The 144,179-nt window shown below is 32.9% G+C and overlaps 6 protein-coding genes, 1 long non-coding RNA gene and 3 other non-coding genes across 10 annotated transcripts; 2 read left to right on the forward strand and 8 right to left on the reverse strand.

Annotated features, from left to right (window-relative positions):
- Positions 1 to 1,946: 1,946 nt before the first annotated feature.
- Positions 1,947 to 2,469, forward strand: LOC134268647 (uncharacterized). Its single transcript, XR_009992412.1, has 2 exons — positions 1,947 to 2,072; positions 2,254 to 2,469. It is a non-coding gene; the product is annotated as an uncharacterized LOC134268647 (long non-coding RNA).
- LOC134268645 (inositol polyphosphate-5-phosphatase A-like) lies at positions 2,266 to 32,534 on the reverse strand. The gene is given in 19 exon segments (XM_062750900.1): positions 2,266 to 2,968; positions 3,856 to 3,936; positions 3,939 to 4,632; positions 5,100 to 5,162; positions 5,295 to 5,406; positions 7,601 to 7,674; positions 12,023 to 12,100; positions 12,301 to 12,390; positions 12,869 to 12,953; positions 13,790 to 13,845; positions 18,934 to 18,997; positions 19,537 to 19,589; positions 19,993 to 20,064; positions 20,892 to 20,923; positions 22,643 to 22,706; positions 23,888 to 23,975; positions 30,398 to 30,498; positions 30,722 to 30,763; positions 32,226 to 32,534. Coding segments are annotated over 19 exon segments (2,085 nt in total). The 5' UTR covers positions 32,298 to 32,534; the 3' UTR covers positions 2,266 to 2,804.
- A 4,593-nt stretch (positions 32,535 to 37,127) lies between these two features.
- Positions 37,128 to 43,264, reverse strand: LOC134268641 (uncharacterized). Its single transcript, XM_062750896.1, has 6 exons — positions 42,499 to 43,264; positions 42,136 to 42,226; positions 39,726 to 39,884; positions 39,469 to 39,516; positions 38,026 to 38,268; positions 37,128 to 37,789 (listed from the first exon to the last, which is right to left on the reverse strand). Exons 2-6 carry the CDS (start codon positions 42,200 to 42,202, stop codon positions 37,461 to 37,463), a joined length of 846 nt encoding a protein of 281 aa, XP_062606880.1. The 5' UTR covers positions 42,203 to 42,226; positions 42,499 to 43,264; the 3' UTR covers positions 37,128 to 37,460.
- Positions 43,265 to 43,729: 465 nt separating this feature from the next.
- LOC134268644 (xaa-Pro aminopeptidase 1-like) lies at positions 43,730 to 78,207 on the reverse strand. The gene is made up of 23 exons (XM_062750899.1): positions 78,109 to 78,207; positions 77,832 to 77,991; positions 72,814 to 72,887; positions 72,499 to 72,588; positions 72,333 to 72,393; positions 72,131 to 72,235; positions 71,956 to 72,057; positions 71,151 to 71,297; positions 63,146 to 63,241; positions 50,738 to 50,825; positions 49,998 to 50,292; positions 49,797 to 49,883; positions 49,462 to 49,512; positions 49,314 to 49,375; positions 48,979 to 49,119; positions 48,836 to 48,896; positions 48,576 to 48,645; positions 48,370 to 48,477; positions 46,185 to 46,259; positions 44,795 to 44,878; positions 44,520 to 44,584; positions 44,297 to 44,392; positions 43,730 to 43,878 (listed from the first exon to the last, which is right to left on the reverse strand). Exons 2-23 carry the CDS (start codon positions 77,896 to 77,898, stop codon positions 43,750 to 43,752), a joined length of 2,154 nt encoding a protein of 717 aa, XP_062606883.1. The 5' UTR covers positions 77,899 to 77,991; positions 78,109 to 78,207; the 3' UTR covers positions 43,730 to 43,749.
- Positions 56,448 to 59,304, forward strand: LOC134268638 (uncharacterized). The gene is made up of 2 exons (XM_062750892.1): positions 56,448 to 56,483; positions 57,331 to 59,304. Exons 1-2 carry the CDS (start codon positions 56,481 to 56,483, stop codon positions 59,302 to 59,304), a joined length of 1,977 nt encoding a protein of 658 aa, XP_062606876.1. The 5' UTR covers positions 56,448 to 56,480.
- A 5,437-nt stretch (positions 78,208 to 83,644) lies between the features above and the next one.
- LOC134268648 (uncharacterized) lies at positions 83,645 to 88,844 on the reverse strand. The gene is made up of 5 exons (XM_062750903.1): positions 88,359 to 88,844; positions 86,706 to 86,873; positions 86,175 to 86,298; positions 85,257 to 85,418; positions 83,645 to 84,310 (listed from the first exon to the last, which is right to left on the reverse strand). Exons 1-5 carry the CDS (start codon positions 88,820 to 88,822, stop codon positions 83,966 to 83,968), a joined length of 1,263 nt encoding a protein of 420 aa, XP_062606887.1. The 5' UTR covers positions 88,823 to 88,844; the 3' UTR covers positions 83,645 to 83,965.
- Positions 87,220 to 87,293, reverse strand: Trnas-aga (transfer RNA serine (anticodon AGA)). Its single transcript has one exon. It is a non-coding gene; the product is annotated as a tRNA-Ser (tRNA).
- Trnas-aga (transfer RNA serine (anticodon AGA)) lies at positions 87,794 to 87,867 on the reverse strand. The gene has a single exon. It is a non-coding gene; the product is annotated as a tRNA-Ser (tRNA).
- Positions 88,073 to 88,146, reverse strand: Trnas-aga (transfer RNA serine (anticodon AGA)). The gene has a single exon. It is a non-coding gene; the product is annotated as a tRNA-Ser (tRNA).
- A 3,845-nt stretch (positions 88,845 to 92,689) lies between the features above and the next one.
- Positions 92,690 to 95,232, reverse strand: LOC134268642 (uncharacterized). The gene is made up of 2 exons (XM_062750897.1): positions 95,147 to 95,232; positions 92,690 to 94,530 (listed from the first exon to the last, which is right to left on the reverse strand). Exon 2 carries the CDS (start codon positions 94,526 to 94,528, stop codon positions 94,205 to 94,207), a length of 324 nt encoding a protein of 107 aa, XP_062606881.1. The 5' UTR covers positions 94,529 to 94,530; positions 95,147 to 95,232; the 3' UTR covers positions 92,690 to 94,204.
- Positions 95,233 to 144,179: the final 48,947 nt, after the last annotated feature.

The following is a 144,179-nucleotide window of genomic DNA, read 5'->3' on the forward strand; positions in this document are numbered from 1 at the left end:
CACTTTTTTTTTTTTTCCTTTTTTTTTTGGTTACATGAAAAGTTTAAATCTCGAGTTTAAACTTATCTATAACGATGGTATACAAACTTTTAATGTAACATTTTGTTTGAAAAAAAAAGAAATGAAATAAACCATTGTAGACAAGGTTTTGTTTTTTTATTCATATACAATTTAGGTACATAAAAGATACTCTATAATAAAGTATGGTTTTAATTTAAAGGTTTTTTTCCAACAATATATTAATGAAAATTAGATTTTTTACATAACTATGGAAAAAAAAAAGAACAACACAACAAGAACATATTAAGCCCGGTACACAAACACTTAATAATGTGAAGCACTAGTAAACACCAATCTGTCCAGTATTGCATAGACCCAATCGTCATCCATATTATTTCATATAATATTTATTATAATTAAATGTCCTTTTTTTAATTTGGTAAAATAAGTTGAAAATATACCTCACTGGTCTGCAAGTGTCATGAACTAGCATTTTATTATGGTGGCATTTTTTTGTCCAAATGTGAAATAACAACAAATGGGGGCAGTTATATCTTACATGTACTTATTAAAGGTGAAAGTTCAGTCCTGTATTTAACTAGAACAGATAAAAAAAAAACTGAGTAGAATGAGGTAAACCAGGAGATCAGCTAGGAAATACTATTGAACTGTAAACTAATCTTTGTGTCTGACTTTACTAACGTCAGTAAAATCAATCCTTTAATTTTTTGGTGGACGGATGAATCATTTACAATAATTGCCGAAGAAAGGTAACTCTAACCACTTCATTTCTAAAACTGGATATGAATTCTTTATAGAGTTGTGCCATCTGATATGAAAACCACGGTCAGTTGACTATTTGGCCATACATTTTCTTTAAAATCTCTATAGCATTTATTTCTAAATTTTAATAAAATACTAAACATATTTTCTTCAGTACTTCAGATCCATATAAAATAATTGAAAACATTCACATTTTGTATAAAAATTGAAAACACAATGGAAGTGGTTTTGGATATGGATGTGTTGAAATGTAGAGTAGGGAGAGTGGTAATGAAGAAATGGAGAATGATTGATGAAGCCTGACATATAATCTATATCTGGTGTATACAGTCTAGCATATCAATTTAATTCATTTAATACAAAAATTTTAATTCAGATTGGTTTACATCTGGCACTATTTGATAAATGTCATGGTAACCACTTCTACATCAAGCTAATGTATTCTACACTGTAGGATATTTGAATGCAAGTAAAAAATTTGATAATTGTTCACAATTTAACTTTTGTAATCCCAACTGTAATTTGACTATCAAACCATATCCAGAAATTAACCTCTATTTATTTCTTTGTACAATCATAACTCTTATTAAAGATGCAAAATTTAGTCTTTCTGGAAATTCCTTTGGTTCGATATTCTTTATTGAAAAAAATGTCTCTCTTTGAATATATATTCAAATTTCTGAATAAATATTCACTGTACATGAAGCAGAGAAAAAAGTTATGTAAAAAAAAATCCTGAAAGATCCCTTTGAAAAAACATTGATATCTTAACATGGAACTGCTTTATATTGCCTGATTTTCAAATGAGGTTTCGGGGGAAAAAAATACAAAAGAAGTGTTATATTTACACCAATGTATTATGCGTAGGTAAATAGATATTAAGTGAACACAAGATTTATCCCTGCCTGATACAGCAGAGTTTCAAAACAAACATGATGTAACCCCTGAAAAAAAAATGATTTGACCCACACATTTGGTATCGATCTATGGAACAGAATAATCCATCCATGTCCTGATTACTCTGTGAATAGGAAAGTAATTGATGAGTATTGAAATTACAATAATAATTGACTATCTACTACTAATTAACTGTTGTAATTACAAAGTATACATGGATATGTGAGTATTGAGATTTAACATGAATTCTAATCAAGCTGAGGAAGTATAATGTAACCAATACATATGAACTCTAGTTTCAACCCTAATCAGTAAACAACTGTCTTATCTGCAATAAAAATCCTTACAGATGAGTTCTTTCTAAAGATATGCAAGATTTACCGACTTAATTTGTAAACGGAATACTGTAGATCACTTAATTTTCGTGACACCTTATTTTCACGAGACAGTCATTGACTTTTTATAAGCGAGACAAAATTTTCAGGAATTGTGGTCATTGCTCTACATAATCTTAAGGAATTCTATTATACACGAGAATGAATACGCGAAAATAAAGTTCTCGCGAATAAAAAGTGATTTACAGTACCTATTTTATGATAACCAATAAAAAGATGATACTGATATCTTTTCACAAATTACACAAAATCCATCCTTCAACTTCAGTACACCAAAGATGAAATTCAAAATATGGTCACAATATTTTTTTTCAATGCCAACATAATCCTTTTTACATGGTAATTAAGTTAAGAAAGACAACTAGATATAAAGTTAGCACAAACAAGCTAGATACGTCAATGCACAAACATAACACAATACAGATAATTATAATGCTATCTGATTTGGGACTCCATATATATATGTAGTACAACAATCAATAGAAAAATTTGGTGCATGGTTTTGCACCATCAATAACTACGTACATGTATTTATAAAATACGGTTTTCTGCGATAAATCACATGATTGCTGAATAACATACACTCTAAAACTAGAACAGTTAGCCGATTGTGTCACTAGAAGAACTGATATGGATAAAAGGGCGGGTACCCTCAGTGGTGATGATTAACACAAATGAGGTATGGATAGAATCTAATATATCACGGAGGTGGTAAAAGTATAACTTTGGTCAGACAGAAGTTTCTCTGAATACTCGTGTGGACGTGCCATTCTGCTGACGAATGTGAATGTACTTGGTTGTGTCCACATGGGAGATTTTGACCTGGGTGCTTGGAATAATGACCTCTGTTGCTGTCGGCAACTGTAGTAATTCTGGGGCCGATACGGTTGGGGCTGAAAAAAGATTACAGTTAAATAATTAGATTGCAACCATTACTCTTCAATGCAGTGAGTTCCACTATTTCTCAATAGAAAAATTGTATACACTTGAGTTTATTGTATACATAAGTATTGTCAATACTTCTTTTGAAACAAACAGAGAACACTTCACAAAATCGTAGAATACGTCAAACAAATATTTGGAAAAAGGTCAAGTGCATGCAGAAAGGAAAACGTTTTGGTCGAAAGAAAAACGGGTGCATAGGGCATTATATCTTATGAATTAAAGGCATTATAAGGCTTTTGAGCTCCATTTTTACAAATTTTTCTTAGCTCTTTTAACTATGGGTTCAGGTTTATATGATTCATAAAAAGTATAGCAAGTAGGAAATATAAGTACAATGTGTTCCACATTTTATTTTACCTGTTTTGAATGATTAGGGTTTAGTGTTAATCTCTAATTACTTTATAGATTAGAACTAACAAGACAACTAGTAGTAATTAATACATATACATATACTATATTATTTATGTTTACTACAGCTTTTTACTCAGAAACATTAACATTATACACATCTTTTTAAAACATAGCAAACAACACACATTTTTAGTAATATAAAGCTAATTATAATTGATCTGTTTTCACTGCAGTCATGACAAATCTCATGCAGACAAGGAAGATCCAAGTTTTATTGACATGAAAATTCTGCTTTAAAAAAATATATATGCACTTCCCTAAAAGCAATTTAATTGAATTTTTTCCCAATCGCATTGAATATAAAGTTTTTGATTCAAAATAATAATTGTGAAATAAATAAAATCTAGGGAAATAGTAACGTGCAATAAAAGAGAAATAAAATAATAAAAGGGAAAAGAAAAAAATAATGATAAAATGAACTCACAACACCAAACACTGGTCAACAGGAGGATCATAACAAGACACAAGAACACGGACACAGTCTTCCTCTGGGATTGCTCGACTCCACATTTCTCTCTCTCCCTTCCCCATTTTTCATCAATGCCGAATTTTCATTAGGTTCATCTACTGTGCACCCTTGTTGTTCCTTCTTAACAAACCCATCATGCTCATGCAAATTATTGGGAGAAACAACAGACAAGACAACATCATCATGCTCTACAGCGGCAGTTGTATGGGGGCCACCACCAGTTACATGTCTGTTGGGGCTCGTCTCTTGCGAGACGGAGGGGGACAGCTCGGACTGACTGGTACTAGCCGAGTCTGAGTTTACAGTCTTAACGTGTTCAGAGTCATCTTCCGTTTCTGTGTCATTCATGTCTTCAGAAGAAGAGCTATGATGTCTGGCCCTCGGCCTTGTTCTAGGGCGGGGCCAATGCAGTAATACTTTTTCCATACTTACAACTTGCTTTGCAATTTCTACAAATGACGATCGTCTCTTAACAGGAGAACCATCGGATAGAAAGTTAATGGAGGGCTTTTGTGGGGAAGGTTTAAGCCGGACAGAGTTTTTAAATTCTGGAAGGAGTGCTTGCTCATTAGCAAATGTGGAGTAGTCATGAATATTTATGTCATTAATGTTGTCCACTTTAACCGTTTCCCCATTGATGGACAGGGTACTACACAGAGGAGGTTTGAGGTCGGATTTGGAAAGATTTTCTTTACCTTGACTCCGCTTGAGGTTCAGGAATAAATATACAGGCTGAAAAAGAGAAAAATATACATGTACAATGTATAAACCACACCTTGTGAAAGTATCTTTTATACATATAGTTTTATGCAGTGTATGGTTTTCAGAATTACTGTCCATGATTTATAGACTACATATATTTCAAAGGGCAGACATTTCTTTTTATTTTAGGGTTATCTCTGAAGAAGAGTTCATTAATGACTTCCTTAACACTGCTTGTTTTGTTTCTGATTTTTCAAAGCGTTTGACACATTGAAAATCGTCATGATAAATACAGAAATAATGCCTTAACAGGGTATTTTCAAACTGCTTTATTCAATGCTATCATTACACAGCAATATAGTCCAACCATCATCTTGTATGAAATGTCAAGTCATAGTTCTAATAATGACCAAGCTACATGTATGATTGATAGTTTCATAGAAACCTATTCAGCCCACTGAGGTAAAGAAAACTCCCTGAATTCCTATTGGACTTACTTTGTGGTCACCCATACAGGTCTCTCGTCCTATCACATCATACTTAGGTTTGTGTTTTTCATCCTAAAAATAGATATCAAAATAAATTTCAAAAATATTCACACTTACATTTCATGCATAATGTACAGCTTTCATTCATTTTTTTAATCAGTATCTTTTTCCTGGTTAAAAGTCTGTCTAGTAATACGTTCTTACATTGACAATGATATTTTTGGCACTGTGGGACAACAGTATTCTGTCACACCATGAGGGGCATCTGGTTTTCATGTAGGACAGCCCATCATTCACATCCTCACAAAAAGGATAGCTGAAAAAATACATAATGTAATTAAGAAATAAATAACAAGTTTATAAACTTCAATGGGAATTGAAGTGGGTCGGTCATGTGATCAAATCCTGTGAAGGACAAAGGCCGTCTCAGAAGATTTGATCACGGACCCACTTCAATTCCCATTGAAGTTTGTAAACTTAATATTTATTACTTATATATACATTTGAGACAGACAATTGAATATTTTCGAATTTAAATTATTGCACTAACCGTCCGTCGTAGATTTTGAAAAATGACGCAAGGTGTAAATCGGCTTGCATGGCGGTTATGCTTCGAATTCATTAGGCTAAAGAATCTATTTCGAAGGGAATATTTTGTGAAAGGCTAATTGTGATCAGTAATAGTGAACAGATTGTTGTCTGGGAATATTTTTATACGTGAAAAATGATAATCGATGCTGAAAAGACACAAGAAACACGTCCGAAGTTTGATGATAAAAAGTTGGAGGAATTTCGGTCACCGGAAAGGAATGGATGGATCCGATGGATTGAGACACTTGTCCGAGCCAGTTAATTTGCAATTTGATCAAAAACATTCTACAGTTTCAGTAACTAAAGGTATACTTATCGTAAAACACTGATAAACACGGAGACATTGGCCACAGCTTTACATTGAACTACGAAAACGCCGAGGTGTTTGGCAGCTGTTCATGGTATGATTGCCATGATATTTTCCAACAGATTTACACATTTATCGTGAGTAAAATTTAAAGATAAAATAAAAGTTATCATAAAAATTTAACCAAAGGTCTACCCCCCGAAAATAGGGATGAACGTTAGAGACTGTGCAGCTGACAAAAGTGAAGAAAAATGTAAACAAACGCTAGGCTCCTAGTTTTCTCTATGTACACAGGTTGAATCGATACAGTAGCCCAAAAACTGTATGAAATACTTGTTTACATCTTAAATAAAAACATAGGTAATCAGAGATTACAGAGCTCACCTCAACGAATGTTGTCTTTAAGTAAGGCAAAGTCACACAATTAACCAACAAAAAGTATACATTCCAAAAATGAAAATATGTAAGCAATTTTGATCTGATACTTTGAAATAGACATACATAAAAAATTTAAACTAGTTCTTCTTCATGAAAATGTAATGAAAATCCAGCATCTGAAGCAAATTTTAGAGTTTTCATCTCTTGATGCAACATTTGTGCAAGTTTGGTTTATACAATGTTATATAAGCCTTATAGTTTTTGGTAATAGACCTGCAACCTTAACTTTTACCTTGTCTATTATCTGAAAATGTATGTCAAATTCAGCATCCGAAGCAAGTCCATTAGTATGCATCCTAAGATGTATCATCCATGCAAGTTTGCTCATTATAGGGCTCATAGTTTATTGGAAATGAAACATGCATCAAAAACTAACATTTTCACTCATCCACAAAAAGTAGGTCAGATTCAGCATCCGAAGCAAGCCTGGTAGTATGCATCCTTAGATGTATCATCTATGCAAGATTGGTCATTAAAGAACTCATAGTTCCTTGGAAATGAAACCTGCACCAAAAACTTTTACCTGTTCACTCAACTGGAAAATATAGGTCAGATTCAGCATCCGAAGCAAGCCTGGTAGTGTGCATCTTTAGATGTATCATCCATGCAAGTTTGGTCAACATAGGGCTTAAAGTTACTTGCAAATGAACCCTACACCCAAAACTGCACCAAAAATGTTAACCTGCTCCAAAAACATTAACCTGGTCATTCCTTTGCTGAAATTGCAGCATCTGAAACTTTGTCTGGTACAATGAAAGACACTAAAACCATCTTCCATGCATGTCTAACCAATATAGGACACAGAAGTAATTTAAAAGAAAACTGCTCCAAAAAACTTAACCTTAACCTGGGACGCCGACACTGACGCCGACGGTATCACATAAGCTCCCCCCAACTTCGTTGAGGTGAGCTAAAAATTATCATTTTACTCGCTTATTTTGTTCATTTTTATCCATGAAAAGCAAGTAAAGCAGGTCGGTAGATATTATTGCGCCGTGTGATTAGGTCACATATTGACCTCTGACCTCTGACAAACTTCATACAAAATTGAAGATATTATCTCTCTGTATGTTTATATAATGGAGAGATACATGTACCACAAATGTATATATTAAGAATAACATAGGGAAAGAGTTATCCTTCCTGGCATACATTGAGATCAATTTATTCTTACCTTGGAGGGAAGGAAATTTCAAATTCTGACACTTTTTCTTTGTAGGATTGCATTTCAACATCATATCTATGTAACTACAATGGTAAGAACAGAGATGCTTAGTTATAACAATTCTGAAATTTACCATAGATTGCATTCCTACATTATACATCTTCTCAACTTCAATGATGAAACAGGAACTTTAAGAAATAAGATTCTAGTTCTTTATATTTGTTAGATATAGTTTACACATCATATACACTCGAAGTGATGACTGCATGACCAGCAGGACCCCGAGTTCCTTATCCATAACCTTTCATATCTCCACCCACTTCAAGTGGACTCAAGTGACGGAAATTTGGGTAAAGGTTAAAAAGTATTATCAAATCGCATACATTTTGTCTCTTAGAAATCACGGGTGAAGAAAATTTTAAAAGATATAATGCGCATTTTTAATATATAACTAGACTGGTTTCTTCCCAAGACTTGTACCCCCAAATATGAATATCACAATGTTTAGTAGATGGAATATAGCTCATTATAGAAGTTAAATAAAGGTCAGGTACAGCATCTGAAGCAAGTATCAGACTTTGTATCTACAATATACAGGAACAAGAGATGTTTGTAAAACACTTATGCCCCCCTCCTCCCAAATTGGAATTTTTCTAAGTCCAAAAGGGCATAACTCTGTCAAAAATAGCGCAATCTTACCCAAAGCAGATCTTGACCTAGATAGTCATCTGATAAATCTGTATACTAAATTTCATCTCAGTATGTGCAACAGTTGCAAAGAAAATGTATGGAAACTGTATATAATTGAAATTTTTCTAAGTCCAAGGGGCATAACTCTGTCAAAAATGGTGCAATTGTATCCAAAACAGATCTTGACCTAGATATTAATGTGATATAACTGTATACCAAATTTCATTTCAGTATGTGCAACGGTTGCAAAGAAATTGAGCGGAAACCGCAAATAATTGAAATTTTTCTAAGTTCAAGGGGCATAACTCTGTCAACAATGGTGCATTCGTACCCAAAACAGTTCTTGACCTAGATATTCATGTGATATATCTGTATACCAAATTTCAATTCAGTATGTACAACGGTTTCAAAGAAAATGAACGGAAACTGCAAATAATTGAAATTTTTCTAAGTTGAAGGGGCATAACTCTGTCAAAAAATCGTACCCAAAACAGAACTTGACCTAGATATTCATGTGATATATCTGTATACCAAATTTCATCTCAGTATGTGCAACAGTTGCAAAGAAAATGTATGGAAACTGCATATAATTGAAATTTTTCTAAGTCCAAGGGGCATAACTCTGTCAAAAATGGTGCAATCGTATCCAAAACAGATCTTGACCTAGATATTAATGTGATATAACTGTATACCAAATTTCATTTCAGTATGTGCAACGGTTGCAAAGAAATTGAGCGGAAACCGCAAATAATTGAAATTTTTCTAAGTTCAAGGGGCATAACTCTGTCAACAATGGTGCATTCGTACCCAAAACAGAACTTGACCTAGATATTCATGTGATATATCTGTATAACAAATTTCATCTCAGTATGTGCAACAGTTGCAAAGAAAATGTATGGAAACTGCATATAATTGAAATTTTTCTAAGTCCAAGGGGCATAACTCTGTCAAAAATGGTGCAATCGTATCCAAAACAGATCTTGACCTATCTTGACCTAGATATTAATGTGATATAACTGTATACCAAATTTCATTTCAGTATGTGCAACGGTTGCAAAGAAATTGAGCGGAAACCGCAAATAATTGAAATTTTTCTAAGTTCAAGGGGCATAACTCTGTCAACAATGGTGCATTCGTACCCAAAACAGTTCTTGACCTAGATATTCATGTGATATATCTGTATACCAAATTTCATTTCAGTATGTACAACGGTTTCAAAGAAAATGAACGGAAACTGCAAATAATTGAAATTTTTCTAAGTTGAAGGGGCATAACTCTGTCAAAAATGGTGCGATCGTACCCAAAACAGAACTTGACCTAGATATTCATGTGATATATCTGTATACCAAATTTCATCTCAGTATGTGCAACAGTTGCAAAGAAAATGTATGGAAACTGCATATAATTGAAATTTTTCTAAGTCCAAGGGGCATAACTCTGTCAAAAATGGTGCAATCGTATCCAAAACAGATCTTGACCTAGATATTAATGTGATATAACTGTATACCAAATTTCATTTCAGTATGTGCAACGGTTGCAAAGAAATTGAGTGGAAACTGCAAATAATTGAAATTTTTCTAAGTCCAAGGGGCATAACTCTGTCAACAATGGTGCATTCGTACCCAAAACAGATCTTGACCTAGATATTAATGTGATATAACTGTATACCAAATTTCATTTCAGTATGTGCAACGGTTGCAAAGAAATTGAGCGGAAACCGCAAATAATTGAAATTTTTCTAAGTTCAAGGGGCATAACTCTGTCAAAAATGGTGAGATCGTACCCAAAACAGAACTTGACCTAGATATTCATGTCATATATCTGTATACCAAATTTCATTTCAGTATGTACAACGGTTTCAAAGAAAATGAACGGAAACTGCAAATAATTGAAATTTTTCTAAGTTGAAGGGGCATAACTCTGTCAAAAATGGTGCGATCGTACCCAAAACAGAACTTGACCTAGATATTCATGTGATATATCTGTATACCAAATTTCATCTCAGTATGTGCAACAGTTGCAAAGAAAATGTATGGAAACTGCATATAATTGAAATTTTTCTAAGTCCAAGGGGCATAACTCTGTCAAAAATGGTGCAATCGTATCCAAAACAGATCTTGACCTAGATATTAATGTGATATAACTGTATACCAAATTTCATTTCAGTATGTGCAACGGTTGCAAAGAAATTGAGCGGAAACCGCAAATAATTGAAATTTTTCTAAGTTCAAGGGGCATAACTCTGTCAACAATGGTGCATTCGTACCCAAAACAGAACTTGACATAGATATTCATGTGATATATCTGTATACCAAATTCCATCTCAGTATGTGCAACAGTTGCAAAGAAAATGTATGGAAACTGCATATAATTGAAATTTTTCTAAGTCCAAGGGGCATAACTCTGTCAAAAATGGTGCAATCGTATCCAAAACAGATCTTGACCTAGATATTAATGTGATATAACTGTATACCAAATTTCATTTCAGTATGTGCAACGGTTGCAAAGAAATTGAGCGGAAACCGCAAATAATTGAAATTTTTCTAAGTTCAAGGGGCATAACTCTGTCAACAATGGTGCATTCGTACCCAAAACAGAACTTGACCTAGATATTCATGTGATATATCTGTATACCAAATTTCATTTCAGTATGTACAACAGTTTCAAAGAAAATGAACGGAAACTGCAAATAATTGAAATTTTTCTAAGTCCAAGGGGCATAACTCTGTCAAAAATGGTGCGATCGTACCCAAAACAGAACTTGACCTAGATATTCATGTGATATATCTGTATACCAAATTTCATCTCAGTATGTGCAACAGTTGCAAAGAAAATGTATGGAAACTGCAAATAATTGAAATTTTTCTAAGTCCAAGGGGCATAACTCTGTCAAAAATGGTGCAATCGTATCCAAAACAGATCTTGACCTAGATATTTATGTGATATAACTGTATACCAAATTTCATTTCAGTATGTGCAACGGTTGCAAAGAAATTGAGCGGAAACCGCAAATAATTGAAATTTTTCTAAGTTCAAGGGGCATAACTCTGTCAACAATGGTGCATTCGTACCCAAAACAGAACTTGACCTAGATATTCATGTGATATATCTGTATACCAAATTTCATTTCAGTATGTACAACAGTTTCAAAGAAAATGAACAGAAACTGCAAATAATTGAAATTTTTCTAAGTCCAAGGGGCATAACTCTGTCAAAAATGGTGCGATCGTACCCAAAACAGAACTTGAACTAGATATTCATGTGATATATCTGTATACCAAATTTCATTTCAGTATGTGCAATGGTTACGAAGAAAATGAACGGAAACTAAGTGGACCGACAGACCGACCGGCCGACAGACAGCAGCAAAGCAATATGCCCTCCCTTCTTCGAAGGGGGGCATAAATATGCACCCTGTATACAAGTTTGATCAGGGATACTACTTTAACAGAGCTTGGGAAGAAGTATAAATGATGAACATTATTGGAGCCAATAAAATCTAAATACGAGTCGGATTTTGCACAAGTAGGGGTTGGATACTTCCTGTGATAAGCTAAAGCAGGGAAAGTTTCCATGGACATTCAGGTATCAAAATGAGGAAATGCAGCTCTGTGTGTGTGTGGAGTAGGGGGGGGGGGGGGGGGTAATATGTTTTCCTTACAACAATCAATTTTGTATTTTCATACATGTGCATGTACTCAAATAAAATCAAAATTTTAAGGAATAAAAAATAATTTATACACTCTTAGCCCTTTTTGAGAAAACTTCTGAGTGCTTGTCATGGTGGTCAAAGCCTTTAGTTTCTACGGTCAAGACAACCTAAAAATACAATTACAGGTTATAATCTCAGCAAGGACAGGTAATAATCTACAATGTAAGCAGACATTTAAGTACATCACTCTTTGCATAAGCAACAAAAGGAAACTATGTATGCAAGAAACATTGTTCAAAATTTATATGTAGCCATGAAAATAATATCAATCTGAATCTATTTACAGTACATATATACACAGGGATACCTTGCCATTTCCCTCTTCTGTGTAAACAATTTTGGCTATTTGGTCTTTCTTGCCCTTTATTTGTTGTGAATTGGTTTTAGCTGTTAAATCCTGAACAGAAACAAAATATTATATTAAGACATACTTCTTGTTTAAAATTTAATACACAGAAATAACAACATGGGGCAATACTACCTGATCCAGATAAACAAACATACACTTATCCAAATAACAAAAAAAATCTGTCTATTTTCTCTTTAAACTTTACTTGCTTACGTTGTCTGTATTGATTTAACAGATTTTTGTTACCTGTATTTCTTTAAGATTCAAAATACTTAAAATTTACAGAAAAATTTGCTGAAAAATACATAAAAACATGTATTGTACACAATTTAAATGAAAAAATTCTCTTATGACATGTTGAAAGTTGTCCAAATATACAACACAATACATACTAGCAAAACATTTTTCTTGTGACTTTAAATCAGACTTTGCTATGTAAACAAATTCCTGAAATCTCTCACAGATATTTATAGAATTAAAAACATGTCATCTTCTGATAAACACCCACTTAAAGTAATGGTCTTACCTGAACAAGTTGGTTAATGTCAAGACGGAAATTAAAATCTCCAAATATGAACATAGGAACTTTATCATACTGGTCTTGTTCAAATCTGTGTATAAAAGCAGTCAAATTTCACAATCTGCTCAGTGTATCAAGTCATGCATTTACAAACTTATACCCTTATTTTTTCTCTTTCCGAAGCTCACACACTTTGATTATAGCTTTTAATTAATGTTATACTGAAGCTATAGCTTTAAATGTTATACTGAGGCCAGATAATACTGTTAACTGGAAAGCATTAACAAGGAAATATCTTCTATTTGTATTTTAACTGTATGTTGAAGGAGATGTGTATTTTTTATACCACTTACCAAAATGTATCAGCTGGTGAAGTTTGATAGAGATATCTTAATTATTCTTGTTTCTTAAAATTATGATAATCAAATACAAATTTGAGAAAAAATTGAGAAAATCATAGTAAAGGTCAAAGGAAATTAAGGTAAAAAAATGTAAATGATTTTAAATAGCTCTTATCAATATATACAACCTTATAATATTTGATAAAAATTACACATTTTGAATAGTTTCTTTTTGTCCTCAATTTCTTTGTGTTTTGTTTAAAGGAAATGATCATTTAATTTTTCCCAGTTTTTTGGAAGATGACAGTTTTCTACTCTTGCAATTTTCTATGCCTGCTGCTTTCAGAAATTTTCTTTCAATGAATAAATGTAATTATTGTGGGAAAATGTACAAGGTCTCTAAAGAAATTTAATAAGAGAAAAATAAGGATAATGAATGGTAAATTTAGTTTTGTGGTCCTGATATCAATTATTATGATGCATAATAGAATCTTTTATGTAAAAATATGGGTTAATATCACTGCAGACTTGAAAGTTATAAAATGATAATCATTTGTCCCTATTTGAGTTGATTATAAATACTGACCTTTGAAGTGTGTGTAGGAATGCTGCCTTTCTATTGTCACTGTACACCGAGGGACTCTACAAGAAATAGTACAGTTAGTTCATTTATTCAGTTATTAGTCAATTTAGTTAATGAATTCATACAAGAGGCCCACGGGCCTTATAGGTCACCTGAGTATCATATAACAACTTTCCAGCGATTGTTTTTGGTTCGTGTTTTAATCCAAAAGCCATGAAATTCACAAATTTTGAAAGAGGCACCATTGCTTATCAAAGGGCAGATTTCAAAGCATTAATTTATTTTTAGTCAAAGTACCCCCCTGGTACCCCTGACCCAGCAGTCCTGAAATTATCTATTTTGAAAGAGGCCCCTTTCTTCATTATAAGGCCAGCATTTTTTTTAAATGTTTAGGTTTAGTTCTGAACATGAGAATAAAAAAGTCCCAAAGGAGAAGGAAATAAAATTTTTTTTTGATAAATCAATTATTAACATTTGTACATTCTTTTTTTATGCTATCCTTATAGGCTCCTTACCACTGGACACATAATGCTTACAAATAGGAAAGTAGAACATTTAATTGCTTATTTCATCATCTGTCAGTTTGGGCCAGTTATATAAATTTTGTGATGTTGATCAAAATATATTTTAAAAAATCAATTCTTTAGAAGTCTTTCAATATATCTTCATTTTTTAAATATGTGTTAGGTGAATGTGTAGACATTGTTCTAAAATTTACTTGATCTCTAAAATTATAATTCCTATCATAAAACAGACAGGGAGTATTGGGGAGTAGGGTGAACATTTTTTCAATTAAGTGTAAAATAATTTTTCTGGCTGATACAAATGATACTACATGCCTGTATATATTTGTATATTCTTGCCTTTTAATAGTTGAATTTTTTTTTTTTTATTTCTTCAGGTTATTGTTTATTTCTTCCTCAAATGGACTTAACTTCTCTCATAGTTTTATTCATTATATTCATTACATCTGATGCATAAGCAACCCTTTTCTGAAGAATGATGCTCAGACTGTAAGCTATAACAGAGACCTAAACAATGTCGCTGGCAATATGCAATAGCTACCACGGGCAGTTTAAAACCTGGGGGAGGAAAATAATTTACAGACAGTTACTTTTGAAACGAATACATAATTATCTCACCAGCATGATATTGTGCAACAAAGTCGTCAGCATTTTATTTGTCCTTTGAACGGGTGAAATGCTTTGAATGGCACTCTTATCGATGAATTTTGCTATCTTCTCAGCTTTATTTACCCGCCGTTTCATCGTAAAACTGGAAGTGCAAGTTCGTAAATTTGAAATCTCGATCCCGACTCAAATTTGACATCGGAAAGAAATTTTTTAATATTTTTTTCTGAAAATTCAAAACCTTGAGCGGAGGGTTTGTAAAACTGAAAATAAAATAAATCCTGGCCTTAAATATGTAATTAGATCATTAGCATATTAACCAGGAGCAAAGGATAAGATGTACAAAGAAATCATGCATTTCACTATATAATCATTAGAGCCCCACCCTAAAACAAGAACCCCTGACCCTGGGGCCATAAAATTCACAATTTTGGTAGAGGCACTCTTGCTCATCATAACTATGTACTTAGTTAGTTTATTTAATACCCAGGAGCAGAGAAGAAGATTTTCAAAGAATTCATATATTTTCACTATATAATCAATAGAGCCCCGCCCTAACACAAGAACCCCTGACTCTGGGGCCATAAAATTCACAATTTTGGTAGAGGCACTCTTGCTCATCATAACTATGTACTTAGTTGGTTTATTTAATACCCAGGAGCAGAGAAGAAGATTTTCAAAGAAATAATGCATTTTCCCTACCTACTTATTTAGCCCCGCCCTAGCACTAGAACCCCTAACCCCAGGGCCATGAATTTCAAAATTTTGGTAGAGGACTCATTGCTGGTTACAATCATGCAAACAGTTTGACTACTTGATGTCCAGGAGTAAAGAAGAAGATTTTTAAAGATTGCATTAATTTTAGTGGTTTTGGCCCCACCCCTCAGGCCCCAGGGGGGCAGGGATCATGAAATTCACAATTTTTGTTCCCCTTCACCAATAGATGCTTTGTGCCAAATTTGGTTGAAATTGGTTCAATGGTTGCAGAGAAGAAGCTGAAAATGTTCAAATGTTAACGGACAACGCACAACGCACGACGACGGACGAAAACAGATAGCAATAGGTCACCTGAGTTTACTCAGGTGACCTAAAAATACGTTCAGTATTTAAAATTTATGGTTCCGAAGTACTATTTTCTACCATTATTAATACAAAATGAGCATGTGAAGAGTTAACACAGGTTTACATGATACTCTACACAAGTCTATTAGAAACAAATATCTCTGTATAAGTCTCTCCAGTCCTCTGATATCTGACCTGGGACAAAGGCAATAATATGTTACAACTTTATTGCTACCCAAGCTAGTGTAGTATCCACTTAAGGATACCTTATAAAAAATTCTCTTGGGAAGGGGGGAGGGGGGTTATAAGGGGGGTCTGGAAGTTTTCTATTTTTTTTTTTTTGAAAACTTTTATATTCTAACCCCCTAGTGTCCGTCTTATATGTTCAAATTCTCTTATCAAATATGTTTGTTGATTTAGGACTAAGGCAGGTTTTTCCTAATGACAATCTTGCTAGCAGATATGATTTGCTTTTCGTTTTGAGCAATCTTTATATACTGATCCCTTCATACATGTATGTATATGCTGAAGTTCAATTTGTTGACATAAATTGGATAACTTTGCACCCACAGGCAAACACTTAAGAGGATAAAAATAGCTTCTGCATTTTTAATCCAATTTAAAGGACATGCATCTTGCATAACATCCTAAATGATTTACCTAAATTTTGTTCTTCAAACTATTGGAGACTGTTCATGCAAGACATAACACTTTCTCTCACTGTCTTTTATAAGCAAATGTCTAGCCAATTCAGTCAATCAAAGTTGAGTTTTACTCCATGTTTACTGTTTTTGAACTGCTATATAACCAGAGCTCTGTTCCTAATTATCCACATGATATTCTATGTTATCTCTGTCCTTCTCTCAGTGATCTAAAATCAATAGATATTCAGTATAATCCTGATGGACGCACAAATCATAATCTGTTCCCAGTCTCCAACCGATCGGTACCATGTCATTAGTCATCTTCACGCAAAGTGTAGAATATCAAACTTGGAGAGAATTAGTGCACATGAATCTGCTGGCTGGACTATCTACCACTTATCAGGTTTATAGCAGTACACATGCTACTGTCCTACCATTATAAATGTTCACAGAACAAATGATGGGAACTAAAGTGTTTTAATGACAGCTAGCTTTGTATTAAATGCCAAAAAAGTCTTAGGTCTTACATATTTTACATAATTATGCATGATGACAAGTTCATTTCTTCAAGCTCTATTAATATACATTTAGGAGAACAGCTATTAATCTTTTTAAAGCATTTAATATCACCAGAATTTCTATATTCAGGACAGAATCTGTTTCCTGTACTACTGCAACATAAAACTTGAAACTTGTTATCAACATGATCAATCAAGGAAACTTCAACAGCCATCAGTCTGATTTAAAGCGGGGTATCAGAGCCAATATTAAATAACATATAACAAGGCTTTCTTCAAAATAAAATAAAATAAAATTAATGTTAAAACCCAGTCCATTTAAATCTCCTTCAAATCTACCACTTCATCGCTAGAGTAGAGTTGAAATACTTTTAACTTTGAAAGCCAATGGAGAGAAAATTAAATTCAGTAATGTAGAACTTAGTGAATTTTCCATCAATCAATTAAAATGTGATAAAAAGAACATGTATGATCATGCATACTCACAAATCACATCAGGAGATTTCTGATTATGTGAGAAATTCTTATCAAAACATTTTCAGAGTCTTTTATAAAAATACTGAGACAGTGTATGCAAAATTTGAGGAAAAAAGTCCAGACCTCAGGATGCTTACCACAAAAACAAGAGGCCCATGGGCCACATCGCTCACCTGAGAAACTTTGACCATTTTGTTCTTTACCAGATTTCCCCTTTGTAATACATATTGCGACCCCACCCTACCCCACTGATCATAATTTAGACATTTTGAAATCTACACTACCCCAGAATGCTTCCATCTGCACATAAGCTTCAGCTTTTCTGGCCCAGTGGTTCTTGAGAAGAAGATTTTCAAAGATTTTTCCTATATATTTCTATGTAAAACTTTGATTCCCCATTATGGCCCCACCCTACCCCCGGGGGTCATGATTTGAACAATTTAGAATCTACACTACCTCAGGATGCTTCTACATAAGTTTCAGCTTTTCTGGCCCAGTGGATCTTGAGAAGAAGATTTTCAAAGATTTTTCCTATATATTTCTATGAAAAACTTGGATTCCACATTATGGCCCCGCCCTACCCCCGGGGGTCATGATTTGAACAATTTAGAATCTACACTACCCCAGGATGCTTCCACTTAAGTTTTAGCTTTTCTGGCCCAGTGGTTCTTGAGAAGAAGATTTTTTAATGACCCCACCCTATTTTTGTCTTTTCTTGATTATCTCTCCTTGTAAGGGGACTTGGCCCTTCATTTTAACAATTTAAATTTCCCTTTACGCAAGGATGCTTTGTGCCAAGTTTGGTCAAAATTGGCCCAGTGGTTCTTGAGAAGAAGTCCAAAATGTGAAAAGTTGACAGACGGACAGCTAGACAGACGGACAAAATTTGATCAGAAAAGCTCACTGGTGGCTCAAAAAAAGGTTTGCCATTAAAAATAGGGTCGGGTAAATAAACATATTTTTAATAACGCCTAATCATAATACATTATGAATTTAAGAGTTGATAAAATTTCAAGTGCTTGGACAGGTAACTCATTTTAAGCTTTAAGATTTCCTAGGGAAGATTTAACTTCAGGGAATTTGTCCTTGATATCATATTTGCATCTCAGATTCTCATGAATACAGGCATTTCTTGGAATATTTCAAAATTTCAAAAGCATGACATGATGTGAGAAAATTCCCCTCTGATTCAGGCTCTAAGTGACCACCATATACAAGAGGGAGTGCATTCCTAAACAGGTCTATTGCTGAAGGAATTTCAAAATACAAAAATAATAATCATGATTTAAATTTACATGTCTTTGTGAAATACTTACTCTTTGCATTGCCACTATGTTTGATGCATCATGGAAGAGATGAATGTTTACCAAGTCAAACAAACTGTAAAAAAAAAAATAATTATAACTTCACAACAACTTCTCCGGTCTTTGATTTTTTTTTATTTGAAAGTTTAAAGCTTTTTTATTCTTTGTAGTGCATCTGCTAACTTTGTGAATAAAAAAAATCCAATGATGCTCTTGGAAGTTGATTCAGTGTAATAGTGGTGAAAGCTAGAATAAACATTTTAAATAAATAACATTGGAAAGTGCATTTGGGTTCATTTCTGTCATCAGCACCCATTTAGAAGAAATGTAACCAGCTTATTTCTATCCTTCCTTTGATGATTATAGATCAAAATATGCAGCAGAACTTGCACTTTATAACATCGTTTCCAAGAGGGCACTTTATCTTTAATTAACAGCAGGGTATTCTACATTTCATATCTAAACAAATTCAATTTTTATTTAATTGGAAAATTATGTTCAGTAAATCAGTACATCAAAGTAATGGAAGATTTAATTGGGTGTTTATATTTTTCATTGCATATTTGTATAGTCAGGATTTTTTTGGTATTGAATAACATCATGCAAATAAATTACCAATTTTTAATATTCCATCTTGTCCGTATAAAACCTTTCCTTGACCATTTGAACTAGATAAAAAAAACACAAAAGAAAATATAAAGTTGACATGCTTAGGAAATCAATTATAAAGTTGAACATTAAAGAAGATTAAGATTTGATATAGAGAGCTAGCATCGCATCGTTAAATACATTTAAAGCATTCTATTATCTGATTTCTCTCTCAGAATAATATGATGATGAGCAGATTTTTCAAGTGTCTGTTCATCCATAACCTGCTTTATAAAATGTTTCAGTATAGGTGATTACCAACTCTCTGATAAAATCTACATCAAATTTAAACAGCATGCAAATATAACTCATAAATTTTTCTCTTGGAACAAGAACTACCATGGTTATACAGAAATTTACTGCCAAGTCTTCAATTCAAAATCAATAACTTCTTTGCTGCAACAGCAGTAATATAGAGATTACCTCAGGGAAAAAGTCTTGTGGGAATTTGGCCTTCTCTTTAATTTGAACATTCTCTATATTTCCAGACAAGACCTAAAACAGAAAATTGACTTTGTGTGTTCAACAAATCAAACCACTTAATTCATAATCACATACTGCGGCAACACCTTGAGAGTTCAGAATCATAAAAAAACTTATTACAGTTTTATATTTTTATAAATTTTAATTAAATGTTCTTTGTCTTTTATGCTTACAAAATACAAAGGTCAAAGTTCATCCAGACTGATATAAAGAATACAATAACAATTTAACCTCTGACATCAACTTATTGTCTCACATTATGCTGGATATGCATGACCTTGACATATGACAGGACTTTGTATACAGCTTTTCTCATATATGGAATAAAGTCACCTTCCTCTCAAATTATATCAGTTGACAAGGTTTGAAGATCGCAAATCTCCCACAGTGCATGCCATGATCATATTCATATCTATATACAGTCAAAATTCTAATGTAATATCAGATCTACCTTGATTATTATGGGTGAAGAAACACCCCTTCCAATAAGATACATCATCAATTGATAAGGGTCAGTGATTGCAGATCTCCTAATATTATCATGATTCATGATGTGATTTGACCAAGCATAACAATAAAATTCGAAGAGTTTGTTGGTTTTTTTTTAAGTTACAGAATTTCGAGTTAAATGACCTTGGCCAGTAAATGCTTGAGGAAATTGCCTGGAAGAGAAATTCAGATCATCTCCTAAAGCAATGTTTCATGCTATCCTGATTTTATTTGCTGGAGCTGTCAATGTATGTAAAGCTGCCATAAATTAAAGAACTGAACCTTCAGAAATTTGTGTTGAAATAATCAATCATTTTGTATATAAGTACTGCAATGCTACTTCAAATTACCTCCCTTCCTTCCACAGCAATGAACTTGCACTCTGTAAAAAAAAAAGGGAAATTAGCATCAAATGTATAAAAGACATTTTTTTGTTTCTCAAGACTCCATTATCACCATCAGTTGTCCCTTATGCACTGAGAATTCCCTTAGCTAATTAAATGAGTCATAAATTGAATAACTACATGTACTTAAAACATTGAGAGCTGATATTGATGTGTCAATCGTTTACAGCTTAAATATATAATATTAAAAAATATTAAAAAAGAATACGTTAAACAGTTGACATATAATTTAAAAATTCAAATGAGCGATACCCTATCTAAAATAGTCATGTGTAGTTTCAATTCAGAGAGCAAAAATTTGTGCCACAAGGATATTTTAAATTAAATATACAGCCCTAGAAAATGTCTAGATCAGCATAAATTAACATAAAAATCAGATAACAACTACATGATCTAGGCCAGAACTATTTATTTCACGACAACACCCCCGCATGTCATGTTTTAATAAAACCAGAATAGACTGTCTGTGTAACAAGTTGCCGTCAAAATTGAAGTGTCATCTCTGCAATGTTAATTAACCTTGTTGTAACACAAGAACTTTCTTAATGACACTTAACCATTTCAGCAGGCACAAAGAATAACGCCAGACAAATTACTGCCCTATTTCAGTCTTTTTCATCAATATTACTTCTAGTCCTCTAAGTTTGAAATTTAAACTTTTATTTTATCCCGAGTCAGGTAGGGCTTAGTACTAAACATTTTTTAAAGATGGCCTAATTATGTCTTTTCTGTTTTTAAAATATTTTTTTCTATGCATCAAATTTCTATGAATTACTTTGAACACCCATTGTGGCATCACCCAACCCTGAAGGATCATAATGTGAAGAAATTTGAATCTTCACTGCCTGAAGAATTTTCCACATAAATAGGAATAATCATGGCTTTCCTTTAATTGAGAAGAAAACCTTTTACATATTTTTTTCTTATGTGCACGATGTATAGTCCTATACCTGTAAATATTTGATCCCCCATTGAAGCCAAACTTGACCCCAACTTCCAAATAATTACGACAAATTATAATTATGCTGTACTTGAGAATATTCCTAAAGTTTTTTTCTATGTATCCCTATGTAAACATTTGTTTGCCCACCATTTCCCCACACTTTCTCAAGGGATCAGTGACACCACACAAATATTACTATTTCTCAAGTTTTCTCTACTTGAATTAGGGTTAGAATTGAAATAAAATTCCCTTAACCCAAGGATACGCTATGTCAAGTTTGGTTGAAATTAGACTAGTGGTTCTGGAGAAGATGATGAAAAAGTAAAAAAAAAAATCACAATGATAGACAACAGACAAACTTCACGAGCCCTTTAGCTCAGGTGAGCTAAAAACAGATAAATTGCCAATGATCTCCTCTGGTGACAGGTCTGTGATCACCAAAGCTTAAAATGTATAGTACACTGCATTCTGACCTCACTGTTCTCAGTCAAAGATTCCTACTAGACTTAATTGAACTTTCTATGAAAACTAGATGTAAAATTTGATACACAACTCACTGCAATTAATATTATTTGCAAATATTGAACTTGGCAACAGATTTTTTTTTATACACTGTTCTGAGAACACTGTTTATGCTATTGAAGCCAACAGAAAGGAATTTCTTCTTTCCTGGGTGATTGTTTGCGATGTAATCAATATAGTAGCAATCTTCTCTGCCCGTCTAAGTAGCAATATATCCTTCTCTCCAACTTACCCACAAAATCCCATATTGACACATCCTCAAGGCTTTCATGAATGAAGTACAGGTTTCCCAAAGCCTACAAAACAGTTTTTTTATGCTATATCTTAACTTTTATATCTTTATAAATGTCTATTCTTAGCTTAACATTCACCTTATTTCAATTTCTGGAATGCACATTTTAAAAAAATTTAATAAAAAATTGTTTACAATACAAAACATATTTAAATTTTCATGGCATTTTAATTTTCTGTTAAATATTGTTGACTTATTGTGGACTTACATTTTCAGTCAATCAAATTACTACAATTACAATGATTACCAAGGTTGGAAAAGATGTATTATAAACACAGACAGTCTAAGAATGCATGGATTGAAAGAAATGTCTTTCTATTTAGATTTTGAGGCTAATATATGGTTTTTAAAGATATTAATGCTAAGAATACATCAAATTAATACAATTATGTTAAATTACAACATATGGTTTCTACTCCTATGTCTGCCTTGCATGTGTTTGATCTATAATTATCATGATTATCTAGCTGTAAGATTTAGTTCAGAAAAAGGAAGGATGAAAAGGGAGATAGAAAGAAGGAAAACAAGATATTGATTAAACTGCATGAAGATTATTAGATAATTTTTTAAGTGTGAAAAATATTAGTTTGTCATCGAACTTATTTTTATAAATGAAAACCAAATCTTAATATTTACTATTGTGTAAAACCCTAAGTCTGTCTTGTATGTATTCTGTAACTTACATGTTGAAAACTATTGTAGTGTTTGACCTATATGAAGTCTGAGTGTCCTGAATGTATACCAGTAGCTACCATTCTGTAAAATTGTTTATGATTGTGTTAAATCTACATTAATTTTGTCCTGTTACTGTGTTGTGTTTGATTTATTTCATTTTCTGTAAACTTATCTGCTGCAGTATTATCCTAGGACTAACTAAAATCTATACAAAATCTGTCCTGTAATTGTGTGCTATTTGTCTTACTGTAAACTTTACTGTGGTATATTCCTAAGACTAAGTTTATGTGTATTACTGTAAACTTGACTGCTGCAGTATATTCCGAGGACTAAGTATATGTGTTTAATTGTAAACCTGGCTGCTACAGTATATTCATAGGACTAAGTATATGTATCTTATTGTAAACTTATTTGTGTCTTACTGTAAACTTGTCTGCTGCAGTATATTCCTAGGACTAAGTATATGTATCTTATTGAAAACTTGTGTGCAGCAATATATTTGTGTCTTACTGTAAACTTGTCTGCTGCAGTATAATCCTCATCTAGAAACACTCGAGCTCTGTCGTACTTCTGAAGTTCTTCACAACCTAACATGGCCCTAGAAAACATAATTACAGAAGTTAAGTACACCTTTAAATGTCAAAAAATTATTTTCCTCTGTTCAGGAGAGGGATGGCATGTGGCAACGCACTTTGAAAAAATTACGCACTTTGAAAAATTTTTTCAAAGTGCGTTAAAATTGGGACAATATCACTGCACTTTGAAAAAATTTTTGTCTAACTGTAACGCACTTTGAAAAAATTTTTCAAAGTGCTGATTCTACATCAATATATTTTACCATGGAGACACTTAACGCACTTTGAAAAAAAATCATATTTTAGTCATGGAAAGATTTTATTTGTGTCTTTCAAAAAATAAGCCTAACCCTAACCTCAAAAATGAATTGATTTAACTCCTGCTGCAGTCCAAATCTTTATCTTTCCAATACATAGGTGTCGGTAACAAACTGGGGAGGGGAGCAATAAACCTAAAAATGTGCATTTTCAATGCTTATACGATGTATATATCTTTCCAAAATAAACTTGTCTCCCCTGGCCCTTCGCCCAGTATATTCGATGTCTATGCTATACTCAAAGCATTCATATAATTATGTATTTACCTAACTGGTATGACGTTGAAAATTTTCAATAATAAATGAGTAAAACAGATGAAAACAAGAAATTTTTAAGTATATTATGAGAGAGAAAGAATTTTCATAGTTTTGAACAATCAAATTGGTCCCTTTTTATTATGATAAATGCTAAGTTGCTTGAAGCTGTCCTCTGTTATTGCCCCCTATACACCTTTACATCTGCTTATCAAAGACTAGAATTAAAAAAAAGAAGAAACGAATTAATGAACTTAAACAATCGTCAGTCTTTTTTTCAAGACCCTTTCATTTTCACTTTTATCTTATCAAAACCTTAAATATTTAAAACGTCAATATCTCAGGTCCTACTGTGACTTTATTATGAAAAAATTATAAAACCAGAATTTGTTTTTTATCATACCGATTATTTGAAGGAAAATTGATAATCTTTACATTTTTTTTCAAAGTGCGTTAATATGGTTTAAACTGTCAAAAAATTCAAAGTGCGTTAGCTTGGTCCCAAATTTTAACGCACTTTGAAAAATTTTTTCAAAGTGCGTAATTTTTCAAAGTGCGTTGTAACAATGGCATGATATATAACATAGTATAAAATGTTTGAATAGATAAATGATTGAATATCTCTAGATACCAAGCGTTATTTGGTCTAAAATGGAAGTACAGAAAAACAGACTTATAAAGAAGTGCCAGGGGCGGACAATTTTGCTTAATTGTTATAAGCGTAATGAATTACATGGATCCAATAAATTTATGTTACATTTAAAAGTCATTGGGAATAAATATCATTTACCTATAAGCAGCATATCATTATAAGTATTTTAGCTATAAGTGTGTTTTACTGTATGATACTTGGAGTCTGAGAAGTCTTGTAACAGGTAATACACATGTGAAATATGAAAGTCTATCCTAAGTTAAATATCTCATTCATAAGTTATGACCAAGGTTTAAGTTTTTGTGACAGACTATTTAACAGAAAGATGAGTGAGATTTAATGTCTTAATTATGACTTTCACCTAGTTGGTGAATCAACTAGTTTTACTATACTACAATAACCTAGGTTTTTGCAAGTAATTGATGCTTCTTTCTACTAACTGGATTAATAAAATGACTGTACCTACATATACAAAGGTAAATCTATATATTTATGTTACAGTAGTATTTAGCATAGCAGCCTCCTCACTTTAATAGCTAGGAGCTGACATTGACATTAAGTTATTATACTTTTATTAACAAAATCTAAACCAGTTCTGTTGTAACTTTATATAACTGTATAACTCTGTTACACATTTGTTATTCTTCTACATAATTCATATGTAAACTTTTACCAATTACACCTAAGTGTAGTAGATGAAGAATTCATGATATAGTATACTGTGTTGCAATTAGCATCATTACACAGATTTGTGTAATTAACTACAGATGTACGTCTAGTATTTTATATGTATATAGAGAACATAAATTGGGTAAATACATTGTGTATACTTTTCGATGTAAATGTTCACTGATACCATTCTGTCATTTTTTCTGCCTTCAAAGTGAAGAATTTATTAAGTATATAATATGGACTATTTTGGAGCCAGATGCAAAGTAGGTTATAATAGTGACCTGATTTCTACACCATATTTAGTTCTCCATTCTGCTAGTTCTGTATTTATTTTACCATTATTTGGTTTCATTATCAAGTTTTGAGTCAGATGAAAATTTCAACATACCGGTAAATGAATTTATATATGATCCATGTAGTTAAAACATATATATACCGTATAAGTGGAAATTTTAGCAAGACACAAATTTAGTGATTTGTCCTTAAAAACTGTTATTTTATTTTTAGCGAGATGTAATTTTGGCGATTTACAAATGCTCACTTAAGAAGCTATAACAAATAAAACGCAATTGATTTTTAGCGATATTCAATTTTAGCGATCTTAGCACTCTCGCTAATAATGCCTAAATTAAATCCTCGCTAAAAATTCTGTTTATACGGTATTACTTGAGAACTGAATGATATATAACATGACTATTGTATTACAATTTAGATACACAAAATGAGTGGTTTACCTGAAGTTAAACAGATGTGCATTAAGACATTTCTTGTGGTGTAAAATACATGAAACCTCATATACACATCAAATGAATACTATCTATGAATACATAATCATCATGAACAGAAAATCTGCTGTGCCAATGTCACTTAACTCACAAAAAGTAACTTTTTAAAAAAAATGAACACAGTGAAACAGTTGATAAGTGATTTTAAAAAGCTTTTAAAAGAGGGCAGTACTGCATCTGCTACTAGAATTCCTTAAGACAGACAGCAGTAACAGTTAGTGTTGTGTGTCTGGAGGAGTTCCAAACTCTTCACTCTCATTACAGATATATGGAGGATTTCTCTAATCCATCTGCGCTAAGATACCAAGATTTCTCTAATCCATCACGAATTGTCTATTTTCAGATTTTCCAGACAGGCATTTATAAATTTTACAAATCTGGCACATAATTTGACATAAAACAGGTATACTTATATACATTCTAAAACTTAATGCCTCGCCAAGGGTGACATGTATTAGTAACACAACACGAAAATTTGTGTAACAATTTTTTATTCCCAAATTGTTTCATTTAATTATCAACTTCTTAAATAAATATCTGCAGTTTTTTGGTTTTTTTTTTTTGTTTTTTAAATTCGCCTACCTATCTACCAAATTACTTTATCCTGAGAGAGCGAGCAAACATTTTTTTGAAACATTTTAATTTCGATATTGATATGGGAAATTTAAAGTAAATATGACTTTTCTAGAGTGGATCACTATCTTTCTTGGTTTGAGGGAGAAGTGACAATATGTGTAGCTGATGTGTGAAATATATATATGATATTTTCTGAGACAGACAATGTCTGATTGAGATCAGTCTATTTCCCAGGACCCAGGACTATTTCTGACATTTTAGACTAAAATGTTAATCTGTGTGGCAAATCACTGAGCCATTCATCCATAATGCTTCACACATTTGGTAAATTAGTTCAAATTTTACATGTTTTATACAACTTATCCTTGTATATATACTGGGTAATTTCCACAGGCATATACACTATCTAACCTTTATATCTATATATTTAATGTTTATTAAATACATGCAGTCAAACATTCCCTGGTGAAGCAGAACAAGTTTACAATGACAGTCATACATAATCTGTATATCAGACTGGCAATTTCAGGTCTATTTTTCTGAAACACATGTGTGTGTCAGTAGGCATCAACATGTAGGTACGGGTGATTAGATAAGACTGCATAACAACAGTTTCGTATGTATATACAGCCAATTCAGCCCACTATTACATGCTGTTACAGAGACAGGTAATACAGGTATATGTCATAACAATGTGTACAAAGTAAGGTCAATCACACCGATAGCATCAGGTAGTATACTAGGACATATTGTACATTGACTAGAATTATGTGTCTGCTAAATCGAGAATCAATTGTTCTCCAAAGCATTAGACCTGCACAATATAAGAACATGTAAACATGCATCAATCATCGCAGAATTGATGAAATTTATAATCTTGTTGCCTGCTTTACATGGCAAATGCAGATCTGCATGCACTCACTTGAATTTCTGACAATTGTTAGTACAGGTAACCACATTGCATCTCAACAATGCAGGTAGCATCTCAACAAAGCAGGTATAGAATTTACTGGGCAGGTATTTTTTAACAGTTATTCATCAGCAAACATTTAGCTGCAGAATATTGGCTTTGTCTATTTGGACTTTAAGATGAAATAAGGAGATAACAAATAAAACTCAAGCTCAAAAGTCCATTCAGAAAATACTGAATACAAATCAGAATTAGAACAAACATAAAGCTTTTAAACATCAGAGGTGAGATCAGCTGCCACAGAGGAGGAGTGAGCATCCCCTGCTGACTGGTTACAGCACTGGGTATTCTTGTAATGATCATGAAAATCAGAAAATCTGTAGACAATTCATTGTGTAAATAATGGCCTCACTTATAATTTAAATATACATGTCAAACAGCATTTTATTATAATGATAAATTTGCTGACAGGATGATATAACTTGCAAAAGTTGATTTTAAAAAGAACTGTCAATATTCTTGTTTCATCAGTTTGTTTGTCCAGATCTACCATCATTTTCAGATTCAATTAAAAAGGGTTTTTTCAAAGCCCTTGCCCCACGACACAAATGGAAAAAGCATTCTGAGAGTATCAGTGTTTTCCCTAAGAACCAGCTACTGGCCAAATTGACCACTTCAAATGACAAAAATGCCACTTTGAAATAAAATTGTTGTAAGAGATAGACAGACGAACAGACATAGAGGGAGATAGACAGACAGAAGTGACAGACTGACAGAGGGAGATGGAAAGACAGACAGACTAATAGAGGGAGATGGATATACATACTAACAGACATAGAAGGAGATGTACAGCTAGACAGACAGAAGGAGATGTACAACTAGACTGACTGACAAAGAAAGATGGAAAAACAAATAGAGAGATGAAGGGAGATGGATAGAAATCTAACAGGCAGACAGACAGACAGAGGGAGATGGATAGAAATACTTACAGCTAGACAGACAGCTAGACAGACAGAGGGAAATAAATAGACAGACAGACAGACAGAGGGAGATGGCAGGCTAGACAGTTGGAAACATATGGAGGAAACTGAATAGTCCCCTCCACTTTCACCACAAGAGATCACACTGAAAATTTGACATGTTTTAAGTTTAAGTAGTTAGAAAACTTCAATGAATGGGCAAAGTATGAATGAATGAAATTTACATTTTATTCTTACCTCTTTAATTACTGTCACTTAATACAATGTCTAAAAATATTGTACAAACTTAGTAAGAAACTTTCATGTTACTATTGACAACTAAAATCTAGGTCAATAATAAAATCCGGGATAAGGCTTTACGTGGCCTATAATGCTATAATTGTTATCTGTAACCCTGCTTTGATAATTATTGAAGTAATTTGTTCTTTTCAAACAAAAATTGTGCTGTTTTAAGCAAAACCTTATGTCATCAGCAGCATGGTTTATTCTAAATGTTCCACACATGTGAGATGCAGAAGCTCTGAGGGAATAAGATGTCTGAGCCAACACCTTTAAGTCCTTATGATGCCTTCTGAAGCTGCTATTATGGGATGTTTGCATGAATACAGTACTTCATCTAGCAGCTTACTAAATCAATATCTATGTAATGCATATTCAAAATTTACATGTTATACACATGGATTACAAAATTGTTAATAAGAATCACCCTGGTCATGTGGTATTACATAATGTATGACAAGGATGCCTCTAATTAACAATTTTGTAAGTCCTTACTTACTATTAAAGCTACCAACTAGAGTCATACCAAAGTCAGAAAGGTACATGTTCAGGATACCTGAACACAGTTATACACTTATAATACACCTGACTCTTGAATAACTCAGTGGTTAGAGTATCATTTAGCTTGATATGGAGTACATACATGATACACAAGAGGCCCTAGTTTTGAATCCTTGATGAGACTTGATTTTTAACCTGTTACATTTCGCACTCAACCTACAAAACTCACTTTTCCCTTGGAACATGCTTTACAGCATTTCTAAAATTCCTAACATTCACCAGTTTAGGTATTGTTTCTACAAAGATGGGGATATATTTATTACTGTGTTAACATGTGTGAATATCAGTCAGTATATATCTGGACTCTAGCTCAGTAGTTAAGAGTGCTGGCATGGTATAAGGGCCCTGGGTTCAAGTCCTGTTTGAGACTTCATTATTCACTACCTGATAGACAGGTATCTTTTATATATCTAATTTACAGAATAATACTAGATCCACCACCAGTGCTACACACTTACTTGACAAACTGGTTGACATGCTGCATTGAGGCCTCATAGTTCTTTCCTCCCACCTCCTGACAGTGCAGGGCCACAAATTCTGGTTCATAATGAGCAACACACTGAAACACAGGAAGCACTACCTAAATAGTATACTCTCATGGAATCTGACTTTAATTTTATGTTAAAGATAAAGGCATTTTTGACAGAAACCTGTTGTACAAACCAAATGACAATATTGTGTGACCCTCTTGCTTCATTATCTTTTATGTAAATTAAGATACTCAAACTGAATCAATGAAAATTATTCACATATATCCATGGAACATATCAAGGTATACTTACTTTTAAGAACTCCCTTAGCCACAATTTCAACATATGCTCTGGCTGAAATTGAAATAAAACAGAAATTTATTATCTAGATGAAAAAAAAAAATCTTCAGAATCTTGATATAATAGATGATTAACACAACAGTTAAACTTCCAAATTAAAAATTGAATATTTTTTCATTAATAACACATAACAGGGACCTATATACTAATGGGAGAGGCAACTTCTTCATCGCCATATTTACCTATACCCAAAACATCACGCACAACACAACAAGTTTTTTCAAATTACGTTTATTCCCAGTGAAAGGCCTGTTTTCTGATTTATGTCATTTAATCCTTTTCTGTATTGGAATGTATTTAAAATAAATTTGTAAGCATATAGTATAAAATAATTTAAATATAAAGAAAACAAACACTGAAATCGGCAATTTATAGGAAATACAGCCTATCAGGGGCATGTGCTGATTTAAAAATAAACATAATTACTACTAAGATAAGGAGTATAATCAGTGCTCAAAGCAAATCTTGAAAAATATTTTGATGGATCGATTGTTTCAACTCTATTGAAAATACTGCAGTACATATGGCAATACATTTTGTTGAAAATTCCTTGACCTTCCATTTTTTCCATATACATAAGTCATTAATTAGAACACTACCACTTGGTGGAGCATCGGATGGTGGGCTGAAAATTTAAAAACTTTACTCAAAACTAATGACCATGATTGAGCAGCCAGTGAGTGATCTTTTTCCTGACAGCACCTACTGCAATGTGGATTATATACAGTGGGATTCAAACCTGCGACATAAGGATAAATTATAACTCCGCAACACCAGAGCAATTTAAGCTCTTATTACCACATAAACCAGGCAGGTGAGTGAGGAGACATTAAAAGTTAAAAGTAATTAAAAGTTTTAATTTACTACCAGTATCAAAAGGATCAATTTAGCACTGGCCATTGACAAATGTGTGATAATAATTGAAATCAACCTACTAATTAAGTCCATGCAAAGGCCAAAATGGCTATAAAAATGTCAGAATGTGAAAAACAAGAATTGTTTTTGTGACATCTTGAGAACAATATTTGTTTACTAAGGTGAATACAAGTTTTAAGTGCACTGAATCACAGAGGAAGGTATAGATAAATTTCCTGATGAAATGTAACAAATGGAGTTTAATTAATCATAAAACATGCTTAAAATTTCATGAAAATTGGAGAATGAGCAATTTACAATAACCCTTACTTTTAACACATATCATTCTCGCACACATTAAACGTGTCATGGTGTGAAGTAGCTAGAAGCGTGTGAAAGTATTTCAATTTCACACTGATTTCACTGATCTGTGACTATCAACCCCTGTCCAATACAAATATGCTGAGTATTAGCAACCGAAGTGTTATAGTTAACAGTATATGACATACGTGTAAACAATTCATAAAAGTACCCATTTTTATAGGGTAAAGATACTCAGAATTATTGTTTATATAGAGTGCATGAACGTAAAAGTACGTACGTCCTCAAAAATAGACCCGACATTTGCGCTAACCAGTAGCACCCTCGTGTAACTTCCATCCATTTTAAGCATTAGAATTCATCCACTAAATTTAAAGATTTGCATCGCAAAAATTTCACTTTGATAACTTTCACTACATATCCATGTTTTCATGATCTATCCCATATTTTCATTTAATCCATTCGCTCCGCCTTTGCATGCCAGCAAATATTTGACGTCATTTCCGGTAGAGTTCGCGCCATCTGTCAGGAAAGCCAACTCTTCATCCAAGGTAAGTAATGCATACAGGAAACATACAAGTGTATACGATTTTTAAAAAGTAGTCGATAGTTTCAGAATTGTTATTTTTCAACAGATTTTTTTTTCACAGTGTTCAGCTTAGAATAACCTAGGCTATTGAACATTCAGGTTTTTTTTTTATTTGTTTCGAGTGTAATTTCTTTTTACCCTTTGTATATAATATCGTAAGGTATCAAACAATGCTGAATATTTTACTTCCGAAAGGGAATCACGTCAAATTTATTGTTTACAGGCGCTGGTGGCATTTGAACAGACTTAATTATTGTTCAGTAAAATGCAGGAGGGGCACCTGCACATGATTGTATTTACTTGTACATGTAACTGGTAGTGTTTACACAGGATATGTTAAAGAAATTATCCGGCTTTGAGTGACGTTTATATGGGTATACTTTTCACAATTAAGTCACAGAGAACTACACTTGTATATCAGCTATCTTCATTAGATACACTAGATCATCTTGTGTCTGTGAATTTGTTTTATTGAAAATTATTAGTAGTTTAAGGATATCTACAAAATGTAGCATACTGAAAATAATCTGTTCTTACATGTACAAAAAATTTTAAGATTGAAAAGTCGGTGGATTGACTTATTTGCATAAAATTTTCAGAGAAAGAAGAACTAGTCTTGACTCATGTGAAACCTTTTAAAATAATTACTTTTTCATCAAATATTGATAATTAAACAAATTGACTCTGTCAGTGTGAATAAAAATGTTACGTATACATTTTAATTAATCAGTTAACTTGTACATGGACATAAGTCTTGATCAATAGCAAGGTGCTTGAAAAAAATAATGTATATATATAAAACCCAGTTAAACTGTTGGAAAACCAATCGGCTCTTATTAGGCTCCTTTATTAGCTGAACTGTCTGATTTTTCTATGAAGCAAAATTTATTCAAAACTTCTATAAGAGAGGAAGAAAACGCTGTGACCTTCAACACGACATTTATATAAATCGACTATCTATCAGCAATGAACAATTGATCTGTTTCATTTATAGATGTTTAAGTAACTATAGACAATAAGGACCAACTAGCAAGTAAACTATATGTATGGCACGCCAAATTCACAAAAATGAGATAATCATAGTTTCACAATTGACTGTAAACTATAGTTTACAAACCGTAAACTATAGTTAACGATTCGTTAAGTATAGTTTTCATCTGTAAAACTATATTTAACGATTGTTAACTATAGTTTACGAATGTTAATTTAAGTTTATCTATTATTAATTTATAGTTTGCAATCGTAAACTATAGTTAAGAGTTGTTAATCATAGTTTCACAAATTGTGAAACTATAATTATCAGATCGTTAACTATAGTTAACGGTTTGTAAACTATAGTTTACAAATCGTGAAACTGTATTTATCAGATAATCTATGTTTTGCAATCGCAAATAATTGTTTTCGGTGTTAAGTATAGTTTACGGTTGTGAAACATAGATTGTCGCGTTAACTATGGTTTACGGATGTGAAATATAGATTAACTTTGTAAACTATAGTTTACAGTTCGTAAACTATAGTTTACAACCGATAAACCTAGTTTATCGATTGTGAAACTATCATTATCTCATTTTTGTGAATTTGGCGTGCCATATATATGATAAATGAAATTACGTCAGCATAATTTTTCATCGTCAAATTTCCTTACGTATGTAGTGATATCCCGCTAGCGTCTGCATATGGTGTTAACATATCCTAGCGCATTCGAAACTCAAATGCATTCTCCGAGAACAATCAATTTTTAAACCGAGACAGGCTACTGACATAATTCGATGTTACTGGGATTTTCACAACCTCGTATAAAGTCAGCATATTTTGTTTAATTCTATGGTCGTTATAATAGGCTTAGAAGAAAATATAACCTATCGCTGGGTCGTATATATTTACTAGCTTGTTTCATATCAATTGTTAGACTTCTGATTATAAAGGAATGTTTCCTTTACCTAAGCAATGTATAGGGCTCAGGGCGGGTGTGTCAATCAATAGGGATGTTTTCTCCTCCTAGGCACCTAATCCAATCTCTGGGATTTCCAGGGATCTGCTTTTTATGTCCTCTTGGCAGATTTGTATTGTTTATAGATCAAGTTTATTGAAATCAATCACTTTTCGCTATTATATCGATTGTCGACGGTATTTTATCTATCACATTCGTATGGAATTATTATCTATCAACATATTCGATACAAAAAAAGCATTCTGCAAGGAAGATCATTTTCAAGCTACTGACAGATATTTTACAAGGGTTTCAACAAACTCACTTAAGTGTTTCCGATCGTAAATTATAAAGTCATTTTTGTATTTTAAACATATAATTTTATACAAAAAAAGTAAATGGAAATAGGCAGCATGCAAAGCGTCTCTTAGCCCTCTCCCCAATCTGAAGTCGTTATAATGACGTTGTACATGCACACAATCAGTTTTATAACAGAGGATTTCAACAAGCTCGTTTAAAGTCCGCATTTCGTAAATTCAGTGTTGGTTGTAATGACCTTGTTAGCAAAAATAATATAATCCATCAATGGGTGCTTTGTTTCATATGTTTCATACAATTCATGCGCTTTTGTTCTATACTTAATTTGATTACGATATATTTCAGTATATTCATAGTGTTTATGGCGGGTGTGACCATTCCTTTTCTTTGTTATTGACTTTGAAGGAGAGAGTGGAGATGAGAATTGCAAAAAACATTCCCGTCCCCCTTTCATCATCCCCAATATACATGAACCAGGCATCCGTCGCCAGTCCATCCCGAAACCCGTGATAATAAAGCAAGCAGGTGTAACGAATGTGAAGGGTATACCCCGGTGCTGATTTCGAAGATTTGTTCAAAATCTTGAACGCGAAAAGAAAAAAAATGTTGCGGTCTTAATCAACTCGACATTTAGATATATCGACGACGTATTGTCAATTATCAATGGTTATTTCCATTCTTATGTCGATACGATATATCATTATATCCATGATAAAAGATACCACAGAGTCTGACACATCTGTTGCATATTTGGATATTTTACTAGAAAAGGTGTTTTAAAAGTAATTTTGATAAATTGATGACTTTAACTTGTAATTTAACAACCGAGCTTTATGATAAACGTGATGCCTTTAACTTATCAATCAACTTTCTTTACCTATTTAGAAATATACCTTCATCACCTGCAAAAGGGGATTATATCACTTGCATAAAGGATTTATATCTCTCAGTACCTCTAGGCAGTAGTTGACAAACAAGTTGATGAAACAAGAATATCAGCAGTCTCATTTAAAGTCACTATTTTGTAAGTTCCCTTTATATATTCAGTAACATTGTCAGCAAAAACAATCTATCATTAAGTCAAATGCTGACCGACGTTTTTCATACTAATTGTTAAGGTCAGACGACACGTTCCTCAATAATATATTTTTTTCCCAAGAATTTGTCCTTGAAGTCTAGGTACTTAAGCAAGTTTCCTCACAAAAAATAAGGGTACCTTACCAGGCATTTGGACAAGATACCACAGGTTGGTATTTCTTATATAACCCTTATGGGTAATCTTCCGAATGGCCTATCTCACAATTTTTGGTGAATTTATATTTAAACACATATTGAAAATAATGCAGAAATTACAAGAGAATAACAACTATACATATTTTTTCATATAATACTAAGAAATACAAAACAAATATGTGGAACTTGTCGTCTTACCATTATTTACACACTGAATTTCGATGGATTTATCTGTAATTTCCCGATCATGAAAAGGAGCACACGGCGGGTGTGACCAGTCGGCAGGGGATGCTCACTCCTCAATGGCACCTGGTCCCACCTCTGATGTTTTAGGGGTCCCAATCTAAAATTAGATGTTAGATCCGCTCACACTCCAGTGTAGCGAGTGTGCGAGCGGATCTAACATCCTATTTTAAGGTCAAGATCTAGTAAATGACTTTAGAATAACTTTTCAGTGCTAAATCCATTATGACGTCATAATCACTTTCAACTTTCTTTTTCCCGTACTTTACGCTCTAATAGAATTATGTAGAAAATAAAGTATTTTCATGGAATTCAATTTGAAATCACATGAAAAGTAGTCCCGATACCTATCTTAAATTTAACATTATTTTAAAGTGGAGACTAAGAACATACACATAACCCTTTTCTGAAAAACTGTAGGCAATCTGGATACATTTTCTTTGTCTGATATGGAAAAAACTCCCATTTTCAATACTGGTTTTCTTAATTTTTCATTGAAAATGACAGTATAAAATATGATTTTTCATCTTGTTTTTTCTACAAATTATGCCCCGAAACACCTATTTTGACCAAGCTATTGTTATAAAGCATCATTAAAGGAATTAATTTCTTAAATCTGAAAAATCTGTAGGCACCTTCCATTTACTAGATCTTGACCTTAATTAGATTGTAGGGGTCCGTGTTTACTCTGAATGAGTGAATGAATGAATGAACGAGTCAAGTTCAGCTTTAATGAATAATCAATTAATATAAACACCCTTTTTTGATAATTCAGTTTGTTTGATTTCTGAGATATGCCAAAAAATTTTACCATGGAACTAAAATGCAAAGATAATGGGAAATAATGCAAAGATAATGGGAATATGAAACTACAATTGCTAAATTCATACAAAATTGGAATATTTCAAATATACACACAATTCTTTCCTAAAAACAAACAGACACACAAACAAGTAAAACCGAAAGTGAATTGATAATAGATTAAACAAGCGCTGCTTTTAGCTATACATGTACTATGAAATAAGAAAACAATAATATACAAAAAGTGATTTGATTCCCCTGTTTGAATTGTAGACAAGACACTTTTTCAACGCGACATTGATTTGTCCATTCTTTGTTTTTACTGACTTGGAATCGCTTTAAAAACTTCAAAGATTCTAGATGGGATCTTGTAATAATAGTTTATACATCATAACCAATTTTTAACGTTGTCTAATTCTTTCCCAGAGTCCTTTGATTTGGATGACCAGGGTGGGGAAGTCTAATATAACAATAGACCCCAGTACGACGACGATGAAGACGATACCGACATAACCAGCGACAGAGGCGGATGTACGACTGTCGGGGGCGCTGATCTTTTTCATTTTCGTCGACGTTAATTCCGAAGTGTTGACCTGTAGCTCTTTCTTCATTTCGTTGATTTTGGAAACAAGAATTTCTTCTTCGATCTCAGGCTGAGTACCAGTACTTTCCCAGAATGCAATTCGGTCCATAAACTCGCAATCACATGGACACATCTGCTCCTCTGTAGCTAAAATTAGAAATTCTCTGTTAATGGATGCACTTCATGCACTTTTTTTAAAGTTTGAAAACTATATAAGTAGTCATAAGACGATGAAATATATGGTGGTAACGAACAGTATTCAAGCTCAAAAGTCCGTAAAACAATAAAGAATAGGAACAGAACAACACAGACCCCCACACCATCAGAGGTGGGATCAGATGCCTGGAGGAGTGAGCAAATATATATATTGTCTGTACTGTTACCAGATTTGGTTGAATCCGTTGATACTGGAGTTGATTCGATGGAATCGGTCGATACATGCGTTGATTGGATGGAATCCGTTGATACATGTACATGCGTTGATTGGATGGAATCCGTTGATACATGTACATGTGTTGATTGGATGGAATCCGTTGATACATGTACATGCATTGATTGGATGGAATCAGTTGAATGGATTTCTAATGACCTGGAATCTGTCAGACTTGGAGAAAGTGGGGTACTACCTGAAAGTGATTTCACCCATGAGGAAAAAGAGACTGTAAACTCATGTTGTTTCGATGTGTCAAATTTTATTGGATTGAAGAAAGAATAGTGTTCGTGGGGATTTAATTTTGATGATGAATTGTTGAGTAGTAATATCTGTGAAAAAATTAAATTTCATGGAGGACATAGATTCCCAGGTTTTGTCATACCTCGGAAATCACGAAAATTAAAGCCCCAGGATTTGTGATTTCATATAGTGCTTTACTTGAAGTTTTTGTAAAACTTTTATTGTCAGGGGTTTAAAGCCATTATCTATATACTAGCTTAATCGTGGAAGACAAGAAAACTAACAATATCCATTTAAAATTCGCGGAAACGTATCCAGATAAAGCAAAAAAGCAGACAGGTTGCGAAGATAAAATCGTGGTAAATCTGTATAGAAAAACAATAAAATATAAAGTTAGAAATATCTCTTTTATTGATTTTAAGGTTCTTTCCAGGAAAAAAGGCTTCATATAGTTCGTAAGACTGAACTAACGACAGAACATAAAAAGCTGTATACCATACACGACTTGCCTGGAGATAGAAATTGAACAAGAAAGTCTGTATACAAAAGATTGAAGAATGCCATGGCTTAAGTGGGAATCCCCCAAAAAGACTGGCTAAAAACTGAAAATTTCTCAAGAGAAGAATTACATTTCGCAAGTCTTTAAGGAAGGAAGGATCACTACACAGCTAACCTTCTTTGGGGAATACTCATTTAATATAGCCAGATTTCGGTAGAATTTCTGACTATGAGGGAGTATTATTACAGTAAACAAATCGGAATTCACAAGAATTCTTTTCTTAATTGTCTTCTGGCAAATTTAAAATAAACACAAGGAAACACAAAGGGCGAAAGATGTGCCCAAAGTCCTGCATTGGGTACAATTTTTTTATGCAGCTTTGCTATAAAATAATATACAATTATGAACTCTTACGGTGTTGAATATGGTTTGTTATTCATCAGAAAAATATCAACATTGACCGAGGCGAAGCCGATGAAAATGAATGCATTGTATTCCTTGTACTTTCTTATTTTCTATGGTACCAACAGCAACCCCCTCAAACAGACAAACAGGTGCATAAACTAATAATTAAAGCATTCATATAAAATTTATTCTCCGCAATTTGGTTCGAGAGTTAAGTAATCTAAAGAACAAGATGTACTAAAAACTTACTGCTAGCTGATAATGAGATCCTTTCACACATGACCTCTCTCTGGGATTCTTAAATGGCAAAAAACAAACGAGGTGTGAGTTTTGTGAGTTATAGACGGAATATACATCTAGTCAAAATTATAGATGTATTAAATTTGTAAATTCACCAATTTGCCTTTAGAAAGTATGCTGCCTGTTATTAAGTAAAGTTGTAATTAAATAATATACTGACGTTTAAAGATTATCTTAAAAGATATTGAAACAAATATTGAAAATACTGGCACATCCGTTTCTAGTATCTTCTTCTGTACAGTTACTACAAATGGTGGCAAACTTTTCATTGTTTGGTACGTTTTCCTCCTGCCACATCCCGCCGTGACAGATATCATACTTGTTACAATCGCATCGTCCCTTAATCTGCCCCACAGTACAGGCGTCTGTAACAGTCAAAATTAAATATATCAATAATAATAATCATATTTTCGGAATCTAGCAAAGCTTGATAATTTAAGTTCCCCCAGTTCTACACAAATTAGTTTTATGCCATTGATAGACTAACGGACATGCGTATTTTCTCATCAACTGTAAGATTTTAAGTAAAATAAACATCTCTCAGCTTCAAAGAAAGCACTGGAATCAAAATAGAAAAAAAAACATTGATTAGTCCTATATCTGGTATAAAAAAGAAATATCTAGAAACAAAAAAAATGCAGAAAAGAAAAATTGATCAATTTCATAAATAAAGTAAACAAAATGAATCTTGAGCAGGGCAAAGCACATGAACATTTAATTTATCATAGGGTTTTTAAGATTTTGGTAAAATCTTGTGATTTCAAATTTTCCAAAAAATCCACATCTGATTTACACCACTTCTTTAATATATATGTATATTACAACACAATACTCTTGAAGTTTCTCCTTCATTACTGTTAATATCCGAGTGAGGGGTAAAGAAAGAGGCTCGGTTGAACATTTACTGGAACCCATTATGTATTTTTTTAAAGGATTTTGATGAACAATTTCTAAGAAGAAGTATGTTATTGACAAATAAGTTGATGAAGCAAAAATATAAACTATCTCGTTTTAAGTCATAATTTGTAAGTTCTATGTTCGATACAATGATCTATTCAGCAATTTACCATTAACTTAATGATTACGTCAAATGCTTTTTTTTCATACTGATTGTAAGGTAATTGGAGGTCCGTGTTTGCTCCGCTCCTTTTTTTAAAATTATTTTCAATGGACTTTTGACCTCGAATACTCTTCGTTATCTCCATATATTTCATATTTGAAGACCTGTTTCCAAATACAACATATATTTTGTCCAGCATCTTTTTTTTCATATCAACTTAAGGTCTAAATTATGTTAGAAACCCGTGTCATTAATTTATTGTGAGGAATTTGAGATATGTAATATTAATGATCCTTAGTTTTAGATAGAAACTGTGAACATAGGCGTCGGAACAGGGAGGGGGGGGGGGCTTAGCCTCCCTTCCACTTTTGTTTTGCAAAGATAGACTTAGTGTAGGCATCGAACATTGCGGTGTAGGTTTGGCCTCCCTCCACTTTCCAAAGACGCCTTGCACTATAGGTATGAAACAGGGAAAGTGGTTGTGTTTGGATAAAAAAAATTGGTACTAAAAGAAGTTCAAAGCTATAAAATATTATACGTTAAAAGAAGACAACACTTGCTGTGGCCTTCAACTCGATATTTAGATATATCGACGACGCATTGTCAATTAATAATAGTCATTTCCATTTTTATGTCGATACGATATACCCGGTATCCACGAGAGCTTGAAATAAAAGACATCACAAAGTCTGACACGTCTGTTTCATATTTTGATATTTTACTTGAAAAAGACGTTAATGGTAATACAACAACCAAGCTCTATGATAAAAGTGATGACCTTAACGTTTCAATCGCCAGCTTCCCTGACTTATTCAGCAATATACACTTGTCACCTGCATACGGAGTTAATATATATCTCAGTTAATTCGATACGCAAGAGCATGCTTTATGTATGAACAATTTCTAAAGCGAGGTAAATTATTGACAAAAAAGTTGATGAAACAAGAATATCAGCATATCACCATAAAACTTACGAAATGATAACTTTAAACGAGACTTTTAAAGTCATCATTTCGTAAGTTCTATGCTCGATTGTATACAATGACCTTGTCAGCAAATACAATTTATCATTGAGTCAAATGCTGACTTGCTGACTGCAAGTTTTTCATACTCATTGTTAATCCATTATTTATACACTAAATTGACGACTAATTTTTCCATTTTTTCCGATCATGACAAGGAGCACACGGCGGGTGTGATTGATTGGCAGGGAATGCTCACTCCTCCTTGGCACCTGATCACACCTCTGATGTTTTGAAGGTCCGTGTTTGCTCTGCTCCTATTTTGTATTGTTTTATGGACTTTTGATCTTGAATACTGTTCGTTAATCTCCATATGTTTCATTAGATAAAAGTTGGTTTGGACAACCAGACAAGTACATATCTTTAAAGTGAAGTACCAGAGTTACAACCGAAAAGTACTCAGAATGTGACACGAAACTTAAAATTTTAAATTTATTTCCATATATAAAAAATCAGAAAAGGAAGTGAATAATATTGTATATTTTGCTATAGACGAGGAACTAAATTAAACTATTTAAAACAGATTATAGTTACCACTTTGTCCAAGAATATGTCGGAGCATCAAAATGACTAATATTAGAATTCTTTCATTCTTCAACATTCTTGGTGCCTTTAGAAATGAGGGCTACAATTGAAGTCATACAAATCTTCTTGAAATCAATTGTTAATGCACTTTTTAAACATGTTTTTTTTTACGTCAATGCCAAAGAAATGCAATTTTAGTTTAGTTTAGTTTAGTTTAGTTAATGTTTGAATGATGTAAAGAAAGCTGTGATAGACATTCCATGTTTCGTTTGGAGCTAAAAGTAACAAATGAACACAGTTTTGCATTTAGCAAAAGGTGAACTTCTTAGTGAAAAAAAGATGATTTAAATGAATAAGATAAGCAATACTTACTTGCGAGATAATTTAAACCATTTTGACCACACCAGCGAATGTTTTTAATGAACGCGGTGGAATATACTTTCAATATCATTATCGAGTATGAAAAAGCTATGTCGATATTTTGACATGCATCAATTAATTATATTGATGTTTAATTGATGTGTATTTCAATGGGAAGATAGGATTACCAGAACTCTTCATCTCTGTACAAGGGTTAATTACGTATTAAGCATATTATTCTTTGAAATAATTGGTAAACTCATTATATCTAATTAGCATTTTTAAAAGATACAATGTAATTTGAACATCAACTAAATATCTGGGGATATGAAAGCGGAGTAACGATAACAAATTATATAATTCACACTCGTGTAATTTTACACCGTAACGAATTTTATTACAGATTGTGATAAAGAGAACATGTCTTTGTGCAAAACATTATAATGAATTATTAAACCAGTTTAATCAGACCTGATAAATAATTCATTGAAAACCTTTTAAACTAACGATGGCATCAACTATACTTTAAAACAACAATTTCCTGTATTAAGAAAATAGATTTAAAACATACACCCCAAACAGATACATTTAGAAAGACTGTATGCAATTAAATTGACAAAGTTTTATGGAGTTTTTGAGAATCCGCCTTTGTTTTACACCACTTCAAGATTATACTTAAGCACAGTAGATCTATAGGTAGGTTTAATCTTTATTTGTAAGGAGTAGAGATGAGGACTACATGCAGCATTTGCTACACCCTCAATGTATCTTTGTTTTGAAGAATTTTTAGTTTAGGAATCTAGTTTTTGGTGTGTGATACATGTATGTATTTACTCTGGTTCTTTAAAAGTAGTTAACTTTGAAATGTCAATTTGAAATACATGTAATTCAGTCTAAGAATGAAATATATGGAAATAACGAACTGTATTCAAACTCAACAGTAAATAAACAATACAAATTTGGAGTGGTGCAATCACGGACCTCCAAAACATCAGAGGTGGGATCAGGTGTCATGGAGGAGTGAGTACAAGATGGATTTTCAATTATAAATTTTAATCCAAGTTCTTTTAAAATAAATGATTAGGCTTATAACAACAGTGCTGTTTAGAGGTCCGCGTATGATCCGCTCCTGATTTGCATTGTTTAAATAATGAACTTTTAAGCTTGAATACGAGTGTTCGTTATTTTCATGCATATATTTCATGTTGGAAGCATTTTCTGTTGAAATCATGTTTGAATACAGTTCTTGAGTATAGCCACGATTTATTGAAGAAGAAAATCTACATTTATTCTGTCTTTCAACCAATTCAACGCATTATTGTCGTTAATTGCTTCTAGCTGAGGAGTCACTAATTTGTCAATCATTTTATAGTAGTCCTTTAACCAAGAAAACTGTAAAGAAGATATAAAGCATAATGTTTAACAACTTTCAAAGATATCATGTGCTTTAAAAAACAATAATTATGATAATACTATTTATCACAAAGATAACTATCCATAGAACTGTTAGATGAAACATAATCGAGAGTTAATTGGTTTATAGCAGTATAATAATTATTAAATCAAAAAATGTCATGGATGTACATCTAGTTATGATTTTTAATTTAAAAAAAACAACAACAATGAACTGAACATTATATCAGAGATTTCCATTGAATGTTAGCTTGAAAACTAGACATGATATATAAATATTTGGTATCACCTAGCTGCTTGCTGAAAAGCATTACAGAATTAATTTTTTTTATTAAGCAAGTCACCCAAAATAAATGCATAGCCTCTAAATTTTAAGAAAAAAATAATAAATATATACCTGATCCACTGTTAACAACTCTGGCTTTATAAGTTTTGATTCATACGGCAAAAACACAAGCTGTTCAAAAGCATAGCAGGGTTTCAAACAACTTCCCTGAAGAAGAAGAATTGCTCAAACATTTATTGAATATGTCTCTTCAAACGTTATTAATTATTCTCAAAATTTTGCATTTCTTCTACACATGTGTAAAAATGACTAAAAAAAATCTCAAAAGACTTACGTTTACGATAAGCATAGTGTTCTCTATTCGCATGCCAAATTCTCCTTTCCCGTAAAAACTCGGTTCTAAATTACAAGGAAACAACTTATGTTTTATTATTCTTATGTCAATAGTCTGCCTTTTAAAAAAAAAAAATTATAAGCAGAATATAATTTTGCGCATAACATCAACTGGAGACATTTACTTCGATAACACAATGTTTATAAAATATTTACAACATCGTCCATTGACATGTAAAAATCAAAACTAGTTTCAGGACTAGGAGCGACCTTTACCGTTTGAGAAAACCATGCCCTCCTCCAGTGTATAATCACGCCAATCAGGGGTCGTTATTAAATCCTGTGGCTGTTTACAAGTGTCTAAAATTTAAATGAAGCAACTATTTTTTATTGTCATGTCTGTATATAAATCTCTTAATAAAGTTTCCATTAATAACTGAAAAACACATACAAATAAGAAAAATCACTCTTCATTCCATTTATGTACGTAAAAGGTTATGCTATTCACATTCTGCATAACTCGCCACGAAAGGATTAATTGGTCTTGGTAAGAAAATACCCACAGACTTTGAACCTGGGTATGGAAATAACATCAACATTTTGTGTGTGCATTCAGCAGTGTGAACGTGGTTATTGGTGTATTTAATCAATTCGTTTTAATTGATGACACGTTATTGAATCATATTATTCGTTATATATTATGCGTCATTCTCTTTGCAGTAAGGTTGCAAACTTAACGAAATGATAATTTTTTATGCCTCCGTAATCGAAGATTCGGAGATATAATAGTTTTTGCCAAGACCTTTCTCGGGGTACCATCAAATATTACCTCTTGACTTTATTTAAATCTTTGAGGATTATTGCTGATTTTTGACAAAAGTTTATTTGTGATATATACGGAGAAAATGGACAGTGTTCAAGTTCAAAAGTCCATTTATAAACAATATAAAGTAGGAACAGAACAAACATGGACCTCCAAAACATCAGAGGACTGATCAGGTATCATGGAGATGTGAGCATCCCCCGCCGACTGGTCACACCCGCCCTGTGCTCCTTGTCATGAATGGGGAAATAACGAAAAAAAAATTCAGTGTGTAAATTATGGTCTGACAATAAGTTTGAATAATGACAGTCAATATTTGACTCAATGATAAGTGTTATTTATACTAATACATATAATGATATGTTTTATTCATACTTTAGGCTGATGTGTAGCTACACTTCATCGAATGAAAAGTCATCATTTTTTAAGTCTTTAGTCCATACAATGACCTTGTCAGCAAATATAATTTATCATTGAGTCAAATGCTGATTGACGTTTTTTAGCCCATTATTTACACACTGAATTGACGACGGACTTTTCCGTTATTTCGCGATCATGACAAGGAGCACACGGCGGGTGTGTCCGGTCGACAGGGGGATGCTCACCCCTCCATGGCACTTGATCCCACCTCTGATGTTTTGGAGGTCCGTGTTTGCTCTACTCCTATTTTGTATTGTTCTATGGACTTTTAATTTTGAACACTGTTCTTTATCTCCATTTGTTTTTTTTATTAAAAATAAATGAATAATTTATACAAAATATTAATAGTTCAAATTAGTGTAGTTACAATTTGTTTACAAACCTTCAGGGTGTTTTTTTAAAATCAAACTTAGTAAAACTTACTACAATCAAATATATGTCTGTCTAAATCAACATCACTTTTCCAGTCTGCAGAGGCGTTAGAAATGGACGCTGGGCCTAAAATTGAAACACAATCTAAAGCATATACAGAGAAATATCTTCGGTGGTAGGGTGTTCAAGACCGAAATGGAACAATATTCAACAATATGACGTTATCAGTCTGAGGTTTCATCTTAGGAACAATGTTTAGTTTATTTTCCAAACTAAGTAGACATGAAATACTAAAAGTCCTTTGAATAATATTCAAATCTGCCCATTTATTTTGTGCATTTTTAACATTTCTCTTAATAATAATAATTTATAACTAGAAACTCTTGTTGCTACAGCAACAAAGAAGGTCTTCCGTTCTCCTCTATTTATCTGCATGAATGAGCTTTTATATATGTTAAAAAAGGCATATAATATTTTAAATGATTTCAGGAAAACAATCAGCCGGAGGTATAACTTACCAAGATTCTTGACTTAACTTTAGACAATTAAATATATGTAAAAAAAAAATCATTTTCAATTATTTTATCACTTTCTGTGACGACCGGAAACGACGGCAGACGCATTTTACCCTATATTTGTTGAACAATCTTCATGGTTTATTATTCATATAAGTTTAGTGTCTTGATCTGTTACAGTTTAAGAGATCTCGTAATATCATCTTCTCATTTTGAGGGCAAGAAATCACGTGACCGGAAGTGAATTTTTGAAAAGATATTTGATGTTACTCTAGACATTTCAGTCTGAATAACATGTCCTTATATCAATTCAAATGCTCTTTTTATTAAAAAAAATATTTATGGGATAGTATGATACTAAAGTTATACAGTTTTTCTTTCATAGCCGGAAGTTGTCGTTTTTGTTTCCAGTGGGACTGACATATTTCAAAACTACAAATAAGATGATATATTAATGTATTACTATGAAAGATTCCATAAGAAAAGTTGAAAATTTTGATTTATTTGTTCACTTCCTGTGATAACTGGAAGTGACGGCGGACAATGTTAACCCAAATGGATTTGCCTACTCATCAAGATATATCACTCCTGTAAGTTTTATGTCTTAATCTCTTACCTTTTACGAGATCTAACTATGATAACTTCTAATTTTGAGGACAGAAAATCACGCAACCGGAAGTGAATTTTACAAAGATAGTTGACGTTACTGTAGACAGTTGCAGTCAGAATAACATATCTAAAAATCGTGACCAATACTTTATATATAAAAAATATTTATGGGAAAGAAAAATACTCAAATTATGTAGTCTTTCTCTTATAACCGGAAGTTGTCATTTTTGTTTCCGGCGGGACTCATATATTTTAAAACGACGAATAGGATACAATAATGTGATGCAAAAAAAGTTTCAATAAAGAAAAGTTAAAATTTTCAATTTCTTTGATCACTTCCTGTGACGACCGGAAGTGACGGCGGATGATGTTATCCCTGTTGGTTTTGCCTACTCATCAAGATCTACCATTCCAATAAGTTTGGTGTCTTAATCTCTTACCATTTACGAGATCTAACTATGAAAACTTCTCATTTTGACAAGAAATACCGGAAGTGAATTTTACAAAGATATTTGACGTTACTGTAGACATTTGCAGTCTGAATAACATATAAAAATCATCACAAATACTTTATATATAAAAAATATTTACGTACTCAAAATATGCAGTTTTTCTCTTATAACCGGAAGTTGTCGTTTTTGTTTCCGGTGGGACTGACATATTTCGAAACTACAAATGAGATGCTATAATATGGTGCAAAAAAAGTTTCAATAAAGAAAAGTTGGAATTTTGGATTTCTTTGATCACTTCCTGTGACGACCGGAAGTGAGACATGAAATACTAAAAGTCCTACTCCTATGATCTCTTACCGTTTCTGAGATATGATTATGACAATATATTTCTGAAGAAAACGGAAATCGGACAAATCTGACGACCGGAAGTGAATTTTGAAAAAACGAAAAAAACGTCTGAGCGTATTTTTTTGCACTACTGAAAATTTCAAGAAAATTCTACAAGAAAAGGGGAAAAATAATAATAATAATAATAATAAAAAGAAACAGTACAATCACTATAAGGTCTTCCGTCTGAAACGGAAGACCTTAATAAATACATATAATTGTTTTAAACTCGAGAATTGAAAGGTTCTTGCAAGATTGGCAGTCAGAATTTACCTTCTACTATGGCGCCATAAGCAGCTACCATATGTCCTATTTCATGCGGAAAATCGACTCCTATTTCATGAAGGGGTTCTCTCACTGCCTTTGTATCTAAATCACGACCTGTGTAATATAAAGGGGGAAATTTGATATTTTCTAAAACAATCTTTAGTCAAGAACCTGATAATTTATTTTTGAATCAAGTGATAAAATCGAATCACCTTTGCTTCCAACTGGAAATGTCTTCTTTGCTAGATTAATGTGCGTCATCAATAAACGTGTGTATATATCCTACAGAGAAATTTTGGTCATTTATTAGAAAACAGAAATGTCTTTATTCTAGTTTGCGATAAATATATATAATTATCTAGACAAATAAAACAACGACAATAAAATTACAGAAAGGAAAACGTAAAAAAAATTTCTTTAAAAGTTTTCATTACAAGTGGTCTATTCTTTTTTTTTTTTAAATAAAAGATACCTTTTGTCTTTCTGAAGGTGTTCCATACACAAATGAACGAGCAATATCCGTGGTGCCATCCCTATGAAAGAAATGCTAAATAATGGGACCACATTTTGATATATTCCCGACTTCATGATACGAACTATTCGGCGTTTACTTACAAATATTGTGCGCCCATGTCAAACAGAAAGACATCCTTTTCTGTGATTACATCATCTGTTATTTTTGGAACCATGGGAAGAGCGGTGGAACCAAATCCAATCAGTGAGGTACCACTTGGCCCTCGATTATAGAGTACTTTCCTGTAATAATATTTAAATGAATTTACGAAAATGTAGGTGTTGTACGGTTAATTTATTTTTAGGGATCCTAATACCTTGAGAAACCATGCTTAATGGAAGATGAAATATTTTGGGAGTTTGTTTGGGTGAAATATGCACAGGGCTATCTATACATGTATACATGTAGAAGATACTGAGAAATTTTTAATACTCACTTTCTCAACTCCTTTGTTTCGGCCTCGATTTCTTGCACGTTCAGAACTTCTCCATTTTTCATCTGTTGGGTATCATGCAAAAAATAGTTATCTTTCTTTCAATGATTTTTTTTGAAATCTCTTTTACATTGTATATTTCTCCACTTACCCTTTCCTCTAGTGCAGCAAAATAGGTTGATAAGAAAATAGATTCTCGCAGCTGTAAAATAAATATTTCAGACTTTACTATGCGAGTTTTCCTTTACTCTAACTCATTCTTCGATTTTTTTTTATAGGTCTTCCTTTGATATATTGATAATTATACTTTACATTTCATAGCATTGATTTAAAACCTTATATTTTTGTGGGGTCTATGTTTGTTCTGCTCTCAATTTGTAATGTTAAAAAGGATTTTAACACATGATTATTATTCTTTATTTTTACATTTATTTTTGCAAAACAACAAATACAAACATATTTAAAAGCCGAAAACAAAAAGTTTACCGTAGAGTTCTTTTTTCCTTGTATCTCACCATTATTTTTCGCTGCTTTGAACACTAAAGGAGGTGAATGTTCCATTAAAACCTTTTCCTGTAATTAAATTCAAGATTGTTTAATGGGAAAACTAACGGATCTAAGAAACATTTATTTATTTATTGAATTAAAGATTAAAGTATCTATACCTTTTCGGTTTGTTTATCTTACCTGTGGAATATCCCACACTTTTCGAACATGTTCATCTTGTGATAATTTGCAAATCTCATCTTTAAACATACTAGGGCTGTATTCTTTGACCTCTACACAATGACCTCTGTCACTCATGACTTCCCTTATTCTCTCACATCTGTCTGCACTATCGTCTTCATACTTGTTGGAATTCGAAAGGCATTTCCAGTGAGCACAACTGCCATCCTTAGATGTGTTGAGGAACTCGTGGATTTTTAGATCCTCTAATTCACAGTTCTGTGTAAGCTTCTTTTCAGCGTGAACGATGTAAAGGCTACTCGTGTAAGAATAAAATAATCGACTTAATTTTGGTAAATTCCTATAGAAAATATTTTTATGATGTATATTGTCTTGCTATTTTAGATTTATAATTTATCATTTATTGCTTACATTTTTACAAACTCTATACCTTATATATCACCATTATCGGCATGTTAGACTCACAAAATGAATGAAATCGCATATATCATGGATAGCACAAAGACTTACTATTTAACTTGTTTAATTAAAACAAGCACATACACAGGGACACAAATATTTAAATACCCTCTTTCCCTGTTTTATAATTTTAAGTAAAATCACTGTCGGCAAGGATCTGATAATGTGAAAAGTTAATTAAATGAATATTGTATTTTTAAATTTGTTAAACATTTCCAAATGTATCCTATTGTTAAATAGTTTGTACAATTCCTTAAATATACTGGGATAATGCAAATTACCTTACATCTCCAGTTCTGGCATTTATGAGGCAAAAGGAGATAAAATATGGATCAAAAGTGAAGTCTCTTGCTCTGATGTTAAATAACCCTGTGAAATAAGGAGAAATATATTTATGAATTTCGAAGTTCTTTGGTCGATACAATGACCTTGTCAACAAATACAATCTCTCATTAAGTAAAATGCTGATTGATGTTTTTCATACTAATTGCCTGGCCATAACGAGTATTTGCACACTGAATAGTCGACGGAATTTCCCGCTATTTCCCCAATAATGACAAAGAGCACGCGGCGAATCAGATTGTGACCACGGACAGGGGAAGCTCACTCCTCCACGGCACCTGGTCCCACCTCTAGAGTTTTGAGGTTTGTGTTTGCTCTGCTCTTGATTTGTTTGAATGGACTTTTGAATGAATAATGTCTGTTATCTCAATATGTATCATGATTAAAATATGAGTAACTAAGGGTTTAATCAGTTTATTTTTTCTGAATAATTTGTATGTTTATGTTTTAAAAAACACGAATATATCAAATGTATGAACATTCAGCTTCTCTGATAAAAAGAGAATGCAACTCATTCAGCTGATTGGTCATTTAGAGAGTATCACCAGTGCCTCGATTTGTGTATTCTTTCGTCAGAAATATAGCTTTGTTGATCTGTATGTAATGGAAAAGGCCAGCTAGTTTTAACAATTTTTGTAAAAAAAAAAAAAAAAAAAAAAAAAAAAAAGAACATGTGTGCGCAGTTGGATACTTCTCCTTTCACATATAGGTAGATTTCAATAAAATGCAGTGACCAGCCAAAGGAGGAAAAGTGTACCTACTTGCGCTTGTATATTTTAATGGCTTCAAAGAGTGGGTCGGAGGTAGATTTCAATAGGAATTGGGTGTAAACATGGTACCCCTACTCAAAATAAAGTCATACATGTTCAAAATTATGTTTCTTTTTTCCGTAAAAGTAGTATTTTATGAGGGTACACTTATCAGAAATTAAGTGGATGCAAAAATTTAGTAAAATTTGCATATTTTTTCACTTTACTGGGGGTCGTACATGTATGTTACATCATCCTTTACAGGAAAAAACAGTAACTTGAAAAATATGTTAAAAGTATTGTAATGACTTTTTCAAGATTAATCAAGGTGAACTAAGATCCGGAAAGGAAACCATATGAAGCATGTGGTTTATACTTTATAACATTATATAAGTAATACATAGAGTACCTTTCAACGAATGTATCTTCAGATATCAGACGAGGGTACTCTTACTATCTGTCTTGTATTTAATTGTTCTCAGGTACCGCGTTACGTGATTTGTCATTTTCACGTTTATTGCAGGTGATTCAAATATATTTTTATGGACTGAGTTAGCCATGATGTATCATTTGATCATATATAATTTATATGACCATTGAAACAAGCATTCTGAAAGTACTGCATTAGCAATACTAGTCCCCGACCGGCAAGTGTAATCTGGTTCCCATTAGAAATTAAAAAAAGCTGTAATTCCGTCAATAAATTCTTGAAGTGGAACATAATGCCACTCACACACCAAATTTAGCTCAATATCTGCTAAAGCATTTGGAAAAAAGTACGAAAAACTCTTAAAAATTAAAAAGACAGTAATTCCCCCAAAAATCAATAAAGGGGAACAAACATCAAACTTGGAAATCAATATACACTTACATACCAAAAATCAGCACAATATCTGCAAGCGTTTAGAAAAAAAAAGTGCGGAAAACCAAGTGGGAAAGACAGACAGACAGACTGACTGACAGACTCAGAGGAAACTAGCTATTTTCCCCTCCGGTTTAGCGCGCTGTATTTCTTTGAATTTTCTACCTCGCCCATTCAAGTCTGAACGCCATGGATGACGGTTGTGATTTATGCTATCGCAATTCTTAGACACGGTGGAAACCGAAATTATAATGATGAGTTATGACAATTATTATTTTACAGAAGAAAATGCAGCTAAACAACCCCCATTTTTTCCTTAAACTTCAGAATGCCAACAAAGGAATTGACGCGATTGATTGAAGTCATATCCTTAATCATAAAAGGAGCCAATATGGTATTCCACCATATTTCAAGTAAAAGACTACATCTTTTTTCCCTACAATATACATCGACTATTGCTTCGAAATTTTTTAACTATAAGAAAACTTTATAGAGCCTGGATGTCGAATATCTGAAACATAATCCTCGTTCATGTTCATATTCTTCTTCACCCTATAACTATAGTCCTGCTGTTCATGTTATTACTGGTGACGTAAATATAAGTTAGTAATGAGGACCTTAGATCACTAATTTTAAAGGTCCTGTATATAGTGAACCCTGACCCTACAACTGGCGTCGTAATTTCAAAAATATTATGGATTCTGTAGATAATTTCGCCAGGCGATGGACCATTATGAAAAAGAAGACCTTGACACTTTGTCAGAATGGATTAAATGTTTGCACAAATTGTGCTCTCCGAATAAAATATATATTGATAGACCGGAGAGCTACAGTACCACCCATTTAATAAACTGTATATTTATTGCGCACAAAAACATGCGCTGTCTCTCGATTTATTTTCTTCATGTTTTTAAAACTGTCATCTCAAAGTATTACTAACCGTATGTTCCTAACATATTCTCTCAATGTTTCCACAACAAAACATTCCTTATAATTGTTGTTAATAGCCCTCCTGGCCCTGAAATTGAGATCATCAAAAATTTCGTCTATTTATACTGCCATTTTGGTTTGCAAGATAATTCGGTCTAACCCGCTTCGTACAGATGTAAACTACGAGAGCAATTGATAGAGGAGTAAAGACTTTATTGAAAATCTAGGTATTTTGCAATTGAGGTAAGAATTTGGAAAAATAATCCAGAACCGGGCGCACTTTTAAATATACAGTTTTTTTAAATGGATGGCACTGTAGCTCTCCGGTCTATCAGTATATATTTTTTTCGGAGAGCTACAGTTCTACAGCTATAAATGTATCTGATGGTAAAATCTCGCATTGAGCGATTGAGGATCAATATGAAAACCCTCTATCCTTTATTTAATAATTCGGAAGTGAAAAGAGATTACACGATCAGCACTGCTGACAAAGACAAGGTAATAACATTTTCTTTGTTTGTTAGGCTCAAGATATAAAATGCATTTTATAAGAACTTGGATGTCATGCTACAAGTGGTAATCCAGCTTCTACTCAAAGCTCCCTTTCGAAGGAGAAGATTTTTCAAAACCATATGTCAGTTTTGAATATTTCTAGTATTTGCATTACCATATCTATATTGATTCCAAACCTTCCTAAAATCCTTACAAACAAAGATACATACCGGGTTCCAGTAAATGTTCCACCAAGTCTCTTTCTTTACTTCTCACTTAGATATTAATAGCAGTGAACCTCAAGAGTACTGTGCAACAATATATTTGAGAAGTGGAGTAAATCAAATATGGATAGTAAAACAATTCCAAGGAACTTTTGGAACATTGGAAATCGCAACATTTTACCAAAATCAACAACATTGAAAACTTACGACTTTTCAACCTCATAGGAGTATACAACCATTCCCCACGATAAATTAAAAGTCAAGGCTTTCTGACATCATTGACGGCTGCTTTCTCAATAAAAACGGAGCAGAAGAGAAGATTTTCAAATAATTAATGCATTTTCACTATATATAATCATTAGAGCCCCCCCCCCCCCAACACCAAAACCTCTGACCCAGAGGCTTGAAATTCACAATTTTGATAGAGGCAACCTTCCTTATCATAATTATGCATTTAGTTTATTTTCATAATACCAAGGAGCAGGGAAGAAGATTTTCAAATAATTAATGCATTTTACACTATATTATTTTATTAGAGCCCCACCCTAACACCAGAACCCTGTCCCTAGGGCCACGAATTTCACAATTTTGGTAGAGTACCCAATGCTGATTACTATCTTGCCATCTGTTTGGCTGTTTGATATCCAGTAGTAAAGAAGAAAATTTTTAAATATTGCATTAATTTTAGTGAGTTTTTTTGCCTCACCCCTCAGGCCACGGGGGGGGGGGGGGGGGGCATGAAATTCACAATTTTTACTTCCACTCACCCATAGATGCTATATGCCAAAATTGGTTGAAATTGGTTTCATGATTTTAGAGAAGAAACTGAAAATGTTTAAATGTTAACACACGACGCACTACGCACGATGCACGACGATGGACGAAAACGATAGCAATAGGTCACCTGAGTAAACTGAGGCGCAGTGATTTGTGCTGGAATTTAAAAAACAAAACGGCTCGGAATATCCATCTCATTCCCCATACTGCATTCTGTGTGATTTGTTACGCTCTAAGATTATGAGAGACCGAGGAGAGAACTTTCATTTAAAAATGTGCTGTGTAAATTCCATTTTGGATTTAAAAATTGACGTGCAGAATTTTGATTTTTTTTATGTAATGAAAGGTATACCTCGACTGTGTTTATATTAGTTTTTATTTCCTAATAAATTTGGCTATTTTGTTTATTCAAAGTAAGAGGTCAAGTATGAGGCGCTGTTTTGGTATTTACTATTCAATTGGTGATATAACCTATCTGAATAAGTATATCACCTATTCGAAAAGGTGATTTCACTTATTTGAATAAGTGATATCGCCAATTCAAATAGGTGATATCATAAATTCAAAAAGATGATATCACCTAATCATTTTGAATATGATATCACTTATTCGAAAAGGTGATATCACATATTCAAATTATTTATGGAATAACAACTGCTCCCAAGAATATAGTGTCTTTCAGTCTCATTTACTTTCACTTTTTATAACAGCATTTTTGGAGACAACGGATTACAGCTTCGCATTTAGTTTTAAGCACCCCAGTAGAACTTGTAGTTTGTTTTGCTCGCAAATTTTATTTATTACACTTATCTATCATATGTACTAAAGGAAAAATCGTGAAAAACGCCTAAGACATGGAACTGTTCCATACAAAAAATGTCTATCCTTACATTATAAAGAGATGAAGGTATGCCACACTCTTGTTCCCCAGCTGGGTATAATTTACACAATTTATATAACTTTGCAGGGATCGATAATATAAGGTATTTAAAATGTCTCATACTAAAATTCAGGGGAAAACTGGGCAGCCCGAATTTGCTTGGTTCCAATGGAAATCTATCTAGATAGTCTTGAGGAAGGAAGCATTCATTATTTATTGTTGTAAGAAATGATAATAGGTGATATCACCTATTCAAATTGGTGATATCACTTATTCTAATAGGTAACATCACCTATTCAGCACGAGTAGGTGATATCACCAATTCGAAAAGGGGATATCACCTATTCAAGTATGTGATATCACCTATTTGAATAATTGATATCACCTATTCAATCTGAAAGAGTTGTATCACTTATTGGAATAGGTGATATCACCTAATATTGAATGTGTGATATCACTAAATGGCAATAAATACCAAAACGGCGCCTCATAGTCAAGGGTCATTGTGTCCTTGGAATTGTTGCATCATTACACTGGCGTGTTCTATATTATTAGAACATGGTCGTTAGATCACAGCTAGTCATTGTGTATCAAAAATAAATACGCAGTGATCATCAAAGAAAACACCGCAACAATGATACAAAAAATTGATACTTCACAGAAACACAACGAAACACAGGATACATTTACGTGCAATTTATAAATCAAAAAAGCCCAACAACTCAAGACTTGGTCTATTTTTCCCGGTGAACAAAGTGCGCCTTAGTAATGGTAAGATTAAAATAATTGCTCCATAATTATTTTTTTGTAATGATATATGTACTCTTTTAAAGTCAATAATATACTTTTTTTTTTGTTTTTTTTTTTTAGATCATTAATTAAACCTATTAATCTTATAAAATATTTTTAACATTTAAGGTATTTCCATCCTCCTATGATGTAATAGTTTTTCGCAAAAATTGTAATTAATTTAAATTCATACCCAATATATCTTTTAGAAGAACTCTTTTCAATAGGTGTTATGATAAATATTGAAGGAAAAGAATTTTAAAAATGTTTTTTCCTTTATTCAATCTTAAAAAAAAATTGACTAAGGCAATATCTCCTTCTCAGGTATCTTCATTCAGGCATTTTCGTTACTGAACTTCTAAAGTAAAATAGTTTCCCTGATATTCACAATTGACAAAAATGTCTGATAAATAGCAAGTATTTCGGAACTTTCAGCATCAGAATTATGCTTTTGAACCTATTCTTACATAATTTTTATAATACTGTTTACAAGAAATGTACGACTTTTTATGTTGACATGTACCTCTGTTTATTTATATCTTCCATCTAAATAATATGACAACCTTTACATTTTTTGCAATAACTGGTAAATTAGAACTATATGAAAATAAATGCAGTTTTTAAAACTTGAACCATTTCGTTAAAATCGTAAAGAGGGAAAGACCTTAACAAAATATATGTCTCAACGCAAATGTTTTACTTTTGAAAAGCATTGATTTAATGACATTATCCGAAACACAGTCTCAAGAAAAAAAAAAATGATCCTAGGATGTACTGTTATATATATAACTCAATTCAATTTTCATAAGATTACTCTATCCTATTTTAGGCAAAAGTCCTTTTATTCCTTATCCTCGTCATATTCGATTCAGCGTTTGGATTTACCTGTGTTAAGGAAGATGACCAATGTTTTGGGAGCCTCGAAATCGATTACGCCTTTACAATGATTGACCCCTTGAACGGACCTGTCTACGCCAAAGACCGTTCTCTGTTTACCGTTGATGGTGATGAGGAAGTACCGACAGAATGTGTGAACACAGCAGACGGGTGGAACTTGACAACCACAAACTTACTGACCGCTAATGGAAAAATGCCAGGACCTAATATTGTCGTATACCAGGATCAGAAAATTACTATTAAAGTCAAAAACAAGCTAATGAACGAGGCTATCACACTGCATTGGCACGGTATTGACCAATTTGAATCACCTGCAATGGACGGAATGGCGTTCGTAACACAGTGTCCAATTTTACCAGGACAACATTTCATATATACATTCCGGCCTCGCTTCGCCGGTACTTACTGGTACCATTCCCATGTCGGTATACAGAGAGAAATGGGGTTGTACGGAGACTTTATAGTTCTTAGAAGAGACGAAGGCATTCCTCCAGAGAGACAATACATCATGCAATTACAGGAATGGAACCACTTGTACGACCCTGTCACTCGACTTAAAGCTAATTTACAAGGTGCCGGTAATGATCAAAAGTCTATCCTTATCAATGGAAAAGGAGAATTCAATGGCAATAATGCACCATTGGAAGAGTTTGTCCTGGACAAAACCAAATCTCATGTATTCCGAGTGATCCACGTAGGCTCCGCTGATTCCATGCTTCTCTTTGTGCCAGGGTTAAGACTGAAAGTCAAAGAAACTGATGGTTTTCCAGTTGAACAAAAAGTCGTAGACCAAATCGTTATTCTTCCGGGTGAACGGTATGATTTCGAACTTGATCTGCTAACCGCTTGTCAAAACAATTATAAGATTATCGCGAAAATTCTGACTGGTTCTGACTTAAAAGAAAGCCAAAATATAAAAGGGTTAGCCATTTTGAGAGTAACAGGATTGAGCCCAAGCAACAGTTTGGGATCTTCTGGACGTCGTCTAAAAGATACATCACATATTTCGTCACGAAAGAAAGGACAATGGGAAATCGAGTCGCAGTACGCAAAATGCTGTGAAAATAGAAGAAAGAATACCAGAACAGTGCTAAATTGTCCATTTCAGATCTATCCAAATTCTCCAGAAAAGATTTGCGTGCCAGTCTCTGAACTAAAATCTACATTTAAAGAACCAAATGTTGGGGAAATGAGAGACTCTGAGACGTTTTTTCTAAATTTTGCGTTCGTAGGTGGTCCCTCAATTAATGGACGCAAATTTATTCCGCCAACAATAGCAGCTTTGTTAGAACCAGAAGCCGTGGATAGAAAATGTGAAGGATGTGGCGATGAGAATCCGTGCTCCTGCACTCACACTATAGATTTGTCCTATGACAAGGAAATAATTATGGTATTCCTCAATCTCGGAAAAGGGAGTATTTTTAACCATCCAATCCATATGCATGGCCATACATTTGAGGTTTTGAAGATGGCCTTTCCGAAAGTACAAAATGATTCAAGTGGAACAGATATTCTAATACCAAATGAAGATATCCAGTGTAGCAAAACTCTGCCGAATGATGAAAGCAATTGCAATAATGCTCAATGGAGAGACGAGTCATGGAATGACTACAAACTTACACCAGGTATTAACCTAATCAACCCAGTCCGAAAGGACACCTTGTTGGTTCCGATGGGTGGGTATGCTGTGATCCGAATCATCGCCGACAACCCTGGGGTGTGGTTTATGCACTGTCACATCGACAGTCACATGATGAATGGAATGGCGCTAATGTTGTATGAAGCCACAAACAAAATACCCAAACTTCCTAACCTCCCCACCTGCCGCAGTTTCGACAACAAAGGCGACAGAATGGTCCGTGAATCGAAGGCACGACATGCTTGGCGCCAGAAGAGTGATCCCTGATTTTTTTTTTTAAAGTTTTGTCAATTTTTTCCCTTTTAAACTGACTCATCGCTACATGTACCATTGTCTGCTATGGCAGATGTATTGTCCTCTTTGTTTCGCGCTCTCTTTGTTCGGATTCACATTGCTTAAATTATGACAAACACACTTAAGGCCGGTATACACGGTAAGACTTGCCTTATAAGTCATGGAACTTAAGTTCTAGCCGTACCGTGTGTACGTTTTTTCGAGCCTTATAATTCTGACTTAGGAATAGAACACTGCTCTATTTCTTAATACAAGATTTAGCTGACATTTATTTCTTAACCAATGAAAACCTTTCACCCAAAGTTTAATCTATTCTTATAAAACCATACACTTGGGTATATTGAAAGGTACACAAAGTGTATATATTCGAATAAGATAATGAAAATATCCGCAAAAGCTTATGTTACTCTCCCCCTCTTTGTTAAGAAGTGTGCGCAATGGTCGGTAAAATTATTTCAAAGTCCTATAACTATAGTAATCTATTATTCTGGTAAATATTGTGCAATGTTTATAGCTAAAACACATGGAATTAATGTGAATGTTGTTTATAATATTGTAAGTCTTGCCTTAGCGTGTGGACATGAGAGCCTGCAAAATGTAAGGTTTTAGACTTATAAGGCAAGCGGCTTACCGTGTGTACCGGCCCTTTCAGGCTTTGTTGTGTTACTAGTTTCCTTTTGCGCTTAGTTCTGGCAGTACACTATACACCTACTGACAAATAACGCTTTCTATATAGATCATTTCAAATCACTTACTCAAAGCTGCAAGCTACTGACTAGTTTGCCTTACGAACCGGAAGAATTCGGGAAAAAATATATTTAAAATATCGAAATTTTTGCCTTTATTAATAATTAAGGTGCATTGAAATTTGAAAGTTTTTTTAACATTAATTAAGCTTTTGTTTTTTGTTATCATATCTCAAGAATTTTTTTTTTCTATATAAAATGAATTGGCAAGTTTTCTAAAGTACAGCTGCTGTTTAAAGTTGCAGTTACGTAATACAGTGTATGATCCATGTTGAAAGAATTGTTTAATAACTATTTGCATTTTTGAAATCGTTTTCGCTGAAATCGGGAAAAAATCGTGTAAAACTCATACATTTAGCGTAGAACCTGACACAAAACCTAAAACGTAATACAGTTAAAGATACGTGTAATTTTATAAACTATAGGGCTCTTTGATAGTTTTTTGGGGCATAAAGGGATACAATCAATATTTTTGCGTGTTAAATCCAAAGAAATGTGTTGCTATATAAATACATTATATACTTGATAGTAAACACTTCCGTTCCGCGCTGTGCAATACGGGTGACGTCACAAAACCCCATATTAACGACCAGTTCAAAAACCTTTATCACGTATACGTCCGGTGAGCAAATATCCTAGCAGACCCGTAGAACACAAGGGAGGGGGAGGGGACTACATGACTTTTAAATTCGTTGCTACAAGCCTGTCATATTCAAATGGAAGTAACGTTTGCATCAAGCTTAAATGTTTATTAACATTGGTTTTATTAAAATAAACATGAAATTCAATTATTGTATTAAATTTTGTTGACATTATATATAAAATACATGGTTACTGTCTTGAAATATAAGCGATATTTGGGCGAGGGTAAGAAAACGTGATAGAGGGCGAGGCCTGCCGAGCCCTCTTACGTTTTCGACCCGAGCCCAAATATCGCTTATATTTCAAGACAGTTATCATGTATTTTGTTTATCCTGCAATATATTTACCTTTGAACGTCCAAAACTAGCCATTTTCGACAGATTTAGGCACGTCTCTGCAGTTGAAACTATGACGCCATGGCGTAAACATTGCAATATACGTGACGTCACAATGCTTTTAGAACGTCGGAATAAATGCACGAGGCTTTATTAGGGCAGTGACCGGATAAAGCTTTGGATTATTAGATTACCTTTATTAGGTCAATGCAAGGGGTAGTTGGCTAGTTGCAGGATAAAATGAAATATATGGAGATAACGAACAGTATTCAAGATCAAAAGTCCATTAAACAATACAAATTTTGAGCAGAGCAAACACGGACCTCTTATAAACATCATAGGTGCCATGGTGGAGTGAGCAACCCCTGCCGACCGGTCTCACCCGCGGTGTGCTCCTTCTCAAGATCGGGAAATACTAGTAAGGGGAAAATTCGTCGACAATTCAGTTTGTAAGTAATGGCCGAAAAACTAGTATGAAAAACGTCAGTCAATATTTGACTTCATGATAGGTTATATTTGCTGACAAGATCATTGTATCGGCCATAAAAGTTATGAAATGATGAATTTCAACGAGACTACTGATATTCTTGTTTCATCAACATGTTCGTCAATAACTTTACTGGTTTTAGAAATTGTTCATACGTAGAGCAAACTCATGCGTATCGAATCATCTGAGTGATATAAACCCCATAATCCGTATGCAGGTGAATTTCAAGGTATATTGCTGCTTAAGTTAGGGAAGCTGACGATTGATTAAAGTCATCACTTTTATCATAAAGTTTGGAATTTAGATTGCCATTAACGTCTTTTTCTAGTAAAATATCCAAATATGAAAAAGATGTGTCAGACTCCGTGATATCTTTTATTTCAAGCTCACAGGGATATATTGTATCAACATAAGTATAGAAGCAGGATATGGAGATAACGAACAGTATTCAATATAAAGTCCATAAAACAATACAAAATAGGAGAAGAGCAAACACGGACCTCCGAAACATCAGAGGTGAGATCAGGTGCCATGGAGGAGTGAGCATTCCCTGCCTTAGAAATAACTATTAATTGACAATACGTCGTTGATATACAATGTACATGTATCTAAATATCGAGTCGAAGGCCAAAGCAAGTGTTGTCTTCTTTTCATGTAAAATATTTCAAACAAAATCTGCTTCATATGAATACAAAAATAGGTCTGCTATAATAACGGGGTGCAATTGGTACCAATCGGAATTCCAGTTGATTGTTAGAAGACGTGGTCTTTAAAAACCACATAGATACTCTCAATCAAAAACTTAAGCATCTTTTTAACATCAAGTTTGGAGTACTTGTGTGTACAATCAGAATTTTGTTAACAAAATAATTTTGCAAATGGCCGATGACAAGAGTGTGTATTGTATTGTTAAGTTAATAAATTTTCATGATGAGAAAGGTGAAGATAACGAACTGCAATCAGTCTAAAAAAATCTATAAACATTAAACCAAATCTGTGAAAATGTCATAAAACACGGAACCCTGGGAATTCCAGATGTACAGATGTAGGATCAGGCCAAATGACCATAAACTGAGAATAGACTTAAGTCAAAATTTTGAGTTTGAATATTTTAATTATTATTTAATGAACATGCCTTAAAGTTTTCAAGTTTGTTAAATATTTTAATACAAACATTACTTGGAAATTTTGTTTCATTTTGAATTTATTTTTAAAAAAAATTACACTGATTTGAAATTTTGTCCTGACTTTATTTTCAGTTTATGGTCTTGAAGTTTGTGTCTATGAGGAGTAAGGACCCTCTATTGAACAATCCCCTGTAATGCTAATTTTACTTTACAAATTTATATATAAATGCTTCCTTATTTATTCAAGAAAGCACTTTTATGTTTATGTTTTTATGACGTAATGCTTTAAAATGAATTTAATTGTTTAAGAAGAAAAAATTAAGATAGCATGAATATTTACGAATTTCAAAAGAAGTGCAAAACAATGTCGATGGTATTCTGCAGTGAGCTTCTTGAATATGACTCACATTTTTGCCTCACTATACGCAATTGAAAGAGTTTCATTTTCGACTATAAACTGTAAGGTTTAATACTTACATGCTATTTCATCTAAATTAGTCAGTACTAAAACATCAGCATTCCGTTCTTCCATAACATTTATCGTCCTTTTAATTTTACTTTGCCAAGTTTCGCCTGCAAGAAGAAAAAGTATGGATCATATTTAGTAAATGAAAAGCACAATATATAAGAATAAAAACAAAAAAATGTCTAAAAACATCAGAGGTGGAATCAGGTGGGAGAAGCAAGCATCCCTTGTGAACTTTGGGGAACTTATGCACGCAATTAAAATGTTTTGCAGTTGATTAATGACAAGGTAAGTAAATACATAAATTCTATTTTCTATTGAAAAAGTTGTTGTTTATGATGTCAAATAGAAACCAGGGGCTCGTAACATAAAGCTTGCTAAGTTTTCGACTTAAGTAGGGTCCTAAGTACGTTTTAGGCATAATCTTAGGACCTGTCTAAGTACTACTTAAGTATGTCTTTAACCGTAACATAAAGCGAACTTAGCGAGGTCTTAGCTAAGTCAAACTTATGTTAAAATATTTCACATGAGTCAATCTATGATTTTTTATTTTATATAGATATATTGCTAAAAGTGATTCAGTTAGGGTTTTAATTAATTACATGTTAAGGTTGACGTCCTTACCTATCGGTTTAAGTATGTTAGATTAGATTTCGTATTAAAATAATAATTGTTTTATAAATTATTCGGAATGTTTGAAATCAAATACAGCACGGTCAGAAAGTAGCGATTTGTGGTTAATTGTAAATGTTCATGACAATTGTTTTATCACCTGAGATGTTTTCAGTGTACCTTTTGTAACTCTTGTTTTGACAAATGTTCACTTACCCTGTTATTATCGCAGGCAAGAAAAGATAATCGGCCGCCTTTCCACTTGAAATTGAAATTCAAAAAAAATCAATACATTTTGAATCCCCTCTATGTATATCAGGCCATGCATGTCAGAAGCAAAAACTGTGGAAGTTTTATGATATACTCATTTGTAATTTAATCGAGGATACTAAAAATCGGGATTTTTTTTCTATGTCTCCACTTATCAGCTAATTATCTCTCTCTCTCTCTATCTCTCTCGAACTTAGTGAACCCTGTCTTTTAATTATTCATTTATTCTACTTTAAAGATACTTTTTTATTACTGTTTTAGTCATCATCCTCTTTCTTTTCTGTTGCTAACAAATTATTTCAACTGATATTTTCAAAGTGAACATACAGATCCATGGTTTATTACTGTGTTCAATTTATTTCTATAACCAAGTCCCACTAATACACTGTAGACTATTTTCAGAGGTACCCCAAAAATTAAACTTTGTATTTACATGTATGCTGTGTTGGAAGTGATATTGGAATCACTGACCCCCCCCCCCCCCCCCCCCGAAAAAAATAAAATTCTTAAATCAGCGTCCAATAGAGATAATTGTGTTCTTTAATGCATAATATGAATAGAGGAATGTTTTAACATCGAAAGTCAATAGTAAATAAGTCTAAATACATGTATAAAAAAAGGTAAGGTATACTTAAGTCACCTCTACCGGCCGCCTAAGTTTTGCTAAGATTGCCAAATCTTAGTACGCTTCAAGTTACGGTCTTAAGTTTTAGACTGTACTTAAGTCCTACTTAAGCACAGTCTTAGACTTAAGTAGCCTTTATGTTACGACCCCCAGGACTTAATAGTTAAGTTTATTTCAGGATACAACTTTGGGCAATACAGCCCATCAGTTTACAAAATGACAAATGTACATGTATACAACATATAATACAATCGACTCTCAAAGAGTCTAAACTGGGGGGTGAAACCCCAGGTCAAGTGTTCCTCAGTCCCACAGTTCCAATTATCATTTATAAAATACAATTATAATGATTTTGAAATTAGCAGTACAGAATTATTCAAAGTTAGAGTACAATATACAACAATGCTATTTTGATATACAGACAAAAATATAGAGAACTTACATGTATATGTCAACCTGATAAATATTCATTACGTAATATTAGAGCATGTTGAATATATTTCCCTAGACCAACCAAGGTAGATATGCGGTTTGTACCTAATAACTGGATTAATTTAAATGTACTTGGCGATTTGTAATAATATTCATTTATATATTTCTTTCTTAGATTTAGGTATCTAGGACATTGGAGAATGAAATGAAATTCATCTTCTATTTGATGACTATCACAAACATCGCATATTCTATCATTTCTGTTCTTGCCTTGGTACCTTCCGCATTCTATGTTTAAATAGTGCGATGAAAGTCTGATGCGAGAAATATGCTTTTTTAAATTACTTTGTAACGGTTTTGTTAAATAAGGTTGCATTTTACAGAAATCGGGTTGGACAATGTGCTTATATAAAAAACATTTTGACGAATTATCCATAAATGCATTGCATTCTTGGAGGTGTATATCTAGTAGTCTGTTTTTATATACTGAAAGGAAAAAGAAACGCAGGGTAAACTTTTGAGGTGAATTAAATTTGTTTTTCTTAAAATACTTTTTAGTTTTCCTATCTACCTTTTAAAATCATCTTTCAAAAAGATATAACCAAGTTCTCATCTGATTATGTCTAATTATTCATGAGTTATTGAAGCTCAAATGACGATACCCCCCAAAAGTGAAAATCGAAAACTCTCATTATCTTCAATGTCTATCTCGTGCATTTGTCAGAGTCTTTTTTCTCCTTTGCATGGAATTTCATAAGAGTGTTTATCTTTCAAACCCTGGCTATATTTAGCATGGGTAACCACGCAAAAAATAAGTCAAGTGGCGCGCGCATGCGCCAGTAAGAGGAATACAACCGTAAGTTGACTGGCTCAAAAAAACCAAATTGCGGAATTGTTTTCTTTCAAATTTCGTATGAATGTAATGATTATAATCGTCTACTCTATAAATGGCTGTTTTTGTGGTAGAAAGGTGTCGATTTAAGAGATGGCAGGACGAATAACTCACTCGTAACATGGCTCTGTTTTGCGTTATCGTCATCGTCACGGTTGATTGAAAACCATTCCAGACCCTCTCTGACAACGGGTAAAAAGTTTTATGGGGGAAAATTTATAAGAGACTGCTTAGTAAACCGCTGTTGCCTTTTTCATTAATTAGGCAATTCGAAAACAAGACCCCATTGAACATCCGTAAACTGTGCCAAGATTGCAATAACGTCATAATGTGACTTAATATTGAAAAACGATGTGCATACCTCATATGCATCAAATAATGCAACAAGATTTGTTAACAAACTCGTCGTTATCAAACTGCACGTGTTTTGGGCTTTTTAGCGTTTTCCCTACGTGACGTCATAAATTTTACGGTTGAGTAGTTCTGAATACTGATTTTGACGCACAGTAACTAAATTTCCCTTCTGGCCAATTTTCGTAATTTTCGGTCCAGTAGTCAAATTTTTATCGAAAATTATGCCACCCTGCGTTTCTTTTTCCTTTCAGTATATATATGCATAAAATTAGCAGAGTTTATTACTTGTTGATTCATCCAAAATTCTCCCAGACCCAACCTAAATAATTCAAGCTTTACGTCACGCGCCCAATTTATATTTGTGCTTGTTCCCGGCCCATTCTCTGCATCATGTCGCAGGTACTCGTATGAAGCTTTTAAAATGCAGTTTTCTGTTTTTAATAATTTACACCAGAACTTCATGATTCTTAGTTTTCTTTGAATAATAAGTGGATATCGTCCCAATTCTCTATAAATCATATAAGTACATGCATTGCGCTTAACACCAAGAGTATTTTTACAAAAGGATAAATGCAGTCTTTCAATTTCTGGAGATTTATGAAAACCCCAGATTTCACTACCATACGATAAAATGCTGCCAATATATGTATCAAATAGCTGACAGCGGGTTTCGGTGTTAAATTCAAATTTCTGAATATTACGGTTTAAACCAAATAGAGCTTTTTGACCTTGTTCAGCTAACTTTTTTTGCGTAACATTAAATTTACCGTTGTAGTTTAAACATAATCCAAGGTAATTAAAAGAATTGACAATTTCTAAAACTTCATTATTATACGTCCATGAAAAATTAACGCACCCCCCTTTCCTAAATACTAAAATTTTGGTTTTTGCGGTGTTTACGGTCAAATTCCACGATGATACGTATCCCTGTAAAGCATCAAGCAAGTTCTGTAACTCTTCTGGTGAGTTAGCGAATATTACTGTGTCATCTGCGAACATCAAAACAAAAAGATTTAATTCCTTTAATTCTACGGATGGACATTTATCGTTTATGAAATGATTTTCCAAGTCGTTAACGTACATATTGAATAATATCGGTGATAATACTTCTCCCTGCAACAACCCGGTATTTACAGAGAATTCCTCGGATATCTCTCCTGCATTTTTGACACAGGCGCGTACATCAACATAAAGCGATCGTATAATTCGAAGGAATTTTCCGGTGATTCCCAATTTGATCAATTTATACCATAATTTTTCCCGGTTGATTGTATCAAATGCCTTTTTATAGTCAATGAAACAGCAATATAAACGTTGTTTATTATTCAACTTTTGTGATATTAAATTTTGAAGCGCAAATATCGCGTCAGTAGTTGAACGCCCAGCCTGAAATCCAAATTGTGCATCAGTTATAATATTTTCTGAGATGTTCCATTTCATTATTCTTTCGTTAAGGATTGAAGTAAAAAGTTTTCCCAGACTGCTTGTGATGCTGATGCCTCTGTAGTTTCCAGGGTCATCAGTTTTTCCTTTTTTATATATTGGAATAATAATTGCTTTCGACCACGAAGAAGGAAATATACCGGAATTGAATATTTTGTTAAAAAGGGTCCTCAAAATAGGGAGAATTATGTCACTAAACTCGGAAAAGTATTCGTTGATTAAATTATCATTTCCCGCGCTTTTGTTTGTTTTAAGTCTGCGTATGCAGGTTTCAACCTCTTTTGAAGTAATTTCAGTGTCCAAGAGCTCAAATACAGGGCTATTGATGTCCATATAATTTGCAATCGAAATGTACGTAGTCGCTGAATCATTAGCAAGGTTCCGAAAGTGTTCAAAAAATTCTGATAAGGTAACTTTTGAGTTTGATGCCTTTCGTTTGCTAAAATGTTTAAAGAATTCTTTAGGGTTATTTTTCTTCAGTTGTTGCACCATATCACCTTGTTGTCTTTTGTATTGATTTTTAAGTTTCTTTTGAAGCTTTTTGTATTCACCTTTTGTTTTTGTAAGCTTATTGTAATTTATTTTACTATGAAACTTATTATATTCTTCTAAAGCAGATAAATATTGATTGTATAAGACCTTGCATTTGTGGTTGAACCACGGTTTATCCTCTGTAATTCCGTCTTTTGGACACGCGTAATTGCTACTCTTTGTACAATACTTCCCTAATACACTGCTTAATTTTTCACTGAAGTTATCGACAATTTGGTTGACATCGAAGTCATCTTCAACACAAGAATATAGAGCGTCTAAGTTGTTTATAAGATCCCGTCTCATTTGAATTTGGGATTGTTCTTGCCATCTCACTGTGGTAGAATTTTGGGAAGTTGGACGGTTCGAAATTCTAGAATTGTTTTTCTGTTTATGAAACCCTAAGATGCATGGAAATGAAAAATTGATTGGCGCATGATCTGAGAATTCAGTTAAGTTACAAACCTTGAAATTCGATATATTGTTGAATGAATTTGTTAAAACTAGATCAACGACAGATCGCCCATTTGGACCACAATAGGTATAGTTTCCGTTTGAATCGGACAGATGTCGTCCGTTAACTATGCGAATATTTGAAGATTTACATATGCTAATAAGCCTTCTACCAAATGTGTTTATTTTATTATCCATTGTTGATCTTGGATTAAGTTCAATATCAGGTATATAAGTAATCACTTCTGAGATATGATCATTAATTTCAGAGTGTAGGGTATCGCTTTCAATATAATCTTTTAATGATCCGGTTCTTGCATTGAAATCGCCAGTAATTATAACATTGCCCATTTCTGTATATTTTGTAATACATTCGTCAAGCGTAGTAAACAAATCACAATTGTAAATATCATGAAATTTTGAATCAATGGGTGGTATATAAACTGCCCCAATGTACAAATCTTTCTTGTCCCAACAAATGACTTTATCTATTTTTATCCAAACAATAGTGTCATAAAATATTTCATCTATTTTAATATATTGATCAAGCGAGTCCTTAACTAGAACAACTATTCCTTCACCCTGTGTGCGATTTCTGACACGTTTTTTCCTATGGTATGCATGAACACTATAACCACTAAGGGATATATTGGAGTGCTCCGTTATCCAGCATTCAAGAAGTATACAAATATCGTAATCAAATAGGCAAGAATGAAATTTTTTGTCACATAGTTTATTTTCCAGTCCGCCATTTACATTCCATGTTCTGCATTTGATATCACCCCCCTGTGACCCCTATTCGTCGTCGTCAACGCCGGTATCACACGGGGCTACTAATTTCCCATCAATGATCAATTTGTCTTTAACAAAGTGAGCTTTCCGATTGTTTTCTTTGGCCTGCTTGTACTGTGGAAGAAGACGTTTACGTCGATCGCGATACTCCCGTGGCAGTTGCTCCCCTATGCTGTAATTGGTATCCTTAAGCTTGTAGCTGGATTTTCGAATGACCTCTCTATCGTGGAAGTTCTTGAATTTTACAAGAATTGGACGGGGTCTTGATTCACTGGGCTTCCCAACTCGGTGGACGCTTAGAAACTGCATCATTCCAACATCTCCAACTCCCAGATTGTTTTTACAAATATTTTGGATAAGTAGTCGGCAGTTTTCGACTTCAGTTTCTTGGATGTTGAAGAAAAGCAAATTATCCTCCATGGCATTACATTTCATGTTCAAAAGTTCATCTTGAATTTTGGCATTGTCGCATGCTAATTTATCGTTCTCGGATTTTAGTTTCTCAAATTCGTTTTGTAGGTTTGTTATTATTTCTGATTGGTTTGATGCATTATTTTTTATTTTGGTCATTGATTTCTCTAGTGATTTTTGAGAAGAATAACAATCCTCAACCTTTTTGGATTTATTTTCTAATACACCGACTCTGTCTGTAAGATCAAGTACAGATTTTTCCATATGTTTTAGAGCATTTCGAGTGTCAAATACTGCGTGTTCAATTTGATCTAGTTTCTGCATTCTCATCTTGATGTCACTGACTTGTCTCATCATTACCTGTGCCCAGGGTGGAGCTTGACTCATTATCTGGTAATCTATGGGCGGAGATGCAGGAAATGCACCCATGGGAAAGCCCGGTGGTGAAGAGGGATAGGATGGATATTGTGGCATACCTTGACGCTGTTGGGCAGGGACAGATGCACGTGTAGGAGTATATTGGGGCATACCTTGACCATTCTGTTGATTATTTGACCCTCTTCCTGGAGTGTGCACTAGCTCTTCCCTCTTATCTTTATTGACATTATGTTTAGGGACACCTTGAACTTCATTATTTGCACTATTTGCACTATTTGAAGGTGCTATTGGACTTGAATTCTGATCATTCAATCGTTTAGGGGATAGTTCTGAATCTGTGCCTAATGAACTCATGTCTGATCGTCTACGTTTGTTATCACACTTCTCAGACTTAGTGTTCGACTCGTTATCCATGTAAACAAAACACAGTCACAGTTTACCAACCACAATGTTTATATATAGAACACACCGGACTGGTCACATACACAAGCCATACCAGTGGTGCAGCGAAGCGTGAAAAACAAAGCCGAGTTTCAACTCAGATTCTCAAGTTTCATAAAACCTCTTATGAGTAATATCAATAGGTTCAGTTGAAAACAAAGTCTTAAATTAATCGTGGGGTATGGTTTTTTATGAATTTTTTACAAGTCGTATATTCTAATGCTTGTAAAATTTATCTGTCTCGGAGTACTTATGTGCAGAATACTACTGTCTTAAACAAAATTATATTTTTTGTAATTTTTCTTACAACCAACGACAAGGTAAATAAATTTAGGAATTTCAGTTTTTATATAAAACTCATCAGTCTCTGACGTCAAGTTACCTGTAAATTTCAGAGGTAGAATGTGAATGGGCGAAGAAGGTAGTGGTGGTCTATCAGCTGTCCATACTACATCTATAAAATCCGGATACACTGGAACAAAATTTATTCTTTTCTCTGCAAATACCTTCTCAAAATTTGTCCACCAAACTACAATTAAAATTTGTCCACCACACTACAATTAAAAATGGAGGAGATAAATTTCACTAAGTAAAGTTGTTGCTCAAGTAAACCAGCTCGTTAATTTAATCATTTTTAATTGGATCCCACAAAGGCCCAAAAATGAGCAACTTAAAAAAAATTAAATGTTAGTTGATCAACCTTAAAGACACTGCATCTCTTACGAAAAAGAAAGTTCCTTCTAGATTTCCAGAAGTCTACATTGTTAAAATTTGTAAAAATTCCCTTTTAAGTATTCTGGGAAAGAAAATATCCTGTCAGTGTTTTTAATTATCTGTAAATTTTAATATTCTTAGTATCAATCAGTGAATGCAACGTACGTATATATGATATAGCTTGATTATACTAATTAAGAGACAACTCTTTTTGGGCAATGCTTCAAATAAAATGAATCAACTCAATTTTTTGTACTAAATTAATTTCATGATATTATATCATAAAAACTATGATAGTATTCTCAAACCTTTATAAAAAGGCCCAAGAAGATAGAATTACTATAGGACAATACCTCGCTGAAGAATTTTAAACTAGTTTTATGCTTTATAATTCCTTCAAATCTAGCTCACCCATTTTTTTAAAAATATGTTTGGAATTCCGTGACTAAAGGAAGAAATAAACCCTTACTTACCGGCGCTCACCAGGTGGGGGCTTGCTCCAACAGAAACTGATCCTGTGGTTGCCTTTGTGTTCGTAAAAATCCAGTCCACTAGAGACGTCGTATCTGTTCCACCTACAAAAGATATAATTGTATTCAGAACTATAAACAAAAATGAGTTTGCGGATTTTTTTTTTTTTTGTTTTACCTTTCCTGAACACTGTCCATCCACAGTCTACGTCATCAATGGCCGTCTGGAAGGTTCTACCGTCTGTCCATAACGCCGCTTTATCAAGCGTCACCACTGCAGTGCCTGAAAAAACAAACAAACGAGAAAGATTGATGTAAACTATCACAACGTCAATCTTTTGACTTATCCAATTCACTTCATCGTATCTAAGAAATGTTACCTATTCCTCCTGAGAACCCGGATATAGCTTCTATTCTCCTGTCATATGGTGTTAAGGTACCCTTCAATAAATTCATACTGAATTCATATAAGGGAAACTATAAAATTCAATTTTAAAAAAGGTTATCTGTGAAAAAATTCAGCATTGATGCGAAATAATTACTCACGTGGTTCTCATTTACATTACAAATTATGTAGGCATCAATATGATTTTCTCTCATCAGCTCCCTTACATCATTTAGACGTTTAATTTTCGCCTATAAAAAATAAATTTTGTATTGAGTTAACATTATGTTCTGAATATGTAAACCATATAATTAAACTGAAAATTAATTGTATATATCTCGCGAATTGACGAATAATTTGTTTACAGTATTGAGTTAAAATAATGTTAGTATTTGAAATAATTCATATAACAATTTAATGACTAGCAAACAGATCAAAATAAAATGGTTTTGAAAACAGTACAAACTGTGACCTACCCTATCTGTGTGACAATCGCCCTCGTTAAAGAAGTAACTCTCTTTCGGGATAAAGTCTTTTGCATACCATTTTTCTGTTGAAAATTATAATTGAAGTATATATCTGAATATCATCTTTATATAAAGTTATGAAGAAAAAAGAAACAATATTGTTTAAACTAAATCTAACAAAAAGATATCCTTTAAAAGCTACAATAAACTATATAAAAGGTAAAGATAATAAAGGGACGATCTCAAAACATCAATTAATAATAAATACAAATATGTCAAAAGGGCATAAAACAATAAACCCTGGAAATTCGAGGGGCGGGATCATATGACTAACAAGGCTAAGTTTCCCATGTTGTTCGGTCACACCCGCTGTGTATTGACCAGGTAAACGGAACATTCCGTAGTCGATTCCAGTGTAAATACACGTACAAAGACCTAACAATTGGTATGAAACAAGTCAGTCAAACAAAACACATTATAAACGGTCAAACTCCAAGGGGAAAAAACTGTGAAAAAATATAAATTATATTTAATTTAATGACAAAAAGGATAGTAAAGGGAGGCGTCATGAGTATTCCCTGTTTGATATATATTTATATATCTTCATGACTGATACTTTTTAAGACATCTTATAATTCCTTGATTTATATCACTTGTTATCAAAGATCCTACGCTAAAATGGAATGATAATCGTATCGGAATGGTGTCAAGGTTTTTGTGCCTTCAGTAAGTGGTCAGCATTTTTTTGTTGTTGCCAATCCAGTATTTTTATCCTTAGACTTCATATACAGTAAATATAATGTCTAAATCGACTTTGTAATAAGGATTTGGACAATTTTGGTATGCACCATAGTCTATTATAATTTATAAACATATTTAATGAAATACATGCATATTGGGAAAGCGCATAGTGTTCAAGCTCAAAATTCCATAAAACAGTACAAAATAGGAGCAGAGCAAATACGGACCTCTAAAACATCAAATGTGGGATCAGGTACCGTGGAGGAGTAGGCATCGTCTGCCCACCGGTCACATCCGCCGTGTGCTCCTTGTTATGGTCAGGAAAAAAAAATCTGTCGTCAATTCAGAGTGTTAATAACGGTCTAACAATTAGTATGAAAAATGTCAGTCAACATTTGACTCAAAGATAAATTGTCTTTGCTGATACGGTCATTGTATCGGCCATAGAACTTACGAAATGATGGCTATGAACGAGACTGCTGATTTTCTTGTTTTATCAACTTGTTTGTTAAGGTAGGATTCTTCTCTGGTTTGTGACTAGATGGAATATTCAAAGTACATTTGTTGATATGTCTTACATATTTAGATGTAAGAGATTTAAAAGGCCATATTTTTCTTTCCTCATCACAATTATACAACTTTAAATAGAAATAGTGATCTGTGTTTGAAAACTAGCAGGAACTATATTTTTGGCGGAATGGTGGCGTATGAAAATATCTTCTTTTCTGCCTCTCAAATTTATTATAATACATTGAATTTAGTTATAATTTTTAAGCAATCAAAGACTAGACGAAATTTTCAAATGTAAGTTAAATTAATAATAAGGGACTAAAGTTTCAAAAAATATCAAATAAATTAGATTTTTCACACATGCTAGAACTATGTTGGCTTTTAAATGCTTCAAATCTAAGTACAGATTTGAGCCAAAAATCCGTAAAAAGTGTTATTTCTCTCTTATTAAACGATCAAAACTTTTAGTTTTTGTATCATTTTGTACCTTTATGTGACAGCTTTACTATATGTGAAAATTGGAAAAAGTTAAATATAGGAAGTATATAAAGATAACTGATAAATCCTAAAAAAATAAGAAAAGTAGAGGAAATTCGGATTAGCAAATATCCATTTAAATTAAATTGTCCATGTCAATTTGGTAATATCATCTTAAAGGCCCCATATGGTAGTATCTTTTTATGCAAAAAGAAAAACATTCAATCTTTTGAATTACAAGTAGGGATCGCATGATTGGAAACAGTAATTTTTCATTCTTAATGTCCAAGAAAAAGGTCATGACCTTGACCTGACCTTGCCTCTAATATTAAACGGTTGAATTTAATCTCACTGATACTATCACTTAGTAATATTGTCCTCTTGATTCTGTGAAAATTTCATCAATTTTTAAATACAAGAAATGTGAGAAGAATCCTACCTTAATAATTTACCTCGTTTAAGAAATTGTACATACATAGAGCATGTTCTTGAGTATCGAATCAACTGAGAGATGTAAGTCCCATATCAGGCGATAAATTAAAGTTATAAGTATAGAAAATATTATATCGAAGTGTGAGCTGTACAAATTCAATCTCATAGAAACCGGAGTATCTCTAGTATAATGAAATGAGGAATAATAAACGTATTTAAGCAAAAAAGACCATTAAAACAATGCACATCGGGAGCAAACACGGCCCTCGTAAAAATAATAGTCGGAAAATAGCTCATCAGATTTAATGTTTTTGTTGATGTACCCGACTTTAAATAAATATTATCTTATCTTAAAATATCAGAGGTTTCATCGGGTGCCATGAATGAGTAAAAAACCACTGTCGACCGCTCACATCTGCTGAGTGCTCTTTGTCATGTAAAATAGAAAAAATTCAAACAATTCAAGATGAAAAAATGGCTTAAATTCGGAAAATGCCAATCAGCATTCGATCCAAATATAGTGGCTTATGGTTCTAGTCGTGGGGCAGTTTCAGACTTTATTCACCGAATTCTAAGACAAATTTTATTTGCTGACAAGATTATTGATTCGACCATAGAACTTGCAAATGATGAGGTCAGAAACTACATCGCTATTTGCAATCAGAAACTCGAGCATCTTTTTAATATCAGCTTCAAAGTACTTGTGAAGAAAATCAAAATGATTTTAACAAAATATTTTTGCAAATGTCCAATGACGAAGTACATGTATGATTGATAATTTTTTATCCTTTTTCAGTATCCCGATGATACTTATGGCTGAATCTGCTGATGCACTGCAAAATGTTTTAGACTCTTTACTTTTATACTATCAAGAATGGAAGTTGAAACTTAACACTGAAAAGAAATTATTGTGTTTAGAAATCAAGTTACGTAATGTAAAGATATATGAAAAAAAATTTGTTTGAAGGTAAAGAACTGGAAATTGTAAATGAATTGCCTAGGTATTCTGTCTATTTACAATGGGAAATTCAATATTACTCAGAAGCATATCGCCGCGATCAAGGTCGGAAAGTATTTTTGCAGTTAACTCAAGGGTGAATAATTATTACCTAAATATTGAATCAAAATGTGCAGATTTTGACACATGAAAAGATGTTGAAAAAAATACATGGTAACTTTTAAGAAAGTCTTAGGTGTGAAATTATGTACTTAAACAATATGGTATATTATGACTTAGTAGATTAGCTGTGTATCTTTTCGAAGAAACGTCAAAATACTCTTAGAGAATATGTTATAGTTAAAGATTCTCTGATGTGTATAGCTAAGAAATTCTTTACAGTATTTAGATATTCTCTAAGGGAAAATTTTATCAACATATTATAGACCATGTTTGTTTACAGTATTATTTATCAAAACCTATTAAATAAGCATACAAAATAATACATTACATGCTTTAGACTGTCTCGTCATAAATTACGAGTTGAAGAAGGTATATATATATATTAATGAAAATAACAGAAATATGTAACTTTGTTATGTGACTTGAGTGATGTATTCCATTTTATTATTAAAATGTCCTGTATATCATGATCTCAGCACACAATATATCAATCAGTATTATGTTATTGAACCCAGTGTCTTTATATTTTTTATATGTATGTCTATATATGTATATATACAATGTAGCAAGTGTATTGAAATTAGTGCATGTATGCATTACTGAACATTTTGTAAATATTGTGTCATATACTGTCTGATGTGCCATATGGCATCAGGAAAATAAAATATATAATAGTATTGCAGATGTTTCATTTTACCAGTTAATGCACAATGAAATAAAGTATGACTCATTTCAATTCATGCTTTTTTTGATAATCAATTTTGAGACAGGACAAAAAGCTCGATCAATTTTAGTAATGAAGGATATGGAGATAACGAACAGTATTCAATCTCATAATCCATAAAAGAATACAAATTAGGAGCAGAGCAAACACGGGCCTCCAAAACATCAGAGGTGGGATCAGGTGCCATGGAGGAGTTAGCATCCCCTGCTGACTAGTCACACCCGCCGTACTCCTTGTCATGATCGGGAAATAACGGAAAATCCGTCGTCAATTCAGTGTATAAATAATGGACTAACAATTAGCATGAAAAACGTCAGTAAGTACAAATATCATAAATTTACCAGAAAGTTTCTGTGATAATTTTGATTTTAATATCCAAATTTTGTAAAGGTTATACATGTACTAAAGTCAGTAAATTCACCAGAAAGTTTTTGTGATAATTTTAACTCCAAGTTTTAAAACTGATTACTATAATACTAAATGAAAGCATCTACTATAGTTAATCAAAGAATTAAAATTACAATGGTTAGCTATAGTTTACTTTAGTAAATTATTACTATGAAATTTTAGTATATCAGGGAGATCCATCAACTTACTTTAATTTGAGACAAAGCAACCCTACTGTCCGATCTATGTAGGTATAATTACGTAACTAAATAGGCTCAAATCCAGATCGGTAAATGCAAGGTAAGCAAACGATTACATAATGTGAAGGTTTAGCACGGGAGATTAAGAATGCAGAACTGTGAACGACAAAAAAAAAAAAAAAAACGATGAGCGAACGGCTAATAATAAGTAGAATAATAAGTTTAAAGGCCTGTAAACATTTTGATCAAACAAACCAAACATTTATACAGGTAAAGAATATAAAAATGATAAAAACACACAGCTTTTTTTTCTAAAGAGATATCCCTCCTTCGGGTTGATTAAAAACAATTAAATAATATACCTTTAAAAAATGAAACTCAATACTGTTTTCCACATTATTAGTTTTAGAACTCGATATTAAAGAAAAACCCTTACCTGCGGTACCTGTCGAACTATCTATCAGCAAGACTGGAAAAATTACGCACAAAGCTGCCTGGTACATTATTGCTGGGTTTCAGTTGTCTGTGGTATTTTTTGTCCAAAGGATTACAATATCCTTAATGACCACGCATAAAACTTGTTCATTGCATTATCACTAAGGAAAGATCCAGAGGTCAAGGATCAAAATATTCACGGCAGTGCATATTACAGCATTAACATGTAATATTTTCAGCTGAAAGCAGAATCGTACTTAATACTTTGCAGTACTTACTTGAATATCGGTCAATTTGTTCAGTCCATTCCGCAAAAAACGGAAGCGAGTGAATATGTCTAAATTTACTTTAACTAACGCGTTTCTTTTACGAAATCAAATTCGCTTACCCGTTAACTCGAAGTCATTGATAACATCAAACTTAAATAAAATTAGAGATTAAGTTATACTCGCCTGGCCTATTTTGAAACATGAAAAGGAAACTACGCATTGAAACCTTAATGCGTACAAAATATGTGATATTTTAAGAGATACGAGTGATGCATGTCATGTAATATAATGTAAACAGACTAGTTTTTAAACTCGATCTACAGTTAATCCAAGAAGAGAAAGATGTCGCACCAGCTCAGAATGGAGAAATGAGTGCCGCTAGCATTTGAAAATAAATAGATAAATATGCTGTCCTCAAACTGTTTATATATACATTGATAAATATAAAGCAAATTATACTCATCTAAGTATAGAATTAATGTGTTCATTATTCATACAATTATTTCAAAAGTCATTTTAATTCTAACTTGAATCTTAATTAATGACTATATATTTAAATTTTCCGAAATTGAAATATTTTTTTCTTAACAGTCTTCACAAATTAGAAAAAAAATCATTTTCTCATGAACTACCATGGGATTAGTAAGACTATATATTACCATTCTGATGTGATCGAATTAAAAAATAGTGCAAATTAACTTTTTTAAAAAAAGATAGTGGAATGACATAAATTTGTTGCAGTCATCAGGAAAACAATGTAAATATAAGATTGAAATAACTTGAATCTACACAACCTGAGAATGCTTCCATATAGATATGACCAATTATGGCTTTGTTGTGCTTGAAAAGGAATATTTTCTTAAGATTTCCCTACATACTCATTTGTAAAAGTTTGTTTTGTCCACTGTGGCGCCACCCTACCACCGGGCATCATGATTTGAACAAAACTGAATCTACACTACCCGAGGATATGGAATGCCATATACGACAGCCAACTGCTTACTGCCAACTGCTGACTGCTTACTGCCAACTGTCAGCTGCTTACTGCTAACTGCCACATATATTTGAATAAATCTTATTTTTATATTGATATTTATGTGAATTTTCAAAAAAAAAAAAAAAAAAAAAAAAAAAAAAAAAAAAACAGGCGCGGATCTAGAACATTTTTTCCAAGAGGGTCACTCATGCTAAAAAAAATCCAACCCAGAAATTTCTTGACAAGAAAAAAAAAGTAAAGTCCTTTCCTTAATGTGAAAATTTATTTCGGCCTGGGAGAGGGGGTTCTCATGCGTCACACCTTCATGTCTATGACATTTTTTATACCAACTTTACACGAAACCGCGTTTTAAGGGGGGGGGGGGGGTGGGTTCTAAGGTCTCTTTTAGTTGATTTATTTTATACATTGAATAACTTTTAGTTGGTTTAGTTTGTGCATTAAATAATTTTACAAATTTCAGAGGGGTGGTCCGGACCTCTCTCTCTAGATCTATGCATGTAAAACATATCTTATTTATAAAAACAAAGACATATAAATGTTTGATCGGCGTTTTCTACGTGGAGGGTCCAAGATCAGTTTTAGTTCGTTTAGTTTAACCCATGACTGTACAAATTTAAATGCCCCCCCCCACCCCTAAGATATTTGCATGTGAAACATTATAACACACAGAGATATACATCTTTAATTTGAGGAAGTTTTTAACTATAGAATATAATGGAAAATATAAATTTATTTTCAAAACATCTTTATCTGCGAAACGACAAATCTTTTTTTATTATTATTATTTTCTCTCTTGTGTTGTCTCCGCCCGGGTGGGGGTGGGGGTGTTACTTCTTTTAAGCTTAAAAGCAGAAAATAGTCATTTTATTACCTATTTCAAATAAGAAAATAAATATAATGTACTTTATCAATGGCATACACTGTATATTGAATATTACATAAATTAAAACATAATGGTCATTTAGTCAATTTAATTTTACCAGGGTGACCTCTTGGAAAATAATTGTCCTGGATCCGCGCTTTTTTTTTTTTGAAAATTCATATAAATATCAATATAAATATAATATTTATTCAAATGTGTGTGGCAGTTGGCAGTAAGCAGCTGACAGTTGGCAGTAAGCAGCTGCAGTCAGCAGTTGGCAGTAAGCAGTTGGCTGTCGTATATGGCATTCCATACGAGGATGCTTCCGCGTAAGTCTCATATTTCCTAGCACAATGGTTATTGAGAAGTTATTTAAAAGATGCCATAAATTTTTCATCTCCCCTTAGAAGAAGGCGTGACTTTTCATTTGAACAAACTTGAATCCCCTTTACCCAAGGATACTTTGGGGCAAATTTAGTTGAAATTAGTTAGTGGTTCTTGAGAAGATCATAAAATGTGAAATAGTTTATAGCGACGACGACGAAGGACAACGGACAAATTTTAATCAGAAAAGCTCACTTGAGCCTTCAGCTCAGGTTAGCTAAAGAGTCGTACATTTTGAGGTTCTGACTTTTGATAAATTAAGAGAATTTAAAGTTTCTGCAAGTTTTTCTTTAATCCTTATCATATTTGATTTTATATACTAGGTCTTAGCTACCACCAATCTGCCATTAAATCAACTGAATTTCCCTTCTCTCCAAGATCCTAAAATTTTTCAATTATGTTTTTCTTTACTCCTTTGTTTTAGCTCACCTCAGCTGAAAGCTCGAGTGAGCTTTCCTGATCACCCGTTGTCCGTCGTCCGTCTGTCTGTCTACTGTTCAAATTTTCAACTTCTTCTCAAGAACCAGCAAGCCAATTTTAATCAAACTTAGTACAAAGCATTCTTGGGTGATGGGGAGTTAAAATGTTTAAATGAAGGGCCAAGTCTACTTAATTACAATACTAGTAATCAAGAAAAGAAAAAATAAGGTGGGGTCATTAAAAAATTCTTCCTCTTAAAAACCACTGGGCCAGAAAAACTGAAACTTGTGTGGCAGCACCCTGGGGTAGTGGGGATTCAAATTTGTTAAAATCATGATCCTTGGGGTTAGGGCAGGGCCACAATAGGGAATCCAATTTCTGCAATGAAATATGTAGGAAAAATCTTTAAAAATCTTATTTCAAGAACAAATGGCCCAGAAAAGCTGAAACTCATGTGGAAGCATCGTGGGGTAGTGAAGATCATAAATTGTTCAAATCATGACCTCCGGGGGTAGGGCGGGGCCACAATAGGGAATCCAAGTTTAACATAGAAATATATAGGAAAAATCTTTAAAAATCTTCTTCCCAAGAACCAATGGCCCAGAAAAGCTGAAACGTATGTGGAAGCATTGTCGGGTAGTGTTGATTCTAAATTGTTAAAATCATGACCCGGTGGGATATGGCCACAATAAGGTATTACAGGAGGGGAATTCTGGTAAAGAGCGGCATCTTTAAATTTACTCAGGTGAGCGATGTGGCCCATGGGGCCCTTATCTTATTTATCGTTTTACAAGTAAAGGTTGTAGGAAAAAAAAGAAGTAGTAGTACTCTATATTTTGACTTTTAAAAAAGGTCAAAAGAAAATCTTTTGCTCTATAAACATGTATTAGGAGTTAAAAGTGAAAAATAAAGAAAAATACATGTAAATCATTGAAGCTCAAAAGAACTTGAAACTCAGATGTAGTTATTAACTAAACTTCACTTCCTTGGGTAACGTTATAGCATGATCACCTGTATTTGAGAATGTGTTCCAGCTGATTCGATATGCAAGAGAATGTTAACGTATTCACCATCTTTTTTTTCTTAATTCCTTACATTGATTTTCATCAACAATCAAATGGAAAATAGTTTTGGAGCATGAAGCGTTGTTTATATTTTCAGAAATGAATAGTAAGTCTAATCATCATATGAATAATTGTAAAAAGAAAATTAAATATTTTTTTTTGTCTCAAAATAGAATTAAAAATATGAAGTATATATGAAAATAATTTTACAACCATATCTGTCTGATCTACATGTGTATGTTAGAAAACATTATGAAGCGTTGCATGCTTGTTTGTAAAATAAAATGCATCCATCTACAAGGGTTGTCTTCATCCTTCTTCAAAATCTTTTGAGTGAAAAAAATGAAACATATGAAGGTAACAAACTGTATATTCAAGATCAAAAGTCCATAATACAAAATAGGAGCAGAGCAAACACGGACCTCCAAAACATCAGAAGTGTGATCAGGTGCCATGGAGGAGTGAGCATCCCCTGCCGATCGGTGACACCCACCGTGTGCTTCTTGACATGATCGGGAATATCGGAAACATAAAGTATATAAACCGTTCGTCAGCATTTGACTCAATGAAAAATTGTATTTGCTGACAAGGTCATTGTATCGTCCACAGAACTTACGAAATGATGACTTTAAAATTTCATCAACTTTTTTGTTAATGATTTACCTCGTTTTAGAAATTGTTTATACCTAGAGCATGCTCTTGTGTATCGAATCAATTGAGACATATAAACTCCGTATGCAGGTGATGAAGGTATATTGTTACATAAGTAAGGGAAGTTGACGATTGTAAAGTGAAAGTCATAACGTTTATCATAGAGCTTGGTTGTTAGATTACCATTTACGTCTTTTTCACGTAGAATATCCAAATATGAAACAGATGAGTCAGACTCTGTGGTATCTTTTACCTCAAGCTAACTGGGATATATCGTATTGACATAAGAATAGAAATTACCATTGCTAATTAACAATACGTTGTTGATATAAGTAAATGTCGAGTTGTAGGCGAGTGTTTTTTCTTCTTTTCATGTTTAAGATTTTGGACAAATTCTGCTTCATATGCATACAAAAATAGGTCTGCTAACAGCGGGGCGTTATGGGTACCCATGGGAACTCCAAAAGATTGTTGGAAGACCTGGTCTCCAAAATCCACACAGGGCTCGACATTAACTTTTTTTCCTACTTGTCCATTCGGACAAGTGACCAAGACATTTACTTGTCCGAATGTCAACTTCACTTGTCCGAAAATTTTCAATAAAGTTCAATAGTTTCAACTTGAAAATTAAAATTAAGTCCATTTTATTTACACATGTCATGCGCTTGATTGATTCTTGATGTTATTGATAAATACCGGTGCAACAGACACATAAAACGAAATTTAATTTAGGCTTTCTGTCCTTACAATAACGTAAATGTCCACAAGTGAACCTGTCAACATCAAACAATATTCACACTTCGGTTCGTATCTTCCATGACTTTTCATTTTAGTATGCAATTATTTTCGATCCCGATCGAATGTGAACACAATATTAATATAGCGATACATATCGGGATCGACGTTAGGATTTTATGTACAGCTTCCGTCTTGAGACTACCGATTTAGCTTTCAACAGTCGTTCTTTTTATGATTTAGAGACCCCTTTACATTAAATTGCACTTGTCCAATCGGACAAGTGCCCAGCAGTATTCACTTGTCCGAATTTATTTTTCATTGGTACCGGACAAGCGGACAAGCGTTAATGTCGAGCCCTGCCACATAGATACTGTCAATCAGAAACTCAAGCATATTTTTAGCATCAACTTCAGAGTACTTGTGTGTACAAATGTTTGATGTGTTTTTATTGAACAATGAAATGGAAATGAAGCAAAATTAACAGTAACAGATCCCTGGAAATATATTACACTGACACAGTCTCCTTCACTAAATAAACAAAATGAATTCATGCTTTAAACACAACAACTTTTTCACAGTTTCTGAAGTTTGGAAATGTATGTGAGCAAGGTAATTATGTGTTGAGATATTTTTCAACAATGGTAATTAAGAATGGAATGAAATCAATTGAAAATGAAGCAAATTTAGCAGTATCAGATACCTGGTTTTACATGGACACAATGACTCCAACTTTCATAGCACAAAATAAATTCATACTTTAGACACAGCAACTCTCTCACAATTAATTCCAATCCAGAATAAGAATTCCATTATCTCTCTTCTATCTGAAGAAACAAGATAATTAAATGGTTTTGTATAAAAAATTCTTCCACTCTTATTTGAATGTTTTTTGTCAGTTGTTTTTTCGAACCTTGACAATTTCGCATCTTTGGTATTACAAAACTTGACAGCATATTCATTCTCTTCCTCTAAACTAGAGTTTTCCACTAAATCAGAGCTGCTATCAACATCCATTTCCTTCAGCACCACATCTTCTCCATAGTCCTTTATGTATTTGTAATGCTCTGTAGAGATCTTCAGACAGGTGAAAATGACCTTCAAAGTATCATAAAATAAAAAGGTGACAATAATGAAAATTTTCTATCAATCTAAAAAATGTACACAAACAATGCTAACCAAATACGGTCAAACTTTGTTATATCAAACCTGATGGGGGAGAAAAAAACTGAGAGATATTCAACGATTTGAGATATTGAGGTTAAAATACTTTAGGATTATGAGGTTAGGACTTCCTCATCATTTCCACACATCCATGGTATTAGAGATATTAAAGTTCAAGATACCGAAGTTCAACTGTACAACACTTTTTTTGACATTTGGTTAGATCGTCAGAAAAACAAATGGTTTGATGTTGTCTTTCCACTGGACTTTTGTGAGAAGCATTGACTTTTACAGTAACAACTTACTTTGAAATTTCAACCTGTGTAATGTATGAAAGTACAGAATTGATAAAAGGTAAGAAAACATTAATAGTGGTATAGTTATATTATTAGGGACACTAACTCTATTTATGAACAGAAGATATAATTGTAGGTAAAATACCTTTTTCATAAGAGATGGTATCTCTTTTTATTTTCATTTTCTATAGGAATTAAGTAAAGAGGAGGAATTAGTACAGAAGAAAACTTGGTAGGAGTTGGTCAAGTTGTGAAGGGAGGGTGTTGAGGGTAGAAGTGTTGCTGCTCCCTTCCTAGACTTTGAAATGACCCTTTGTCATCGTTTTAGTAACTGTTAAATATTTATATCCCAAAAGAGCTTCCATATATTTTCCTGGTGTAAAAGAAAGCTGTTGATTGTAAAAGTCAGTGTTTCTTGCAAAAGTCCATATATCGATATCAATAAAATCTGATCAAAAACATCAAATGTCATGATATGTCTTAACTTCTGGCTTTGAGCAAATGCAATTTTATGTTAAATTATTGCAAATACCAGGATGTTGTTTCATTTCCATATGTGAACAAGATTTCTTAGAATAACATACTGAAGTTTTGATGCAGAGAATCCCAAAGACAGCCTGTAAATCTCGGAAACAGGAGTGCTGAAATTCCAGCAGCAGTTCTCCAGCATGCTGACCAAGAATGACATTGTCTACTGCCTGGTGAATATCAAACATTTCACAATCAGAAAGGGAGCATATCTTGGCCTGAAACAAAGGTTAAGAAATGATCATATTACTTTTTTGTGACTGTAAAAATATCTACCAGGTATAAACAATAAAGACATTTATCTTGATTGACTTTTTAAGTTGAATATCATATTAAGTCATATTAGCTATTAACATCAATTTCTGCTGCCTGAAAGCTAAACTTAAGTAACAGAAATGGCTGAAATCTGTTAATTCTATTTGACATACTTTAAACAATCTTGAATCTACACAACCTGAGGATGCTTCCATATAAATACCCCATATAAATATGATTAATAATGACTTAAGAGTTATAATAAAGAAGAATATTTAAGATTTTTCTTAGTACAAATTTTTAGGTTAGAGTTTGAACACATATTGTAGAACACTGTAAAATTTTTATTTAAAATTCTAGCCCTGTCCGAGGGAATCATGATCAGAAAGCTTTCACGTTTTAATTTTCTCTTTTCTGGCCCAGTGATGAAGAATATTTTTTAAATCACCCAAGCCCATTTTCATTAATTACTTAGATGTGACCTTTTATTTGAACAAATCTACATGCCCTTTACCCAGGGATATTCTGTGCAAAGTTTTGTGGAAACTGGTCCAGTGGTTCTGGAGATGAAGATAATATTGTAAAAAGTTTATGATGAGAATAGCTAACAAACTTTTAAGTAGAGGTGAGATAAAAAAAATTCATTAAAAACCCATTTAATTTCTGAATGAGTAGGAGTAGGACTTTCATCATGTTCATACCTTTTATGTTAAACTTACCTTTACAACATTTATAACAAAGAGTGAGGGAGCAGAGTATGTGGGGAGTGTCAGGTGTAGATCTGGTGTGCTGGTCAATGTAGAGTCTTTGATCATCATGACTGATTTCCGAAATCCTCCTCTCCTGAAAACATTAAAAACAGACAGATGTTTTGTTTGTATACATGTATATAAATAATAATGTCTCTCATCACACACCGATACTAAAATTAAGTATTTTTTAGTTGTTATAAATGTTCTCACATTTTCTTCTGTGTTAAGCATGTTCAAAATCCCCCTCATTTTGTAACAACTACTGTGAACTACAAGTAGCCGACTTATACATTTTTAACTTTTCAAGTTAAAAATTTACAAAGGAATATGACCAATGATGACATGTATTTAAAAGAAAAAAGTTTATCTCAAAATGAAAACATAAGAGAATGGTTTTACTTGTGATAGTCCTATGCATGTTCAAAGATACTGTGAGATGTGTAAAATTTTGTAGTGCCTTAAGCATATATCTTTAAAAAACACATTCGCTAGTCATACCTTGGTAACAACAAAAATATTTCAAGGAATTTTGAAAACAACTCTGAGTAGGCTTCTTTTGGAATCTCTGAAGGTGTGTAACTGTTACTTCTCCACATCTCTTCCTGCACATGCTCCTTTAGTGTCCTGTAGAAACTGATTAATCCAGCGTAACTCCTGATGTGTTCTCTGAAAAACAAGAAATTACATTGAATATCATAATAAAAATAAAGGCAATAATTAAATTGAATTGATGAAAAAAATCTAACTTATTCTTAAAATAGATTGAAGATGATTCTTTTCACCTAATCATATCTGTTGTATATGTTAACTCGCACTTCAACATGTTCAATTAAATATCAAAGAAACTCATGCAAAGTTCTGTTCTTGTGAAGAGGTCATTGTAATAGAGAGTATTTTTTTCTTTATTCTCAATAAACCAGATATGTAAACATGGCAAATGCAAGTGTAGTATGGAAAGGAGGAATGAGTAAACATACTGAAAATTCATAAATACATATATATTGAAAACATATGGCTGGACCGGGAATCGAACCCGGGACCCCTGTATTTCTAGTCAGGTGCTCTAACCACTGAGCTATCCAGGCCGATGTCCTCAGTCCAGCCTAATTTCCTACATTCCCCCTTCCTTAAATAGTCTTCGACCCCGAAGACACAACTCAAGTTCACCTTGTCAGGACTTAACATTAGTAATTATACAATGCCTGAACAAGGTAGGCCATGGCACCATCTGTAGTATTGAAAGGAGGAATGAGTAAACATACATTGAAAATTCATAAATACATACATATTGAAAACATATGGCTGGACCGGGAATCGAACCCGGGACCCCTGTATTTCTAGTCAAGTGCTCTAACCACTGAGCTATCCAGGCCGATGTCCTCAGTCCAGCCTAATTTCCTACATTCCCCCTTCCTTAAATAGTCTTCGACCCCGAAGACACAACTCAAGTTCACCTTGTCAGGACTTAACATTAGTAATTATACAATGCCTGAACAAGGTAGGCCACGGCACCATCTGTAGTACGGAAAGGAGGAATGAGTAAACATACATTGAAAATTCATAAATACATATATATTGAAAACATATGGCTGGACCGGGAATCGAACCCGGGACCCCTGTATTTCTAGTCAGGTGCTCTAACCACTGAGCTATCCAGGCCGATGTCCTCAGTCCAGCCTAATTTCCTACACTTAAATAGTCTTCGACCCCGAAGACACAACTCAAGTTCACCTTGTCAGGACTTAACATTAGTAATTATACATTGCCTGAACAAGGTAGGCCACGGCACCAAATCTGTAGTATGGAAAGGAGGAATGAGTAAACATACATTGAAAATTCATAAATACATATATATTGAAAACATATGGCTGGACCGGGAATCGAACCCGGGACCCCTGTATTTCTAGTCAGGTGCTCTAACCACTGAGCCATCCAGGCCGATGTCCTCAGTCCAGCCTAATTTCCTACACAAGAAAGAAAATGCAACTGCATTAATCATGTTATTCGAAAGATTAAACCAAAAGCAATCAAGCCACTGTGGCACATAATTGTCCTTTTTGTCAAATAAAAATCCTTCATCAAATTAAATTGTACAAGAAAGATCATTGAATATTATCCCTAAAGTTTATCATAGTTACATGTACAACCCACCCATCAGAAACCGTGGGCCTGCATGTCTCACTCAGAATCTTTATGGCATCACAGCATTTCCTCCACACAAAAGGCCAATCTGCAGCGACTGTCCAGTCCCAGCCTGTTGCCATCTCTACGCCATGTTTATTTATCATTCCATTGATCTGGTCCACTAAAGAATCTATCAATGTCTTTGATGCACCCTCCAATGGGTAAATAAATCCATACCTATTTCTTCCTTTGTATGCACTAAAAATTTCATAGAAATAAGAAATATCACATATGTTTTTATCGTAAAACAACCCAAGAGCCTCGGCATTTTCCATTGTCCAACTAGATACATATGTTTCGTGATTTTTTGGTTTATCAATTTTAGAACAAGTCGTGCAAGAGCTTTTAGAAGCGTGTCTCATTTTCTTGAGTTTATGTTCATATCTTGATGAACAAAAAACTCTTTTCTTTCCTACTGGAGAAGATGACATTTTACATGTTGACAGATAAAACACCTTTCGTTCGCTACTTGAACTTCCGGTGTGAAAAGTTTTAGTTAGAGCGTTCGTCAATTAGTACTGGAATCAAAATACTAAAAGTACTGATAAAAGTTTTTAGCATCTTTGTTTAGCATATTCGATATTTTTCCGAATCGCCAAATTCTTAATACCTTTGAGGCGGTTGCACCTTGAAAAAAATAATTTTAGTAAGTAAGTAAGTAAGTAAATTTTATTTAAAGTCGGCATTGTATACATACATAACAATAAACATGAGCTCTGTAGAGCTCTTAAACCGACTATCACAGTTAAAATATCACAGAAAGACGTTTACACATAAATTATCATGCAAAAACACATGTACATATATACACATACAAAAATTATGACAGATAAAATGAATTTTAAGAAATTAACAAATTTTAAGAATTTATAGTTTCTTTAGAATAAGTTAAAGAAAAACAATATGATTACATTAAGAGAAACAAAAATAAATATAACGTGAGTATTATAAATAAATAAATAAAAGTCATTAGATAGTACATGTAATAAAATTAAGCACTAAGTTTAATTCATCAATTAAGATAAAAATAACTAATTGTATTATTAATAATATTAAAAATAATATTAAAAATAAATAAAAAAAAAAACCGATAATTGAATAAATTTGAAAGTTTAGGAAATTTAAAATTCACACATACATAGCTAAACCAAATTGAGAACGAAGGAAAAAGTAAAAAAAAAAAAAAAAAAAAAAAAAAAATTTTAAAGTAATTTATGTTCCTCATCAATACACATCCTGCCTAGTGATTGGGTCAGTCCCTACCTACATAGGCAAGATATGCATATTGTGAGGTTAAAGGAAAAAAAAAAACAATGAAATAAAATGAGATAGGTGATATCATTAGAGAAAATGAAAGATTTCAAAAATAAAAGAAAATTCAACTGTTTCTAAACATTGTCTCATCAGCTATGCAGCCCTACGCTGTGGTTTCTGCAGGAACTGCATTTGCATTTTTCCCCCGTCCATGTCTCTATGAAAGTTTTAAATTGGCTGAGGGTGGAAAGTTCCCTAGCATGATTTGGTAGAGAATTCCACAGCGTAGCAGCTGCATAGCTGAATGACTGTTTTCCATACCTAGTGGTTCTTGGCCTAGGTAATTCCAGGGTCTTTTGATATCTAAAATTGTATGTTGAATTTCTCTGTTGAACTAAATCTTGCAGGAACAGTGGGCATTGATTGTTTATAATTTTGAAAACTTCAAGGGCCATGGCTCTCATACGCCTGATTTTCAGTGAGGGGAGGTTTGATTTTTCTAGGAGCTGGTCAAAACTGCTTGTGTAGTCATTATATATGAATCTGAGTGCTCGCTCTTGAATTTTTTCTATTTTTTGGCAATTTTGTTCACTGCTAAAATGCCATACCAGAGGACAATAACTAAAGTTGGACATTATAAAGGAGTGATAGATGGTAAGTTTACCCAGTTTACAGAGATGTTTCCCGACACGTTTTAACACATTTAATTGTCGAGCTGCTTTTTTGCAAATATTTGATATATGAGAATTGAAGTTTAAGTTAAAATCAAAAGTAACACCAAGCAGTTTCACTTCATCCTCACAGGCAAGGGTTGTACCTTTCAAGTTTAAAGTAATGTTTTTATCATGCGTCTTTTTCCCCAGTGCTATTACTTGAAATTTTTCTGGGTTTGCCTGCATTTTATTAGCTGAAAACCAATCGATGAGAGTGCCACTTTCCTTTTCAAGAGTAGTAATAACATTTTGTAAGATAGGATCAGATTTGGATAAGGTATTATCATCAGCATAATTGTACAAATCTGAATTTTTTACAAAGTAAAAAATATCGTTAATGAAAATATTAAAAATGACTGGCCCAAGAATTGATCCTTGGGGTACACCTTTAAAGATATCCAACAAGGTGCTTATATTTTGACTAATTTTGACACACTGTTTTCTGCAAGATAAATAGTTCTTTATCAGATCTACCGCAGGTGGAGAGAGACCATAAGATTTTAGTTTGAGCAGAACAAGATCATGAGGGAGGCAGTCAAATGCCTTGGATAAGTCCATTAAAATAGCAGCAACATATTTATTTTCATCAAGAGCTCTCTTCCAATCCTCAGTGATTCTTAATAAGGTCGATTGGCAACCATACCCTGATCTAAATGCCGCTAAATAAGGGTTAAAAATTTTCTCAAAATAGTTCGATATTTGAGTGTTAATTGCATTTTCAAAAACCTTGGAAAGAGCTGGGAGGACCTATCAAGAATTGCTTAACGTTACAGCTTATTCTTTTGTAATTTATGAACAATCAGGTATTCTCTTTATTTGAACAAATTATCTTTCAATTCTTTTTCCATCGATGTATGTGTTAAAATTTGTGATACATACTTACACGGTTGGACCCCTTTTTCTGTATTTTGCGAAACATTAACATATCAGAAAGTATCAATTTGAAACTAAGTCTTCGAATTAAGATGCTGATTTCAAGAAATTAATAATCATTTTCAGAAACTTATGTGTCATATTTAAAGCTCTCTACATCTGTTACGGCTGTAAATATAGACATGTTTTAAGGAAAGATGACGCAAACAAACTTTTGTCCTAAAAATTGAAAATAACAACCCAAGTCATATTTCAGTGAGAAAAATTTACAAGTTTTTAACCGCGTAGTTTTTAATTTTTAAACTTTCAATGGAAATTTGAAGTGAAAAAAATATTTGTATAGATTAATTAGGATGGCTGCAAGAAGGTGGAATTTTGAACAATCCCGGCATCCATTCTTTTGTTTGTATCATCTGTCCTTAAACTGCCAATTTTTCTATTATGAAATATTTTTTAAAGTTATTATATTGATCATCTCTAAGTTTTAAGAACATACGCAACATACCTTACCCACTGATAATTTTTCAAGGTATTTTTGATTAAAGGTTTTAGTGCCATCAGATGTTCATGGACAAAAAATCAGCACGCATTACCAGAGGTTTTGAAAAGATATTAATTAATGAAAATTCTGGTAAAATTCCAAGTAAAATGTACATAAAATACTCAACATATATTCTAGATGTTTTGTTCATCCAAACTTGTTGTAGAGGAACTCAGGAAGTGTACAACACAATGTATAGGCAATATTAAATGTACCACTAAAAGTATTGGAAGTCTTCAACTCCAGAGAAAAAGATAATAAAGTTCAAGCTACATTGTACGTGTCCTTAAATAAAGTTCTTCGACGAAATTTGTCTTTATTTACCCATTATTTACTTGATATATTTGTCATCCTGCATTTTTTTTCTATGGAAGCCTATAAGTATCATATTTTTTCTGTACCTTATTGCTATTAACTTTAATGATTTTATGGATTGTATGATAATGTCTAACTTTTTATTTATCAAAACGTAAAATTTTGTATGAAATTCAAAATGTTTTTTTTTTTAAATGTTATCTTATTTATAGTCTTTTACCCCACACAATGACACATGCATTGTTCCAACAATATTCTTATTATTGGATTAAAATTTCAGAAAATCGAGTGACCAAACTGTAGAATTGGATCAAACATAAACACCATACGACCTAGTTTCTAATAATGTTTTTTTTTTTTTTTTTTTTTTTTTTTTACCATTATTATTATTACCGACTGATACATGTAGCTGCTTTGAACAGGAGTGCGTGGTTATTTCTAGTATACCACTTATAAACTTATAAACGTGATTAAATGGACAATTTTTAGGAGATTTTAATATAAACTGTATTTTTTTTTAAGTTTAGCATACTTCTGTTTGCCATACTTGCAATATGCTATTTACCTTATAGGAAGTATAAGAAAAACAAAACTGTGGTTTAAAGAAGCTTACTTTATTTGAACATAAGCGACATTATACAAGTACAATTAATCTGGAAGAATACGATTATCATGATAACTCCTTCTTATAAGAAGTCACTACAGAGACAACACTACCGAAACACATTAATGAAACATGCGCTACACGCACTGTACATAGCTAATGCAACACAAAGAAGACTAACAGAAAATGTCTATATTTTGCTTCCTTTGTCATTTCACTATTTAAAAGTGGTTCACACGGACATTTTTTCCTGAATGTATAAAAAATCATTAGGAGCTCGAGATTCCATGCATCCGAAATTCAAACAGTTCCGTTCTATCAAATCTTCAATTTTATTATTTTCTTCTGCAGAGAAACTGAATGTGTAATACTCTAGATCTATAATACAAATGCATTTAAAGAGCTATATTCACAATGAAAGTGTATAGACTTTTTTCTATTCTTCAATAAACCTTTAATTTCTAAACAATTAAAACAACACAATTTCAATACTTGCTACATACATTTACGTCTGAGTGTGGACGCAAAGCGGCGAAACAGAATCAAACCCAGGCTTTCCGATCAAAAAGCGAAAGCTCTACCAGTTAATTAAGTACCATGATCGGTTCATAAACATTGGAAAACAGTTTAATTCAAATTGGAGTGTTGAAACAACTGTTACTTCGACTTATGTATCAGAAGTGTTTTAGACGAAATGTTCATAGTATATCCTTTAGCATCATATCAGCGGATAGACTTTCTACGAAACACCCACTTACGAAAACTTTTTGTGCAATGTCTGGGGAGCGATAAGTTTGAAGTATTGAAAGCTTTTTTCATGTAAAAGAAATATGTATATAATGAACAGTATACAAGCTAAAAATTATTCAGACAATATAATTCAGAAGCAGAGCAATAACGGAACTCTAAAACATCAGAGTTTGGATTTTAGGTGTCATAAAAGAGTGAGCATCCCCTGCAAACCGGTCACACCCGCCGTGTGCTCTTTGTCAAAATTGAGACATAGTGGAAAAACCCGTTGACAATAGGGTGTGTGTATAATAGTCTAAAAATTAGTATGAAATATGTCTGTCAGCATTTGACTTATTTGCAGACAGTGGCATTGTATCGACACTGGAACTTGGGAAATGACAATTTAAACGAGATTGTTCATAAAGCTGGGTTGTTAGAAAACAATTAATGTCTTTATTTCAAGTTTACTGGAATATATCGTGCCGGCATATGATTGAAAACAACTTTTGTTTATTGATAAGTCGTTCAATAAATCTAAATGTTGAGTTGAAGGTCATATGCAGCTTGTTTTCTTTCCTACTCGTTAAAGATTCAGGATAAATAATAATGAAAAATTTAGATGCTTAGAGACTACAAAAGGAAGGGAATTTGACGATAGGAAAGTCGAAGTCATCACGTTTATCAGAAAGTCTTGTTTCTCATTAACATCTTTTTGTAATTAGCATAGACTTAAACGTTTTAGGTCTATGGTAATTAGATAAAAAGGACAGAGCAGTGTAACTCATTTTCGAGCACACAGTTTTCTGATGTCTTTGAGGAGTTTAGAAGTCTGCCGAATCAATACAGGAGCATCAGCCAGGGCCATTCCAGCAAGAAATAAGGCTATAAAGACGACTCCCACGTAACCTGTCACGGAGGCTGACGGCCGCTCGTCTTCAGCGCTGATCTTCTTGTTTATTGTGGAGGAGAGATTCTTTGTGTTGACGCTGAGGAGGCGCTTGAGTTGAGCCAACCTTTCACTCAGTTCATAGTATTGTCTCAGCTGGTTTGTCTCATTTCTCCAGTACACGATTTTGTCCATGTAGTCACAGGAACAGGGGCACATAGCTACAATGTAAATAAAAACTGGCACTGAAGGAAAAAAATCATCATGATTTCAGTATTTGACTTGTAATTTTTAACTGTTTTGTAGTTGTATATCGTCGAAGAAAAAATGATATCAAGCTACAATGTAAACAAAATCTGTTACTGAACGAAATAAATCACTATGGTTTCAGTATTTGACATGTAATTTTTAAGTTTTGTAGTTGTATATCGGCGAAGAAAAATATATATATATATATTTTCTTTAAATATGGCCATTTTAACATTAAAAAATCTTACAGAAAATACAGTTTTTGCTAATTTTATGTCTTATACTGTCTTTACCTATATCTTGACCAAATGAACCTTCCAAAAACCAGTAACACTGGTTGGCAGAATTGACAACTACAGTGAGCCGAATCATTAAACATGGCAGGACTTAACAGATATATTGGTGAAATAAAGTTCTTGCATTATTGTTGTAAATCATTGTGTTATTATGATAACTAGTATCATCAAAGAAAATTCATTTATATACATGTAATTATTCACAGATTTTAAGCATTCCCAAATTGCGATAAGATACTTAATACACATTTTTCGTTATAACAGTACTTATTGTTCTTTTCTCCTCCCTTACCGGTTTGTGTTTGATCTTCCACTGACGTCACCGTGGAACTAGGGATAGCATTTGTAGTTACTGTTGTTGATGTTGTGGCTGATTCTGATGTTGAGGATTGCGATGTTGTTGGATCATCTATTTTAGATTAATCTCAAATTTTATACAGTATATATATATATATATATATATATATATATATATATATATATATATATATATATATATATATATATATATATATATATATATATATATATATATATATATATATATATTAGGGATGTCAACGAATAGTCGACTATTAGACTATCAATCGAATGGACCGACGATCGAATAAATGAAACGACATTCGAATATCTAATAAATGCAAAAAAGGAGGTGTTAAAGAATTCTCAACTCAAAATTGTAAAGCGTCTTTCTCAAATGACTATAGTATCCGTCCTCAGACGAATAAGAGCTTAAAAACAGTCACGGTATATAAATAAGTTTCCACATTGTACATATGGAAAGTACAGTAATTACATATCGCGATAATTATTTCTCAATTACTGACCTTTTTTTGTTATTATAGCTTTACTGGACTTTGAATATTATTAATTGGACTTGTACCAATTATAAATTTATTTATTACCTCTAAGAATGTTTAAATCATGCTATAGGATCACAGTATAGCCGTGAAGTTTTGAAACTTCAATAATTATTAAAACAATAATCTCCTCCTCTTTTCCAATTTATTTTAAAATAAGCTTTTAAAAACACTGTGCTGACAATTCTCTAAGCGTACTAGAAGGATAGAACCCTAACCCTAACCCTAACCCTGAATGTGATTTACGAAAATTCATACATTTTGGAGAATCACTTGCTGGTGTAAATCTATTTCATTTCTACATCTTATGCAAGCTAAAGGTTCATCAGAATATCGGTGTGTAACACACAGTAAAGGCATTTAATGTTACGTTTTGCATAAATTTACAAAAAAGGGTTTTTGATTTATAAAAACGCTATCGATGAGATTTTTCTTCTCAAAAAAATGTTCCGAATAGTCGACTATCGTTTGAATAATACAATCGAATGTTCGACTAAGGAAAATAAATATTTTGACATCCCTAATATATATATATATAAGTGTTCAACTTTTTCTTCCAAAGATCTGGAAGAAAAAGTTGAACACTTATAGACCATTTGGTATTAACAAAAGAGAACACTTCTGTCTTTGAATTGGATTTATGAACATTTGTGTGACATTGTGATACTTATTTTTACAGATATACTTTTATATATACTTTAAAATCATATTTTTAATATACCCCGTATTCTAGTATTTTATTCTGTATGATAAAAATTTTGATACACAAGTACAATTTTTGCTCTCACAATATCTTCAGATGTTTTTGGCGCAATTTTATTGCATGACGTTGCCTCTCAATTTCTATGTTCATTGTGACGTCATAATACTGTTGAGTTGTTATGCATTTAAATAAACACGACTGATGAAGGCCGGTAACACGGTTGAAATATTTCGAAAAGTGTTTTAAAGTTTTTATATATATATATATATATATATATATATATATATATATATATATATATATATATATATATATATGTATATGTATATATATATATATATATATATATATATATATATATATATATATATATATATATATATATATATATATATATATATATATATATATACATGTCACTAAAGATAAATAAATTACTTACTTACTTACTTATATACATCAATAGATTGTAAAATTTACTTACACACTAGAAGAATATGATAGCAAATTTAAAACTGCTAAGTTGTTAATATGAAACCAAAAAAAAAACACGAAAAAAAAATCATCATAAATATCAAAATATAAAAAAATATGTTATCAATTTACATCCTCTCCTTATAACAGTACTTATTGTTTTTTCTCCTCCCGTGCCGGTTGGTGTTTGATCTTCCACTGACGTCACCGTGGAACTAGGGATAACATTCGTTGTTACTGTTGTTGATGTTGTGGCTGATTCTGATGTTGAGGATTGCGATGTTGTTGGATCATCTATTTTAGATTAATCTCAAACTTAATACAGTTTGTGAATATAAATATATTAGTTTCACATTTCACTTTATATAAAGAAATGAATTGCTTACTTATTTACTCACAGCCAATAGATTATAAAATTTATATGTAAACTATAGAGGAATTTTATATCAAATTTAAAATTGCTAAATTGTTATTATGAAAAAAAAATCATGAAACAAAATCATCATAAATATGAAAATATTTAAACAAATAAGATACTTAATACACATTATTTCGTTATAACAGTACTTATTGTTCTTTTCTCTTGCCGTACCGGTTTGAGTTTGATCTTCCACTGACGTCACCGTGGAACTAGGGATAACATTCGTTGTTACTGTTGTTGATGTTGTGGCTGATTCTGATGTTGAGAATTGCGATGTTGTGGGATCATCTATTTTAGATTAATCTCAAATTTTATACAGCTTTTGATTATATATATATATATATATATATATATATATATATATATATATATATATATATATATATATATATATATATATATATATATATATATATATATATATATTAGGGATAACATTAGGGTGGAACTAGGGATAACATTCGTTGTTACTGTTGTTGATGTTGTGGCTGATTCTGATGTTGAGAATTGCGATGTTGTGGGATCATCTATTTTAGATTAATCTCAAATTTTATACAGCTTTTGATTATTATATATATATATATATATATATATATATATATATATATATATATATATATATATATATATATATATATATATATATATATATATATATATATATTAGGGATGTCAAATCGGTCAATTTTTAATACTCGGTTACTCGGACGTTTTTCCGATCGAGTACTCGGGTACTCGGTAAAAGTGTAAATATGAAAAAGTAAATTGATAACTGTGAAACATATTGTAAACTATGGTAGAAATTAAACTTCTTGCTCTGATGGGAGGTTTCCCGTAAATGTGTTTCTGTTGTAACAATTATCAACACTTCTTGCCCGACGAAATTTTTAAATGTAACATTTTTTAAAAGTTCAATTTATTCATCAGATAAACAAACAAAATCAAACCACAAATGGTTCACAGTGTTTTTGTTTAGAAAAATAATCTGCATCGTAATTGTAATGTAACTCTTAGTTGCGTTTGACGTCCAAGTTTCAATCGTCAGAGCTACAGTATATCAAACTTGATCAAGTTCAGACAGCGGATTTACGATCTTCTTACACTTTTTCAATCCTAGACATTATAGTATTACAGGACGGTATGTTGTAGTTTGGTGTAACGATGGACATCAGTTTTTTTTAAGCCTTTGCCTTCAACCATTTGCATTGGCATGTAATCAAACGCAACCATTTCAACGATCGCACGTGTATTATCATCTGTCTCTTTTCCCGAGAGTTTACGGCTTCCTTTAGAAATGACAAATTTATCTAATTTATTTAATTATAATTGACCTTAAATGATGTTCAGTGAAAACAAATCATTAAAGCAAAGCAAAAATAAGGGAAGAAGACTACCGAAGGTGAGAAAAGCCAGGTAGCAGGTGCTTGGTCACGATAATTATTACTTTATAAACACTGCCACAGCCGATAACGGTCATTTAGAGGTGTGGGAAACCCTAATTACCGTATGTACAAGTGCAATGAACATTTTCTGTTTAAAACCGATGTTTTAATGCATTAATGAATTAGCTTAGAAATATTCAAAAATATACATCCGAGTAACCGAGTACCAATTTTAGTATTCGATACTCAGACGTTCGATCGAGTACCCGGTTGACCGGGTACTCGTTGACATCCCTAATATATATATATATATATATATATATATATATATATATATATATATATATATATATATATATATATATATATATATATATATATATATATATATATATATTTATAGATACATCTCGGTAAAGATAAATAAATTACTTACTTACTTATTTATTTACATCAATAGATTTTGAAATTTATTTACACACTAGAAGAACATGATAGCAAATTTAAAACTGCTAAGTTGTTAATATGAAACAAAAAAAAAAAAAAAAAAAAAAAAAAAAAAAAAAAAGCAAAACAAAACAAAAACACGACAAAAAAAAAAAATGATCATAAATATCAAAATATTAAAAAAAATAAGATATTAATTTACATCCTCTCGTTATAACAGTACTTATTGTTTTTTCTCCCCCCGTACCGGTTTGTGTTTGATCTTCCACTGACGCCACCGTGGAACTAGGGATAACATTTGTGGTTACTGTTGTTGTGGCTGATTCTGATGTTGGTGACTGCGATGTTGTTGGATCATCTATTTTAGATAAAATGATGATAGGATACCGGTATTAGTAGGTAAAAGGGACATTTTTTCCTGCTTTAGGAATTAACATGCCATTTAATCAAGAATCATATTATATGACGCATATTGAATACTACTTACATGTATCTGGTAGAACTTAAGGTCATACGCAACGTAGTTTCAACTTTATTGGGTTCTTCCTTGGAGTTGAAGAGTTTCACTAAATAAAGGACCCGTGTGCAATACTTTTAATGTTATATGGATATGTACACCTCTTCTATAACAAATTTTGATGAAAAAAATCTGGAATTTATTCTTTGCAATTTTTGTACATTTTTCTTCTGAACAATGCAAAATTTTTCCTAATTTGATATCTTTTCAAAACTCCTGGTAACACATGCTGAATTTTTGTCTGAGGACATATAATAATAATATAAGTTTAAGTTTAGAATATCTTGAAAAGTTATCAGTAGGTAAGGTACCTTGCGTATGTCCTTAAGTTGAATATCATATATTGATGAAATTTGGATGAAAAAAAACACTGTTACTATGGTTACCAAGTATGGAAGATGTTCGATTTTAGAAGCTTTATATCAATATTAAACCCCATGTGCCAGCCTCTTGCATCCAGTTACAGATTGGATGATAGTCAAAATTAAAAATGGGGCTAGTTGTTCATAAATATCCATCATAAAAGTTTTGTGAATCTTCATTTAAGGGTAGGTATCAAAGGAAACATTTTTTTCAGATTTTTAAGTATGTATTTTCTGCTTATTCCCATTGCAATTCTTTATTTAAAGAGTTTGATTTGATTTTTAAATTTGATGATTAATTCCACACGAACATCCTGAAAAACGGATGTGTCAGACTCCTTGGTATCTTTTATCTCAAGCTCACCAGGATATATCGTATCGGCATAAGAATTGAAATAACCATTTTTTTTAATTGACAATGCTTCGTCAATATATCTAAATATCGAGTTGAAGCCCACAGCAAGTGTTTTTTTCTTTTCACGTATAAGATTTTGGACAAATTCTGCTTCATACGAATACAAAAATAGCTAATATTTGGTACCCATGGGAATGCCAATAGATTGTTGGAAGACCTGGTCTCCAAAAACCACATAGATATTGTCAATCAGAAACTCAAGCAGCTTTTTGATATCAACTTCAGAGTACTTATGTATTCTTTCAACAAAATAATTTTGCAAATGACCCAATGTCAAGGTAAGTATAAATTTACGAGTTCCCTTTTTAGTGAAAAAGCAGCTGTCAATTATATCAAAAAGCCTGGACTTTGATTTATTGTGGGGAATGGTTGTGTTGACCGTCGTAACTTTGTAAGCGGTTGATTTTGGTAAAATTTTGTGACTTCAAATTGTCCAAAAGTTCCTTGGATTTTTAAGTATCCATATCTGATTTACACCACTTCTTGAATATAGTGTTGCACGGTTTCTCACTCACTACTGTTAATAACTTAGTGAGGAGGAAAGAAAGAGGCTTGGTTGAGCATGTACTGGAACCTGATATGTATCTTTGTTTGTAAGGATTTTTATGAAGTTTTGGAATCCAATACCAGTATAGATATGGTAGTTCAAATTCATTTTGGTTCTTTGGGATCTTAAAAATAAACAGAAACGACATATGATTTTGAAGAATTTTTCCTTAGAAATCTATCTTTATTTCGCTCAATTATGTAATCAGGAGAATTAATTTTTGCTTCTACAACTACTTTGCATACATGTAGCTTATGAATAAATCATATAGGAAAAATATTGAGTAAAGAATAAAATGAGCCATATATCTTTGAGGAAGACAATAAACGACAGAATACTAATGAATGTCATAGAATCACGCTTGATAACATAACAATTAAACCGAAAGAAAGAAATTACCTGCAACTAACGCCGTGCAACTTGGATCATCTGTAATAGATACCCTTTGATAATTAAAGATATATATGCCGTGTTAAACAGTATTTTTGCACAGCTGAAACCAAACAAAAATTTCTGAAATATGATAAGCTATGAAAAATGAAGCATTCTTGCAAATTCGACGAAATATTATTCGTTATTAACAAAGTACTGGTCAGGAAAAGAACATGATTTTCTAATGCATATTTATGAAGGATTGACGTTTATGCTGGATCTGTGCATGTGCGCAGGAAAGTATCGCGAGAATCATCAGGTCGAGGAAACTATTTTCAATGAATTTGATCATAGGTTACTACATAAAATACTACATGTGTTTTTCGAAAAGGCTAGTTTTTTTTAAATCGTTCTCGGAAAGACGTGATGCATTTTTCCAAGCATTTTACATGTTTAATGCAATATGTGTACTACATTATTATCTACTAATCCCATGCTCACATATACATACAAATGATTAACAATGATAAAAATTAGGGTTTTCCCCACTCCATTGTACAAGTCCGCTTGTTAACAGCTTTCCCCGTGCTGCACTGTCAGTGAAAAGTCAATTTCACGTGACTATTCCTCGGTACAAAAAGCAACCAATTATGAGGTGTGCTCACGTATTGACAATGTTTACAACGTATACAACTTCGAAACACATAGACGAGTATTCTAATCAATACACGTTCAACGATCAATGCACATGAGAATTAATACAGAGGCAATTTTTTTTCAAAAACGTGCAACTTAAGTCTTTATTTTTATAAATGCAACTTAAGTCTTTTTATTTTTAAAAATGCATGAACTTTAAATTTTTAGTAACAAATAACTGAGCAACAACCAATTCAACCAGTTACATTGCAAATTTACGAATATCGAGTTTAAAAACTGGAGTCTTATTTACTTGTGGAGACTTTGTGAACGGTATTTCAAAGTTCTTTTTAACAAGGAAAACTGAATCTGTTTGTTAATTCTTAATTAGTATCTATTCTTCATATTTTTCTCAAACACGTTTCAAAAAATTGTAAATTAGCTTTTAAGCAGTCACTTGAAATCGCATCCAAAATTTCCTTAACCCACGTGTTTATAGTAAACATGAACATGTAGTAGACCATAATGCTCTTCGGCTCATTCACCGGATTGGATCATTGTTTGCTGTGAGCATGAATATTTCAATAAGAGGCGGTTTAACATCCGACTCGGAGAGAAAATAATTTTTACCAAATAATATTTCACAACTATTTAAAGTGATACTGTGGGATTGCCCTATTTGCAGAAAGTAAATAACTTATATAACTTGATGAGATACCACATATATTTATTCCTTTAAAAATAAAACACTGATAGGGCATATATATCTTTAACTAAATATCACAGAAAAAAGAAAGTAATGCAGATGTATTGCAATATGGTTACCAAAGAATAATCAATGTACATGTATATATGTAATATAATGAAGGTTCAAATGAAACAAAAGGTTACAAATTGATTAGTTAAAAAAAGAGGACAGTGGACCACAATGCTTACCTCAGTAACCTGGTATCCTGCTTCTTTTCATAAGAAAAATTATTTCCTTTTCATGAACATACAAGAACACTCCCAAATTATATATACGTACATTCCAGTTCTAAGGAATTATGACAAGAAATGTGAGCTTGCAGTTCTGGAGATTTTTCAAATGAATACTGAGTAATGTATGATTTTTCCCAGGATATTCAACATTAGAGTAATTGCCCTAGTCTCCATTATCAAAACATCACAACTTAAATTGCACCCAAATAACATGGAAATATTTGTGGAAAATTACACGTAAACTTTAGTCATTGTTGAATCCTTCACTGCTCTGTGACCATAAATGCTTAGTACTGGTATAAATTTATATTGTTCGAGCGGCAAAGTGATCCACACATGAACGCTTAATACTCGAAAGTGGTACCGTGGTATCAAGCAAAAAATACATGTACTACAAGCAAACAGACTCAACATGTCTGCATATAATGTTTAATTAATTTCTGAGATTATTAAAGTTGTTTTCCTATATGTAAGACTTCAAGCTTTTATCAATTGTGACCCTTCTCTCCCCTATACAGGAAATGTTTCTTATGAACGTGGACCTGCATTACACGTGTTTCATGTGCATATACATGTACCAGACAAATTATGGTCTAGCTGTTCTTGTGAAGATCTTTTTTGTCTTTACCCATATATTTTCAAGTTCAACTTAGAAACCCACAGTAGCTTTTCTGTTTATCCCCATGGGTCTCACATACATTAAGAAATTTTCCATAGGTATCATCATTTCCCCTGTATACATGTAGTTCTGTAGACGAAGTGAAGGTTATGGAGATGACGAACAGTATTGAATATCAAAGTCAATAAAACATTACAAATTAGGAGAATACCAAACACGGACTTCCAATACGTCAGAGGTGGGATCAGGTGCCATGGAGGAATGAGCATCCCCTGCCGACCGGTCACACCCGCCGTGTGCTTCTTATCATGATCAGGAAATAGCGGAAAAATCTGTCGTCAATTCGATGGATAAATAATAGACTAACAATAAGTATGAAGAACGTCAGACAGCATTTGATTTCGTGATAAATTGTATTTGCTGACGAGGTCATTGTATCGATCATAGAAATTATTTAATAAAATATCTCGCTATGACCATACTTTTTCCTGAAAGACTGCAAAGTCCTTAGAATGAGTAAGCTTTGCTAAATTTGAGAACTTACTAATGCTATACACTGCAAATCACAATTTTGTTTAAAAGAACTTTATTCCAAAGAGATATGCTTACGAAGATTTCGTTTATGCTTTTTTTTTGTATAGATTGAAACATGGAAATAACTAACAGTATTCAAGATCAAAAGTCCGTAAAACAATACAAATTAGGAGCAGAGCAAACATAGACTGCCAATACATCAGACGAAGGATCATTTGCTATTAAGGAGTGAGCATCCCCTGCCGACCCGTCACATCCGCAGTGCGCTCCTTGTCATGATCGGAAATAACAGAAAAATCCGTCGTCAATTCAATTCATAAATAATTGACAAACAATTAGTATGAAAAACGTTTGTCAGCATTTGACTCAATGATGAATTTATTTGCAGACAAGGTCATTGTATTGGCCATAGAACTTACAAAGTGATGACTTAAACGAGACTGCTAAAATATCAAATAAAACACAAATTTCTGAAATTTTGTCCCGCTAAAAATGCCGAATATCTATCTCAAAAAAGTAAAGTATGGCAATGTTCAATGATCTAGGCCTACATAAATGAAATATCATTAGTAAGGCGAAAATTCTTAGAAAATTGTCCGGCATTTATCTTCAAACTTTTTCCGTGTCTGTTTTTTTAGGGTAAATATACAAATAAATGACAACAATGCAGAAAAAAAACAATACCTTTTGGTTAATCTACTCACCTGATTGCGCCATCTTTCCCACGAAAAATAGCCACGAAACAACAGCTACAACAATCAAACACCATCAGATAATGTTTTGAGTACATATAAAGTAGGAATTTGAATAGACGTATTTTTTTCATATTTTCATGAAAGGAATACAAATTGGATTCAAATGTCAAGAAACGTAATTTTTCTGAAATAACTATAAAATAATTGCAATTTCAATCCTTTCAAGAATGAAATAGGTTTTAATATCAAATATACATACTCTGATGTACGTCCGGGTTAATACACTTTTTTATTGGGCTTCCTGTAATGATAAAGTAAATTAAATTTCATAAAGGGGTAGGGGAATATAATCTAACCAATGACAGATTTAGACAATACCGTACACTATGTTATAATTACGAATAGTCAATACTGTCCTGTCCAAAAAGGTGTGTATTTTTTCTTATGCCTTCAAAAGGAAATAAAAAATATCTATCTTTCTCTGTAGCCATTGATAAAAAAATAAATATAATATTCTTGAAAAATTAACGAGAAATAGGGAAAATCCTTTAATTTTCACAAATATGAACTTTTCAAAATCTGACACTTTTGATGCCATAAAAAACATGCACCTAAAACATCCTATATTTTCTACTTATCACCTATATGCAGAGTTATCAAGAAACTAACATCGTTTAAGGCCTAGTTCTCTGTGTCTGTCTCTGTCTCTGTGTCTGTTGTGATTTGGAAATTAGATATCTTGAACAAAGTTTGTAATCAGAATGAAAACAAAAAAACAAAAAGAAATAAACAAGAAATATTGAGATTACTGACAGTAAGCAAGGTGAATAGTCCATCACAGCAGGAGTGCCCCCGGGATTTATCTTAGGTCCCCTATTATTTTTATTGTACAGGTTACTCTCGATACCTCGAAGTCATGTTTATTTACTTATTCTTTAGTATACGGACATCATACTACGCATTCGTTATATGAAAACGACATTTTACCAGCGTCCCGTGGTACATACTAAACATACATGTAGCATTGTGACTTTTCCAAACATGCATTGAACTTAGTTCTGTAAGAATTTGTCCAACAATAGTCGTCATATTGACATTGAGGTTGTTTCTGAATTTTCATATTTCGTTCAACTTTGACACAGATTTATTAAGTGTTTCGTCTTGTAATCTGCAATTACAATTTCTCAGTGACACTGCGTTGCTAAATTATCATAATACAGTCAATGATAATCATTTTTATAACAAATAGGCATCATAAGATTAATTTTAAATCAATTATTACCTTGTATATAAATGATCTTCTTTTACATGTAAATAGAACAGATATTGATATGTTTGCTGATTATGCAACTTACATACATGTCATAAAAATATAGAAGGTATTGAGAATGCCCTAAACTTTGATTTGAGTGAGATTGAAAATTGGTGTTCCAAAAATCAAGTGATGTTAAATACCAACAAGACAAAATGTATGCTTATGGGAACTCAACAAAGAAAATCAAGAATTGACAATGTTGAATCTGAAAAACTTTTGGGAGTACTCATTGAACATTCATTACGCTATTATTACCATATTGACTCAGTTTGTAAATCTTTGACTTATAAATTGTATACTTTACACAGAATTAAAAAAAATTCTCCCCTTCCAGGTGCTGGCGTAGATAGAGTTTTTTTAAAAATTGCAAAAAGGACATCCCGGATTATATTAGATTTGGCTTATGATGCCTCTTCACTACCATTATTTGAAAACTTGGATGGCTGATATATGAGTTGTTTGGTTTTCATAAATATGTATTACTGTACAAAACACTTTATGGTATGGCACCTACTTATTTAAGAGACTCCTTTGAATTTATTTCTTCCAATAATTATGTTCTACGATCTAAAATAAACTATCATGACCTTCATCTACCGAAAAATCAAACAAATCAATTTAAAAATTCTTTTCATTATTCCGGTATTCATTTATGGAACAAATTACCTTTGCATATACGTTTTTCACAAACTGTACAAACATTTCGTAAAAATGTAGAACAATTTATTATAACATGCCGCAACTAAAAGAAATATAATTCCATGTCCTAAAATCGATCTTTATATGTAATTGTATTTGTACGTCATGTTGTGTATTTATTATAATATTGTACAATGTTACCCTCTTTAAATAAAGTATTATCATTATTCTTATTATTAAGGTCTTCCGTTTCCAACGGAAGACCTTCTACTGATTCTGTTGGTAAAGATTATTATTCTTTTTTTTTCTTCTGTTTCCTAGACCGCAACTTTGAGGCCTCATATCTCACTCATTTCTCAACGGATTTCGCTCAAATTTTCAGAGGTTATAGACGTTTATAAACTCTATCAGAATGCTGACTAAAATTTCAAAAAGTCACTTCCGGTTTTGAGTTATTTCCCTTTAAACGAAAATTTATAGGCTTTCGTTTCCAGACAAAGGCTCAGAGACGGCTAAAGCTGGAGCAGAAATTCTACTGATTTTAGATAAAAGAAGGATTGAAGTTGTGCACATCGGTTTTTGTTTTTCGACTTCTCTATTCAAAATGGCGCTATATAGGGGTCAAAAATTAGAACGCTTAAAAGAACCAAAAATTACTCATATTTTGCTTTTTATCTTCTAAACTAAAAATATTTTGTTAAAATATATAGAACATAATTTGTGCAGAATTAAAAGATCTTTCAAATGATATGTCGGGAAAAGGGCTGACTCCTAAATTAAGGGATCTAGAGGGGCCAAAATTTTTTCCAGATATCTCAAAAAGTATTGAGAATTTGTTATACATCAAAGCAAAGTTGTTGAAAATGTCAAGCTTAATCTAATGGAATCGTCAAAATACTCCAGCGTCGTCAATTTCGGCCAAACCGGAAGTAGTTGGAAAACGCGTATTTTTGCCGTTTTTGACAAGTTTTTGGGTAACATATGTCTCTGGGGGCTTAAAATTTTTTTCCGTGCGTCGTCGTCACTTCCGGTCAAATAGGAAGTAGCAAAAATGGCTTATTTTTGCATGAATTAACATAGTTTTAGAGGATACAAAGCATTTTGGGCGTTATTTATCATTTTTTTAAAAATGAAAGCTACTTCCGGTCCAACAGGACGGAAGACCTACTCGTTGCTTTGCAACGAGCTTTACTCTAGTTATTATTATTATTATACCCGCACTTTCTAAAGAAAGTTCGGGTATATTGTTGTTACTCATGTCCGTCCGTCCGTCTAGCTGTCCGTCCGACCGTCTGTCACACTTTTCTTCCCTGAACTCGTCCTACATTTTACACAGTAGCTTTATCATCTTTTGGGAGATGGATGGTGGTGTCATGTAGATGTTTTGTAAGGTTTCGGAATTAGGATTTTGCCCCGGGAGAACAAATGGGGGTCGAAAAATGACGTTTTTTTAATGCAAAAATCCCCTTCTTCCCTGAACTCCTCTTACATTTTACTCAGCAGCCTAATCATCTTTTGGGAAATGGTTGGTGGGATCATGTAGATGTGCAGTAAGGTTTCGGAATTTTGATTTTACGCAAAAAGCCTCGTCTTCCCTGAACTCCTCTTACATTTTACTCAGCAGTTTAATCATCTTTTAGGAGATGGTTGTAGGGGTCATGTAGATGTGCAGTAGGGTTTTGGAATTTGGATTTTGCCCCGGGGGATCAAATGGGGGTCGAAAAATGACATTTTTTATGCAAAAAGCCCCTTCTTCCCTGAACTCCTCTTACGCTTTACTCAGCAGCCTAATCATCTTTTGGGAGATGGTTGGTGGGATCATGTAGATGTGCAGTAAGGTTTCGGAATTTGGATTTTGCCCCGGGGGTCAAATGGGGGTCGAAAAATGACGTTTTTTATGCAAAAAGTCCTTTCTTCCCTGAACTCCTTTTAAATTTTACTTAGCAGCCTAATCATCTTTTGGGAGATGATTGGCGGGTCATGTAGATATGCAGTAAGGTTCTGGAATTTCAATTTTGCCACGGGGGGTCAAATCGGGGTCGAAAAATGACGTTTTTTTAATGAAAAAAGTCCCTTCTTCACTGAACTCCTCTTAAATTTTACTCAGCAGCCTTATCATCTTTTGGGAGATGGCTGGTGGTGTCATATAGATGTGTAGTAAGGTTTCGGAATTTTGATTTTGCCCCGGGAGGTCAAATGGGGGTCGAAAAATGACGTTTTTTATGCAAAAAGCCCCTTCTTCCCTGAACTCCTCTTACATTTTACTTAGCAGCCTAATCATCTTTTCGGAGATGGTTGTGGGGGTCATCTAGATGTGTAGTAAGGTTTCGGAATTTGGATTTTGCCTCGGAAGGTCAAATGGGAGTCGGAAAATGGCGTTTTTTAATGCAAAAAGCCCCTTCTTCCCTAAACTCCTACCTTATTTTACACAGTGGCCTAATCCTCTTTTGGGAGAGTTCACTCTTTTGAAATTTTGGTAAAACATCAAGGTCAAGGGGTAAAAAATCATAGCATGTTAGGAAACATCTTGTTATGGGTAATGTACACGTGAAATTTGAAAGTCGTATCTCTCAGTTCTCAATCAAAAGGAAATACAACATTATTGAAAAGTAAGTTAAACTTCAAGGTCAATGCCACAGAGTCAAAAAGTCATGATACATTTGGAAAGGTCTTATCACAGGTAATATACATGCATGTATAATATGAATGCCCTTTCATTTCTCTTTCAAAATGATCAATTTAAAACAATTAATTTTGTTTTGACAATAGGTCAAACTTCAAAGTCATAGGTAATAAAAACCATAGTGTATTTAGAATGGTATTGTCCCAGTTAAATACTAATACACATGTTTAATATGAAAGTCCTGTCTCTTCTCATTCAAAATATATGACCATGATGACCAAGGTTAAATTTATTGTGACAGATGAACAGACTGACAAACAAATGAGATTTAATGTCCCCTACCTTTAACAAAAATGGGGGACAATAATTGTCCTTGCTGTTCTTGAGAATAAGATTTATGTTGAAAAAAGTCCCCTGTATATTTACATGTAAATTGGTTGAAATTGGCCCAGTGGTTCTTTAAAGAATGTAAAAAATTTGCAGACAAACAGATGGACGACAGAAAACAGTACATTTCAGAAAACTGTATGCTTGTAAATAGTTAATCAAGGTGCTTTGGGTAGCAAAATAAAGCTAAATAAGTATATCTAATTCAAGCGCAGAGCTTAGTCAGTTTAAATACAGTAAAACTTGCTTTGTACGAACACGAATATTGCAAATTCACGGATATAGCGAAGTCATCTTGGATCCCCAGCTATATATATTTAATGAATTTCTTATACGTTTATAACGAATTACGGATATAGTAAAGTAATTTCAAAGGTCCCAGCGACTTCGTTATAACCGAGTTTTGCTGTATGCACAACCTTTCCAACTCTTATAATAATTATTTTTAAAATATTTATATCACCATGTCTGATTCAAGGGAGAACTAGAGATATGACCAGAAGTATATCTGTTGAATATAAAATACAGTGAACCTTCAGATATCCGGACGCCAGATATCCGGATGCCTCAGTATCCGAATGATTTTTTATCGGTACGAAATTCTTTTATGTTATTTTGTCTTGTTTAACTGGTGATTCAGGTACTGTAGATTCCTTATTTTTCGCGAGTACTTTTTATCAGCGGATGGGACAGATGTCATAGAGTAAAAAGCATCCCCTGAAATCGATCTCATCAACCGCGTGTGCCCTGTCATGACCGGATAAATGAAATCCCTAAACAATCCAGTGTATAAATCATGGTCTACCATTAAGTACGTAAAACGATATTTATATATATCACTCGATTTAATGAAAGATTGATTTTGCTGAAACAACCATTGTATCGACCACAGAACTACAAACGTTTCCTCTATCATTAATTTATCGTGCGTGTTTATTTTTTAATACATAAAAAAGGGTATCCAAAAGTCCAAAAAGTAAGTTTTATCCACTTTTATACACTTCAAAACTTACACATGCACATGTAATTACAAACCACAACGGTTGACGGTCACTGATAAAAAAATTAAAAACACGATCGTCGTTTTTTTTTAAATATATGAATACACTTTAATGAACAGATGTTTAAAAATGTTTATTTCTTGCATTTTATTTGTTTATTTCATTTTTTTAGACGTGATAGCACATAGAAAATGTACTTAGCATGTGTTATACGATGTTGAACGTTAAAAAGTAAGAATAATAGTAATGGTGTTCTTGTATTTCTTTTATTTACAAAAATCTAATCACCCTGTGTTCCGGATCAGAGTCTTTATCATTGCTATAATGTCTTTTACTTACAGAAGCCCAATAGTGCAAACCAAAAATAAATAAAGAAAAAACGAAATTATTAAAATAAAGAAAAACGAAATTATTCAATAAAGAAAAACGGAATTATTGAATAAGGAAAAACGAAATTATTAAATAAAGAAAATAGTAATTATTAAATAAAGAGAAACGGAATTTTTAGATAAAGAAAAACGAAATTATTAAATATAGTAAAACGGAATTATTAAATAAAGAAAAACGAAATTAATATATAAAGAGAAACGAAATTAATATATAAAGAAAAACGAAATTATGTGAAAAGTGTGCATCCGAAACTGGGATACAAATGTTCCATGACATGTTGAACTGCGTTGTTTATTTTTGGACTAGTCCATTTATGTAGTAAACAAACCATGGAATCGGGAAACAAATTAGAGAAAAAGAGGCCCATGAGCCTTATAGGTCACCTGATTATGATGAAACAACTTTCCAAATATTGAATTAGGTTCGTGTTTTAAACTAGATGCCACGAAATTCACAATTTTGAAAGAAGCACCATTTTTTATCATAATTATACACCTAGAATGCTTACTCTAGTTTTTAATACCCAAAGTTAGATCAGAGTAAGAAAGAGAAAATGCATCTTCACTTTATAACCAGTGGTGCACCCCACCCTACAGGAACCGCTGACCCTGGGGCCACATATTTCAAAATTTTGGAAATTTATCATAAATTTTAGTTCATCATAAATGGTTGATTAATAACAAAAAGCAGATTTCAAAGCATTTATTTATTTTCAGACTATGTACTGTTACCCCCCCCCCCCACTCCTTCCATTCCGATACCCCTGACCCAGAGAACATGAAATTAATCATTTTGCTAGATGCACCTTTCTTTATCATAAATATATTCTAAGATCATTGGCATAATACCCAGGAGCAATGGAAAAGATTTTCAAAGAATTCATGCTTTTTCACTGTATATAATCATTAGAGCCCCATCCTAACACCCGAACCCCTGACCCAGGGGCCATGAAATTTGGAAGAGGTATCCTTCCTCAGCATAACAATGTACATGTATATAGTTCATTGATTTTAATGAATTCATGCATTTTCACTGTATAATCAAAAGAGTTCCCTCCTTACACCAAAACCCCTGACCAGGGGCCATGACATTCACCAATTAGGAAGAGGCATCTTTCCTCAACATAACTATGTTTATAGTTTATTGGTTTAATACCCAGGAGGAGAGAAGAAGATTTTTGAAGAATTAATACATTTTCACTATATTATCAATAGAGCCCCACCCTAACAACAGAACCCCTGACCCGGGGGCCATAAAATTAACAATTTTGGAGGATGCACTCTTGTTAATCATAACTATGTACTTAGTTAGCTTGTTTAATACCGAAGAGCAGAGTCAAAGATTTTTGAAGAATTAATGTTTTTTTTTACTATACAATCAATAGAGCCCCGCCCTAACACCAGAACAACTGACCCTGGGGCCATAAAATTCACAATTATTGAAGAGGCACTCTTGGTCATCATAACTATGTTCTTGGTTAGTTTATTTAATACACAGGAGCAGAGAAGAAGATCTTCAAAGAAATAATGCTCTTTTACTAAACAATCAATAGAGCCCCGCCCTAGCACCAGAACAACTGACCCTTGGGTCATGTTATTCACAATTATTGAAGAGGCACTCTTGGTTATCATAACTATGTTCTTAGTTAGTTAATTTAATACCCAGGAGCAGAGAAGAAGATTTTCAAAGAAATAATGCACTTTTAATTACTATATGATCTATATAGCCCCACCCTAACACCAGAACCCCTAACCCAGGGGCCATGAATTTCACAATTTTGGTAGAGGACTCAATGCTGATTACAATCATGTCAACACTCTGAAGAAGATTTTTAAAGATTGCATTAGTTTTAGTGGTTTTGGCCCCACTCCTCAGGCCCCAGGGGGACAGGGACCATGAAATTCACAATTTATGTTCCCCTTTATCCATAGATGCTGTATACCAAATTTAGTTGAAATTGGTACAGTAGTTACAGAGAAGAAGTTAAAAATGTTCAAAAGTTGACGTACGACGTACGACGACGGATGAAAACGGATAGCAATAGGTCACCTTAGTTTACTCACATGACTCAGGTGACCTAAAAAATCATTTCTTTAGTGTTGCATGTCCATATACTGAAATATACGATATGTTACTGAAAAGAATGAGATAAAATTTGTAGATAGAATTACTAAAGTATTAGAAGGAGGTTAAAAGGATAAACTTCATTTTATTCAATAGACGTTAGCACATCCATCCACACAATAGAACAATCCAAGGAATAGCTCAATGTAACATTTGGTAGGAAAGGAGCGATTCACCCCTATTGTAGAATATAAATGGACTGATCCAGTAGTATAGAATTGCAGAAAAAAGGATACACGGACGTTTTGAAAAGATGAATCACATGGAATAATTGTTTCATGCAAAAAGATTAAAGGAAGTAAGCACTACAGTATTTTGCCTCAGTAATATCATTCTTTTTTCTGAAAACTTTCTTTTAAAATGCAGGTAAAGAATTCCAATGTAAATCAGTTTGCACAAAATCTAGCTCTCTGGGTATAATCTATTAGTTTCGGATTTTGCAAATATCAATCCTTATACAGCCTGACGCCGTGACGTCAGGCAATGAATGGGGGGGGGGGATATAACCTTTGGTATCTAATAGTAATATGCTTAGATTTATGTTTTTATCATACATTAACATGATTAATGTGAACTTTGACCATTTATAAGTCTTATACTTTTGACTATTTATAAGTCAGAGGTACTGACTACTATATGGTACTTGTTCTCACAAACTCTCAATCTTTGTATATATAAGTCGGCGATATTTTTGATTAAACGATACACACACTTGCACATAACAAATCCCACAAAGTAATCAAATCATTTTTCTCTTTACAGTTTCAACAATCTAAGATTTACAGGTACCAAGATAGGACGCTAGGTTAAGTTAAGGGGGAATTCAGTAATACGATACGCAAGGTCTTGACCTAGCGGTTTATGAATCTATTGGAAATGTCATTAATTTTATACTTTTATACTGTTTTATAATTTTATAATTTTATACTTTTTCATACTTGGATATTTTACTTGAAAAAGACACTAATGGTAATCTAACAACCAAGCTATATGATAAACGTGATGACTTTAACTTTTGACTTTCGTCAACTTCCCTTACTTATGCAGCAATATACATTCATCACCTGCATATACTGTAACTAAAAAGCACTGAGAATCCAACAAAACCCTGAGGAAGTACTGAGTGGTACTGAGAAAACCCTGAGTTGTACTGAGGCTACTACTGAGAAACTGAGGAAGTACTGAGTTGCACTGAGGTTTTTACTGTGCATTCTGTTGTGCTACTGAGGAGCACTGAGGTTAGCACTGTTGCTGCTGTGGAAGTACTGAGGGGCACTGAGGTTTGTCTGAGGGAACTGAGCTGATACTGTGTGATACAGAGGTTTTAACTGAGGCTACTGTGGACATACTGAGAGGCACTGAGGTGTTCAAAACTCAATAATATGAAATAAAATAAGATAAAGTGTGGACTTACAGTAGTATATAATTTTAGTGCATATCTTTCATTCTATTTTCATATTCTCAAGTCTAATATTCAAGAAACGTTTGCATGCATTTGTCGAGTTTGCAATTATTGTCTGTAACAATAAATATTGCTACACTAGGTAATATTTTTTATAGAAATTAGAATTGTTAAAATATATATTACACATAAGTTCTTTGTAAAGACTACTCTCGCATGAATTGAAAATACTTGAAATGCTCATCTATTTGATATGGTGTGTGTTGACCTTATTTGAATCTCATTTCATTTATTAGTGAAAATTGTATTTTGCAGTAAAGTACGGGAGTATTCAAAACTCCTTGATTTTCCAAATGTCTCCTATTTTTACTGGTAATTTCATTTCATTTTCTGGGGGAAAAAAGAGTTTCTCTAGTCTTCTTTTTAAGCTAAGCTGGTACAAAACAATTATCTAATACCCGGGGGTATTTTGCTTTGATAACTAATTTTAACTGCGTTGTATTTGTTTTCTTTAAACGATCAAAATTGCACAGTTATAATTACCACATATGCTTATGATATAGGGTAAAGAGGACAACAGGTTTTCCAGGGAACTTGAGGGCAAACATTTGGATCGTAACATCAGAACAATGTATTTCCGTATAATTGAAAGTTCCGTCTTAATATATGTTTTAATTGGTTTAAAAAAGCATTTTCTTGACAATGCATATTTTGAAAAAGATATCAAAAGATTTGACTTAAATTTATCATGAACTTTAGGTTAATTTGTCAGCTAGTTTAAATCTGTGTATTCTGCAAAGCAAAGTTAAATTAAATTGACACTTTCAATATTCTATTTTCGACAAAATTGTATTACATGTATGAAATTAAATAGAAATTGATATAGAGAAGCTTATTTCATAGAAACATAAATTAAAATCATCGCAAATTAATCAGGTAAGTTTCAATCAATGCGATGCCCCTGTAGTCACGGGCACCTGTCCGCACGTGTCACAAGTGGGTACACGTGTCACGAAGACACCTGCTACTGTGTTAGTGTATTTTTTGTATATTCTATGTGATTTGGGAGGGTTTTCAGCCCAGGGGTAACATTTGGCTGTGTTAAACGGTGTACACACAACACTGGCGTAACATCCTTACAAAGAGATTGCTGGTCGTCATTAATAAAGGCTGATTAAAACATTTAATAAAATTAATCTAGACTAGACACAAAATATTGATAAAACTATTAATATATATTTTATGGGGGAATTTTATTTTATTTCTTTTTTTTGCAGGAAATACTGATTTAACAGGAAAGATCTTTACACTTGAAAAATTAAAGCATTTTTATCTGAATCTAATAAAAATTATTTCTGGTTTTTTTTTTTTTGGAATTATATAAAAAAAAATTTACACTATTGAAAATTCAAGTTCATTGAAAGGCTGTTTGTCCCACCGCTACCTTTTTATTACCGTCAAATCAGGGTAATCTGTTAATATTTATGAATAAAATTCGGTTTTGAAAAATGTAATCAAATGGAACGTATCCTTCCATCAACCTCCAACATAGAATTTTCTTTGAGTTTGGACCATTACCCACGCCTTCTTTCTTGTCGTTCTCTTCCTTCACTCAGGAAAGTTGATTTTTTTAAATTTAATTTTCTAGCCCCTCCCCAGCTTACAAAAATGATACCAAGTGCCCGGGAAAAGATTCGTGAACATTTAGTTATTTTTACGTATAATATACTTAGTAATCGTGTGGATTATTTCGATTTTTCCATAAATTTTATATACCAAGAAATTTAAATTAGCATGTAGTGCATGTATTTTGCGATCTATAATCTATAAACCCATGGGTTATTGTGTGAATAATTTTTTTTGTTTATATTGTCCCCAAAATCAATCCCATTTTATATAATTTTTATAGTCAGAAAACTATATACCCCACTATCTTTACATTAGAATCAGTAATCTGTAACTTATTTAATTTTCAAGAAAGAAACCTTTCTTTTTCCTGAATGAGTGATGAGTTATAAACATGAAACTCAAATAAAGCCACGAAAAAAAAATTACTTTGTTGATTTTTTTTCATAGATTTTGTTTTGTTGTGTTTCTTTCCCCTTCTTTTATTTTCCTCGGTTTATGTATACAGTATTTCATTTCTCTGCAATAATATATCAGTCTGTTGCTGTTAAGATTTTATGAGATCGTTTTTGCTTTACGTGTTTTTCATTGTTTTTTTCTGAAATGAAACAATTTCTATCAGGTAAGTGATAAAACGGTTTTTTTTTTATTTCTTCCTTCCAAAAAGTTGCAGCGAATCGGCAGAATTTGATTTACAACAGCTTAAATACTCTTAAATTGCCAGTTAGTTTAATAACATTATAATAAATTGTTCTAATTTTTTTAAAATATGACGATTAAAATACAATTTATTCAATATAATGTGCTGTCCGCTCCGACTTTAAATGACCGAGTATGTAAAGTCGGACAGTTTAATTTTCATGGTTTTATAAATAAATATCCACCATAAAGTTATTATTATGGGAATAATTTATATTTATCATGTAAAAGTATGATTTAATTACAAAATATACTGGCAATCACAGAGTATCGACGGCAAACTGAAGATTTCGCCAAGGATAACTAGGTCACTGTCGACAGGTGCGCTCTCGGTGAGCATGCGAATTTTATCCGGATCCATGAGATGCGTATGTATCCTGCAAATTTTAGACATTTTTTCAAACGTTTTCACGACTATATATGTACGAAACAACCAAAAACATTCTGTAGACGGAGATACTGAAAGAAAAATACACATGACACTAAATTTAGAAACGATTTTATTCTGAAAGAGAAAACTGTCCGACATTCGATGCTGTCCGACTTTAGCTGTTCCTCATTGTGGTACAGTATTCAGTGTTTGACAATTTAATGTCAACACAACAATAATCTACCCAATTCAAGATCAATAAGTAATGTATACCGACTGTCAATCATAAAAAAAGTTAGCTATAATATTGATGAGCTACATTCGTTTACAGATGTATACGAGTTGTACATCGAAATTCCTTACATGCAAAATGTACTGCATTCGTAACAGTGAAGAAAATGTTTTTCTAGTTTATTGACTTCTATTTCTAAATTTCTAATACATTATCAGGAAAATACCCCAACCCCCTCATCAACACTATATGTACAGTCATATTATTTACCGGTATTTATAGGTACACAGCTTTGCGTAAGTTCATAGATTGTCAGCATTATTATACATACCTGTACTTAATTGATTAATTGAAAGGTTTAAATTTGAATTCAAAATGAAAACTCTTCCATGACAATTATGCATAATACAGATAGAGATTAAATCTTTTAAGCATTCGCCAATTAAACCTGTAAAATATATTAATGCAATTACAACAGTTCAATTACCAGAAGTGTATGAAAATCTTGCTGTGCGAGTGAATATACATTAATTCGTAATTGTTTCTCTTTGACTCTTAAAAATGTTAAAATGAATACGTGTAAGGTAAATTTTCTTCGCAAAAGAAGTTTTTTTGTGCATTGAACTCTAACTTTTAGGCCGCTCATGATATACGCATTGTGCAGACCTGCGTCAGTCATGCAGTAACCCCCCCCCCCCCCCCCTCCTCCTCCAGTTTATTGACAATGTATAATACCGGTAGTCATTTTGTTCTGTTTGATGTGATTATAGTAAAGATGATATACAACTTACATGTAAATGTACAAGCGATACTTTACACGGTCTGTCATTTCATTTATTTGTTACTTTTTTAAATTTTATTTTTAATTTTATGTCAAGGTCACATGAATACTTGGCTTTAGCATGTTAAACTCGTGATTCTCTGCAAGCATGGGATTAGGTGCTCGTGTACTTACTACCTGAAATGTCAGATTTTATATCAAGTTACCGCTTGGCTTGTTTAAAAATATTTTATTGTTTAGATGTTACAAGAAAGAATCGGAAACAAGTTCTGAAAACTAAGAACGTCCTCCCCTTTACAAAAAAATCAATTACAAAAACTATTGTTCAAAATTAATTTTCACTTGATTTACCTCGTAATATTACTCATTTATTTTCGAGAACTGTCTTATCAAATAAATCGATGAATAGATATTTTCACTTGCCAATAATCAGATCACACTAATTTTTTCTTAAAGTGGAATGCATATTTTTTTTTTCATTCACTCTGTAAATTTGCCGTAAATATCAGATGGTTGTACAATACACGTAGGACTGCATTAAACTACTATGCGTTTTTTTTCTTCAAATTTTTATGCTTTTCGTATACTACATGTGATTTTTATTTCTATTACTACTAGGCCCTTAACTGTCCATTTACAGATATTACAGACTAGTTCAAGAACAAATACTAGTATCTGTGACAAAAAATGATATGCCGTTAATTATCGCCGCTTAAGAATCTTTACCAAACCATCACTGAAAATAAAGTATTTTATGCTCGTTCCTGATGTCCGAAATTTACAGTGACTTCCGATTGTTTACAACAGTGAATCACGCAACCTTTCCTGAATTGTATTGAGAGAAAATAAATTCTAAATTCTGACAAATTTTTAAGTACATCGTACATACATGTATAAGGTTGTTGAAGAGAAATTTGTACCTTCAACAAATTAATTCCAAACACTTAATACTGTATACTTGATATAACATGAAAGGCAATTATAAAAGAATATACAAGCCTCGTGTCCTTTTTTACTTGAAGTTCTCTTTTCGTTTTTTTTTTTTTCATTTTTGGTAACAAATTAAATCTTTTAATTAGTTTTTCTTTCTGATTAGTTCGGTTTATTTCTTTATTTTGAAGGGGGTCTTGGGATAATGAATTATAATGTCTATCGCTTACAGAAACGTCTAATTAATTACGAACACTGTAATTTTAGATATTTGTTTATAACAGATCTGATTAGTAGAGATAAAAATACATGTTGTATCAAAAATAAAATAAATAAATATAGTTTTGAAGCCCAGTTGGATTATATAGAAAATAATTATAAATGCATCGCAAATTTAATCTCATAAAAATTTAATTTTCTGTGTTTTATTAATTAGATTTCTTTTAAGTGTGTGAGAAAGAATGAAAAAGAGGGGCCGGGCTGATCTGAGGGTGTCCTCTGAGTCTACATGTTGGGTCAACATTGCGTAACTGACTGCTAGTGATATCCGGCAGGTGCCCGTCTGTATATATATTGAAGTGACACCTATTGTCTTGTTTCTCGCTACTGCATTGCGCAATTCACAGAGCTTCCATTTGTGTAGTACTTCAAAGAGGTTCCGTTACCAGTCAGCGCCAGTGTAGTACTTCAAAGCGCTGCCGTTTGTGTACAATATTCATATTAGTATTCATGAATACGGTGCTGTGTTTGAATAAACACTGTTCCGGATAATTATGCCACTTCAAAAGTGGCATTTTGGCGCCCGCCAAATCCTCATTTCACATAAAAATCATGTATACCAAGTGGTAGACCATCACTCACAGAGTTCATAACTACCTTTGTTACAGGTAAATCTCACCTGTCAGGTGAGATAATCAACTTTGAACAAAAAATTCCCATAGGAAATATAAAGTTCCTGTAGGAAAAATAAAATTCCTGAGGGATATTATCAAAATCCTGCAGGATTTCTTAATTTCCTGCAGGATATTTAAAAATTCCTGTAGGACTTAAATTTACCATGGGAGAATTTAATTTCCTAAGGGAATTTATTTTCCTAAAGGAGAAAAATAAATCCTATGGGAGAAAATATATCCTATAGGAAAAAAAATTTCTCCTAAGGGAATTTTTTTCTCCCTTAGGAAAAAAAATCCCTTAGGATTAAAATTCCCATAGGAATTTGAGAGTTATTCTTATAGGATTATTATTTTGTGCCATCTTCTTCTTAATTTCATAATCTTAGTTTTAAAAAAATCCCTTAGGAATTTAAAATATTACTCCAATAGGATTTTTTGTATCTACCCATTTTGAGTATGTTGTACTGTTTCCTCTTATTTGTGTGTGGATGTCAGTGTTTAACGAGAACATTAGCCCTAAGATCCTTTCATCCCTCTTCTGATAAATTGTACAATCTATCACAAAGCCTTGAAATTCCAATAGTAGGTCATCATGACCTACATTTTGGTTAAAACACTCTGAAGATCTATGATGCATCAACTGACCAAGGATGATGATTCTAAGCCAATAAGTACCGGAGATATTTAAGGAATCACTGTCTAGTTAGTCTAGTATGCCAGGGCATCAACGATAGTGGGAAACATGGGATAATTTTCATAACGGGTTTCGGGTAATATTTCCATTTAACTGTGAAATATTAAAAATTTTAGATTTAGACTTTAAAAATGTAGACTAATCGATTAAAATTACACAAGGACTCCCATGCCAATTTCAATAGTCCTCGCCCACTGACGTCAAACACAAAGACAGCCACACGAGATTTACATGCATATTTGACCTCCTTAGCATCAGACACAGACAGATGGGCACAAGATTTGCATGCATATTAAGCCTCCTTAGCTCCTGACCTATCGATCTGGCTGCATAATTTACATTCCGGCAGAATCATCAAAAACTGACCTCTCCTAAATTTCAAAGAGTTATCACAGAGAAAAAAATTAGAAATGGAAATATTTAAATATAGCCATAAAATTCAAATGTAAGTCTTTGTGACCTACTTTTTAGCTGACGTTATCTGAAGACCCAGTTTGCTTGGTATTCCTAATATGTAAAATTTTGATTCCCTACTGTGGCCCCATCCTTCCCCTAAGGGTCATGATTGCATTGATTTGAAGAAGAAAAAGTCACCTTTGAAAGATAGCTATTAATATACATATTTCTTTATTAACTCCCCTTTAAATAGTGTGCCATTATCTGAACAAATCTTATTTAAATTCTTACACTGACAAGATAGCCCTAAATTTTCAATCAAAATGTTATCAGATGGACTGTTATGTGACAGAATGTGGCCTAACGTATGCAAATTGTGTTAATCCGTTTGCGCAGTACGAACCATGTTAACCGTACTTACAGTTTGACACATTCAAGGCACTTCCGTCTGCTAACTTTTGGTCATGGTAAAGTTGGAGGTGATGTTAATGGAGTAATTCACACAGTTTAAATCAATAAACTCAAACAGAATGATTTACACTTGCATGAATTATCCCTTTAATCTTCTTCAGTTCTTGTTCTTACTTTCGATTTCATGCCCTTTTTTAATAAAGCGTTTTACTGACTTGGATCATATCAGGGTGTACACTATATTTCATGCCCCTGTAATCAAACTCAGGGGGGGGGGGTTACATGGTTTTGGTTTTTTTTTTCTAATTTCTACAGGTATCATACCATTTACAAATACATTCAGTTTAATTTGTGTTTTATATTGTTATGTAAAAAAAAACCTACCGAAGTTGAAAATATAGATTTTACTTTAAAAAAAATAAACTACACACTCCGATTTAAAAAAATGTGTTTCCGTGTTTTGCGTGAAAATGAAAAAAAATTTTAGCAGAGCAAAGTTTGTTAAAAAAGGGGCCCATATCATTGCCGGGCGGATCCAGAGGGGTGTCGGTGGTTGGAACCCCACCCATCCCACTTTATTTTTGTACACAGAGAAGAGAGAATGAAAGAGAAAGATTTTTCTGTAATATAGATATATTTATACGTCTTATAATTTGAAGAAAAAACTCTGTCCTTTCAGTTCGCTAAATCTGTAGATTTTTGCGTATATTTGCTTTCCTTCGCGTACCTGTACCTTAACAACCGAAGTTTCACTATACCATTTTTGGACCATCTTCAGAAATAACTAACTTTTTGAAGTATTTTGTATAAAATATTTCAATATTTAATATTCAATGAAAGATTCCTGTAGAATGCAGATGGGAAGGGGGGGGGGGTCTGACTGTAGCTCTCCGGTCTTTCAAAATATTTTTTTCGGGGAGCTACAGTTATGCATTTAACGCAAAATGAAAGCTGATATAAATTTCTCAAAACCTGTACATCAAATAAACAATTTGAAGGAACTGATCGTAGTCATTTTACCATGATGCAGGGACCAATATACTAGTATATACAGGGGCGGATCCAGAAATTGTAGAAAGGGGGGGTCCCAGGTTGGTGTCCCCAGCATCTTTGCATAGAATCATATATAAGAAGGGGGCCTCCAAAAACGATTAAGAAGCAAAAAAAAAAAAAAAAAAAAAAAAAAAAAATTCATTGCAAATTTGTAATTAACTAATTTATTGACAGAAAAATAAATCATTTATAAACTTCTGCTGTTTATATTTGCGATGGAAATTTTTTTTTATTAATAGCTTTAAATGAAGCAAAATTGAATTATTGTCGTCCTAGCTGTACAATAATGATTTCTTATATAAAACTGTATAATGTATTCGGTTGTAAATAAATATTTCTTCTGAAACTTTTTAAACTTTATTTTGGGCCAATTGGTCAAAAGGGTTTAAATTACATACAAATTAATCATAATAGCACATTTGCCAGCAAAATAAAATTCTCAAAGATACAGCTCATATTGCTTAAAAAAAACACCTAATGTATGCACCACGTTCTAATTTATTTTTGGGGGGAGGGGAGGGGGGAGAGATTCCTGTAACTTAAGTTTTCCGTTCGGTACATTAATTTACATTTAATGCTTGAATTTGCGTATTTTCCGGAAACAAAATGTGTGAAAGGAGCTTTCAAAACATAGTATTATTACAGAAAAATTAGATTATTCTCAGATTGTTACTTCTATATCCTTGAAGTTCCTTCGTACATTTAATTAATCATTTTGATTCAGGACATGTACGTGTACACGTTTGAATAATAATATAATGTATATCCAAAAATGTAATCGTACTTTACATAATAAAATATTAATTAAATACATTAATATTTTATTATGTAAAGTACGATTACGTTATTGGATATACATTATATTATTATTCAAACGTGTACACGTACATGTCCTGAATCAAAATAATTAATTTACCCTTCAAACATGCCTAGAATACCTAGATGTATATTTTTGTGATATTTGTGATAAAATGTTTTGACTGTGAACGCAAGGTAATTTAAATTTCATTTATTACGAGGGCCGTTCAAAAATTACGCGGACTTGTTGCACAGAAGAAATATTTGACGACATAATCGGGCAAAATTTCACAAATAATATAAAAAAATCTTTTCTTATATGGTCTTCAAAATTTCATATCAAAATGTTGGAAACTGATATTAATTTTGCGTGATTTTTCAGGACATACCCTTAAGTCACGGCGCAGCAAAATCTTCGACGTCACAAGCATTATAAAAAATATGTGATTGAGCTTTCATTTTCTCAACATTTTCCCTTGAGTACCTGTATAGTTTGATTTACCTTATCTACTCAACATCAAAAAACCATTTCTTGTCAAGCTTAAAATCGATTAAACAAGTAAAGAATATTTTTTTTAAACCAAAAACTACTTATGAGATATAGTGTGATATTAGTGACTCTCAATCACGTTCTTTACAGTCCGGATAAAGTTAACCTTTCGTCTATAATCTTCTTCCCGTCCTCCCGTATAGCCTTTTTACAGAGGTCTAACTGTCTAAAATTTCATTTTGCTATTTGTGGGCGAATGTCACGAGTAGCCTAGTTTACTACTTGTTTTATTATGCCTATTTTGGATCTATGTTGCCGATATCTCGAGCATTACACATATTTTAACAAAAGTGTGGTGCGCCGTCAATTCAGGAGACGTCATTTTCACAGTCGTTTTCACGGGAATCGCATCAGAGAAAATTCACTATATTTCTGTTAGTACTTCAAATATTACGTTCGAAATCTAAATACATAATAATAGAACAATTTAAAGGCACTATTGAGAAAATTGTTAAAAAATATCGCGAATTTTAGAAAATCAATTAGTTAAACTTTTGAATCTGCATGCTTTTGCTTCAATTTTTTTTGTCGTGCGCCGTACCTCTCCATCAACGATATCAACATACCGATAATTTTAGTAGAATTTTTTTAAAATACAGAAATTTTGCCCAAAATTTATTGAAATCTTAAAGATAGATATTTCTGTGAAATTTTATAACTATATGACGTCTGTAAGAGTAAATAATAGCACAGTCCGCGTAATTTTTGAACGGCCCTCGTACATTAGTGTTGGTAAACTCATATATCGAATGCGTGAATTGGAATAGAGAAAAATAAGACTTATTGCAGTTACATAGAAATCATTCATAAAGAAACAAGTTTCGACAATTGATTAAAAAACAAAATAAAGAAGAGTAAGTATACATGTAGTTACAAAGAAATCAATGTAGACTGATCTGATAAAACTCATTCATCGAATAGGGTGGGGTTTGAGTATTAAATTACTAGTATTTTGCTATAGTACATATTGTTTAAGATATTAAGAAAATTGTTGTTTATTAGGTTTTCCTTTATTAATTTATTTGTTTTGTTTGTCTTCTTTTCTTGGGAAGCCCCCCACACCCGGCAAAAAAACCCACAAAGTCTTTTGAAAACGTTGTTACGGTCTGTGTAACTACGGGCACCTGTCCTCACGTGTCATATCAGGGGGAGACACGTGTCAGGAAGACACCTGTCACTGTGTATGTTTTGTATATTCTATGTGATTTGAGAGGGTTTTCTACCTGAAGGGAACAAAGGGCTGTTGTCGTGCATGTACACACACAGTCTCCGCAAGATGATGATTCAATTCGTTTTTTTTTTATTCAATCATTTAAAATTATTGTATAATAATTCATAAGTTACACAAGAAAACATATTTATAAAAATAACCTACATTTATTTTAAGAAGTTCAGTGAAAGAACAACTATTTAGAACTCATAAGATTTCAATTTTCATCACTGATTTGAAATTAAATTATCCTGTTAAAAATTAAATTATTTTCTTAAATACCGGTATTTCACACGATTTTGTTTTCCTCAAGAACAACCGTTACGGCTTTTGAAGTTACCCTATGCTAAGGCAAAAGAATAAATTGTATAGTTGTATTGTCATGCAGTTTCTGTTGATATCATTATAATTTATAAAGATGTGAAGTTTGTCAAACATTTATCTATACGTTGTCCAATATTTTATTTTAATTCGCCGACATGCGGTTTGTTCCCATCTCGCCTTAACTGTAAAAATTAACATTCCCATTTCGCCTTAGTAAGCTCTCAGGTGAATTAAGGTGATGAAGATTTAATACATTAAGCATAAAGTTATTTTTAGTATTACATGTATTATTTCATTCACAATATCATAAATTCCCATTAATTATTAAATTCAATTCAATTTTTTTTTTACATTTAAATTTTTATATCAACCTAATACTAATATTTACAAATACTAAAATTCCCATTTCGCCTTAGTACTTTTTAACTTTTTCTTACCTGAATTTCACAGTTAAGGCGAAATGGGAACACACCGTATTAATGTACTCTTTTTAAGAAAAAAGATGTGTGTCCTTAAAGGTACTTAGACACAGATTTGAAGTTATTATTTTCTCTATAATATTACAACTAATATATTTTACTAGCATTTCACACAAAAATTGATTAAAAATCTTATTTCATATAAAAGATATTAATATTTCAATTTTTTTGGCGGGTTTGATTGACACATCCTTTTACAAATTAATGTTATTCTTAATCCTTAGGAAAAGTGGCAATCTCGTTGTGTATATGTGAAAAATATTAATACTATAATCCAGAAAATTCAGAGTATACATGTTCGAAAGCATAACAAACACACAATATATTGTCAGTCCGTGCAGTTGTGGTAAGCAGACTGTGACGATTTAGAACGCACCCGGTGAATTCTGAACATAAACAAAAATTTACTAAACCATGTACGAAACGCTTAGTTCGGAATGACGATACTTGTGAAGGAGTTTTGCTTTCTAACATCTCTACTCTGAATAAAATTATTTTTCTGGATAAAAGTTTAAATATTTCTCATTAATACACACAAGATTGCCACTTTTCCTGAGGATTAAGAATAAGGTTAGTGAAAGTGCAAGCATGTGTCGATCAAACCCGCGAAAGATTTGAAGTTTTAATAACTTTTAAATGAAATAAGATTTTTAATTATAATTTTTGTTTGAAATGCTATTAAAATATATAAGTCGTAATATTATAGAGAAAATTTAGACTTCAAATCTGTGTCCAAGTACCTTTAAATTGATAACGATAGACTCGATCAAACTACAAGCCTGTAGGAAAGTAATTTCCGTTTGTGTTACCGTAATGAATTTACTGGGAAATATTCACTAGCATACCTTACCAGATTCCCTAACGAAAAAATTACATTAGAAGAGATTCAGGGCGGGAACAGCTAAAACTGCATATATAAGTACAGCCCTACAATAATCAAGATGACTTTTTGACACTCTTTCCATTGGCCTCACTTATACCCGTCCTGACTAAAATACTGAATTACACAACAGACTGTTAATTTTTCCTGCCTTTGATTAGATATTAATTTTGTTCCACCTTTAGATAACTCTCCTTAAAAAAAGGTTTTCAAACCCGTCCAGAAATTTGAAGTTTCAATAACTTTTTTAGATAAAATAAGATCTTTAATATGTTTTGAGAAAATATGTCTATGCGCGTTTAAGAACATCGATGTCTATCATTCATCGTTCACATGCATATAATAGTTGTCAGGGTAGGGGATCTATTCACTTCATTCTCATCCCTCATCCAGTCCTGTGGCTTTTGCTGAATATTCAGCGAAAGCTACAGAACTGAGACACGCAGTATCTCTTTTCCGCGATTCAAAATAGCTTACCGCGAGAAAATCGTGCTTTCCGATGACAAATTACATGAATTATACAGCTTTTTTCCGCTATTGTACTCTTTGCTTTCTCGTGACATATTTTAGCCTTTGCCTCTTTCGATCCGTTAGCAATGTAAAACCTGTCTTTTCTTTGCTTATCATCTTGTTCTGTCAACTATATATACATTATACGGAGATAGTCCAAATTACTGAAATTTATCGCCGATTATAATTGCGCAGGTAACTGAATATAACACGTTCACTCGATTATCAAGTTTTCAAGAATGAAAAAAATTATCTTGGACATGATTTCTTTTGACATTATTACACCTTTGAAATAATTGTAACAGTTTCAAATTTCATAAAATATTTCTTATATGTCTCTGTTAGGAGTAAATTAATTATTTCATAATTGGTTAGACAAGAAACCATTCCGCAATCCTAGTGTAGTACCTGGTACCGTAATTATGTCAAGTCTATAACTAATTCTTAAATGTTGAAGAAACATGGTATAATTTTGAAAGGATGAAAATAATTTGGGAAAAGATTTTTTTTATTATTATTATTCAAATATAGCATTGAATCTCTCTCTTTACACCCTCCCCTTACATTACGTTGACTGACATACCCTGTTGCTGTTTACCATGTTTAGGCCTATCGTTGAAGTTCATATATACACAGTGTATATACACTGTTTGTACTTCTTTAGTAATCCCAGCTAGCCCACTCGGCGCTACTCCCCGTCGAACCTCACCTACACATGAAACATAAACTAATGTTGAATTTCTTTATGACTCCCAGCGTTGTGTTCCCGTTTTGCACACATTTTATAATTAGGCATAAAACAATAATGGTGTTAAATGTGTTTTGAATAAAAATTATAGTCTGATTTTGGTGTACCTTATTTTACCTATGTATCATAAACAGAGGGAATAAATAGTAATTCAATGTAACTATATGAATATTTATTTTAAAAAAAATGAGTTTATTGAACATTTAATCTAATATTATAATTTAAAGAGACTGCCATTTCTAGAAAAACAAATAATTCTGTTTAAAGCTGGTAAATCAGAAATTGAAACCGATTACTATACTCATGATAAATTATTTAGCATAACTTTTTATTTTGTCATTAAAGTAATAAATGAAAACTTGTAAATGCACATGATAATTTTTGTTGGTTAATTTCTCATTAAATTTCAAATTCTTTCCTATATAGGCTCATATTTCCCATATCTACTGACTTTGGTATAGACTATGTACTAATAAATTAATTATCTTACTCGGTCAAATTGAATTCCCGTTTTGTCCCAAGCTCAAAATCATTTATATTAACTCAGAACCATTTCAAATACATGGTACATGATGAGGATAATGAAAAACTATATATTTACATCAATTCAGGTCAGAGGTACAAGAATATATGAAGTACATAATCAGAATATGAAAAGGGAGAGAAAGAAAAAAGAAAGAAAAACACATATGAAACATGTAATTATGAAGTAAGCGAGGGGCAAAATCATGGAAGATAGACTAAGTCATGTATTTTCAATATAAAACTTCCTCACTGTCACAATGATCCTGAATAATGACTATATGTGTTAATTTTGTATTTATGTATTTGTCCTTTAATTAATTTTTTTATGTCGATGAAAAGTAAGAGTGATGATAATATATTCATATTTTCGTTATTTTTCACCTTTCCATTAGGAATAAAGACAGACGTAAGAGGAAATTCGATTTAATTCAAGTACTATAATTATAATATAGTGTAGATTGTTTCCATATATATACCGGTATTTACGAAAATAACACATGTGAAAAGGGAATCTTTCGTAATCCAAGCCGTTAGTGCTAATTTCTTATACATGTATTCCATTTTATCATTGGACTTTCAATTACGGCAAATCACTCCCCAAAATTCAACAGATATCTTGGACGACATGTCTCATACAAGAACCATTCAGCTATGAAGATTGAAACCATGTATTTAGCCGCAGAACTGTAGCCTTATGGATTAATATCTTAAGATTTGACATAACGCTACAGATCCAGTAATGCAAAAAAAAAAAAAAAAAAAAAAAAAACAACTGTAATAAATGTATTTTTCGCACTGTTGGGGAGAATTTCTCAACTTTTCAAAATTTGTAAATCACCAACCTGTCCATGCATAATGATTCTAGACACGTTTTAAATAAATCTGCATATTTCATACGCATCCAAACCCTTTATAATCGTTTCTACAAGCAAAAAACTCGTTTGTGTAAGAATTTCTTCAATCTCTCAGACAATTCAAAATCAAGCCAGTTTATCGCGCATCTGTACGTAGAGTTTCTCAGAGGCGACTATTAAGGGTTGAGAAGTGTATAAAATATATAGATATAAGTAATGGTCGTTTAAGAGAACACTGTACTAATTGTTATTAATTATAACATGTTAATGGTTGCTCTTTTTGAAAATATAAGGTTTAATTTTTAATTAAAATGTAATATTACAAAAAATCCCAGAGGTATGTATAATGTATGCTTCTGATCATCTTCCTCCAACTTTAAAACATATATAGCCAATCTAATATATACATTTGATATTGCATAAAATCGGAGGTTTATATATTTGACTTATCTAGTTACTTGCGTATAAATATGAAAAATCAGCAGTAATGCATTTCCGTAAACGAGGATCTACAATACAGGTCGGATTACAAATACCTTGGTGTTATATTCCATGAAAAGCTTACTTTCCAAAGTAATGCCGATACGTTGTCAAAAGCAGGAGGACGTGCTTTCGGAGGGATGGTTTCCAAAATTCGTCAAAATAAAGATATAGGGATTTCAACTTTCGAAAAAACTTTCTGAATTATGTAGCACCAGTTTTGGACTATTGTAGTGAAATATGGGGTCTTCGAAACTATCACTGCATTGAGATGGTACAGAATCGCGCACTTTGTTACTACTTGGGGGTTCACAGATTTACACCGATACCAGAACTACATGGAGAATTCATTTGGAAGCTGCCTTTCCATAGACACTGCACTAACGCTGTAACCTTTCTTTTAACAAATTTTCCTAGGCAGACGTCAAAATATTTAAACCTTTCATACATGCACAGGCAATCTCTGTTGTATAAAAAATGCCATGCGTAATATTTGTCTATATATTTCATATATTTTGTTAAAAGTGACATATAGGTCCGATGGTCCATCTTTTTGAGCGAGGGTGTCTTGATTATATATTTGTGTACATTTTAAATGTCTAAGTCTACAATTTTATTTCACAATGAAATGGAAATATAAGGAATCACTGTCTAGTTTGAAGAGTATGCCAGGGACATCAACAAAAGTGGGAAACATGGGATAATTTAATATATATTAATGTATACTGAATGTGAATTTTTTGTGTTCTTTTCACCCGAGTTGGATTTCACGGAAATTTAATCAAAATTCTTGGTTTTATCTTATTTTCATAATCTCAAATTATATTTGATTAATATTAAAGCAACTAGAGTTTGGAGTTAAACATACTCATCCCCTTTTGCTAATTTCCGAGAAACAATATCTACACGCCCCAGATCTATATTTAGATATTCCACCCCCATTACTTATTGCTTTTTACTTTTGTAACGTGAAGCGGTCACCCATCCAAGGGTTAAACAGGCTCGCCGTTGCTTAACTTGCCTGAAATAGAGGGAGACTCTACCGCATCACCAGAAAAGCTAGCCCACTAGCGAGGCAGTATAAGTTCCCTAAATATTGTCCGCTACACTTTTGAACAAACTGACATTTAAAATAAAAATATTTCCAGAGTTTAAAATGTATGAAAAAAAAATAAACAGATTAAATTGTTGATTTCAATTTTAAAAATAAGCAAAACATGCTTGCGATCTTTTGTATGCTTCCTCAGTTGAGGTAGAAATGATATCTATTTATATTATTAGAAACCATAATTTTAAAATCTGAAATTAACATTTTGAATGTACATGTATACAGTGCTCGAAGACGGGACTGGACGACTATTATTATGCAATATAAATAAGAAATGGCAGGTGTCAGTATTTATGCGTGGATCCGAATCCTGTAATAATTTATATACGTACACATGTGCGTATATGTATACCCCTCGGAAAACAGCCCTGAGAGTGAATCTTACAATAGATTTTCTATCCTCTGCATGTGTATAGAGTGGTTCTAACATTCCCTGTGCGCCGAAGTAAACAATGGTTGAATATATGTGCCCCTCTATCATACCTAATATATGCGATTTCCATGCATTAGCAATATGGGATTCAAATTATTTATATAGAATAAAATGTATAAAATTTATTCTATCGAATAGCAATGTAGCATGTTTTTATACCATCTGGCACAACACAAAACATTTGATAATTGATAGTTAAATCTTTCAATTAAAAAAAAAAATCATGGAAATTAAAAATAAATAAACTGATGTTTCAAGTACGTGGCATCGTTTTTCAAACGGGGAGTTAGACAATTGATTTTTTTATTTTTTACTTACGTGGACTGGAAAAGTTGACAAGCAAAAAAAAAAAAAAAAAAAAAAAAAAAAACAACATTGCACAAACTCGAAAATCCTATTTTTTTGGGGGGGTGGGGGGTGGGGGGTGGGGGGGGGGGTGTTAGAGGCCACTTTTTCAGATGCCAGCTTCTTTCCGTACCATTTTTTTTTTGCATACAATTCTACATTTCCCTTATATTACTTTACCGTAGTATTAACCGGGGGGGGGGGGGGGTAACTGTTCTTCAATGAACATTTTCAATAGAAAAAGTAACAAATGCTTGTAACGGTAAATTAATCATGAGAAAAAAAATAAATATTAATTTGAAAATAGACCAGATTGAGCAGTTAATATACATTTGATATAAGAAATTTTGAAAATTCCAACAAGAAAAAAAAATAAATAAATTTACTGCAGTTGGCTTATCATCTATTCGGACTGAACACTAGGTCAAAGTCAATTCGGCCTTTTAGTGAACACTTGGTCAAAGTCAAATGAGCGCTTTACAAGAAGACAACCTGTCTGGATGTCATGGAAGTAAGAAGTTAACTTTATTTTAACAAGGGTTAATTCACACAAGTTTTTAAATCAGTTTGATTGATTTAGCGTGTGTGAATTACTCCATTTACATCATCCCAATGTCCATTGGAATTCTGCTGTCAGTCAGTGTCTGAAGAAAGTTTGTGTACGAAACTGATGAGGGATGTAAGTATTACTAGCCTATTACACTGTATTAGCATGCTATGAATTTAATTGGGGGTTATTTCTGGCAAAATGGAATCAGGGTGCTGTATGTCATTGTGGTAGATATTACCACATAGAGACTGGAGATATTTGGGGTGTATACATGGTCAAAACTGAAATTTTTATCACGTTTATTAGTTTACTGTCTTACCCAAGGGAGGAGGAATATGTTTTGGCATGGAATATTTTCACCACAAGTTGCAACTTTGTCAACTGACAACTAGGATGTCACATATCAGTTAGATCATAATGACACATTGTGGCTGTCTAAGGTTAATCAAGTTCAAGTTCATTGTATATTTATGAATTTAATAAAAGTCAGTCATTGGGAATAAATTCAAAAAAATTAAGCCCCAAAGGGTGGAGGGGGATGTACTTTTATGGGGTACTCACAAGGGTGGATCTGTTCAACTGCTGCAGTGGTATGAATGTGAAATCTCTATTTTTCTTTTTTTAAAAAAATGTATGAACCAAAAATTATCACATCAAAAACAAAGAACCAATCATACGATATGTATGGAAATACCTTATTATGGAATCTTAATTTATTTTTCTGTATCCTGTGAATAATTCATACCTGGTGAGATGTTATTATAATAGTATTTGGATTGGATGATCAGGAATTTTGGTGCTCTCTGATTGGTATAGACACCATTTCCTGAGACGTACCTCGATCAGAGTGACTTCGCCTCATATGTCTACATTCTGGGGGGGGGGTTATTCGGGTTTTTCCTCTTGATCAACCATAGATGTGTTTACATTTTTTTCGACCAATCAGATTGCGTGTTTTTAAGCATGTGTTGGTGTGAATGTAAACATGTCAGACGCCAGTACCAAGGAGATTAAACACTTTTGATAATAAAATAAAATGGTTGAGTATTGATTGTTTAATAATATTGTTTTCCATTTTTAACTACTAGTTGTTATAAGCTATTGAACTATAACAACATGTGAAAGTTTTGTTACACTTTGCATTTTATTATGAGTGTTTTTATTTGATGTAGACAAGAACGAAAATGTCAAAAGTGTGGTAAAATTCCTGATCATTTAATAAAACGGTTATTGACTTCGGCCTCGGTCAACCAATACCTGACCAGGTCTGTATAGTCACGAGTAGACCTCATCAAAATTCAATAATTGTATAATATGACATATTACGTCAAATATGAAAGCCCTATCATATGTCACTGAAGAGTTAATTCAATGTAGCACCATTTTTTTAATTATGTCAAACATGAAGGTAAATATCAAGGGGTCAGAAATCATAGCATGTTCATTAAGAAAGGAATTGCCACAGGTAATGCATGTATAATCTGAACATTTCGAAAGCCCTATCTCATCTCATTCAAAAGTTTTGACCAAGGTTTTAAGTTTTTGTGACAGATGAACAGACCAACAGACTTACAGATGACAGATGAATATTAAGATACAACTAATAAACTCTTTGTATTCGCTAAAGTGGACGACAAAAATCAAGAGAACCATACACTTAAAGGGATTGACTGACCTTGACATGATGATGCAATGCTTACAATAAAAAATTAGGTCTTCTTTTAATTAATTAACAATAATTTATATTTAGAAAGTCTAAGTAAATTCATAAGAAAAAAAAATCAAGTTTGACATGCATGTAGATCTATTTCAATGAAAAAAGCGATATTGATCAATATCTCCTGACTGCACCATGCAGGATGAAAATTCAGTTTTCTTATAAGGTCATACCCAACACATTTTGTTTTGTTATATAGTTTGAACTTTATTAGGTTCTTCCCTGGAGTATAAGAGTGAGTCTACACAAAAATGACTTTCATATATAAATGTAAATATAAATTCTAATATTAATTATAATGAACATAATTTATGTAAAACCTTAATTGATTCGTTATCCAATGTAGTTTTAATAGTCGAGCTGGTGGATGTGATCATGATGATAAATTTCAAAAACTTACTAGTAGTAAATAAAGTACCGTAGTATATCTATGAATGCTTTTATAAAAATGTTGTCTTATTTCATCATGTTCATTGTACCTGTTTTTTTGTTATTTTGTTTGTTTGTTTTTTTTTTTGCTGATATTAACAGTTAGGTTTATTAAGAGAAACATACAGATGCAATTAAATTTCATTCTTATTATTATTCTAATTCATTCTAATGATTATTGCAAATTTATTTCAAACATTTAGGTAATTTTTCTTTGTGTGATATAAAGTGGTGGATCAAAGGCATGTATATTTTACCGATAAATGTTTTGATAGTTGTGGTGGATTCAAGAGGCGTGGATAGATATATTTTTAGATTTTTGTAATGTGTCAAAGGAATCAATAATGATCATGTGATGATTAAGGTTAATTGATTTAAAACATTTAACTTATATTTTATATGTGATCAAAATCTAAACTTATAAGTGGTGGATCCAAGGGGGTGGATATTAATCTTTTTTAAATATTTGTGGTGGATGCAGGATCGAAGAATATTAATGATCAATGATTATGGTTAATTTATTTCAGACATTTAGCTTATATGTCATGTGTGATCATGATCTTAATTTTAAAGTGGTGGGTCCAAGGGGGGAGTGGATATTAATTAATGTTATATAATAGTTGTGGTTGATCCAAGGGGAGCTTCGAGTGGATATTAATTTTAAATATTTGTGGTGGGTAAAAGGATATTAATGATTATGGCTAATTGATTTCAAACATTAAGCTTATATGTCATGTGTGATCGAGATCTAAACTTATAAGTGGTGGATCTATGTGGAGTGGATATTAATTTTATTTTGTTTAAATATTTGTTGTGGATCAAAGGATATACGGTAAATCATTATGGCTAATTGATTTCAACATTAAGCTTATATGTCATATGTGATCAAGATATAAACTTATAAGTGGTGGATCCATGGGGAGTGGATATTTATTTTATTTTGTTTGAATTGTGGTGGATCAATTAAGGATATTAATAATTGAGTTTAAACATTAAGCTCATATGTCATGTGTGACAAAGATCTAAACTTGTAAGTGGTGGATCCATAGGGAGAATTTTAAACCCCACTGGGTTTTTCACTTTTTGTGGGTTTTTTCATGGGGTAATTTTATGTACATGTTTCCCCATGGGGTTTTTATTTTCGACACTAAATATCTTAAAAACTAGCAGAAAATGTTGCATTTTTTAATTTTTCATTTAGGTAGAAAAATCCCACCATTTAAAAAAATTCGTAGAGGATAGCTTCGAAGAAAAAGGGTGCACAAGTTTGGAAAAATGTCAATTCCGAAGTTGTCCGTCCCACTGTTCAATATTCATCTGTAAATTTTTTTCAAAGTGATTCTTTCTTTGGACTATGTTGACACAATATAAGGTATATTGCTGATTTTTAGCTGTAGCTAAATGCAGTTGAATCAAATTCATATAGGAGAAGAAGAAATCCTATAGGAATTTAAAATTTCCTACAGGATATTTTTCTCCCTTAGGAGCAAGTAAATAATTCAAAAGTGAAAAAATTTCCTACAGGAGTTTCTGACTGAAAAAGAGAATCCTACAGGAATTTAAGAAATCCTATGGGATATATTTTTCCTAAGGGATTTTTTCTCTCTCCTATAGGAAATTGTATTCCTACAGGAGATTAAATTCTCCCATAGTAGTTTAATTTCCTGTAGGATTTCTTAAATATCCCACAGGAAATTAAGAAATCCTGCAGGATTTTGATAATATCCCTCAGGAATTTTATTTTTCCTATAGGAACTTTATTTTTCCCATGGGAATTTTTTGTTCAAAGGTGATTATCTCACCTGACAGGTGAGATTTACCTGTAACAAAGGTAGTTATGAACTCTGTGAGTGATGGTCTACCACTTGGTATACATGATTTTTATGTGAAATGAGGATTTGGCGGGCGCCAAAATGCCACTTTTGAAGTGGCATAATTATCCGGCACAGTGTTAATAAAAGTCTTCTTTTAATTAAAAAAATACATTGCATGTACACAATTATTTACTGAATAATTGTTTCCGATTAATTCTTTTTAATGAATAAAATAAAAAAAGAGTTTACAGTATGGCTTATCAAGAGTTTTTATATATATATAAATCTGATGGTAGTAGTTATTTTTCAAAATGAAAGGAAGATAAAAGTCACATTTTGAGTTGAACATAAGTGAGTAATTCATTTTCCTGTAAACGGGTATCAATATTTATAAAAGGAAGGGAGTCTACTGAATCATTCGTGACAATTATTATTGCTGTACACTAACCGATCGGCAGTAGGACTTTATCACAGCGAATAAATACTGCATCGTAATTAGAACCAGTAAAAATAAATAAAAGATAGATTTTTTTTAAACGGAGTTCAAGTTTATTTTCATTTAATGCATTTGATGTCTGTAAGAAAACATATGACAACGATAAATTCCTGGTACATGTGAATTAAGCGATGAACATAATTATGATTTAAGTGAACTTGCTATCAGTCTGATTGACAGACAACTGTTCCCCCCCCCCCCCCCAAAAAAAATGACAATTGCATTATTAGATATCATATTATAATTCTCAGTAGCTACATGACTGTTATCAAATTTTAGCACCACGTGTTTAACCAGGGACCTATATTAGTATATAGGTCCCTGGTTTAACATAGAGCTCCCCTGATTATTCTAACTACTATCTTGTTTAAATTTATGAGTATTCAATCTTTACACATGATTTTCTATTATCATGCGCGTGTGCTAAATAAATAGTAAATGAAACTTCTTTGAAATAAAACTCGGACTTAAAGCAAAATGAACCGGTATTATTTTCCGCTGTCGGTGTTCATTTTATTATGCAAGCACATAGTGTTATGGGTCAGAATAACCCTAAATGCCAGCAAAGATCAATCACACAGTTTAAACTTAACAATAATTTATTTACAGTAATATACAAATCATTAAGTACAAACTTAGCAAAAATCTAAAAATACATACATCAGAGTGTCCGTTGCTGCACACAATGTCCCAGTGAAAATATATCCCAGTTGTAACTCAATGGTGCTCATACGACAAGAGTATATCTATGCATCGAATTGACAGGATATTTATACAGTAATATAAATCTAGAATATTCTAGAAGTTGTAAGTACATGATATTCCTTGAAAGTTCTGGACATGAATAAAGTTCAAGAATGTTCTAGAAAAAATGACCGAACATGTTGACCACTCTGGAATGTTCAAGAAACTTAATGTTACTAATAATATACAAGATGAAATAATACAAATACAGCACATCTCACAACACCTCCCCCCTTAAAAAGTTTGAATGTCAATGAAAACTTATATTGTTAAAATGAAATATATGTACATTAATACAAAATCATATATGTTCACGATACTCTGGACAAGGCATCTGCAATAACATTGTCTTTGCCTTTGATATGCTTAATAGTTATGTTGTATTCTTGTAACAACAAACTCCATCTAGTCAGTCTTTGATTTTTGTTTGACAATTTATGCAAAAATGTCAGGGGGTTGTGATCCGTATATACAAGAATTGGATGCAAAGTAACATTCAGATAAACATCAAAATGCTGTAAGGCTAACAACAAAGCAAGGCATTCCTTTTCAATGGTGGAATACTTTTGTTGACATTTTGTAAGTTTCTTTGAAAAATAAGAAACAACTCTATCTACCTTATCACTATGTTCTTGAAACAAAGCTGCCCCGATTCCAACATCACTAGCATCAACAGTAAGCTTGAACTGCTTAGAAAAATCTGGAGTTGACAGAACTGGGTTGCTCATAAGGACAGATTTGATTTTATGAAATGATTTTTCACAGTCCTTTGTCCATTCAAAGTTAACCCTCTTTTGTAAAAGATTTGTAAGTGGACTTACAACTGAGGAAAAATTTGGACAAAATTTTCTGTAAAACCCAGCCATGCCCAAAAACCTCATTAACTCTTTCTTGTTTGTAGGAATCGGGAACTTTGCAATAGCTTCCACTTTAGCCATAATGGGTGTAACATAACCTTGACCTACTCTATGACCTAAATACTCTACATAAGCATGACAAAATTCGCTCTTTTCAAGGTTCACAGTTAAGTTTGCTTTAGCTAAAATGTCAAATAAAGCACGCATGATTCGGAGATGTTCGTCCCATGTGTCGCTGTATATGACGACATCATCAATGTAGGGCTCGCATCCCTCGAGGTCTTGAAGGAGGGAGTGAATCATCCTTTGGAATGTAGCCGGTGCGTTTTTCATGCCAAAAGGCATTACTTTATACTGGTAAAGTCCATCTGGTGTAGCAAAAGCAGATATTTCTTTTGCTCTTTCTGTTAACGGTACTTGCCAGTAGCCTTTCAACAGGTCAAATTTACTGACAAATTTGGCGTTTCCAATGCGGTCAATACAGTCATCGATTCTAGGTATTGGAAATGAATCAGTTTTGGTAACAGAATTCACCTTTCTATAGTCTGTACATAATCGGTACGAACCGTCCTGTTTTGGTACAAGAATACATGGTGAGCTCCAATCACTTTTACTAGGTTCAACAATGTCATTGTCCAACATGTACTGCACTTCCCTTCTTAGGTACTGCAATTTTATTGGATTCAGACGGTACGGATGTTGTTTGATAGGCAGAACGTCACTCACTATGACATCATGACAAGCTGCATTAGTTTTCTTTGGAACATCCGAAAAGATTTGATGATACTCATTCATCAAGTTTTTAACTTGTTCTTTTTGGTGAATGTTCAAATGTCCAAGTTTGGCATCCAAATTAGCCAAAACTTCCGAGTTTTTCAAACGAACACTCTGATTACAATCTTTCTCATTCATCTCTACACTCGTATCACTTTCAATACAATTTTGAACAGTCTTAGCATTGGCTAAAGTGGAAACTGGTTTTACAGAATTTCGGTCACACCTTTCAAAATACTCTTTTAACATGTTAATGTGACAAACCCGTTTCTCTTTACGTCGACCTGGTGTCTTAACTACATAGTTTACATCACTGATCTTGCTTTCAATTTCATAAGGGCCATAAAATCCGGCCTGTAAAGGATGACCAGGAATAGGTAAAAATACAAGAACCTTATCACCTGGCTTAAACACCCTTTTTCTGGCATCTTTGTCATACCACATTTTCATTTTCATCTGAGAATTCTTCAAATTGTCTTGTGCTAATTTACAAGCATTGTAAAGTTTTTCTTTGAAATCAGACACATAATCTAAAAGATTAAGATCAGTAGTCTCAGTCAGCCACTTTTCCTTCAACAATTTCAAAGGACCTCTAACTGTATGACCGAACACCAATTCAAAAGGACTGAACCCAAGAGACTCCTGGACTGCTTCTCGTGCAGCAAATAGTACAAGATGAACCCCTTCATCCCAGTCTTTTTCATACTGGTAACAATAGGTCTTCAGCATTGTTTTTAGGGTTTGATGAAAACGTTCTAGCGCTCCCTGGGACTCAGGATGATAAGCAGTTGATCTATATTGCCTTATACCCAACTCATGCATGACTTGCTGGAACAACCCCGACATAAAATTTGAGCCTTGATCCGACTGAATTGCCTTTGGTGCTCCTACAAAACTGAAGAACTTGGTTAGGGCCTTAACTATGCTCTTTGCCTTTATATTCCTAAGAGGTATGGCTTCAGGGAATCGAGTGGATGTACACATAATGGTAAGTAAATACTGGTTCCCAGATCTGGTCCTAGGCAAAGGTCCTACACAATCCACCAACACTCGACTAAACGGTTCTTCAAAAGCTGGAATTGGTTGGAGAGGGGCGGATGGTATCTTCTGATTCGGTTTACCTACCATCTGACAGACATGACACGACTTACAAAACTCAGAAACATCCTTCCTTAGCTTAGGCCAATAAAAATGACTCAAAATCCTATTATAAGTCTTATTGATACCTAAATGACCAGCCATAGGTGTATCGTGAGCTAAACTCATGACATCTCGACGATAAGCAGCTGGGACCACTATCTGGTGAACAACACGCCACACTTCATCTGGGGAAGCGTCAGGTGGTCGCCATTTTCGCATAAGGATGCCATCTTTCATATAGAAGCATTCTCCAACTTTAGTAGCCTCTTCTGGTGGAAGTGCCCTCTTACTAAGTTGAATGATATCTGGGTCTTTATGTTGTTCAGAGAGTAAACGTTCTCGGCTGAGGATGTCCTTGCCTTGGCTAACTAGAGGATGCAACTCATCATCCTCACCACCAAATTTTGGTAACAGTTCTTTCTTCTCTTGCTTCTTGATATTGTGTGGTTCCATGCTTGTTTGAGTGCCATCAAGGTCAGATAAGAAAGTGTCACTCAAATCAATATCAACAGAGGAATTCGTCTCGTCAAAGGCTTGAGTATGGTCTGCCTCCATTTCTCGTCTTCTGGCCATCGCTCTAGTAACAGCACAGGCTGGATAAATGTCATCATCTTCATCATCGCACATGACATCTGGAGTGATTTTCTCACAAACTATAGGATCTGGTACAACTTTTCCACCAGCTAAATCGTTGCCTAGCAACAAAGAAATGCCTGGAACAGGAAGAGTAGGTCGAACACTTACGATAACAGGTCCAGTAACTAAATCTGACTTCAAACTAATTCTATGCAGGGGAACATCAATGACGCCTAGCTCCACACCCTGTAATAAAACTGACCCACCAGTAGAAGTCTGCTCAGACAAAGGAAGCACGCCCTCTAACAATAACGTCTGTGCAGCACCAGTATCTCTCAAAATCTGGACAGGTTTTATTTCGCTAGAGTCACCGAGTGAAACAAATCCCTGAGACATAAAGGGCTTATAATCCTCCATAGAATCAATAGAACTGGACTGTGAACCCTGGACATCAGGAGTGTCAGAACAAATCGAAACTAAGGCTTCTCTATCACCTCTAACTGCCGCACAAGCATGTGGTTGAGTTTTATCAAAATCATTTTTTCTCTTAAGTTTAAAGCATTCACTGATCAGATGACCCTTTTTCTTACAATAACTACAAGTAGGAAGCGACCCTATTCCAGACGATCCTTCAACACGTCCTGGACCGGACTTAAAACCACCTTGGGATGGAGACTGGGAACTTGTGAAAGACTGAGACCCTGAACCACTCTTTTTATATGTGTCTGAATTGGTAGAATTACTGCTAGTCTGAGATCTTGATACAAAATTCTTTTTATGAGACAGAGCATAAGTATCAGATATGACTGCTGCCTCTTCAAGAGTTTTCACATTCTTATCTTCTAGATGTGTTTTCAAATCTTGAGTAACACATTCCTTAAACTCTTCTACCAGGATGACTTGGCGCAAATTAGCAAAAGTTTTATCAAGTTTCTTAGATCTAAACCAGTGATCGAATAAATCTTCTTTCTCTCGTGAAAATTCAACAAATGTTTGATTATCAAACTTTCTATACTTTCTGAACTTTTGTCTATACGCTTCAGGTACTAATTCATATGCTTTTAATATTGCTGCTTTGACCTTCTCATAGTCTGAACTTTCAGCTACCCCTAGTGCAGAGTATACCTCAGCTGCTTTGCCAACCAGTACACTTTGTAACATTGTTGACCAAACGTGTTGTGGCCATTTAAGATTTTCTGCGACTTTCTCGAATTGGGGAAAATACTTGTCTACAGATTTTTCTTGAAATTTCGGAACTAACCTAATATTTTTTGCTGCATCAAATTCATTCTTGACAAATGAGGGTTCTGGTTTCTGCTGTAATCTTAATTTCTCTAACTCAAAGTGCTCTTGTCTTTCTAATTTGTCTAATTCAAATTTCCGTTCACGCTCTCGTTCTTCTCTTTCTCTTTCTCTGTCTCTTTCTCGCTCTTCTCTTTCTAATTTTTCTCTTTCTAATCGCATTTTCTCTAACTCTAATTGAAACTGATATTCTGCCATTTTGTAAGAGCCTAACTCTGTTTTAACTGTATATTCTGGAAGATCGTATTTTTCAAAGATGTTTTCTTCTACTAGTTTGTTTGCAACCTTAATTCTAATGTCTTGCTTTCTCTGAGAGGATTTAACATCTAACCCAAAATGCAAACCTAATGCGATCAAGTCATCCTTTTTTAACATATCAAAAACCTGAACACTTGGCGAACTAAGAAAGTTTGTGACCGAAAATACCATGTTGATTTTTGCTGGCTTATGGTCAAATTTAACAATTTAATTAACAAAATTCTGACAATGAACTGCAAAAGTGCAAGAAATTCTTGATCCCGGACGAGCCCCCAATTCTGTTATGGGTCAGAATAACCCTAAATGCCAGCAAAGATCAATCACACAGTTTAAACTTAACAATAATTTATTTACAGTAATATACAAATCATTAAGTACAAACTTAGCAAAAATCTAAAAATACATACATCAGAGTGTCCGTTGCTGCACACAATGTCCCAGTGAAAATATATCCCAGTTGTAACTCAATGGTGCTCATACGACAAGAGTATATCTATGCATCGAATTGACAGGATATTTATACAGTAATATAAATCTAGAATATTCTAGAAGTTGTAAGTACATGATATTCCTTGAAAGTTCTGGACATGAATAAAGTTCAAGAATGTTCTAGAAAAAATGACCGAACATGTTGACCACTCTGGAATGTTCAAGAAACTTAATGTTACTAATAATATACAAGATGAAATAATACAAATACAGCACATCTCACAACAATAGAAATATTAAAATTTTCAGTAATCCCCATGTTCATTTTCAAATTATATGTTAATTTAACATTAAAGACATCTTTATTTGCACAACAAATACGTAATCTATAAATTTTCAGGTGTGGATCGAGATTTATTAGACGGAAACTACTATTTATCATGATGTTTAACATTGGTTGGATTAATTTTGAAAAACTATATTCAAAAACACTTTTATTTTTATAATTAATTGGTTGATATCAAAGACAAAAAAATCAGATATCAAATTTCTTAATAAAATATGCATAGAACACTTAATCCTTTTGAAAATTCCAAACAAAGTACGCAAATAATTTAATTAATTAAATGAACAAGAGGCAAATTTCAGTTTTATTGTTGACGGGGAGTTTCAAGATACTTGAACTTACACATTTTGATTTGAAAAGGGTTTAAGAATAAAGAAATTTGAACATTAGATTATAAAACTCATAAAAAATAGCAAGTTTTTGAAAAAAAAAGCGTCAGTCTCACTCAGGATTACCTCAGTAGCCACAGTATTAAACCTCAGAGCTACTCAGTACCAGCTCAGTGGCCTCAGAATGACCTCAGTACCCCTCAGTACTTCCACAGTAGCAGCAGTGCTAACCTCAGTGCTCCTCAGTAGCACAACAGAATGCACAGTGAAAACCTCAGTGCTACTCAAGATCTCCTCAGTTTCTCAGTACCGGTCTCAGTACCACTCAGTACTTCCTCAGGGTTTTGTTGGATTCTCAGTGCTTTCTAGTTACAGTAGTGATACGGAGT

The sequence above is a fragment of the Saccostrea cucullata genome, unplaced genomic scaffold (assembly GCF_032062105.1).
Source record: "Saccostrea cucullata isolate Sc308-1 unplaced genomic scaffold, CSIRO_AGI_Scuc_v1 ctg671, whole genome shotgun sequence".
Lineage (NCBI taxonomy): Eukaryota > Metazoa > Mollusca > Bivalvia > Ostreida > Ostreidae > Saccostrea > Saccostrea cuccullata.

Bases quoted from the DNA above. Each gene is read 5' to 3' on its own strand.
- LOC134268641 (XM_062750896.1), bottom strand. From the start codon at position 42,202: ATGTTGAAGAATGAAAGAATTCTAATATTAGTCATTTTGATGCTCCGA. The intron at 39,517-39,725 runs GTATTTTCAATA...TTGCCATTTAAG, and splicing joins TACTAGAAACGGATGTGCCA to AATCCCAGAGAGAGGTCATG. The intron at 37,790-38,025 runs GTAACAGTACAG...TTCTAATTTTAG, and splicing joins AACGGATTCAACCAAATCTG to CTACAGAGGAGCAGATGTGT.
- LOC134268644 (XM_062750899.1), bottom strand. From the start codon at position 77,898: ATGTACCAGGCAGCTTTGTGCGTAATTTTTCCAGTCTTGCTGATAGAT. The intron at 71,298-71,955 runs GTAAGTAAGGGT...TTTTAATTGTAG, and splicing joins CCCCCACCTGGTGAGCGCCG to TTTGGTGGACAAATTTTGAG. The intron at 43,879-44,296 runs GTATATATTTAT...TCTTCTTTACAG, and splicing joins AGTTGTTAACAGTGGATCAG to TTTTCTTGGTTAAAGGACTA.
- LOC134268648 (XM_062750903.1), bottom strand. From the start codon at position 88,822: ATGTCATCTTCTCCAGTAGGAAAGAAAAGAGTTTTTTGTTCATCAAGA. The intron at 86,299-86,705 runs GTATGACTAGCG...TAATGTTTTCAG, and splicing joins ATATTTTTGTTGTTACCAAG to GAGAGGAGGATTTCGGAAAT. The intron at 85,419-86,174 runs GTAAGTTTAACA...CCTTTGTTTCAG, and splicing joins TTGTTATAAATGTTGTAAAG to GCCAAGATATGCTCCCTTTC.
- LOC134268642 (XM_062750897.1), bottom strand. From the start codon at position 94,528: ATGTGCCCCTGTTCCTGTGACTACATGGACAAAATCGTGTACTGGAGA.